The sequence below is a fragment of the Octopus bimaculoides genome, chromosome 3 (assembly GCF_046866305.1).
Source record: "Octopus bimaculoides isolate indiv1 chromosome 3, ASM4686630v1, whole genome shotgun sequence".
NCBI classification, from domain to species: Eukaryota; Metazoa; Mollusca; class Cephalopoda; order Octopoda; family Octopodidae; genus Octopus; species Octopus bimaculoides.
The window spans coordinates 5,430,907-5,568,813 of NC_142930.1; the positions used below are offsets into that span (position 1 = coordinate 5,430,907).

Consider the following 137,907-nt stretch of genomic DNA (forward strand, 5'->3'; position numbering starts at 1 on the left):
TTTGCAAAAGAGGAATTCTGCTAAAGGCACTCCAAGGACCAGATGCAAATGAACTGGAAAAGCAGTTACATATTGGTCAATAAATTGAAATATTTTGGATGAGTTCCCAAGTGAGAATGAAATGGGTTTAGATCAAATCTTAGGAAAGGAGATGCCATTCACAGTTTACTTTATTTTTCCTAACTAACCTTCATTATCATCGTTTAACGTCCGCTTTCTATGCTGGCATGGGTTGGACGGTTTGACTGAGGACTGGCAAGCCAGGCTCCAATCTGATTTGGCAGAGTTTCTACAGCTGGATGCCCTTCCTAATGCCAACCACTCCGAGAGTGTAGTGAGTGCTTTTATGTGCCACCGGCATGAGGACCAGTCAAACGGTTCTGGCAACAACCACGCTTGAATGTTGTTTTTCACATGCTGCTAAAGTAACGCTGCCAACGATCATGCTCAAATGGTACTTTTCATGTGCCACCTGCACAGGAGCCAATCCGTAGCCCTGGCAACGATCACACTTGGATGTGCTTTTATCGTTCCACTGGCATGAGTGCCAATCAGGCGGTACTGTTGGAAGAAAGTATTTTGTTGAAGCAAATTCATAACTGGAAACCCTTCCCCAAATGATCACTGAACCATAATATATTTTGTTTATACCTTATTCTGACTATAGTAAGAATTGAACCCATGACCATATCGATAACAAGTCAGTATCTTAACCTCCAACCTTGTTTGCTTCTCTACAAATACAAAGAATAACACTAATTAAAAGCTAGTTATTGCCAATTCCACAATAAAAGACCCAACATTAAACAAAGAAATAATGAGTGATTTTTTTTTTTTATATTTTGTTATAAAATAAAAATAATTCATTAAAATTCCATATGTAATTAACAGTTTAATTAGCAGTTGTTACGTTGTTTTCGGTTGTTGTATCTGGAAATTGCAAAGTAGACAAGCAACAGCCCACATTTGTGAGACCGTTTCTTTGATATTCGATGGAACACAGAGAAAAAGTTGATTTTCAAGGATTTTTCTCATGACATTTTTGATGGGTGACCAGAAGACTGTCATATCTTCTGTTGTTTCTGATGTTTCCCACAGTTTATAATCGGAATGGTACACTTTGATTCCACGCTCGGAACACAGTTTATTTATCTTAAAATCACTGTCCACAACTATAGAGTCACCTTTTTCACAGAGATCTAAAACTCCAGATTTCATTGTTAAATCTTGGTCAGACAGACAATGAGACATGAGAGGAGATACAAATATCACGGTACCATTTGGGACGATGGCTATGAGACCTTTGTGAGTATAAGTTGATTTATATTCTTTATATGACAGACTTTTCAAAACATGGGACGCAGATGTTTCTGATCTTAATTCCACACATTCAAGACAAACTCGAGTGTCACTCAGTTTGGAATCATTCAGGCTGATCGGCAACAGACTTTCTCTCACTTCTTCTTTCGAGGGCCAAACTGTCATTACGCCAAGGAAAAAGAACAAAATATCTGCCCAGGTAATAATTATATCCCAAACAGTATCAACCGGCACCAGAAATCTTGCTGCTAAATCCATCACAGACAGTCCTCGATATATATACATTTGATACAAAACTAATTGGTCAATCAGTTGAAGCCCCTTCTCACAGCCAACCGGCTGCAACCCCTCAGTAGTTCTACTACTCACACGAATCTTGGACCGCATAATTGAAGCATGTTCCCACTCTTCAAGAGTATGAAAGAATTTGGTTAAAATTCCATAAGAATCAAAGCCAGTGTAATGTTCAACTAAAGCATCATCGGCACTGTACCGTTCTAAAGAAAATCGAAAACTGTCAATTTTTGCTTGATCAAGTTGTCTCCTTAAATCCTGAATTATCGTACCAGCATCGTCTATTCCACTTGGAAGGCTATAATTGTGCATCATATCAATGACCGGTACCTCTGTATGTTCAAAGTTACAATTATTATTTGTCTCCATTTGACATTCCTCTGTTCCAGAGGATCTTCTACCCCAGTTGTTCCAGCTAAATAATGTTGGATAAGCATTATCATAAAGCCGCAAAGAATGACCAGGTTGTCCATAAAGCTTGTTCCTTCTGGTTCTTGGTTTGTAATCTTCGTTGTTGAAATGTTCGCTACACACAAGAGTATCTTTTGTAATTCTGAAAAAAAATAAAAATAAATGTATTGCAAAATGATAAAAAGAAACCTTTTTGAGTGTTACCCATCACATAACAGTAATCTTTGGAAGTATATTTTTACTACCAAGAGTAATATCAGGAAATATGGCCAACATACAAGAATTATAATTTCACTTGTATCAAATTTCTACACACTTATATAAGATGACTGTAAAGGTGTGTGGCTTTGTTGTTAGGATATTTGACTCATGAGCAAAAGCTCGTAAGTTCAATTACTGGTGGCACACTGTGACCTTGTGCAAGACACTTTATTTCACATTGCTCCAGTTTACTCAGCAATATGATAGACAAAGCAATTAAGCATCTGAAGACAGGTTGGTGAGAAATTACTGTGGTGATGCTTCAAATATCTGATGGAGTAGAATACAACCTAATCACACTCATACTTAATCAGTTTGTACAAGAAGTCATACTCAATGACTGGTGCAGCAACAGCATTATAGTCAACTGCTACAAAGACAAAAAGGGGGCTGGTGTTTGGAATATAAATAAACAAGAAATTCTGATGAAAAGTCAAGAGGCATATATCATAGAACCAGGGGCAATTTCAGGTGGGTTGATATCAAAGGGGTTATGCAAAACATTAATTATGTATCAGGTGCAAAAAAGCTAGTTTTAAAATCTTTAAATGAGATTTAAATAGTAATTATACTGTACTGGAAAGTTTATTTGCCAATGCAAGGTGGCCGTCCTACGTAGAACTATGTTACTACCTTTTAACCCCAGGAAGACATCTTTTCCAATTCTCAGAAAAAGCCATAGACACAGGACCTTCCTCCAAACAGAACTTAAATGTATACATATATGTATTTCTTTATTGCCCACAGGGAGCTAAACATAGAGAGGACAAACAAGGACAAAGGGATTAAGTCGATTACATTGACCCAGTGTGTAACTGGTACTTATTTAATCGACCCCGAAAGGATGAAAGGCAAAGTCGAATTCGAACTCATAACGTAACGGCAGACGAAATACCGCTAAGCATTTCGCCCGGCGAGCTAACGTTTCTGCCAGCTCGCCGCCTTATGTATACATATATATGTGTGTGTGTGTGTGGTATGAAAGATTGATGTATGCAAGGCAGAAGGTGAAATATACAAATGTAGACTAATAAAGACCTGAGAACTTTTCCCCGCGAGACAACATCCAAGACACGGGGAATAATAGGTGTATGTAGCACACACGATCGATCTGCGCCGACATCGAAAAATCTATAACTGATTCAGAAAGTACACAGCTACTTTTCTGACCAAGTAATCGATTATATCCCTACATTATATACTGTGTAATATAGGGAATATGACAGACATGTCTTCCTGGTGTTCTAAGTGAAGTGACAGAAGTAGTTTTAAGGTGGGATCGAAACCCTGTGCAACAAAATTCTGCTTCTCTGTACTCAGTTTACATGAAGTCAACTTGAAATCAGAAACTAATAAAAAGAAGGGAGTCGCAGAAAAGGCAAGAATAAGTAAATATTCGGAGTTAGGACATGAGATTAACACTAAACAATATTGTATTTCAACATAAAACGGGTTTTTTTCCTTTAACGTAATGTGTAATAATAATAATAATAATAATATGATGATGATGATGATGATGATTTTTTGGCACAAGGCCTGCAATTTCACTGGAGGGTCCAAGTTGATTGCATCGAACCCAGTACTCAACTGGTCCTTACTTTATCGACCCCAAAAGGATGAAAAGCAAAGTTGATCTCTGAACGTAAAGAGCCGGAAGAAGTGCAACTAAGCACTTTATCCGATGTGCCAACGATTGTCCAGCCTTGATAATAATTTTCTACAACAATAAGGAGTAGTAACATTACACATTCGATTCGAGATCTATAAAGCTAATCAAAACTAAATAATTTTAATTAATCCAGTCACTAATTAATAATACTGAATCGTAAAGTATATTTCTTTGTAAAAAAAATCTAATTTGAAAGTTTTGTTTATATATAATAAGGGGTGGGGTATCTGGATCTTTCAAATAATTAACTTACTTGAATTTTTTGCGGTGGATTTGACAAAGCCAAACTTTCCGAAGATTTTCTCCACATCGAGCACCAGAAGTAATTATCTTGTCTTCTTTTGGAAAAGTGTGGAAATGCAAATTGGGATTTTTCTTTGAAGAATTCTTACACAGTGGTACACAACAGAAAGCATTCTGTCCTTTTTGCTTTGAGATGAACAACTGTAGTAGTTTCGTTTTATTTTCATCCGATGATGGCTTAATTGTGGTCACGGCCACAGCAGCAACTGGAGGAGTCTCTGAGCTGATCGAACTCTTGCCACTCGATAAGGACATCGATGATGTTGATGTGGTTGTTGTTGTTATACAAGTCGAAGTCGTCGTCATTCCAGATGTTTGATCTTCAGCCATTTAGTATCGATCCGGATCTAATCAATCCAACACTTTAATCAACCTTGATGATGGTTGTTGTTGTTGTTGTTGCATCAAACTTTTTGTCGCTTATTTTCGACCTCCTTCATTTTGTGGTTGGCTTTATGCATTTTTAAAGCATTTGTTGTATATTTAGAAAGGAACTATACAATTGTTCATCATCATCACCATAAAACCTGATATTTATATATAAACTCTAATCTTGGCTTAATTGTGTTAAAGTTTTGTTTTGATTACCACTGAAAGCGTGGAACAGAGAATTAGTGACATCACTTCCGGTTCGGTTTCGTACTCGGAAACAAAATAAAGTACTTCCGGAATAAAAAGGCACCTCGTATATATGTACATAGAGTGCGTATATATCTATCTAGTCTAGCCATTTCTCTATCTCTCTATTCTATCTGTCTATGGTCTTTTACTGGCTTCAGCCTTTAGAGTGCGACCGTACTGGGGCATCGATTTGAAGGGTTTAGTCAAACGAACCGACACCAGTACTTAAAAATAAATACAAGTAATTATTTTATCGGTGTATTTTGCCGAACCGCTAGTTAACGGTTGTCAAGCGGTGGTAGGGGACAAACAGAGACACAAAGACACTGACACATACATACATTACGTATATATATATATATATATATATATATATATATATATATATATATATATATATATAGATAGATAGAGAGAGAGAGAGAGAGAGAGAGATACATGTGTGCGTGTATGTGTGTATGATGGGATTCGTTCAGGTTCTGTCTACCAAATCCACTCACAAGGGTTTGGTCGGCCTGGTGCTATAATAGAAGACACTTGCTCAAGGTGCCGTGCAGTGACACTGAACCCGAAGCCAAGTTTTTCCCACACATCCATGTTTGCACCTATCATTACATATTATGAATGTGTGTGTGAATATAGCAGGAAACCAGGAAAGATTGGAAGGTGAAAGTTCATAGTGGCTCGGCGTAGACAGGTATACTCCGTGATGAAGAGGTAGGTCTAAATTGGTTTAACCTAGACCAGGTTAACCTAGTGATCCATGGGATCACTAGAGAAAAACTCAAAAGTGAAGGATAGGGAAAGTGCAGATACTTTACAGCTGTTTCTGGGAAAGTTGCAAATTAGAGGCAGATCTGTGCATTTTTCCTATAGCACAGAATGTGATCTGTAACCCATCCCATCATCAGAAGAAAAGGGCGAGTTGGGAACCAATGATTACAGTTGTGAATACACTGGAGATAACAATAATAATACAATAATAAAAAGAATTAAATAAATAATGTAAATTGATGCACACACACACTCAGTTCTGTTAGTGTTCTCCTCTGAAAAAGTTTGAAGTAACTTGAAACCTTCTCAGCATTACCATGGATTATTGTGAAGGTGAAGCACTGAGTCTGACAGATCCCTTCTGGAGCATCTTTAGATATTTCGATGAAACAAAACGCCAGCAGCAATAGCTTCCATGTCAGTGACCCCTGCTCCTCTGAACATGTCAAATGTCACAGGTATTCAGTGTTTTGTCTCATTCAGCTACAGATGCAGTAAATCTCAAATCCACCTGAGTATCAAGGATGTATGACAGATTGAAAGAGTCACAAGCACCGACATCCTAAGACATTATTAACCTCTAACCCAAAGGTCAAAGAGTAAGCTATGTTTGCATCTTACCATCATCTTTGGACAATCCTACTGGATCTAGAATTGAGAAGGTTTTTACTCGGATTAGGATTAGATGATAATAAAGGAGTGGAAATTGGACCAGTGAGTGTGTTATATTAAGGCACTATGACTCTCCCCAGACACAATAACAATGCAAGTTTGCTCTAAATGTAGATTTTCATCCACTTCCTAGATAGGACTGGTTCTTGTTACAAACGAGAGAATACCACAACCAGCACCACCACCAAGAAGAGTAAACATAAGCGGAAAAAAGGACGCAATGGAGAGAAAGAGAGAGAGAGAGAGAGAGGATTGTTTTACGTAGACCAAAACCAGGAATCGTTTGGTCAATGGAATCTGGACAAAAGATTCCAAAGCGAGCCTAACATTGACCTAAACTTTCAAGTTTCACATAAATAAAATCCTGAAAACTTTGCGGAGATGACGAGAATCTAAACGAGGAACTGGAGTGTAATCTAACGACAAATAATTACAAATAATGAAGAAAAAAAAAAGATACTGGAGCTCAATTACATCAATTTTTTTTATTGTTTAAGCTTTGGTAATCTAAAAAGGAAGGTGAGTTTGAAAGCAAGACCAGAAATTAGTGCTCCACACCAGTGGGGGAAGGACCATCACAGAGGAGAAGAATTTGGTGAATAAATCCACTTTAGTTTCATGTTGTAATGAGGAATGGTTCACATTTGGAACCATTAAGACCCTATGACTAAATACTTTATTTATCAACTTTGTACTAGGAACCTATATAAGATGGGGTCACAAACATCATCAAGGTACTTACCATTTAAATCCACATCAGACCTCAGTTTAGCAGTAGTATTGATTCTCTGTGGAAAGAGTGCAATACCAAAGGAGCCACTCTGCTGAACGCCTGATGAAGAACACACTGGTCACCAACGTGTGTCCAAACAGACTGAGACGTGTGTGTGTGTCCGTGTCCTGACTGAGCTATTTCAAGTGCCTTATGCCGTGAGTGTCCTGGAGTGTCTTGGTGGTTCTCATCCAGGGTCCATCTGATCCTCGAGGGTCCATAGATTTTTTTTTTTTGTTGTTAATATTTATCTGCAATAAACTGCTTATACTTCCTCAATACACCAAATATCTTAATTTTCTTTTTTCATGCAATTCCTAATAATATTTAATTCTAAAAAATAATAGGATTTTTAAAACAGCAAATGATTCTGAGAGTCCACTTTGGGTTAAAAAGTGGATGAGAACCACTGGAATATCTTGACAAGTTCTAGGAGAGGAGATACCATTTTTACTCATGGGGTGGTTCTTTTTGATTTTAGTTAACCTCTCTCCAAAACTGTAATGTTTCATGTCACTTATGAAAACTACAACCATTTTTTGTTTCAAGAGAAAGACTTCAGGACGAATTGGAGTGAATTTCTGCCACCCAAATAGGTATGGAATTTTTATTAATAATCAAACCATTTCTTCAGTGTTGGTCTACAAAGTGTGAGGAGACGACATCATTCATCTTTTTCGGCTTAGCCTCTTTATCTTTATCATGATTGTATAAGTGAATGAAGTCGGAAAAACTTCCGCCCCCCCCCCCCCCACACACACACATTTTCTCCCAAATTGTTTATTTTATTTTTTTTTTTTTTTGCCAGAAATCCCCGTTTTCGGATACGGAAGTTCCGGAAAATTGCCAAAAATCGGCATTGTGAAATTTTTCACCCCCTTCCGCCCCCAACTTCTTCAATTTTGACTTTTTTTCCCCAACACTAACCCTAAAACCCTAACCCCCTAACCCTAACCCTAAAACCCAAACCGTAACTACAGAAATGTTTTGAAATTTTTGTCCGAATCATAATGTCCGTATTTTTCCGCATATTTATAAAAAAAAAAATTCTGAAAAAAAAATTTTACAAAAATTTTTGGAAATTTTTTTCAGAATCATAATCTCCGTATTTTTCTGCATATTTTGAAAAAAAAAATTCTGAAAAAAGTGAAAAAATGGGGGTGAGGTGTGGGTGGTAATTTAAAAATGCCGATTTTTGCCAATTTTTTTGCAGATTCGTATTCCCCGTAGCCGAAAAGGGGGGCGGGGGTTGTGTCAAATTTTTTTAAAAGGTGGTTTGGGGGACGGGCGGAAGTCTTGCTATGAAGTCGTGTATCAATATCGAAGGATGGCCTTAATTTCTCGAAAAATAATTGATGTTCGTAATTAGCTTGAAACGGTGCGTGAGTAGAATCTAAAAAAAAATATGCTCTGGTGTTTCAAACCCAAACAACCCCACCGCACACTTTTTTAGAGTGTAGATGTCTCTTTTCTTTAATTATTTACTCCTTTCTTTTTCATCATTTTTTTCTTTCTCTCTTTTCATTTTCTCGCATACTTCGTCATAATAAATTCTCTTCGTTTCTCCGCTCTTAATTACTCTCGTGCGCACTGACTGGGAACTCTCCTGTGTTAGAGGAAGACAACTATAAACACTCCCAACACGTGGTAATTAGTTTCTAAAGTGATTAGTTTCTCTTTCCTTAATTTAATTCTTTAAACCCCCAATGACATCTTCGACATTTCTGTAACCGAATCTATCACCAACTATAACCATTGTGCCTCTTATACTCCACCATCCTTTAAACAGGTTCCCGTCTTCAAGACAAACATGCCGGTCCTCTTAGGTGTCAAAGATGTTGCTATACCAAAGACAGTTGTGACATCTTCTTTCATCAATAAAATCGGTGGATACCCTGTGAGTACTAGAACGATTTTTTGGGTATAAATTCTTATCGTATTTCGTGATGAAAGTCTTGTCCAACGGATAAATGGTTCCTAAAATAGAATTTTTGTTTATGTTCTTCAGCTCATAATGTATTAGTTCCAATAGTCGAAAACATTTCGCAGACGAAATGTGAAACTCCAAAACAGCTGAATAACGTTGTTGACAATTTGGAATGACACATCAAACCTTCCAAGAATTTATAAATAGGAAGTACTCTTTTAGAAATTATTATTTTGATGAGATTCTGTATAATATAAACATGTGTGGCAATAAGTCTCAATAATTTAAAGGAACTTAGTAGAAACATTCTAAATTCTAGCAGCAGTTATTTTTGTTTTTCTATCTATATTGAAGGATATTGATATGTTATAAAATTCATTATAAAATTATAGGAGGCTAATGCAGTTTCGCATCTCTCCTTGAAAAATGCATTTTTTTTATTTTTAATATTTTGAAGGAGAGATGTGAAATTGCATTAACCGTAATTATAGATGTAGCACAGAGACGTGGTGTTTATTTTATCGTAAAAACAGCGACACTCGATAGGTTTTGAGGAAAATCTACCGGCGGACTTTCGTAATAGCGGTCACGAATTACATAGAATTTCTTTTTTCTTTTCTTTTCTTTTCTTCTGTCACATTCTGAAACACCATTAAAATTTTAAAAATTAAAAAAAAAAAACAATTTTAAACACTTCTTTTTCAAATTTCTTATCCCCCACCCATACAAAACAAAAACGACATGCATTTAAGCTGCTCACAAAATTATTCTAAAATATATTGTAAAAACGTTTATGAATTTGCTTTGCAAGATTCCGCAACAGGCGAAAGTCTTTCCAAGATTCCTGAAGTGAAACCTTGTGTTGGAATAGATATTCTCATATTTCGGGACGGTCATTTTTTTTCTTCTTTACCAAATAAACACACGCACTATATATATATATATATATATATATATATATATATATATATATATATATATTCGTTGTTCATTCGTTTATTATTGTTCTTATTTTATCTTACGTCGCTTGTCTGGAAATCTTTCGTCACACATCTGTGACCTCTTCAGCGACTCTTCCATCCACATGTTTGTTCCTGTTCTGTTTAGTCCATTCTGAAAAGAGTTGCTGAAGAGTCCACAGGTACGAGACGAAAGATTTCCATACGATGGACATAAGATAAAATAAGAACAATAATAAGCGAGTAAAGAACGAATATATAGGTGTGTGCGTTTATTTGACAAGGAAAAATAAATGAGCATCACGAAATATAACAATATCTGTTTCAACACACGATTCCACAACAAGAATCTTGCAAAACAAATTCATAAACTCATAAATAAACATTTGACGCACTAATAACTGAATTGTTTAGAGAAATTAAAATTCCAGCAGCCCACCAGGCTAGAAGAGGTTTACCCTCCCCCAACTGTTTTACTAATTTTCCATTAACTGTGAATATCGCACAAAAGACTTGAACCCCAACATTTTACTTTGCATCTGCCTGGCACATTGCTTGCATTCATTCAACAACTCTCAGATTTTAGTGTTGCAAATGTGGGCTTCTTTCTGAGATGTGCAACCACATTTTATAGAGCAGGAATGGAGTCATTAAATGGACGCAGTATATTACTGGTATTTGTAGTTTATCAGAGGTCAGCAATATCGATTCAGGCAACAGATGAATAGAAATATAATTAGACATTTGGTCTAGTACCGTGCCAGTATCCCACTCTCTAGTCTTGTAAACATTGCTGTAAGTTTTTAGTTTCTGTGTGCCAGTGGAACGTTAAAAGCACATCCGAATGTGGAGTTTAACTGGCCCACTTATGAGTACCCTTCGTTCGTTGGACAATGAACTTGCGAAGACCTATTGAGGCAAGTGAAAACGAATCAAAATCACCAACGTGGCCGATCACAGTACCGCCTGATTGGTATTCGTGCCAGTGGAACGTTAAAAGCACATCTGTGTGTGATCGTTGCCAGGGTCACAGATTGGCTCCTGTGCCGGTGGCACGTGAAAAGCACCATTCAAGTGTGATTGTTGTCAGAGTCAGCCTACCGGCACCCGTACTGTTGGCACATGAAAAGCAACATTCAAGCGTGGTCATTGCCAGTACCACCGGACTGGCTCCCATGCAGGTAGCACGTAAAAAATATCTTTTGAGCATGGTCGTTGCCAGAACTTCCTGACTGGCCCTCATGCTGGTGTCACATAAAAGCACCCACTGCACACTCGGAGTGGTTGTGAGAAAATAAGTAAAGTTATATGAATGCTGTTATATTAATAGACTATGAACACTAAGGCATGGCTGTATGGTGAGAGGCTTGCTTCTCCACCACATGGTTCTGGGTTCAGTTCCCCTCTGGATACCTTGGGCAAGTGTTTCCTACTATAACCTTGAGCTGAACAAAACCTTGGGAGTGGATTTGGTAGATGGAGTGGTTGGCGTTAGGAGGGGCATCCAGCTGTAGAAACCTTGCCAGATCAGATTGAGCCTGGTGCAGCCACTGGCTCACCAGTCCTTAGCCAAACCGTCCAACCCATGCTAGCACGGAAAGCAGATGTTAAACAACGATGGTGATAATCTCCATTTACATAAAATAACTGGTTTCAAGATCCCAGACGGATTCTATGTAACTGGTCTTCTTTTACTTGTTTTGGTCATGTGGCTTTGGCTGTGCTGGAGCTCCACCTTGAAGAATTTTAGTCAAACAAATTAACCCCACAGTTCTATATTTAAGAGATGAGGAATTATGTACATTTGATGGATATTTGTTCTCATATAGTGTAGTGGTTAAGAGTGTGGGCTACTAACCCCCAAGATTTCGAGTTCAATTCCAGGCAGTGACCTGAATAATGATAATAACATCGAAAAATACCTTAAGAAGGAGAACCCAGGTTTGAAATTTCCCCCAAGACACCTGATGAAGGCTGGAGGGTATATCAGCCAAAATGTTGTGTTAACAAACAAGATGAGGGCAAATATCCATCAAATGTAAATTACAAGAGCAGTTTTTGTTTTAAGCACATTTCCTGCATAATATTAATACTACTAATGATAACACTGACATCAATTTCTTACTTTTGTCTCTAGGATCAGTTTACAGAGCCTCTTGCAATACCAAAATGTTGTCAGTGTCAGCAGTTGATGTGTCAGATTGTCCAGTTATATTGTCCCCTCATGCAGTCATCTTATCACCGAACTTTACATCTATTCTCCTGCATCAACACAAGTTGTTGGGGTAAGAGCGAATGGTAAGTCACTGAAATTCTACTTTTTTTTGGTTCTTTTACTCATTTGAAGACCATCTACTCCTCCTCCTCATCATCATTTAACGTCCACTTTTTCATGTTTGCATGGGTCAGCCAGATTTTTTATGGCCAGACACATATTCTTGCCGTTGCCAACCTTCGCCTGTTTCCAAGCAAGACAATACTTTCCCATGGTCGATGCCAGTGCCACCTGACTGGCTCCCATGCCAGTGACACATAAAAAGCACCATTTGAGCATGGTCGATGCCAGTGTGCCCCCTGACGGGTTCCCATGCTGGTGGCACATAAAAAGCACCCACTATGCATCCAGCTGTAGAAACACTGCCAGATCAGATTGGGGCCTAGTGCAGCCTCCTGGTTTGCCAGTCCTCAGTCAAACCGTCCAACCCATGCCAGCATGGAAAGTGGACGTTAAATGATGATGATGATGGTGGTAGGTCTGGATAGGTTTTATTGTGAGAAAATAAGTAAAGTTATATGAATGCTGTTATATTAATAGACTATGAACACTAAGGCATGGCTGTATGGTGAGAGGCTTGCTTCTCCACCACATGGTTCTGGGTTCAGTTCCCCTCTGGATACCTTGGGCAAGTGTTTCCTACTATAACCTTGAGCTGAACAAAACCTTGGGAGTGGATTTGGTAGATGGTGGTTGGCGTTAGGAAGGGCATCCAGCTGTAGAAACTCTGCCAGATCAGATTGGAGCCTGGTGCAGCCTCCTGGTGCAGCCTCCTGGCTTGCCAGTCCTCAGTCAAACCATCCAACCCATGCCAGCATGGGAAAGTGAATGTTAAACAATGATGATGATGATGATTTAGTTATTCCTGTAATCTCTTGGGAGAGACATTAGCATCACAATTTTCATCACCCAAGCCTTGAAATCAATTAATGAAGTTCTCTAATTACAAGTTATTGAGGGTTTTTTTTTAAATTTTTTAGCTGGAAAATTTTCCGTGAACAGAATTCGGAAGCAACTACTGCTACTGCTACTAATGCCTTCAACAACAATTCAGAAACTGAAAAAAAGAGTAAACTCGTTGATTGCTGGGGTTGTGACGATAACACTTGGGACGATGACATAGAGATTGATGAATGGTGTGAGCAGTCGAGCAACGGTTTAGCTGAAAGTGATATCAGCAATATGATGGATAACAAATGTAAACTTGGTGAACAGGATACAGAGACTGGAAACACAGCGTGTAAGGAAATGAGCAAGTAAGTGAATATTTAATTAACGAATTAATTACCACATGTCCCACTGGTGATTCATTATAAACTTTGCTCAACTGCCAAATGCACCACCAAATGGTACATTTTCATACTTTGAGAATATAGTTTATTCTATGGTTTCAAATATATTTAAATAACATGAATGCTAAATATTGAAATTTAATTATGAAATATTGTAAAAATGCCAAAAAATTATATTTCCTTGTAATTAACCCTTTTGTTACCAACCCACCTGAAACCGCCTCTGGATCTGTAATACAAATGTCTTGTTTTCATAAGTTTTGAATTAAAATCTTCCACCAAACCTTAGTCACAATTTATGTTCCTAACACTAGCTTAATGATAACTAAGTTATTTCACTAAATTCTTTGTTATATTTAAAATTAATTGAAAGAAATATGGTAACGAAAGGGTTAAACAGTATGCAGCGTGATCAAAATTATGTGGTGTCACTGATAAGTCCTAGTAACAGGAGGTGGTAGTTAACGTGTTTAAACTACTTTTATACACATCGTGCTTGAGAAGGAAGAGCCATCAAGCCAAGTAAAATCGTAGTCATAGCAGATGGCACCTGTGCCAGTGGCACATAAAAGCACCCATTACACTCACAGTGTAGTTGGCTTTGTAGTACAAATGTCTTGTTTTCATAAGTTCTGAATTAAAATCTTCCACCAAACCTTAGTCACAATTTATGTTCAGCCGTAGAGAACCATGCCAATCAGACTGGAGTCTGGTGCAACCTTTCAGCTTACCATCCAACCCACACCAGCATGGTCAACAGATGTTGAATGATGATGATGATCTTTGAGTTTAGATTTGTTTTTCTTGAGGGACAGATTTGATATCATTTCCAGTTCTTAAAGCACAGAGCTGGCAGAAGCATTAGCACACCGGGCGAAATGCTTATAATCTGAGTTCCTATCGCCCTCGTCTCCTATCTAAGGGCAATGGTTTATTTCTCATCCACTTTTGGTCTCGGAACTCAAGATAAGCACTCTGCCCAATGAACAACCCTTACACTTTCTGAAATTATTTATTTCACATGTTTTATTGATAAAGCAGGACTTTAATCCAGCTAATATATTAATTTCAAATTTTAGCACAAGGCCAGCAATTTCGAGGAGAGGCTTTGCCAATTACATCGACACCCCCACCACCACCCACTGCTCAACTGGTTCTTATTTTATCAACTCCAAAAGGATGAAAAGCAAATTCAACATTGGAGGAATTTGAGCTCAGAACGTAAAGATGGACGAAATGTTGCTAAGCCATCATGCTAGCGATTCTGCTAGCTTTGCTGCCTTCGATCCAGATAATATATTATAATGTAACAACATCAATAATAATATAATAAACTATAGATTAGTAGCCTTCAAAGACCAAATCTTCCCCTTCAGTGTCTCAAAATTGTCTTAATGGAAATAGATGTTATTGTAGTTATCTCCCTTGCTTACTGTTTTAAAAGTTTTTCTCTCTCCCACCCACAGAGGGAACTGTTTAATTAATTAATTAATTGCTTGGTTAAATTTAATGGATCAAAGGTTTTCAAGTCCTTCCATTATATATCTATATATATATATATATATATATACACACACACACACACAGACATATATATGCGTACCTTTCCTTCATTGGACAATAAACTCTGCTGGCGAAGACCTGTTGAGGCAAGTGAAATCGAAATCAAACCAAATTCGATGACTGGCACCCGTGCCAGTGGAGCACTAACAGCACCATCTGAGCGTGATCATTGCCAGAGCAGCTGTCTGGCTTCCGTAACAGTGGCACGTAAATAGCACCATTTGAGCATGATCGTTGTCAATGCCACTGGACTGGCTCCTGTGCAGGTGACACATAAAAAACACCATTTGAGTGTGGCCGTTGCCAGTACTGCCTGACTGGCCCTTGTGCCAGTGGCACATAAAAGCACCCACTACAATCTCGGAGTGGTTGGCGTTAGATCCAGCTGTAGAAATTCTGCCAAATCAGATTGGAGCCTGGCGTAGTCATCTGGTTTGCCAGTCCTCAGTCAAATCGTCCAACCCATGCTAGCATGGAAAGCGGACGTTAAACGATGATGATGATATATATAAAACACTTTCTCACTTTCTTGTAGTCTAGTTAGTGGTGAGTGGCATGGCTGAAGTGTCAAGCAAGCTCTATGGAGGCTGAGTTCTTTCTTTTCCTCAGCAATATTTGAACAGATTTGTATTATTGATGGACGGCTTCTCTTCTCATGGCAGATCAAGAAATTCTGTTTTATCGTACATTGGTATATGGAAGGAAGTAATTATTGATCTTTATCTTCGTTAATATACTTTCGACTGCTGGCAGGATCATTAGCACGCCAGTCAAAATGCCTAGTGGTACTTCATCCGTCTTTACATTCTGAGTTCAAACTCCACCAAAGTCAACTTTACTTTCCATCCTTTCAGGGCCAATGAAATAAGTACCAGCTGTGCACTGGGGTCGATATAATTCCACTTACCCACTTACTGAAATTGTGCCAAAATTGAAACCAATATATCTCAGACTTCTTTTAATTTCCATTATCAAGGAATGGTGCCAGTTCTTCTATGAGCGAGATAATAATGTTTGAATTGATTTTAATAGAATTATTACAGTAAGTCACAGAAGTGGTTGACCTTCCTAATGCCAACCACTTTACAGTGTGTACTGGATGCTCTTTACAGGACACTGTTGCCTGTGCTTTGTATGTGCCACCAGTACCTTTATTTCCTGTAAAGTTTATTTTTCTTTTGTCTCAACACAAAGTTCGAGATGCCACTACGATAGATTGCTTAATAAAGAGAATGAATGGGAGAAAGAGAGTCTGCCGTATGTCGACCCAACAGAGGGACCAGCTATCCGAGTTGACAGTACCAGGGTAGATAAAGCAATTAAGAGTATGAAGACAGGGAAAGCCCCCGGCCCATCAGGAATCACTGCAGAGATGCTCAAAACATCTGGCAGTGTCGGCTATAGCCTAGTCACCCGTATTACGAACCAGGTGATACACGAAGGAGTCATACCCAATGACTGGTGTAGCAGCACCATGGTCAACTGCTACAAAGGTAAAGGTGACGCTTTAGATACAAATAATTACAGAGGTATCAAGCTTTTAGATCAGGTAATGAAAGTCACGGAGAGGGTCATAGCCCAACTAATTAGGGAGCGAGTCAGTTTAGATGAGATGCAGTTTGGGTTCGTGCCTGGGAAAAGCACCACTGATGCTATATTTCTGGTAAGGCAGCTTCAGGAGAAATACCTAGCCAAGGATAAACCTCTGTACCTGGCTTTCGTTGATATGGAGAAAGCCTTTGACAGGGTCCCCCGATCTCTCATCTGGTGGTCATTGAGGAAACTAGGGATAGAAGAATGGTTAGTGAGAGCTGTGCGAGCCATGTACAGAGACGCTGTCAGTAAGGTGAGGGTTGGCAATGAGTACAGTGAAGAATTCCGGGTGGAGGTAGGGGTCCACCAAGGTTCAGTTCTCAGCCCCCCTCCTATGTATCATAGTCCTCCAGGCAATAACACAGGAATTCAAGACAGGATGCCCCTGGGAGCTCCTCTATGCTGATGACCTTGCTCTAATTGCTGAGTCACTATCAGAACTAGAGAAGTTTCAGGGGTGAAAGCAAGGACTAGAATCGAAGGGCCTTAGAGTCAACCTAGCTAAAACCAAAGTCCTAATAAGTAGGAAGGCAGACAAAACACAAACCCCTTCGGGTAGATGGCCCTGCTCGATCTGTAGAAAAGGAGTGGGTAGTAACTCTATAAGATGCACCCAGTGCAAGCTATGGACACATAAGAGGTGCAGCAATATCAAAGGAAGGTTAACTAGGAAGTTAGTTTTTCTATGTAGCAGATGTTCAGGAGCTATAAACACTGTGAATGTGCAGAAAACAACCTCTGCCACATTCCAGGGAGAAAAACTAGAAGTGGTTGATAGCTTCCGCTATCTTGGTGACCAAATTAGCAGTGGGGGTGGGTGTGCTGAAAGCATAGCTGCTAGAATTAGAATAGCCTGGGCAAAGTTCAGAGAGCTCTTACCTCTGCTGGCGACAAAGGGCCTCTCTCTCAGAGTAAAAGGCAGATTGTATGACGCATGTGTACGAACAGCCATGCTTCATGGCAGTGAAACATGGGCCATGACTGCTGAGGACATGCGTAGGCTCGCAAGGAATGAAGCCAGTATGCTCCGATGGATGTGTAATGTCAGTGTGTATACTAGACAGAGTATCAGTACCTTGAGAGAAAAGTTGAACTTACGAAGCATCAGTTGTGGTGTGCAAGAGAGACGATTGCGCTGGTATGGTCACGTAGCGAGAATAGATGAGGATAGCTGCGTGAAAAAGTGCCACACCTTAGCAGTTGAGGGAACCTGCGGAAGAGGTAGGCCCAGGAAGACCTACGATGAGGTGGTGAGGCACGACCTTTGAACATTGGGCCTCACCGAGGCGATGACTTCTGACCGAGACCTTTGGAAATATGCTGTACGTGAGAAGACCCGGCAAGCCAAGTGAGACCTAAATCTATGGCCTCAGCCAGTCCACTTATGTGTACCTTCCTTCATTGGACACCAAACTCCACTTGGGAAGACCTGTTGAGGCAAGTGAAATCGAAATCAAGTTAAGTTGGACACTAAACTCCACTTGCGAAGGCCTGTTGAGGCAAGTGAAATCGAAATCGAGTTAGTGCTCCTGGATTGGCTCATGTACGGGTGACACATGAAATGCACCATTTTGGGCGTGGCCGTTGCCAGTGCCGCCTGGCTGGCCTTCGTGGGATTTTCGATCGAGATCGATGCCAGTGCCCCTGGACTGGCTCTTGTGCGGGGCCGTCATAATATTTTCGAGCGAGACCGTTGCCAGTGCCCCTGGACTGGCTCTTGTGCGGGTGACACATGAAATTTTTCAAGCGAGATCGTTGCCAGTGCCCTAAACTGGCTCTTGTGCAGTGCCGTCGTAGGATTTTCAAGCGAGATCATTGCCACTACACTTGGACTGGCTCTTGTGCAGGTGACACATGAGGTTTTTCGAGCGAAATCGTTGCCAGTACCCCTGAACTGGCTCTTGTGCGGGGCCGTTGTAGGATTTTCGAGCGAGATCGTTGCCGGTGCACCTGGACTGGCTCATGTGCAGGCGACACATGAAATCTTTCGAGCGAGATCGTTGCCAGTGCCCCTGAACTGGCTCATGTGCGGGCGACACATGAAGTCTTTTGAGCGAGATCGTTGCCAGTGCCCCTGAACTGGCTCTTGTGCGGGGCCGTCGAAGGACTTTCAAACAAGATCGTTGCCAGTGCCCTTGGGCTGGCTCATGTGTGCGGGCGACACATGAAATTTTTCGAGCGAGATAGTTGCCAGTGCCCCTGAACTGGCTCTTGTGCGGGGCCGTCGTAGGATTTTCGAGTGAGATCGTTGCCGGTGCCCCTGGACTGGCTCATGTGCAGGCGACACATGAAATCTTTCGAGCGAGATCGTTGCCAGTACCCTTGAACTGGCTCTTGTGCGGGGCCGTTGTAGGATTTTCTAGCGAGATCGTTGCCGGTGCTCCTGGACTGGCTCATGTGCGGGCGACACATGAAATTTTTCGAGCGAGATCGTTGCCAGTGCCCCTGGACTGGCTCACGTGCGGGCGACACATGAAATCTTTCGAGCGAGATCGTTGCCAGTGCCCCTGAACTGGCTCTTGTGCGGGGCCGTCGTAGGATTTTCGAGCGAGATCGTTGCCAGTGCCCCTGGACTGGCTCATGTGCGGGCGACACATGAAATTTTTCGAGCGAGGTCGTTGCCAGTGCTCCTGAACTGGCTCTTGTGCGGGGCCGTCGTAGGATTTTCGAGCGAGATCGTTGCTAGTGCCCTTAGGCTGGCTCATGTGTGGGCGACACATGAAATCTTTCGAGCGAGATCGTTGCCAGTGCCCCTGAACTGGCTCTTGTGCGGGGCCTTCGTAGGATTTTCAAGCGAGATCGTTGCCAGTGCCCCTGGACTGGCTCTTGTGTGGGTGACACATGAAATGCACCATTTTGAGCGTGACCATTGCCAGTGCCGCCTGGCTGGCCTTCGTGGGATTTTCGAGCGAGATCGTTGCCAGTGCCCCTGGACTGGCTCTTGTGCGGGTGGCACATGAAATGCTCCATTTTGAGCGTGGCCGCTGCCAGTGCCGCCTGACTGGCCTTCGTGCGGGTGATACGTAAAAGCACCCACTACACTCTCTGAGTGGTTGGCGTTAGGAAGGGCATCCAGCTGTAGAAACTCTGCCAAATCAGATTGGGGCCTGGTGTAGCCATCTGGTTTCATCAGTCCTCAGTCAAATCGTCCAACCCATGCTAGCATGGAAAGCGGACGTTAAACGATGATGATGATGATTCAGCTGTAGCTAAGTTGTCTTCCTTAAACACTAGGTGTGACTTTTTGTTCTTACAAGATTTGATAAAATAAGAACCAAATAAAAATTAAAACCCAACATGGCTGTAATCCAGTGACTTGAAATATTCAGCCATACCTGACGTGGTTAAATCAAGCCAAGAAAGACTTGGTCTTTGAAAACACGAAACTCTTTATTCTCATATGATTTCATTAGCTTTAATATCAATTAAAAAAAAAATTATAAATCTTGATTGTCATCATCATTTAATGTCCACTTTACATGCTGGCATGGGTTGGACAGTTTGACAGAAGCTGGCAAGGCCCAAGAGCAGCACCAGATTCCATTGTCGATTTTGGAATGGTTTCTACACCTGCATGCCTTTCCTAATGCCCACCACTTTAGAGAGTATACTTCTTTGTACATGGTACTGACATGTGAAAAAAAAAAAAAATTGTATTTTTTTTTTGTTTTTGTTACAGAAAAATATTTTTCTTAGTTGATAAAATAAATTTCTCCCTAAGATCATATTATTTATATATATATATGTATTTTTTTTCTTTTTTTAATAAAGATGCTTTCCACAAACGACCTCAACTTCCCACCAAAACCATCAACTAAACTACAAAGATGAACCGTGCCTCAAGCCTTATTATTTAAATGTATACGAAGAATCGGAAGAAAGCAGTCACTCTGAGCACATCCAACAGCTTCTAGAAAACTATAAAGGAAGAGAGGGAAAAGCTTATGAGGAAATGATCAGTGCTGCTCAGTGAGTTGATAACACCTAACGTTTCTGCGTTTGTTTTTGTATTATCGTTTAACGTCCATTTTCCATGCTGGCATGGGTTGGGCGGTTTGACTCAGGTCTGGAGAACCAGCGGCTGCACCAGGCTCCAATCGGATCTGGCAATGTTTCTACAGCTGGATCCCCTTCCTAACACCAACGACTCCGAGAGTGTAGTGGGTGCTTTTTACATGCCACTGGCACAGGAGCCAGCCAGTCGGGCCTGGCATCGATCACGTTCAGACAGTGCTTTTACGCGCCACCAGCAGAGGGGCCAGTCAGTGGGTACTGGCATCAGCCACCTTAGGATGGTGCTTTTTTACATGCCACCAGAATGGGAGCCAGTCAAGTAGCAATGGCCATAGTTACGATATTGGTTTTACTTAACTCAACAGGTCTTCTCAAGCATATTGTATCGCCCGATGCATCAGGGGTATTCTTAACAGGGCCGGACATGCGTGGCTGCAATCTCACATTAGTTGCCGGGTTTTATCTATAGATATATATAATTTTACTCAAGCTGAAAAAAGACTTCAAAAACTTACTCAGTTTCATGTAACTGCTCAGACTTGAGTTCTGAATACTCACAACGGTTAGAGGAAATTCTGAGTAATCATGTTTGAAGTTTCTTCAGCTTCAACAGAAATACCATATTTTAGTCTATCTTTGGAATTTGAGAACTATTCTCTCCCCCAGATTTTGCAACTGTGTGATCACGTGTGTCTGTCTGTCTGTGTGCATACACACATAATTTCATCTATCAGCTTAACAAAGCAGTAATTTAAGTCTTTCTTTCCACAGAGGAGGGAAAACTTCCGCTGGGTGTACAGAAACCTATGAAAAGACTAATGTGCAACATGGAGATAAATCTGTGTACAAATTTTATAAAACTTTATCAAAATGGCCAGAACAGTGTGTAAGGTAAACCTATTTCTTAATTGCATCATATGACATAATAGTTTTATACTGTGTGTGTGTGTATATAGCAGTTTAAGTATGTATTCCATCTTTCATTATGTTGAACAGGTATGAGCTGGGTGGGAAACCAGTCACATTAACAAAGAATGCTCCTGATCCAGGCTGCTGTAGTTATTGTGGAGCAGACCGACAGTTTGAATTCCAGTTAATGCCAGCTCTCGTCAAAGACCTCAATTTTCTTGGTAGCAATGGTAAGTTAGAGTTGCCCATAATCTTAAAACCTGGCATTACTTAGTTACTTGTTTCACCATGGACCATAGAATTCAATGCATTTCGTACATTTCAGATTGTGCTGTAGAGTTTGGAACCATTATTTGCTACAGTTGTTCACTGAGTTGTTGGGATGACCAGAAGGACAAATGGAGAGAAGAAGAATGTTTTGTACAAGATGAACAATCTATGTAACACAAAAAAATACTATAAAGTTTTGAATGGTACAACAATGGGCTATATATACCTGTCGTAATTTATTCATCCATAGGCTGGTAATATTTTGGAATAAAATTCCTTCAGATATTCTTAGATAGAGCCACTGCTTGGAAAACGGATTATAGCAGCAACTCCATCTAAGAATATCTGAAGAAGGAATTTTATTCTGAAATATTTTCATACTATGGATAACTAAATTACAACAGGTATATAGTCCATTTTTTGTATTATAGTGCACTGTTGTATCATTCAAAGCTTTTTATTCTTTACAAACAATATACAATGCTTCAAGCGAACTACAACACTCTCCTACAAAAAATACTTTACAAATTTTTCTTAAATATAAATTATGTGTCAAAGCCAAACTGCATTGAGTGCAGCACTGGCCTGAAGATTAAAATTATTCTAGGAAACTGTCGTCGTTTTAAACACTTCTTTCAGATTTATCAGCAGCATAAATACTTTTCAGTTTTATACATGGGTCCTGTCCATTTCTACCAACTCCCTTTAACGAAGCTGGGGAAGGTTTAAGGAAGAGGTATTTACATGAATTGCATATAAAAAGTGGGAGGGAACAAAGCTATAGGAGGAACCTGTGACAGGATTTGGAGTTCCTGTAGAAACTAACATTAGATCATAAAAAGAAATTACAAGATGTTCATTATTTGAAGTATTTATAAAAGAGGCATATCTTGTGTTACATTATTAATCAAATGTAAATAAATTAAATAATGCTTCACAGTTTACAAGATTTTTTTTTTGTTTTTTTTTTTCAAATGCTTGTGTGTATATCCATACACACATCCTGGCACTTTCCAGATGGGCAATACCAAATTTTTGCAGTCAAAACCATTAAATAACCCAAGTTAAAAATTTAGCTGAGAAACTAGGGTTTTTTTATCCAGGTCCAATTTTTCCCCTTTACATTGTCAGTGCAATGACCTTCTTTCACTGTTGTTTAAGGAGTTGTTTCTTACTCTTACGTATATTTTTATTGTATTTGTTGCACTTGCTCTATCTTATATCTTCTCACTTCCATGAGCTTTTTACACTAACCACATACAAATATATTTCTCTATGTTCAGGTTGTATTTCTTCAAAAATCTAATTCCCCCCTTTATGCTAGCCTCCTCCTTCTCTCAAACCAACCCCCCACCATCTTTAATACCTTCTTGTTTTCACACCACACTTCTGTCCCTGTCCTAAGACTGGGTTTTGTTCTGTTTGGAGACCCTGGAAAATGATAAACATTTTCCAGCACCAAAATCATAACTGAATTTTTTTTTTAAATGATGAAATAGGCAAACCCATGCCTGTTTTTTGTCTTGTTAACCATCATGCATGTCCTTCAACATAACTTATGTGTGTATATATATAATTACACACACACACACACATTAAAATAAATCAGTAATAATTAAAATATAGAAAAATTTGGGAAGTTAGCAGATACCAAAAAAGTATGTTTTAAAGGAAGAAATTTGCTTCCAATTCACTTTTGTTGGAATTTGTGTAGAGCCATCCATTTTCTCTTGTAGTAAGGAGATTCTTTTATATACAAATTACAATTAACACTGGGAAATTAACAAAGCACAACCAATCCATTAGTAAGCTAAAGGCCAAACAGGCAACACCTCAAGCAAGTTATTGCAAGTGATGATTATTAAAATACTAAAATAATTTTTTTTTTTTTTTTTCTTTGGACCCCGAAAACATAAATACATCATTCTTGATAGAACGAAATATTTAAGAATAGATTCTACAGGAAATCAAGGCTGTCAATATGAAGGAATTCTTTTTTTCTTTCTTTTTTTATAACTGAAAAAGAAACAAAAAGGCTGAACTTTTTTTTTTTTTTTTTTAACTTCCTTCAAAAGTTTTTCTTCACTTTTTATTCCCTAAATCCACCGAGATGACAGTTGAGACAGCAAATTCTTTCTTATTTTATTTTATTTTGGTCATCAATATCAGATGAAATCCATCTTAGAAAATGGGAGATGGGACATTTACAAATGGCTTCCACTAATGTAATGTACCATTTTTTTTTATTTGTTTTGGTTTTTTTTTAATATATATTTAGAAAGGCTGATAGGTTTGTGTTTGTGTACCCCACCTTTTTAGCTAAAACAAAGCTTTTTATTGAAGTCCAAGGCATCCAATGTAGCCAGTAATTAAACACGATGATCACCAATACATTTGTCTTTTTTTGGTTTTAAGTTTCATGGTTAGTCACAGCCAGCTGGTTCTGGTAATCAGTTGCCAAGTTTGGAATTAAAAAAAAAAAAAATAAACAACAAAATTGTTCAATGAAAAAATGCTATCAGCTCAAACAAAACCAAAAGCTTTTGTTTTAATGGCCAATAACACTTTGCTGCGAAGAATGGCTTTCGTAGAATACAATGGGATGTAAAGCCGTGAAATACAGGTGTTGGCTGTAGGTAAATGGTCATCATCTGCTGGTCGGATAGTAATACTGGGCATTGGTTGGAAACCTTCTTCACTTGCTGGCAAAGCTGGGCTTGAGGTCCAAAAATACACCTGAAGACAAGATTTCACAAGAATATCCTCTTTTAGTCAGGTCAAAAATAAAATTTACAACTACAAAAAGACCAAAACAAAGCTTCATACATCTGAATCTTTCAACCGCCAGACAACACTATTGAGAAGCAATGACCCTCTTCAATAAAGGTTTTGCAGGAGCCAAGAACTCTACGAGTAAAGCTCATGGAACAAAACTGGTCCAGTGGTTAAGATTTTGGCAACGGGGTTTCATTTGGTGAAGCAATTTTGTATATCAGACAACAAACTAAGAATTTCTGTAATTTAAGGTTTTTGAAAACAAAGTGAAACATGAAATTTAATCTAACAACAGAACGGTTTTGTTCATTTATCTCTGCTGGCATGGCTTGGACAAGTATTTAAGGCAATATTTCTACAGCCAAATGCTCTTGCACTCTTGCCAAGCCTTTTTTGTTTTACAAGAAAAAGAATTTTCAACAAGCTGTTGTCTCTGCAAATGTATTGATAAACTATTATTATGAATAATAGTTATTTCCTGTCATCCATTCAAATGAAAACTAAACTCTAAAATATAACTAAAACAATATTTTGACCAACAAAACCAGTTGTAAAGTCTTGGCCCTTTTAATACCAAACCATTCTTGGTTCTATGATACAAATTTCTTGTTTTAAAATGGTCTAAATAAAAATCTTCCATCAAAATTTCATGTTAATTTACATTCCAAACAAGCTTAATGAGAAAGTTATTTTAACTAAATTCTTCAAGGTTTTAAAAATTGAAACAAAGAGCATTTCAAAATAAATAAATATCTCTCTTTTACTTGTTTCAGTCATTTGACTGTGGCCATGCTGGAGCACCGCATTCAGTCGAGCAAATCGACCCCAGGACTTATTCTTTGGATGCCTAGTACTTATACTATCGGTCTCTTTTGCCGAACCGCTAAGTTACGGGGACGTAAACACACCAGCATCGGTTGTCAAGCGATGTTGGGGGGGACAAACATAGACACATACATATATACGACAGGCTTCTTTCAGTTTCCGTCTACCAAATCTACTCACAAGGCTTTGATCGGCCCGGGGCTATAGTAGAAGACACTTGCCCAAGGTGTCATGCAGTCGGAATGAACCCGGAACAATATGGTTGGTAAGCAAGCCACTTACCACACAGCCACTCCTGCACCTATATGGTAACAAAAGTGTTTAAAATGTCCCGAGAGGAAATTGATAAAATTGCAAAATGACAAAAAAACCCTTCTAACTAAATCAAGTTTTTCAGCCAATAAAACAACAGAAATCCTGAAAATAGAAACGTGTTTTGTCTGGAAATTGCTAGGATGAGAAATATGACTTACTAAATCTTGTCTCTCATGGTTATTCATTTTTTCAACAACAGACCAAAACCATCGTTTAAAACGTTGCACTTTTTCACTACTTTCACCTGTGTAGAAAAATAAAGACAGGAAACAAGTGAGAAAATACTTAACAGGTTATCATAAAACAAAAAAGACATTTACAAACGCTAAGATATGCGGTTATGGTAATGAAAGGATGAAGACAATCTTTGGAAAAGTTCTTATGAAAGTCCCCTACCATCACAATCATCATGAACTGTTATCAAAAGTGTCTAAATATCAACTTAAATCCTGTAACTATTTCACTAACAACATGTTCCCCCATCAGGTAAACTTATTTTCCACTGTACAATGTTCACAGACTATTTTTCTCCCTCCATCTCTTCATTCTCTAACATTTGTACTGAATCTAAATATTTTCCTCCAATGAAGGGATTCTAATGAGAATCAGAATATTCCTAATTATAAAATAATGATAAACTTGATATTTAAATTTTAATAACTTTATCGGAGTAAATGCGCTAAGCAGTGTTTACATATTATTACAACTTAGGTGAGTTGAAATATGTTTGTCACATTTTCCAACTGCTAAAGGAAAAATTCTGCAGAAATTTTCATCAGATTCCCGAGAGAGGGTGACACTGAAACAGATGTTTCCACACCTTTTTACCTTAAGAGAGAATTTTTTTCTCCACGGTAACTGCAGTGTATTTGCCTTTAGCAGTTGAAATATGTGACAAACATATTTTAACTAACCTAAATTGTGATTTAATAACTTTATTTTCAAACTTATTCAAATTTTAAAATTATGTGAAATTTCAATTTACTGCTTTAGGTAAAAGATTGATTCTGTTAAATCACTAGGGTAGCGTGTGTGAATATATCAAATATTTCTTTTAAATCAGTACGTTCCTACTATATTACTTCATTCCAAACATCACCTTACTTTATGAAAGGATGATCAATATACAAAATAATCCTTTCTACAATACTTAACCACAAACATTTTTTCCATTGCCAATTAAATTACACATCATTACAAATGGCACAAGATGTTTATTCATACTGGTCAGTCATTCCCTACACTACCCAGATATTGTACATCTATCTTCAATGTAGTGATGGAGGCAATGTGACCAATGTGAGTATCACATAACTGGCATCCGTGCCGGTGGCATGTAAGAGCACCCATTACACTCTTGGAGTGGTTGGCATTAGGAAGGCCATCCAGCTGTAGAAACCATGCCAAAGCAGACTGGAGTCAGGTGCAGCCTCTCAGCTTACCAGCTCTAGTCAAACCGCCCAACCATGGACAACAGACGTTAAATGATGACGTCGAATAAAACAAAAAGGTTTCACTTGCAAGTGACTTAACATTGTACTAAAAGAGAGACTTCCCCCACCAATAAAATACATCTAAAGAGGTGTCTTTGGTATGGAATCATGGAAAACATTGGTTCCCGGTTTATTTAAACATGACTCATGAACTCAAGGCTAATAGACCAATAAAGACTGGCAAAAATGGTAAGAGGAAAAGGAAATATTTGAAGGAAGTAAACTTTACCACTTTCATCATTAAAGGAGGTGTAGCTAATCAGGGTTTGTACATTGATATCTCCTACTCCATTTAATAACAACCTGAAGTCTTCAGCAGTTAAGCCATCCAATGAGTTGGCAGGAATTACATCAAATACACCCAATTTTAAATGCTACAAAGAAAAAAAAAAAAAAAAAAGATTTCAATTTTCATTTATAATTACACATGGAATTATATTCCATAACAATAATAAAATTATTCAAATAAGCCAAGATTTATTCCAGCTTAAAGCTCAGACTCTCGCATCATCTTCAATAATTTGGATTAATTAATGAATGTATCTTTGTTAAACTTTGTTTTATTTCAGTTCTATCTTCATTGATCAGATGACCATTTCTTATATTGAATGAACCAAAGTATTTGACAATTATTGGTAACTTTTGACACATTTTTATAAAACAATGCAATTTTAATTTGTCTTTCTTCTTAAATGAGACGCATGTTAATCCACATTGTTTATTCGTTAAAAACTGATAAAGTATGGCCATACTTTGATGACTTCAAGCAATTACAATTATTCTTAAAACAACCCCCAGGAAATGTTTAGTTGTGAATGCCTTAAATATTTGATCATTGAGGCTTAAAATATCTTAAAAGAATGTTTTACTTAATAGTGACTGGCTCCCGTGCCGGTGGCACATAAAAAGCACCATTCAAGTGTAGTTGATGCCAGTGTCGCCTGACTGGCCCTCATGCCAGTGGCACGTAAAAGCACCCACTACACTCTTGGAGTAGTTGGCGTTAGGAAGGGCATCCAGCTGTAGAAACTTTGCCAGGTCAGATTGGAGCCTGGTGCAGCCTTCTGGCTTGCCAGTCCTCAGTCAAACCGTCCAACCCATGCCAGCATGGAAAGTGGATGTTAATCAACGACGATGATGTTTAACCCTTTAGTATTCAACTCCAGCCATATCCAGCCCAAATATTCCACCTGTTTTATATTCAAACTGAGCAGATCAGGACTCTCAGACCTACTTTACAACATCATTCTAAAAATAAATAATTACATCATCATCATCATCGTTTAACGTCCGCTTTCCATGCTAGCATGGGTTGGACAATTTGACTGAGGACTGGTGAAACCAGTTGGCTACACCAGGCACCAATCTGATCTGGCAGAGTTTCTACAGCTGGATGCCCTTCCTAATGCCAACCACTCCGTGAGTGTAGTGGGTGCTTTTGCATGCCACCGGCATGAGGTCCATCCTGGCGGTACTGGCAACGGCCATGCTCAAATGGTGTATTTTATGTGCCACCCGCACAGGAGCCTAAAAGAAATAATTACATTGTTGAAATCTCAAAGCTAGAAGGTACCGTATGATTAATTCCAAAACAATGTGAATAAATAAGCATTACATTTGGCGGAGAAATCTGAATGCCAAACAGTTAAATGAAATACCTTTAATGCTTTCTCAGCAACTTTAACCATACGATATTCAGCATATCTTCTAACATAATCATGAACATTCTGAGCGTTGACTTCTATATCAGCACCTCCAGCAACCAACTCAACAGTTTCACCACCCTGCAAAAAAAAAAAAAAAAAAAAAGCAAAAGTGTCATAAAAAAAAAGAAGAAATTAACTCAAACTTCAACAACAAATAAACAAATAATGCTTTCAAATTTTGACACAAGGCTGGCAATTTCAGGGAGGGGGAGTAAGTCGATTACATCAGTGATTCCCAAAGTGGGCAGTACTGCCCACCCCACTGGGAAGGGGGAGGGAGTGGAAAGATCCAGGGGAGTGTTGAAGAAAAATGGGGTGATAATGGGGAGATCAAAGCAGGGCAATGTATGTAAAAAAAATAAAATAAAATAAATAAATAAAAAATAAAGGGTTAATCAGGTTAAGTTTTATTTTTGAAATACTGTTTTGAATTTGCTGCAGAAAATGGTCTGAGATGGTGAGTTGGGCAGGGGGGACTAGGAATGCAGCCTTAGACTGGTACTTATTTTATCAAACCCCCCCACCACCACCAAAGAGGATGAAAGGTAAAGTTGACCTTGGTGAAAATTGAACTCAGAACATGAAGATAGACAAAATACGGCTCAGCATGGTTACAATTCTACCCAGTCACCATCTTCACAAATAAATAAATAAATAAATAAATATTGCAATGACAAAAATAAAAACTGGGGATTTTACCTCTTCTGCACAGAGTTCCATACAAAAATTCATATCAAGTGCAGCAAAGAGGAGCGATGCATCTTTAGTCTCAGAATCAACAACTAACTGACGTAAACTTTCATACATAACAGGATCGAAGAATGCTAGGTCGTGCCAACCTATTTTTCTTCCTAGAATGTATTTGATTACATGACGATTGAGAAAGAGTGGACACATTTCATTTTGCAACAAACATAAACCAATAACTCTGAAAAGATAAAAAAAAAAAGAAAAAAAAACATATATATAATAGAACAATGTCAATGAAAAGAGGACAGGAAATAACAGGTGTTGGCAAAGGAATTTTAATGACAGGTGAACAAAAAAGAATATCTAAAAATGACATACCTGCCAACATTTCTGAACGCATTTAGCCTTTCGGCAGAATTTTTTCCAGGATGAGGGGAATAAAATCCTCTTTTGCCTGGTTGCCAAAATAAAGGAGCGTTATCTTCTAAGTCATCTTCATCATCAACTTCATTACGACTACGTTCGGAATTGGTACATTTTTTACTTTTATCAGCGGTCAGATTGAAAATATCTAAATCTAATAAGTTTTCTGGATTCATGTCTCTGCTGAAGAAACAAAACACAAGAAATATTTTAGTGAAGACAAACAAAACATTTCAAGAAAATAATAGATGCTTATTTTAAGGTTTTCAGCTCAACAACATCAGCAAAATATAAACATCTTTATGGATGATGATGATGGACAAGTAAAACGCATGAAACCTTTTAAAATTAGTTTTTGGATTTTAAATAATCAATATCTAAGAGCACCGTCCCAGCGTGATCATTGCCAGAGCAGCTGTCTGGCTTCCATGCCAGTGGCACATAAATAGCACCATTTGAGTGTGATCGTTACCAGCGTCGCCTTACTGGCACTTGTGCCGGTGGCGCATGAAAAGACATTCAAGCGAGGTCGTTGCCAGTGCCGCTGGACTGGCTCCTGTGCAGGTGGTACGTAAAATACACCATTTTGCGTGTGGCCGTTGCCAGTACCATGTGACTGACCCTCGTGCCGGTGGCATGTAAAAGCACCCACTACACTCTCGGAGTGGTTGGCGTTAAGAAGGGCATCCAGTTGTAGATACTCTGCCAGGTCAGACTGGAGCCTGGTGTAGCCATCTGGTTCGCCAGTCCTCAGTCAAATCGTCCAACCCATGCTAGCATGGAAAGCGGACGATGATGATGATGAATATAAAGTCATTCACAGAAAGATTTTAAAACTTTTTTTTAAATAATTCTCATTTCAAAATATGTGATGGTGCATGGAAAAGCCAGTCAGATCATCATCATCATCATCATCGTTTAACGTCCACTTTCCATGCTAGCATGGGTTGGACGATTTGACTGAGGACTGGTGAAACCAGATGGCTACACCAAGCTCCAATCTGATTTGGCAGAGTTTCTACAGCTGGATGCCCTTCCTAACGCCAACCACTCAGAGAGTGTAGTGGGTGCTTTTACGTGTCACCCGCACAAAAACGGCCACGCTCGAAATGGTGTCTTTTATGTGCCACCCGCACAAGAGCCAGTCTAGGGGAACTGGCAACGATCTCACTCGAAAACCCTGATGTTGCTAAATAAACAACTGAGAAAAACAGTCAACACATCAAGTTTCATTTTTAAATATAAATATGTATTTCTATTAAAAAACAATGTGGGGACCTATTCTCTCACTAATTTGACCCCATTTTTTTCATTTGTAAAGAAATGAAACTTATTATTTCTCCCTATTACAGTAACTGTGAAGCAAATCCATGCATTATCACAATTCTGGTCAAAAGGACAGTCATACGTAATTCTCGATGAGTGCATCAAGTTGCAAATTAGTGCCACATACAAACAGAGCCTGTAAAAGGCCAATTGCAGAATTAACCAATGTTTTTAAGTAGCTGACACAATTGAGTTGATGATCCCTGTTGGGTATGGCACAGGGAATGGGAAATTATTCCAGTGTACCATGCTGGCATGAGTTGGACGGTTTGACTGAGGACTGGCGAGCCAGGGGGCTGCACCAGGCTCCAATCTGATCTGGCAAGGTTTCTACAGCTGGATGCCCTTCCTAATGCCAACCACTCCAAAAGCATAGTGGGTACTTTTTACGTGCCACCGGCATGGGAACCAGTCAAGCAGCACTGGCAATGACCACACTCGAATGGTGCTTTTTACGTGCCACTGGCACAGTAGCCAGAATGGTGTTTTTTGACATGCCACCGGCATGGGAGCACTGGCAATGACCACACTTGAATGGTGCTTTTTCCATGCCCCCAGCACGGGTGCCAGTCAGGCAGTACTGGCATTGGCCACGACAATGATGTCACCTGACTCAACAGGTCTTCTCAAGCACACCATGTTGCCCAATGATTGAAGGGTACTCTTAAATAGGCCAGTTATGCGACACTGTTATAGGCCACAACTACGGTCTTACTTGGCTTGCCAAAGGAAAACTATTGACTCAAATCCTTTTTTTTTTTTTAGTTGAAACTGAAATAAAGAAGACAAAAAGTAATACTGAGAAAGAGGGACTAGATGAGATTTTTACTTTTATACAGAACTTACTTGCTGTGTGAAAGAATAATTTCCATTGCTTCATCAACACGCTGTCTTAGAGATTCTTCAGAGGCTAACAGAAGGAGGAGCTGCGCTGGTGACAGTTCCAATAACATTCCTGTTATTTTTGCTGCCATTGACTGTAAAAAAAAATAAAAAAATAAAAAAATAGAAAAACCATCTGAGGAGTTCAAAACATTGGATTTGAGACAAAATCTTCAAGTAGTACATTATTTTAAAGGACAAAGAAATTGGTCTAAAAGGATGCCAATGCCAAAAGAGATTAAGCAAACAAATTCTCCAAAATTTAAACTTTTAAAATATATTTTAGTTTCAAACATTTTGCAATGTGTCAGGAAAGTTTTGTGGCCCTGAATATTCCAGAGGGCCACCAAAAGTCTGATTTTACTTCAGTTCTATTAATCCATTTAGAAATCAGGTTGAAGTAAAAAAAGTTGTTCAGGTTTTGTCTCCATCAACAATACACAGTAGTAGTAGTAATAGTATTGCTATCTCAACTCTAGAATTGCTACTATAACAGTGAGAGGATACCCTAAGGGTATTTCCTCCTCTCAACCTAGATTAACTACTTACCATTTAGATTATATTGAAGCTTAAAAATTTTGTGGATCCGAGTGCATATTTTTGAATCTGGAGATATGCTGTGATTGAGAGGACTCAGCAAGTAAAGCGAGATCACAGCTATAGCCTATAACAGTGTCACATAACCAGCCCATTTAACAAGTACCTTTGAATCATTGGACGACAAGCCATGCTTGAGGAGACCTATTGAGTCAAGTAAATCAAAATAGAAATAGTTGTGGCTGATGCCAGTGCGACCTGACTGGCTCTCATGCTGGTGGCACGCAATAAGCACCATTCATGCGTGGTTCGTTGCCAGTGTCACCTCACTAGCTCCCTGCACCAGTGGAACGTAAAAAGCACCATCCAAACATGGCCATTGCCAGTACCGCCTGACTGGACTTCGTGCCGGTGGCACATAAAAGCACCCACTACACTCTCAGAGTGGTTGGCGTTAGGAAGGGCATCCAGCTGTAGAAACTCTGCCAGATCAGATTGGGGCCTGGTGCAGTTTCCTGGCCTGCCAGTCCTCAGTCAAACCGTCCAACCCATGCAAGCATGGAAAGCAGACGTTAAACGATGATGATGATTATAGGATAGACTTGAGACACCAGATCTGGCTGGTTTGAACATAAAACAAGGAGAATATTTGAGCTGGATATGGATATGAGCCATTTAAATGCTAAAGGGTTAACAGCCTACAATTAAGCTTTTATTTCATTAAATTCTATTAAGATTTTGAAAGAAAGAAACAAAAATTTTGTTTTTCCTTACTGGTTGTAAGTCTCTAACTTTTGGATAGAGTCTTTCTCCTAGCTGGCGCCGGTAGTTGGAGGAACTATCATTCTCAGAAGACTGCTGTTCATTATTATTGTTACTGTTACTGCCGCCGCCACCACCGCCACCGCCACTGCTGCTGCTTCCACCACCACCACTACCACCACCACCACCACCACTACCTCCACCTCCAGCTGTACTGCCACCAGCTCCACCTCCTGTTACCGCTCCTCCTGCTCCTCCAGCAGCAGCTGCTGCAGCACTACTGCTTCCACTGCCGCCGCTGCCACCACCACCACCACCACCACTGCCACCTCCTCCACCACCACCACCACCACCAGCCCCAACGGCTGCACTATCAGAAGGCATATAGAAAGGTGGAGCATCATAAGAAAGTGTCCGCCTGGCTTCTCGACTGCGTCTTTGAAGAGCTGACCTCATCCGTTCCCGTTCTCTCTCTCTGGACCGAAGTCTTTGAATCAAATCTGGAAAAGAAACAATGTTTGGTCCATTTTCAGTAAACTAATAACAATTAAAATACATAACAATTGCACTGGATTATTATATGTGGCAATTTTTTAATGATGGGGAGACAAAAAATTAATGGTAAATAGTAAATATGACACAAGAGGGAATAATGTACTTACTATACTGCAAGCTTTTACTTCCACCAACTAAAACACCTTCAAGCGATGGTAATTTTTCAGATGTTAATACAGCCTAAGAAAGAGAAAATAACTAAAATATAACTAATATACACACATACATCATTTCATATACGTGATTACAAAAGAGCCATAAATAGTTTCATGCTTTTAGGATACATTAAATTGGCAGATTTATATGACAGGCAATGTATCTCCATGCAGTCTTTCAGTCTCAGTTCTTGCATTGGATCTATTTAAGAACCAGGAAGCTGGACTACGAGTAAACATGAGAAAAGCAAGAAGGAAAAACACAAAGAAGGATAATGCAAAATGTGGAACTGTAAACTCTGTGTGTGTGTGTGTGTGTGTGTGTGTGCATGCGCGCTGATATTTCCAAGTAAAAAGAAACAATTTATGATGTTTACAAAAATTTATGTAATGGTCAATGCAGCACTGTGTGTGTGTGTGTGTGTGTGTGTGTTCTGAAAGAATCTGAGAAGGCCATGATTACAGCAACTTTTTCCAGATTGTTCCAATAATAAATAAAGAAAAAGTACAAATTAGGAGCTGAATGTTAAAAGTCTTGCATTTTCAATGAAAAGGTTAATTAGAAAAACTGCTTACATTTGCCATAGCTGTGTAAAAACTTCTAGCAACTCCACTTCCTTCTCCAGGCTCATCTTTGAAGGTCACTTTCACTTTGTGGACAGCAAGCGGTGGCCCAGAGGCATTGGTTCTTCGATTGAATTGGGTATTTAATTGTTTAAATGTCTGAGTAATTAAAGAGGTGCGATCACGTTCAACCTGCAATTGAAAAATCAATCAATCATTAGAAACCAAAAAAAAAAAAAATTACATATGATGAAGAAAGGAAGGGTCTATAAGAGTTGCGTGAGAGCTGCTATGCTGTATGGGAGTGAGACATGGTGATTGAAGGAGGGAGAGAGAGAGAGAGAGAGATATATATATAGAGAGAGAGCAATTGTGAGGAGGACAGAGAGAGAAATGTGTGGGGTGAAGCTGTTTGATAAGAGGAGGACTGAGGATTTTATGGGGATGCTGGGGTTAGAGGAATTGGTGGAATGGCTGGCAAGGTTAAATGGAGTATGGTGGTATGGGCATGTGTTGAGGAGTGATGAGGAGCATGTTTTGAGAAGGATGCTTGTGCTTGAGGTAAATGGACAGTGAAAGCGAGGTAGACTGAGGAACATGTGGAGGAGAAGATTGGGAAGGTTGGCTTAAGAAGGGAGGACGCCTAAATGGTCGCAAGATGGTATGAGGGCAGTTGCTATGGCATTGAGGTAGATCTGGATTCAAAATGATGGATGATGACATATATTTAATCAGTTATATGTTTTTTATTAATATTTAGTAGAATCAACAAAGTGACCCAAGGGCTCTGAGCTTCATGCATTAGCACTTTTGACTACTAACACATGAAATTCTTGGCCCTTGAGTCACTATTGCTTTTACCACACACACACACACACACACACACACACACACACAAACAAACACATATATGCATGCACACACTAATTTTGAGTTCTGTCTTTCCTGTTAACATTACCAAATGTATTTAATCAGGTACAAATAATAAAATTCTAATAAACTTCATTAACAAAGGAACATTTGGGGTTGATTTAAATAATTAACAATTCAGAGTAATTAAAACGTGATTTTACCTCTAATGATAAGTCTCTCTGTTGTGAATTTCTGATTTTCTCCATTTCTCTTCTGAACCGGCTTTCTTTAACAGGAAAGCCCCCCAATTCATGTATCACAGATCCAGGTTCCGCACCAACATCATCACAAAATACTCTACCAAATAGGTCCAAGCATAATCGCCATCTCCCTAACAAGATGTCATGTGATACTTGTTGACCAATGGCATTCTGTGGTCTTAAAAAGAGACAAAATATAGGAAAATTAATTTCACTGCACATTTCCAGCTGTAAAAACTAACTAAAAAAAAGAAATAAAAAATCTTAAAGCAAGAATCACACACACACACACACACACACACACACACAAACACACACAGGTCAGTCTCACAGCAGCTTAGCAGATATCTTCTAGCAGAAATTAAAATTGACCAAAGACCGAATGGAAATTCAACAGATAGAACCATCTGATGGATTGGATCAGTTCTTAGATTTAGGTTTAATCTTTTAATCATCTACCAGCAATGGAATCAGTTTTCCAATCTGCAGAAAAGCCAGAAGTTATGGTTTCTTTCACACATCTCTTGACTAATCTCTCAGGCTTCATCTTCCCATTAAGCTATTAAATATTAAACTAACATCAAACTCATTATTTTTGCTTCCATTCTCACTTTATAGTTTATATATATATATATATATATATATATATATATATATATATATCATCATTATCATTTAATGTCCATTGTCCATACTGGCAAACTGGAAGGCTGCACCAGACTCCAGTTTGGTTTGGCATGGTTTCTACGACTGGATGCCTTTCCTAACGCCAACCACTCCAAGAGTGCAATGGGTGCTTTTACATGTCACCAACCACAATTGCAATTTTGCTTGACTTGATGGGTTTTCTTCTCAAGCACAACATAATGCCAAAGGCCTCAGTCATTGCCTCTGTGAATGGAAGGAATTGAACCCATGATCTAGTGACAGTGAATGCAATACCACACCTATATATATATATATATATATGTATATATAATTCATTTTAAATACAGTGTACATTCAATACACATCAGAGATGCCTATAATAGGACATCTGACCCGTCAGATGTCCTATTATAGGCATTTTGAATGAATAATATATAGTCTGTTGACTAATTTTTATTATTATTATTATTTCTCAAGAAAACATCCTGTACTTCGTTTTTACATAGATTAGCGCTAACATAAGTATATTAATATATAACAGGGTAATGGTATTTCATTTATCATGTTTATGTTCTTCGCTTCAAATCAGTATGTTATTTAGCTTAATATTTTTTATAATCTTAAACAAAACACATGTGTATGTATATGTGTATGTATGCATACGTGTGTTTGTGGGGGTGGACGTGTGTGTATGTGTGTATATATGTGTGTGTATATCATCATCATCATCATCATCGTTTAACGTCCGCTTAAACGATGATGATATATATGTGTATGTAGATGTGTGTGTATGTATGTGTGTGCGAGTATGTGCATGTTTGCATATATACAGGTATGTTTGTATAGGTATGCGTGTGTGTGTGCATATGCATATGTGAAGGTTTTTGTGTGTGTGTGTATGTATACATAGGTATATATATATATATATATGTATGTGTGTGTACATGTACGTGCACGCACGTGTTTGTACACATGTATATATGCGCACGCACACACATATGCAAACCTTCACTAGACTACGATGTTTCATTCACTTTCAATTTTATTCACCTTTTCGCTACATATAAATATGTCATTAGGTTCCCTCATATGATGTACTACCTTAGTTCCCTCCCTTCCTCCCCCTTTTCTGACTCAGCAATTAGCTCTCTCTAATTTAACAGAACCACAACATATTTATCTCCCCATATTTAAATAACTCTCTGAGTTTAACCTTTAGCATCACGTCAAAAACACCCTCCCTTTATATCTCTATGTAAACTAGCGTTCTTACTCCTAAAACCCATGGAATAATATCGTTGACCCCTTTATATCTCCATGTAAACAAACCTTCTAATGGTCACTGACCATGTAACATCTCTGCTCGTAAGTTACCCCATCATTCCGTTTTTGTCTTGCTATTACATGTTTTATTATGAACTCCCTGAAGAGAAATAAATGAGGAACCCCAACAGCTCTTTCTTCTTTGTGAAAGAACTCATTTATTTCGAAACGTGTAGGAATTAAAGGAACTTTTATTGACATGCGTTTTGCTCCATTTATTATTATCCATATACACACACATATATATAATGTCAGATTAGTAGACTGAGAGTGTGGTTGAGCTAGAAAACAATTAGAAAGGAGAATATTGATTGAATTAAAGTGCTTAAGTTGAGTGTTAATTAAACAACAATGATAATTTGAAGATCTACTTACCTACATACTCCTCCGCCAGCTGATGGGGCTTGGGAAGTTTCAATTACTACAGTATTTGACACGTTTTCATTGGCACCAACTAAATCTACTTGGGCATCAGATGTTCCTGGTACAATTTCTAGCATATTACTGCAGAGAAAAAAACAATTTATATTGATACACACACATTTGTGTTTAAAGAGCCACGCAAGAGTCTAAGCATAAAACACAGAGCATGGATTAGAAATGGATTTGGTGAACAGAAATTTAAAGAAGCCTGTTGCGTGGGTATGTATGTATGTATGTATGTATGTATGTAATTAAGAGTAAATTTTGACCGCTCAACTACTTTGTAGCAAAGAAATAACGGGTATGAAGCTGAAAGTGCATCCTGGATACTAGAGATGCAAACTTTTTATCAATGGTTCATAGATGTCCTCTTTCTCTTGTATTCTTTAGACCACACTGGTGCCCAGAGGGCAGCTGATTTCCACAGCAGAATTATCTTTTCCTAGTGGTCCCACACAACAATATCTGGCCAGTTGTGTTTTAACTTAGTGGCTGTTCTAATTTATAAGTTCCACCAACTTTCTTTTGACCCATAGGTCTCAATATAGACAACTTCATTTGTAGGTGCTTTCAGACCACGCGTGTGTTTGTGTGTTTGTATGTTAGTGTCACTTTGTTTTGACAGCACATAGTTGTTGTAAATAACTATCATTCATTTCTAATATGTGTAAAAAGGTCTAGCCTTACATTGCTTGCAAACGGGTCAGGGTTTGTGACAGGAAAGGTATCCAGCCATAGAAAATCTACCTCGATAAACTCTGCCTGACCCATGCAAGCACGAAAAAGTGGATGTTAAAAGGATGATGATATATATTAGCTACACACCCAGCCATGTATCTCCTCTCAGACAATACACTCATTCCTGTCTCTCTATCACACTTTAGCCCCTCATAAAACCACCTCCCTCTCTATTACAACCTAACTCAATCCAGTTACTTGGTAACCTGACTCATGCTGGTACCACATAAAAAGCACCCAGCATATAATCTGTAAAGTGGTTGATGTTAGGAAGAGCATCTGGCCAGAGAAACCCAAAGGCTGTGGTAGAAGATACTTGCTCAAGGTGCCATGCAAGCAAGCTTCTTGCCACACAACCTGTTCCTGTATATTTTACTATTTAATATCCATTTCGCAATATTTGGATGAAATGGGAAATTGAACATTTGCATATTGTACGAGTAATTATGCCCATTGACAGAAACTACTAAATTGTTTGACCCTATGTCAGCCAGGCAGACGAGGTTAGACAGATTTAAAACCTCTTTCAGATACATAAATGCAATAACTGTAATAAAATGTGAAATCAAGAAAATCAATATATTTCATCACATGACCAACCAGACTATCAGATGTTGTTACACATCGCTCATCACAATGCACTTTGTATTGTTTTAGCTTTCAGATGGAACAATGTGAAATGAAGTGATTTGCTCGAGAACACAACACAACACACATCACAAGGTCTGGGAATTGAACTCATGATCTAGCAATCATGAATGAGACGGCCTAACCCCAAGGCCATGTACCTTCACAATATATTTCATATCAAGTTCACAATTGAATATTTTAATTTGTTTGATTATTTTTACTGAAACGAATCAACAATTTTAAATAAATTTGAAATGAATTGAAGAAAGAAAGGTGTCCTAACCTGTCAGCAATAGCAACTGATGAATCAGAAGGGGTTGTCACAGAAAGCCCTGGTCTCGGTTGTTGGGTGGAAACATCAGAAACTGGAGCTAGGGCATTAACGGCCGAAGAAGTAGGATTATTTTGGTTGACAGGAGTCGATGTAGAAACAGCCAAAGGAGAGGTACTTCCAGGTTGAAGAGTTGTGGTTTGTGGTGCTGCAGCTAGGGCAGTTACCATTTCATTAGAATTAGAGTCTGACGGCATCACCACTATAGCACGGTTGTTGTTACTGCTATTGTTATTAGCAACACTGCTACTGACGGCAAAGACGGGTCCTGTCGACATAACAGTGGGGGCGTTGCAGCTGCTCTGGGCAGAGCTGGCATGTACTATCACGCTGGCTTGTTGTGTAGATAGAGAAACAGAGCTGGGAGGCTGCTGCTGCTGAGGAGGTGGCGGCGGCGGGGGCGGGGGTGGCAGTTGCACAGCAGCCTGAGATGAAGACACACATAACGAAGTGGCACTGTTAGCCAGAGACTGGAGCAGAGTGTGTTGAGAATGAGAATCTATTTCTGATGTCTCCATAGCTGTAGGTCCAGGAGCAGTCATCAATGTGGCAGCAGCTCTAGTGCTAGAAACAACAGTCGTTTCTAGCCCAGAAGATGGTGTTGAAGTACTTAAAGTGGATGATATTGTAGAGAAAGTAGCAGTTGTGACAGGTGGATTTGATGTGGCCCCTGTTTGAGCTGTTGGTTTTACAATGACGCTGGTACTTACTATTTCCTGCCTATCAGATGTCGATGTTGAAGCTTCCACAGTAGATGAAGCTGTGTTCTGTGTATCTTGTAAACGTAGGGACAATGACAGGTGAACAGGCATTTTTTTTTCAAAAGAATTGGTCGATATACTCCCTGAGACGTTGGCACTGTAACTAGCAGGCGTTCCACCACTGACATCTGCACTCGACTCACTCGCGTCTGTTGGGTGGATGGCTTGGCGGGCAATTCCAAATAAATCTTCTCGTCGTGAATTGGGTTGAAGCAAATGTGGAAGATCAGCAAGTGGGAGAGCTTCAATGAGAGGAATACTAAACGGATCGGGTGGTGGACATCCGAGGAAAATGGTGGAATCGGAACGTTGAAAGAATGGATGTTTTCGTCCCGTACGTCCACCAGCATCACTGTCACCATCAACACTTTCAGCATCTAAGGCCACACTACTCATCGGATCATCGTCATGTTCCTCGTTGTCGTTTAGGTCATGGTCTTGCCAAGAATGAACGGAGATTCCATCTCTCAGCACTTCAGTATCGGTATCCGTCCCACTTCGGAGGAAGTAAATCAAAGCATCAAAGACATAAGCTACGTGTCTCAGGGCAGAAATATCAATAATTGGTAGGCTGTCCGAATGTTCATCATTGTGAGCCCTCATTAGAGATAATGCATAGTTGAGAAAATCCCGGCGTGCGGAATTACCATCAGATGCAGCTGAAAAATTCATTGAAAAAAATGTAAATTTATAAATTGTGAAATTTTATAATGGACTCATTTCAAAAGAAAGAACGGAAAAGTATCAACCCTTTGCCTTTTTAGTGTATTACAGGTGATGCACTGGACATTTTTCTGGTGTCCATGCATGAGACATATTTTAATGACCAGAGTAACTTGGGAATAAAAGCACTACAGAACATATGAAACAAAGGCTAACTGGGAGTCTGAAAACCATCATGGACATTTAGGACACATTTCTGAAAACGCTTTGGACAAGCAAAGGTTTCTTTGTTTTTGGTTTTTTTTAAGTAAAATATATTTTTGCATCAATACATTTAAATCAAAAGTGGGTTCATTTCCTTCCCGTTATGTTAAATAAACCATTTTTATGATGCTGGTGCAAACAATTGATTTAGGAAAAATGACACATGAAATGAAATATTTCTAATTTAAACCTTGTCAAAGATGTGGGAGCACATAGATGTACCATAGTGATACAAATAAATATACAAACTTATACTAAACAGGTGATTGGTCAATCATCTCTATGGTAAGCAAGAGAACCATCTTACCAGGAAACCATATCTTTTTTTTTTTTTTTTTCCATCAGTGAAATGAAAGAAGTGTATGATTTTTATGCATTTATTTGATTACATTTTCTTTCAATCTTTCTTTTGATCATAAAGCCCTTAACATTCATATATAGTTGCTATTTCAATATAACTGGGTGTTATCGGTACAATATGATCAGGAATCTAGGCTATGTTAAACGTTGCATTACATTAAATGAAAATATCAACTTTACTGAAGGAGGAGGGACAGGGAGGACTTTCCTAAGAAAGCAAAAATGTTAATTATGCTGTCTTATTAAAGAGAAGCAAACTACAACAGTTTATATTTTTTTTCACTGATAAATTTATCGAAATAGTGATGTCCTACACACTTTATAAGCTAAAGACTTTGTATTTTCCCAACAATTAACAATTTTTTTCCATATGACTATTTGCTGAAAATACAGAGAGATGGCAATTTTGAGAAGGACTGAAAGAGCAAGGGTGAGAGAAATGTGTGGGATGAAGCTGTTTGATGAGAGGACTGTTGACTTGATGAGGATGCTGGGGTTGGAGGAATCGGTGGAATGGTTGGCAAGGGCGAATGGAATGTGGTAGTATGGGCATGTGTTGAGGAGGGATGAGGAGCTTGTTCTGAGGAGGGTGCTTGAGTTGGAGGCAAATGAACCGAGAAAGCGAGGTAGACTGAGGAAAACGTGAAGGAGACAGGTGGAGGAGGAAATTGAGAGGGTTGGCTTGAGGAGGGAGGACGCCCAAAACAGGGAGAGATGGTGTGAGGGCAATTGCTATGGCATTGAGGTAGATCTGGTCACCCAGGTTAATGGGGACACAACCCAGATTTAAAACACTGCCGGACCAATTGACCGACAGTGGATATGAAATTTCGAGACAGTTATTTTACCAACTTTACAGGAATTGGATCAATAAACAGAATGCTATACCTAATGTTCCAAAACGTGTTCTTCGTCGGTTATCCAAAACTTGGGAAACTCTCTGCTCTTCTCGATTAGATCTCTCGCGCAAGTTTCGGACATAATTTGAATGTAGTGGGTGACTTGGACTAGCAGGGTCTGTACTGTTGCTAAGAGCAGAACCAAACCGAAGCTGGGCTTCTGTAGAATCCATAACTGTAATCAGCCAATCCCATGTTGGTTTCAGATGACGATTTAAATAATTCTAACAAAAATATAAAACAATTATTCACATTTACTAAATGAAAGTAATTCTGTAAAGACATTAGAACAGTGAAAATTAGTTTTGATATTTCAAATTGATGAAATTAAGAAACTGCTATAAAATAGAACTGGAAAGGAATAAACTAAAAAAATATTTTTAAAACTCAAATTGAAATTCAATCTTCAATCAAAATTAAAACTAAAATATCTTTTAAAATTTAATTTTCAAATCTTCCCAAATAACTTCAAACTCTGTTTGTTCAGACATGTTTGCCGCATCAGCTTAATGAAGTTAATTAGTTTGCTAAATCAATTCCAATTCTTGATTAATCTCATTAGAATAGAAGTATTATTAGAAAAGACATCAAACTTATAAAATCACTCTGAAATCTTTTGTTATGATGGAAACGAAAAAGTTGATTAAAAGCTGGCAAATGCTAAGCGAAAAATGTTGAAAGAAAGAAATGAAGGTTAACTACCTGTTGTTCAAGAGCATCTTGCTCAGTGATTTCCAATATTCTTCGGAGATTCGGAGCCAAAGTGTGGTAGTCTTGCAACATAGCCATCAAATCAGCAATCTGACGTACTACAATGCCAAATGCTCGTGCCAGCTGACTTGCTGTTGTAGCCATGGTAACAACACTTTCTTGACTGGCACTGGTGCTTGTCGTAACAGTGGAAGTACGGCGGAATGTAGATGGGTCGATGTATATCAACCCACTACCACCTGCATTAAGTAAAGTTCCTAAGAAACATCAAGATCAGAGAAACAGGACAATTAAATTGCTTTTTAGACATCTCTGTGCCACAACGTGATTCCCTCACAAGTGTAAACTTGCTTATAAAACTGTCATGAATTCCCATTTCCAAAAAATGGCCAACATTTTCACACAACTAATGTGCTAACGTTTCTAAGATATATATACATATATACATATATATATATATATGTATATATATGGCCTCCTTTGGTCAAAACCATGGAGTTACACCTAGAAAGTTCCCCTCCAAGGCACAAGTCCAGGAAAGGTTGTTTGTGGGAGACCAACTGTCACCTATGCATACCAGCCTTCCCACCATTCCACACAACCAATGTTGTCCAAGGGAAAAGCAAAGGTTGATACAGCTTGGCACCAGTGACATCGTAACTCCTTGCTACAACTGACTAAGCTGTAGTAATGTGAAATAAAGTGTCTTGCTCAAGAAAACAACATACAGCCCGGGTCGGGAATCAAACTCACAACCTCATGATTAAAAGCCCAACACTAACCACTAAACTATGCACCTTTTGAAACACACACACACACACACATATATATATATATTACATACACACATACATATACACGGTGTCCCAAAAGTCACTGATGGGTTTCAATTTCTAATAACTTCCTTAACTCGACAGATAAATGCATGAAACTTTGATACAATACAAAGGAGTTAATAGAAATCAATGTGCACAAGTCAAAATTTTGCAATGCCACTACATCACATGTGAAAAATGACATCGCTTAAATGGCAGCCATTTGACGTAACCCCTCTCTTTCAGGTATCCCCACAAGAAAAAATCTGCGCTAGTCAAGTCCGAGGAAAGTGAAAGCCAGTTGACACTGCCGTAGCGGGAGATGATTCTCTAACATATAATTTAAGTTTTAATGAAGAAATCATATTGCTAAAATATTAGTCTATTTTATTTATCTCACTGCAAAAGTATCCACTCATATTGTAGACAGCACACTATGTCTTGAATAAAGATTTTTGATAAAAGCCAAACTCCACAAGTTGGAGCTTATAATGGTCACTTTACCTCAATATCATTTTGTATGTATAATTACCATTTTTAGTCAAGATTAGAAACATTTCTAGTCATCTGCATTGTTTTATATAATGTCAACATTTTTATTGTAGAGATGAAAAGATAACAGGAAAATTATTATTATGTTGGCTTATTAAAACATATCTCGTTAATCACTTCATGCCTAGAGTCAGTATTTTGTGCTGACGTACAAGGTAACACAGCTATACATTGTAATGGAAGACACTGACCCCCTGTGGCTACGGCAACATATTAAAGGATTAAAACAGTGAAATCCAACAGTTTTTACAGTGACTCAAGAAAATATTGTGGAGAAGTTTAATAAAATGAAAATTAAGTTAGCTTTCACTCTATACCTGTTGTGGATGTATTGCCAGTACTTGTTTGAGTTCGGTTAGCTGGAGGTTCTCGTTGACGAATGGCCCATTGCATGGTTTGAGGGGCTTGTAAAGTCCTTTGCCCATGGGAACCAGCATTGCTACGACGTTCTAATTGTTCATCAGGATAAGGTAACTCATCAGCATCTGGCTCTTCACTTTCAGCAGCTTCACTTTCATCATCATCATCATCTTGGGTAGATGATTCACCTGAATCCTCAGAAAAATAAGCCAAACTTCCAAGACCTGAAACACAAATAAAAAAAAGCACATTACTAATTGATTGACGATTTTTGTATTTTCATTTAATCAACCACTTACATTATTGGGCATTTCAAAAAAAAAAAAAAAACAAAAAGGAGAGGGGAGGAGTTTATAACCTTTAATATGAAGTTTTGTGATGAAAATATAAACCAAGTCCTTTGCATTTAATTGCATTCATAACAAATTAACAGAAAATGTAAGGAAGCAGTAAAGACAGAGCAACAACAGCAGCAGTAATACTGTAATGCAAGAAAGAAATCCTCATTGTTTAACATCTGCTTTCCATGCTGGCATGGGTTGGACTGTTTGACCAGGGCTGGCAAGGAGAGGAGCTGCACCAGGCTCCATTATCTGTTTTGGAATGCTTTCTACAGCTGGATCATCATCATTGTTTAACATCCGTTTTCCATGCTGGCATGAATTGAACAGTTTGACTGAGGACTGGAGGCTGTACCAGGCTCCAATCTGATTTGGCATGGTTTCTACAGTTGGATGCCCTTCCTAATGCCAACCACTCAGAGTGTAGTGGGTGCTTTTATGTGCCACCAGCATCAGCCACGCTAGAATGATGTTTTTTACATGCCAGTCAGGCAGCAGTGGTATTGGCTAATGGTGCTTTCTATGTGTCACCGGTACAAGCGCCAGTCATGTGGCACTGGTTTCAGCCACACTCGTGTGGCAGTGGCATCAACCATGCCCTTCTTAATGCCAACCACTTTTCAAAGTGCAGTGAGTGCTTTTTACATGGCACCAGCACCAGTGCTTTTTGGGTGTTGGGGGATGAAATGTGGATAAAAATTGTCAGGGGATGAGGATGAAATGTGAGAAATATCAGATGAAGAGTCTCACCTGCATCAGATCCAGCAGTGGCTACAGTCACAGCACTACGTTGGATACTTGTGTTGTCTTGATTGCTGTGACTGCTCTCACTATCACTTTCAGATTCAGCCAGAAGGTCTAAATCCATATCACTTTCACCACCAGCTGTCAAAGAAAATAAGAACTTTAATAAGTACAGTGAAGTAAACATTAATTTCAGGTGAGTTTTAGTCTTACATACACAGTTCAATGTTAGTTCTCTAGACATTAATATTTGAAAGTGGTTTTCTTTTTTTATTCTGCAGGTAACAAAAGAACACTGCAAAAGCTGTAAGACATGACAATGGGAACTACAAAGCCATGGCCAACAAGAAGGGACACATCAGTGGTTCAGACTTTGAACAGGGCCTTAGGCTAAATTCAGATGGTTATGTGAAGCTGCTGCAGACTGGCTGGAGAGGGTTGCTGCTGAAAGGCAATATGTGTGGCAGCAGGATCTGGTTCCTTGCCATTCTTCTGGAAAGAGTCAGAAGTGGTTGTCGGAAAATTTCTATGACTTTACCTGCCCCAATTTCTGGCCCCTTAATCCTATCGATTGTAATCCCATGGATTAATATATGTAGGGCGTGGTTGAGTGGCCAAGATCAAGGGGGAAGTCAAAGATGTTCCCAGAAACACGAGGAATACATTCACTGGGTTTTGGAACTATTTTGAGAAGCTAAGGGTGGCTCTTTTGAGTAAACCATCTCCCAGCCATAATTTAGTTGATATTTCTTGATTTTTCTTTAAAAATTTTTCTTTTTGGAGAGGATATCCTGCTTTCTTTTCATTTTATGTAAATTGTCAAATTTAATCCAAACACCCAGTATATTACATAGAGAGAGAGAGAGAGAGAGAGAGAAAGAGAGAGAGAAAGAGAGAGAGAAAGAGAGAGGAAGTATGAAGAGGAAATAATCCGTACCTTCATCTGGTTCCTGCTGTGGTTGTTCTTGGTCCGAGTGATCAGATTGGTGCTCCTCTTCTCGCTCAGAATGTCGATCCGACTGATCTTCATCACCTACTAAGCCTTCAACTACTTCAACCTGCAATGAAGAAACATTTTAAACAAACTTCAATTCTGTGTGTGCGAGAGAGACTAAAAGGTAATTAATAAATAAATAATTATGTATGTTTATGAAGATTTCTTTTCTGTCATTTGGAAAAAATAGATATTTAGAATCGTAAACCTGAAGAAGTTGGATGAATTAATTCATTTTGTTCATTTGAGCAAATAGCATGTTTTAATGTAATAAATAAAAAAAAACTATTTATTTGACATAAATATCTGGTAAATTAGCTGAGTAGCATGGATGAAAACAATGTTATGTCCATTTGGTAAGGGCTACCTCATGTTATTTAATCTGGTTTTAAAAACTGGTTCCCTTTCACTAATTACTTGACCTGGAGCATGTTCACACATCAGGAATATTGCAGAGAAAAGTAGATTTAAACAATTCTCTCCGTCAGGAAACTTCCATAGTCTATACCCCAGTTATCTCAGGGTCAGTGCACAAAACATTTTAATTGGTTTAAGAAATTAGGACATAATTCAGATCCTTCGACCAGAGCCTTACTCTTCTTCAACGCAGCAGCTGCAGGATAGAAGTGGCCCCATGGTAGGCTACCTTCACCAGAGGCTTGACATCACATTGGCAGATGCAGAAGGGCTAGCACACAGGACTGCCAGTGATTGGAGACACTAGTGGTCCTGGTTAGCTCTAAGTACGATGGCACCCGTGTATCTGCTAACATGGGATGACCTCAGCCCCATCGAGCAAGAAACATAATTCAGGCTTAAGGTCTTAAAAATAAGGAGGGAAAATGCATTTTGAAAAATAAGGGTCGTGTCTTTACCTCTTCTACATCTCCTGATATCATTTCATCCTCATCTCGTTCTCTAGCTCTTTCTCCTTGTTCCATAGGCTGCGGGGAACCACTACGAGGGATGTATGCCATAGGTTGAGAGTCATGATCAGCAGATGAAGGCCTTGGTGGTAATGGGTCCACACTGAAGATTTCCTCACTTCCCTACAAAAGAAACATGGAATAGAGAGGGTGAAGAGTCAAAGATATATAAAATCAAATGTCTTGAAAAACTATACATTGCTCCTTCTACAAATTCCCATCTAATTAACAACTGATTTTAATCAGAGCTTTTTCCTTGATGAATAAACTCACCAACCTTACTTCTGTATTTTACACTTGGTTTCCATTGGCTCAACTTCCAATTATTTTTAGGTGTTGTTTCAGAGATTTCATTGAACAAGGTGTGATGATAAATACAAACCAAATTCTAAAGCATTGTAATGCCTCAACTGATTTGCCTATTATTAACATGGTGAGCTTATAAGGACATGAAGAGTGTTGAGAATAATTAAATTGATATTTCATCATTTAACGTCCATTTTCCATGCTGGCATGGGTTGGATGGTTTGACAGGAGCTGACAAGGCCGGAGGGCTGCACCAGGCTTCAGCGGGTTCCAGTCATTTGTTTTGGTATGGTTTCTATAGTTGATACCCTCCCTACACTTTATAGAGTGTGCTGGGTGCTTTACAAATAAAATTTTTATATATATATATATATATATATATATATAAACTGTATTTACCCTCCATATTAGAAAAAAATACAGCAAATATTGTTTGTTATATTAGAACACTAATAGGTTGAATGTACCCTTGTTTAAACACTGATTTAATAATAAAAAAAAAGTGATAGAAATTGAATTATAAAGTGTGAGTGAATGACAGAGGAAATAGAAATATTATGAAAACAAATACACACCTGTATTGCTTCAATGCTAGCACTTAGCTGATTAAAGGGAGCTGTTGGGCGAGCCACACCCATACGGACAGGTGCAATCAATGAGTTAGCTATCTCACATAGTTCTTCAATGGCAATTGTAATAAGAGCTTGAAATGCACGTTTACATTTGTAAATTGCTTGACAAGGGATGGTACCAGTGCTATAGCAACAGAAAATACAAACAATAGCATTAAACATTATTTACATTTGACGGATATTTGTCCCCATCTTGTTTGTTGTTAACAACGTTTCGGCTGATATACCCTCCTGCCTTCATCAGGTGTCTTGGGGAAATTTCGAACCTGGGTTCTCATTCCTATGCCTACGGGCTACTAACCCCAAGATTTTGAGTTCGATTCCAGGCAGTGACCTGAATAATAATAATAATAACATTGAAAAATACCTTAGGTATGAAAACCCAGGTTCGAAATTTCCCCAAGACACCTGATGAAGGCTGGAGAGTATATCAGTCGAAACATGTTAACAACAAACAAGATAAGGGCAAATATCTGTCAAATGTAAATAATGTACATAATTCCTCGTCTCTTAAATATAAAACTGTAATAACATTAAAATACAAATAACATTAAAATCAAACAATGTACAACAGACATTTCTTGTAAATGAAGGCACACAGCGAAGAAAGGAAGTCCTACCCCAACACGATTTTATTAACAAAATTTTTATAAAGGAACAAAAGAACCTATCAAGTTAATTCACTGAGTTTATATCCATTTTTCCATGCTAGTATGGGTTAGATGAATATATTATTGAGGCACAGATTTACATCCAGATGCCTTTCCTGTCACTAACCCTTATCTGTTTTTTACATAAGGGATATCTTATTCCACACGTCTTTGAAGGCCCCAAGTCAATGGATTTCTTGACGAAGGAAATGGCTACAACATCACTGTGTGGAGCCCAATGATTTTCAGAGAAATGTAAAGCACAAATGTAAAAAAAATATATATATATACACAGGATAGGCTTCCACACAGTTTCCAACAACTAAATCTACTAATAAGGCTCTTTGGCCAGCCAAAAATAAAGTTAAAGATAATTGCCCCGAGGTGTTACACAGTGGGACTGAAGTTAAGGTTGTGAACTACTAACCACATGATTGAGAGTTCAAACTTTACTAACCAATGTGTTGGCCTCCTGAAGCAATCAGAATTATGTACATTGTGCCAACATCCTTTCTTTCTCAAACACAAATATATCATCATCATTTAACATCCGTCTTCCATGCTGGCATGGGTTGGACGGTTTGACTGGGGTCTGGGAAGCCAGGAGGCTGCACCAGGCTCCAATCTGGTCTGGCAATGTTTCTACAGCTGGATGCCCTTCCTAACGCCAACCACTCTGAGAGTGTAGTGGGTGCTTTTTTACATGCCACTGGCATAGGGGCTAGAGGGGGCTGACATCAACCACGATCAGATGGTGCTTTTTACTTGCCACCGGCATGGAAGCCAGCCAGTCAATGACATATAAATTCAAAAACATATATAAAAAAAAAAACCATGTTACCTTCTTCTTTTCCCAGATAATGGCACCATTTCAACATTCAAAACTACAAAGATGCGAGCCACTGATCGCAGAAATCGTCTTGCAACAAGTTTAGCCTCAGTTTTTCTACCTTCAACATTATTGTTCTGAATTTCTCGGATCAATGTTGTCAATAACGTGTCCAGCATCTGTACAAGAGAAGATTATCTTAATCTAGGTCTTTTTTAAGGAAACAATCATCAATATTGGCTACACATTTTGGCACAAGGCCAGCAATTTGGAGTGAGGGGGAAAGTTAACTACATCAGCCCCAGTGCTCAATTGGGATTTATTTTATTGGCCCTCGAATGTATGAAAGGCAAAGTTAACCTTGGTAACATTTGATCTCAGAATGTAATGAGCTGGACAAAATGCCAGTAAGCATTTTACCCAGCATATTACTGATTGTACCAGTTCACCGCCTTACGGGCAGAACATATCAAAGTTTGAAATGATACATTTCTAAATCTCTCAGAGAGACTTAAGCAGTGGTGATGCGATAAAGTAGTTGTATGCTATCAACTTAATGTGACAGCCCCAAGAAGGGAATTATACTACTGCTATTTAGCCCTAGGAAGCAGGACCGCTTCCTGTCGGCCTTGACACATTTCCTGTGTCCTTATGTTTACGAGGGGGAGACAAGCACCCCCACCCAGCCAAGCCTCTCTGAGAGATTTAGAAATGTATCATTTCTAATTTTTGTAATCAGTGAATGTGTTTCACTAGAATTATTATATGTTTACAAGAGCTTGACAGGCATCTTCTGCCACCAAGTCAGGCTGATGATGAGCAAAAACTCAAACATGTCCCTGGATGCAGGCTTGGCTGGGTGGGGGTACTTGTCTCCCCGTCGTAAACATAAGGACACAGGAAATGTGTCATGGCCGACAGGAAGCGGTGCAGCTTCCTAGGGCTAAATAGCAGTAATACTAAAGTTTGTTAAAGTATTAATTAAACATCATTATCATAGCAGAATAATAATATTTATGAAAGAAACATTAATCAGTAATATTGAAATATGAATACAACAGTAAAACTTAATCCTATCTTAGACTAGTCGGGTGTTCAGGTAACCCAACCCTTTTTTTTCTTTTTTAATTTCAGTACAGGAATTTCAAGATTACTGTCAGGAGTTGTTGAGTTTTCAACACTCTTCTAGTCACACTGCTGGCTTTTCACCATTCTCCTGGCCAGTCAGTGCAATATTTCTGGCAGAAACATTAGCACGCTAGGCAAAATGCTTAGCGATATTTCATTTGTCTTTACGTTCTGGGGTTCAAATCCAACCGAAGTTGACTTTGCCTTACAGGGTCGATAAATTAAGTACCAGCTGCATACTGGCATCGATCTAATCAACTGGCCCCATCCTGCAAAAAATTTCGGGCCTTGTGCCAAGAGTAGAAAAGAATATTTCCTTTATGTAACCCTTTAGCATTTAAACTGGCCATATCCAACTGAAATATTCTGTTTTATGTTTAAACCAGCCAGATCTGACCTCTTACACCTACCCTACAATGTCATTGTAAAAGTAAACAATCACATCATAGAAATCTCAAAGCTACAACATAATTCGTGATTAGCTCAAAATAATGTGAATAAATAAGCATTACATTTGACAGAATAATTTGAATGCTAAAGGATTAAAACTGTGATATTGATTGTTCTTTTTTTTGGGGGGGGGGGGTCAAGATGAGGGGCAGAGGAAACGAAAACAACAACCTGGAAAATCTTGACAGGTAAAAATAGAAATTTAAATATTGGTTTAATTAAATTTTCATTATTATCCTTTTTTTTTTCTTTTTTTAACTGGGGTTTGCTTTGTGAGCTGCTCTACAAAAAGAAAATGTTTACTTACATCAACACCTGTGCATTTGAGTAATAAACAGTGTGTGAATTTATCAAGTCTAGCAGTTCCTCCTTGACTCTCTAAATACACCTGTTCTTCATACAGGATATCGGGGCTGCAAAGAATACACGTGACATTGAAGTGAAAAACGAAATTGTTAAGACAAACAATATTTGTATGATTCCCTATTAATATTTTATATTTTCTAAAAACAATGCAGACACAGAAACATAGAATAATTTAACAGTATTCGTTGTGTCATTTACACATTCTAAGGACAATTCCGCCTTTTGTTTACCTCAAAACTTATACTACAATTGATTCAGTTGGCTGCATTTCATGTCTACAAATTTGTGACCAGTGCCAATGTGAAAAGAAAAAAACCTATGTCAGAAAACAATGTTAAAAGTTGCTCTATAGAGCAGTTTTAAGATAAATATAAATTCTTAAGTCGCAATGTGTGTGTGTGTGTGTGACAATATAATCCTCAATTTTGTTTTTCTCATTTAGCTTAACTCTTTTGTTACTAACCCACCTAAAACTGCCCCTGGATACAAACTTCCTAAATTGATCTAAATTAGAACCTACCATCAAAATTTCATGCTTTTTATTTTTTATTTTGTTTTAGATACTAGTTTAATAACGAAAAGGTTATTTTACTAAATTCTTCATTATTTTCAAAATTAACTGATCAAAGATGGCACATTTCAACAGAATTATGGTAACAAAATGGTTAAACAAACACAAATTCCACTTTCTATAGAGAAGATAATAAAGAGGAATTATTTGAATTTAGAAATCTTTTACATTTTTTTGATGATTGTTTTGACAAATCCAAATAGTTCTAACGAACAGAAAATATAGGTTCATAGTTTTAAGGGTTACGGACGAGCAAGATGAGATGGTGTCAACTTACTGGATGCAGGACACAAGTGTATTTATTACAAGAAATTTATTACTTGGCTGCAGCAGTGACAAACATTTCATTAATCTGGAGTACAGAGTTCAAATCTCTGAGATGGTTTCTAGCAGACCTTAGATATATTACAAGAATAACAAGACATTATTTGGTGCTTCTTTGACCCCGCAAGCATTTGGATGAGACCATTCTGCTTTAGGCTTTCTGATGTCAGTTGATGAAGGAATAAATAAAAATCAGAGAATCAAAAGCCTTACTTTTCACAGCAGACATCATTTGTATCTTAAAACTAATCTACTTCCAAAATAATTGATAGTGACTGAAGCAGTGTTAATATGAAAAGGTAATCTTAATCTCCAACTTTATGTGGTGGCTGGATTAGAACACAGATTACTGCATTATTTACCATGTTAGAATCTCTCATAAGGACTCATGGGGTATAAAAGCACTCAAAATTATATCATTAACAGACAAGAGAATCATCAGCTACAATTGCTGAAACAGCCAGAGCACATGATTTCACCCTGCTATGGGTTCATCAGTAACAGACATCCAGCAGTGTGAATACAGCCGAATCTCTTTTCAACGATGTACAGAATCTCGGAATCTATTCAGGTACTGGGGTCGCAAGTAGCCAAAATCTACTTCCAGTTATTATAGTAAAATAAAATATAAAAAACAAAAAAAGAGATAGGGATATAGGTGATAACTAATTACCTGGATAAGTGTTCCTTTCTACCACAGAGCAGCATGGCTTTTACAGCAGTCCAATTTTCAAGAATTTTTTCCAAAGCTTGTCTACTGAAGCGTGGTGGCTCTAAATCATGTTCTGGCATTTCAATATCAGCTACATCATTCACATTATTGAAAGAAAAATACAAATAAGTTCAAATAACGACAACAAGAAAGAAGCCAAAAAAAAAAAATCCAGACAATGCAAAGTCAGAAAAGATACTAACCAATCTCAGAAACGGGGTTTTTTCTAGGACCTCCCATTCTAGCTCTTGGGGGTCGGCAAGATCGCTGTTCAATCAGTTGGCGTCCAACTGTTTGGACAAGAAACAACAGAATGTTCTCTCCTCTACAAATAAAGAGTTACATTAACTTAAAGTCCAGCAGCACAACTCCAAAAATAAAGAATTTAACAAGAATAAAGAAATATTCTATAAGTTAAATACTTGCTCAAAATCAAAATTATGTAACATAATTATTGAAAATTTAATAAAATTCAAGAAACTGAAGTGTATTTACCTGCTGTTTGGTAGAGTTACTAATTCAGTTTCTGATAGAAGTCGATTTAACAATTCAAGCCGTGCAGTTGGGTTGCCAGCAATCAAAGCTTTACATTTACATTTTTCCCAACAATCACAGTATGCAGTTGGCGAAGTTCGCTTCAGTCTTAAATATAAAAATCATGGCAGTGCTTAAAGATCAAAATTATAATAGAAAAAGGTGGAAAAAAATTATTGATTATACAATCTACACAAGGTTATTCTGGCATAAGCAAATCTGATAATCAAAGCTAAATTCTTTAATTAAAAGATCAGATTTCACAACTTAAATTAAGAGCAGAGTCTGTCAGCCTCTCACAAAACAAACTGAAGATGCTTGATGACCGAGCCACATTAGATGATGCACTAGAAATGTATCCGTAGAAAACTCATTATTATTTATTGAAGTGATTCAAGTTATTTTTTGTGCTGATCTCAGAGCTTAAGTTAATTTTTATCTTATGTATGAACAATAACAGTATATCCAGGGTGTCCACAAAGTCTGGGTACACGGGGATTAACACATACTTTAAGAAATTATTATTTCTTATATTTAATTGTTTATGTTACGATTTTATTTACTCCGTGTACCCAGACTTTGTGGACACCCTGTATGTTAGAGGTTGAGAAAACCTAAGAATGATTTTTTTCAGTGAAGTAAATTGAAGAAATATTTCTTTGTTTTGTTATTTTATATATATAATGTTGATATTTATAAGATCTGTAAATTTCATTTATTATAAACAATAAATTTAGCATTAGGGTCTGTGGGTGTTGTAATTTGAACTAGATGTATGTTTGGCTATTCAGAATAAATAACTTTCTATTGGTGTGTCTTACTATCTTTTATCCTGTTGCAGTCATTAGACTACGGCCACGCTTGGGCACCACCTTGAAGAATCTTTTAGTCAAATGAATCGATTCCAGTACTTATTTTTTAAGCCTGTTACTTATTCTATCAGTCACTTTTGTCAAACTGCTAAGTTATAGTGACATGAACACAACAACACTGGTTGTCAAGCAGGGGTAGGGGACAAAGACACAAAAACACACAAAGGCTTCTTTCACCTTCACCTACCAAATCCATTCAGAAGGATTTGGTCGACCAAAATCTATAGAAGACTATCAAAGAAAAAATTTGATCTTAATTGGTATATACAGGATGGCCCAAAAGTAGGTTTACAGTTATTCAACTATCTCTTTTGCATTCATATATTAACAGCTTAGATCTTAATTACAAAAATATATGAAACCATTACACTATGCTAATTTAGTTAATTGTAAGATAGAAATTTTAATGTAATGGAATGCTTTAAAAGAAATTTAAAGTGCCTACGTGATAACTGTAAAACTACTTTTGGGCCACCCTGTACTGTTATTTTGACTATATAGACAAGTATTTAATAATATAGGGTATTAATTATAATAGGTGGCTGGAGGTGTAAGAGAGGAGGGTAGTAAGAACTAAGGGAGAATACTAAAGTCCAATTCTTTTGTTCAGGTTTTACAGAAGAAGGAACAGGAAACTTTTCTGTTTTGCATTTTTGCCATCAACATCATCATTGTCATTTAATGTCCGCTTTTTATGCTGGCATGGGTTGGACAGTTTGACTGAGAGCTGGTGAACCAGATGGATACACGAGGCTCCAATCTGATCTGGCAAAATTTCTACAGCTGGATGCTGTTCCTAATGCCAACCACTCCAAGAGTGTTGTGGGTGCTTTTTTATGTGCCACCGGCACGAGGGGCAGTCAGGCGGTACTGGCATTGACCAAGCTTGAATGGTGTTTTTTACATGCCACCGGCACAGGAGCCAGTCAGCCAGCACCGACCATGCTTGAATGGTGCTTTTTACATGCCACTAGCATGGGTGTCAATCAGGTGGTACTGTCATTGGCCACATGCAGTTATATAAAAGCCTAAAGGAATCAAATGATCCAAAACTGTAGTCTTTGGTGACATGATAATGCAATTAAAAAAATTAAAAAAAAAAAAAAAAAAAAAGCACAATTTTCAAACAGTATTTCGGCAGAAAATGAATGGTACACCATTTCACTTACTTGCAATCGTGTCCTTTGTGACATACACGAGCACACTCAGTGCAACAACATAGGGAGCCAACGAGACCACAAGTTCGACATTCAAATATATCCTGAAAACATTTGGAAGAGATATTGTAGTCACAACATGATTATTAAGGGTCAAAAGGAAATGGGAGGAAAACAATCTTAGAAACTGTCCAGAATTTTTATCAATAATGAGAATTTGGGGGATTACTGAAGTAAAACTGTAAACACCTAACATCTAGCCCCTTTCACACATTCAGCAAACCCACTTACTGCTTTCACCTTTCTCATCTCCCCCCATCACACAAAATACTTGCCATTGACCATTCCCCCTCCTCCTGTTTGTCATTCATGGCATCACCTACACCCTTACTCCTCTGTTGGTCTCTTCACCCAATCCTCTGTTCCCACCCACCTCGCATTCATCCTCTTGTACATTGAGAGTAAACCCTGAGATGATCTCTTCCCCACCATATTTTCTCCAGCTGGGGTAGCCAGATATCTCTTCAGTGGCTGAAGGGAGTCGATGGTGGAAAAAGTTTGGCAAACTGTGGACTAAAGTATGAATTAAATGCGAGTAGGACAACAAATGGAAGCCACATCAAACTGCACGAAACTGTATGTAAACTTTATTAGTTGGTCAGTTATTCAACATGGATATGAAATGTCTAGTGTCGGATGCTACGCCAATAAATAGTTTTGAAATCCCACCATGACTTTACAGAGATACTGTATTATATAAAAGTGGCAGGAGGGTCGATTACCATGACTACTGAAGCTGGGATCCCATCCAAAAGTAAATTTATGTAAATTTTGTTAAAAAGAAAATATGTAAATTACATTATAAAATATGTAAAGTTATTACATAACCCCTGGCTCAATGAAACAGACCCAGAAATGTTGTAATAGAAATAAAAGAATGATTTAAATAGTTACTTGATTAATATGTTCTGCACCGGTCCATGTGAAACTACATGTGTCATTACAACATAACACATGGAGAGGAGAATTGTCTAGGCTTGATCCAGTAGGATATAACATTGTCATAAGCACATTTTTGTCAACTTCTTTGTCTTTCAAGGCCACTTTTTTAGCGATATCCATAAGTAAAAGAGCAGCAGAATAGGCCCGACCACATACAGCTTGCATAAATGGTGTACAGCCTTCAGCATTTCTAAAAGAGAAGCAAAAATATTGGATATGAAGATTACGTATGTTTAAAACAAAACAAAAAGATTATTTAAATAAGTAAATTTGGAAACAGTTTGTACTGGAAGAAGATCTTATTGAAGGGAAACCCATCAGCAACAAAACCAGCAAAAAAATGCCCTCAGTGATTGTGAGGAAGCCTAGCGAGAGAATGGCAACTATGGAAGGTTGTCAAAGAGAAAGCAGAAGAAAAAAGGATCAATTCAATTAGAACCAAGAGAGAAATCAGTCACTGAGTTTAGCCTCATGCATAATAATAATAATAATAATAATAATAATGTGAATAGAGACAAAGACATTGGAAAATTGCTCAGTTATTAAATATTGGTTGCTGTGGAGGTTTTATTCTTTTATTTGTTTCAGTCATTTGACTGTGGCCATGCTGGAGCACCACCTTTAGTCAAACAAATCGACCCCAGGACTTATTCCTTGTAAGCCTAGTACTTATTCCATCAGTGTCTTTTTTGCTGAACCGCTAAGTTACCGGGACGTAAACACACCAACATCAGCTGTCAAGCTATGGTAGGGTGGGAGACAAACACAGATACACACATACATACGATGGGCTTCTTTCAGTTTCCATTTACCAACTCTATTCACATGGCTTTAGTTGGCCTGAGGCTATAGCAGAAAACACTAGCCCAAGGTGCCACACAGTGGGACTGCACCCGAAACCATGTGGTTGGTATGCAAGCTATTTACCACACAGCCAATATATAAGCTTTTTGTTGAGTTAATGAAGTCAAGAAGGTCCCAACCTTAATGATATAACAGTGGAATTATCAAATATTCATCATCATTTAAAGTCTGTTTTCCATGCTGGTATGGGTTGGACGGCTTGACAGGTGCTGGCAAGACCTTGGGCTGCACCAGGTTCCATTGTTTTGCCATGGTTTCTACAGTTGGAGACCCTTCCTAACTTCAACCACTTTACAGAGTACTGGGGTGCTATTTACATAGCACCAGTGCTTTTTATGCATTAGATGGAATGTGGGTGGAGGGAAAAGGTTGACAGAGCAGAGCCCCTCGTGGGCAAACATTACCAAGTACCACAGCTAGCATAAATATTTCACTATACTAGACCTGCATATCCATTCAATGTTTTAAAAAATCCTTTAGATCTTTATAATTATTATTAGGAATTGTATTTTTAAAAATTGCTAAAATATTTTGTGCATTGTAGAAGTATAAGCTATTTTTTTGCTCACAACCTTTAACAAAATCTTATAGGGACCCACCCCACCCCCATTGAGAATCACTTGAGAACAGTTTATGAAGACAAACTGCAGAGAGATGCCATTTACTACTATTAATTTCCATCTTCTAATGACTGTGTCTGTGTGTATGCACCTACACACACACATTGAATGCTTAATAAGGTGCAGAGCACCAATAGAAAAAGAGAGACTTACTTGGCAGAGAGAAGCTCCAACAGATGAGGTTGTAAAGCAGGGCTTTCGCACAGAAGCTTCAGGATTTGAAGTGCATTATATTTTCTATCTTTTTCTTCTAATTTAACAGGAGGCATTGATATTGTGCTATGTTCTTGAACATTGCCAATAGCAGTAGAAAAGCCACTTGATGATTGTCGAGATAAACTTGAACGTTCATTATCTGCAGAAATATTAACAACAACATTAAATCTTCAAATAAAGCACAACAAATTCAAATTTTTATCTACGACTGTTTTGTTATATTTCTAACTAAAATACACTTCCATGTCTTTCAATTAAATTATTAATTTAATGACAAAACTCCTTTCTACTATAGGCACAAGGACTGAAATTTTGGGGTAAGGGGAATGTGTCGACTACATCGGCTCCAGTGCACAACTGGTACTTATTTCATTGACCCCCAAAAGGATGAAAGGCAAATTAAGACCTCAGTAGAGTTTGAACTCAGAGCGTAAAGAGGGACGAAATGCATCTAAGCATTTTGACCGGCATGCAAACAGTTCTGCCAGCTTGCTGGTCTGTCCTTGTTTGTCCCCTCTATGTTTAGCCCCTTGTGGGCAATAAAAAAAATAAGAAAATCTTTAATTTTCTGTTCCTTGTTTTCTCTTACAGAAAATCATTATAATCAGATGTTGTTCAGATGCTAAAACCCATCCCAAAACATCAAACATAACGTTATGCTTCATCACTTTCCTTTTTATCTGCAGCATTTGAAAATTATTTAAATTCAGACTAACTAAATCTGAAGCTCATATAAGTTTACATTATTTTAAAAAAATAAAAAAATAAAAACCCAGTTAGCCCAAAGCTGTAATGGATATTACTGTTACAAAAACTAAAGAACTTTTAAAATATTGTTGATTAATATATCTACTGTAAAATTTTAAAATGTCGATAATAATAATAGTTTAACTATTAACAAAAAAAAGATACTATACCAGCTACAAGTTCGATCAGATTTAATTTTTCTAAAAGATACAACTAAAAACCCTGATTGTTAACCTTTAAAAACAAAATGTTTGTGAAATTCCATGGAATTTTAGATTGGTAGTTAACTCCAGATTTACAGCATTAAAAGGATGGAGATAACAATGAAACATCTGGAGTAAATTTGAACAGAAAATACACCAGTTGGTGGTATAATACCTTCACCCTCTCAGCCATTTAGCCTCTAATTTAATTGATTTTAATGGATTATTGTTTCCATCAATAGATCTACTGACTATCATATGCTAAGTGAGATAAAGCATCATCATTTAACATCTGCTTTCCATGCTGGTATGGGTTGGATGGGATGACAACAGCTGGAAAGCTAGAGAGTTGCATCAGGCTTCAATTGTGTTTTGACACGGCTTCTACAGCTGGATGCCCTTCCTAATGCCAACCACTTTGCAGAGTGTACAGAGTGCAATTTTTATGAGGAACTAACAGGTGCTTTTTACTGCAAACTGGTCAGAGCCTAGAAAGGATTGTCTTAACATCTTACCTGCTCTGAGAGCATCAAATCCTGGTGGATCTGTCGGCCAGCTTAGTGTAGGAATTGCAATAGAATCCGATTCCCGTACATCAAGACCACTAACAGCACGAGCAGTTGTTGATGCTCTTCTCATCATCTCCCGGAGACTGACACTTTAAAATAGATGAAAAAAATTTTAATTAGACAACTCACCAGAGAATATGTTTTTAAATATTAAAAACTAAAACAACAAATTGTTTAAAGTATTGCCTTCCAATTGATAAACATTGAGAATCCTACTAATTCCAAACTGTACAGAAGAGACCAATCTAAATTTAGTCTAATATCAACACTTTGAAACTGTTTCTGCCAAAATTTCTTTCTTCACTTGTTACTTGTGATGGCGCATAGGAAATCCTGGAACAATCCTAAAATCTAATCAGTTCATGCCAGTCAAGAGGCCAAACATCCCTGAAAGTTTCATCCGAATCCCTCCAGTAGTTCTTGAGATATCTCGTCCACGGACAAACACGATTGAAAACAATACCCTCACCTTCGCTAAGGCGGAGGTAATAATAACAATAATAATAATAATAATGGTTGTAAATTTGGGCAAAAGGCCAGTAATTTCGGGGGGGGGGGGTAACTTGATTACAACAACTCCAGTAATCAACTGGTACTTATTTTATAAGACTCCAAAGGATGAAAAGTAAAGTCAAACCAAGGCAGAATTTGACCCCAGAATGTAAAGATGGACGAAATGCCGCTAAACATTTTGCCCAGCACACTAACAATTCTGCCAGCTCCCCCACTTTAATAATAATAATAATAATAATGGTTTTAAATTTTGGCAAAAGACTAATAATTTGTGGGGAGGTAAGACAATTACATTGACCCCAGTGTTTGAACTCAGAATGTAATGGCAGACAAAATGCTGCTAAGCATTTTGTTTGGCATTCTAATGGTTTTGCCAAGCAACATCAGCCACATCTGTTCACCAAGGAAAGAATTGACACCAAAAAGAAGAAAGAGATAATTTGCATTCCTTACGTACCCACGATTTGTAGAGTCTGTCCCCCGAGCCTGAATAGAAGCCAGCGTCTCAACTGCGCTACTGACAGCATTGAACGTATCCAAACATGGGTTGTAATTTCCCGTGCTTGAAGACTCTGCAATGGAAACAAAACAGCACCATTTTAGACATCAGATTTAAAACAATGTTAACAGGTGGACATTACATTTATAACAAATCATTTCATTAAGCATGGATATAACAACATCAACATTTAACATCTGTTTTCTATGCTGGCATGGGTTGGATGGTTTGACAAGAGCCTTTCCTAATGCCAACCACTTTTATAATAATACCATATGTTGGTGTCCAGTTAGACCAGCACCTTAAATGAAGCTTTTTCTCTCTAGTAAGGGGCTTGTGGGTTTCATTTCTCTTATTTATCTAGACCACCGGTTCCCAACCTTTTCACAGCAGTTCCCAATCCTTTTATTTAAATGAGTTTTCCCCACAGACCCTTTTTAATATGCTTATCCTTACATATATCAAAACCAAAATCAAATGGAAATTGTAGTTGTGATCCTCGTGCCAGTGGCACATAAAAAGTGCCATCCAAACATGACCAATGCCAGTGCTGCCTTGACTGGCTTCCGTGCCAGTGGCACGTAAAAAGCACCAACCAATCATGGTCGTTGCCAGCCCCCTCTGGCCTGTGCCGGTGGCACGTAAAAGGCACCCATTGCATTAGCGGTTGGCGTTAGAAAGGGTATCCAGCTGTGGAAACACTGCCAAATTAGACTGGAGCCTGGTACAGTTTCCTGGCTTCCCAGACCCCAGTCGAACTGTCCAACCAATGCCAGCATGGAAAATGGACGTTAAATGATGATGATGATGATATAAATATGAAATTTTGCATTTAGTTCACAGATCCCAGCACTACCTTTGTAGACCACCAGGAATCCACGGATCCCCAGGTTGGGAACCACTGATCTAGACTAATTTCTGAGATTTTGAATTCAAGAGTCCCACAGGAGATTTAATTTATAAAAAAAAATTTGAGCAAGAATTCCCAATATATAGGTTGTTTAATTCTTAATTTCTTGCTCTGCCAAAATCAAAGAAGATTACCTGATTCACAGTCTTTATTTGACGATGGGACACAAACTGCAACACAAGTATGGAGGATGTTGCGGCTACCATCACATCTTTCTGTCAACACTTCTTGAACTGTTCTTTGACTCTGCTGACTACCACATGAAGTGGAAGCTAAAAAGAAGCAAAATAGAAAAGCACCATCAATAGTTAAGCAATGAAATTTCTTTTAATAAAGAAAACATTCTTCATATCATTGTCATTCTAATATGTTTTTCCATTATTTGCATGGATCAGACAAGGAGAATACCAATTGTCTCCCCATGCCTATTTCTATCCATCAATTTACATACAAGTCCTTGTGCACAAGCACACCACACACACACACTGGGCTTCTTCCACTCTATCTACCAATCTCACCCCTCACAGCTACAGTAGAGGGCACAAGCTGACAGGGTATGGTTGTAGTAACGAAGATTCCAAAACCATACCAGAAAATTGTCCTGATGCTTTTGTCAGCAGATGGAATCAGAGTTATTTACTTTTGGGGTCAGGCTCACAAGTAAATATTGTGAAACATTAATTTGGTACATTTTTTTTTTTATTTGCACACTCTCACAAACCTACCCAGCCTATCATCCTCGATTCTCTGTCCCTATTCTTTGTCCATTTTCTTGTATGTCAAGGCTATGCCCTGACACCACATCTCCACCATTCTATTTCCCTTTCCCCTACAGCAACAGTTGTTCCTGTCCCTCTATCTTACTTCACCCTCTCCACATCTGCCACAAAGCTATCTCTCTCAATAGTACCCCAAGCACACTTAGCTGAGGGGTCTCATCTTTCAAGTTACTTGGCAATCCTACTTTTGCCAATCCATGAAAACACAAACCCAGTACAGTTTATTGTATTGGCGTGGTATTCGGAAAGGAATCTTATCGTTTTGAACTGTTTTTTTCTACTGGTTATTTTTAACAAAATCACAATTTCTCCCAAATATTTCTTCTCTTGGAATGTAATCTTCCAAAGAATTTACACATAATAAAAAAAAGGAAAATGGTCAGGTTTTTTTTAAATACTCCAGAAAAATTAATTACTCAAGAAGAGAGGTTTTATATTTGTTCAGACTGTAACTTACCATTATGTTCTGGCTCCATAGAACTCATAATAGTTCTAACCTTCTCCAAATCACATCGAAGAATATGGGGAATTAGCATTTGATGCTACAAGAGAATATTTAAGAAAAACTGTAACAATATATCAATATATACAAGAATTTAACATTATCTTCAATCATATATTTTTGTTATACATCTTATTGCACAAACGTTCATCATTTAACATCTGCTTTCCATGCTGGCATGGGTTGGATGGTTTGACTGGGGACTGGAGAACCAAATGGTTGCACCAGGCTCCAATCTGATCTGGCAGAGTTTCTACAGCTGGAAACCTTTCCTAACGCCAACCACTCAGAGAGTGTAGGGGGTGCTTTTATGTGCCACCGGCACGAGGGCCAGTCAGGCGATACTGGCAACGGCCATGCTCAAATAGTGTTTTTACGTGTCACCAGCACAGGAGCCAGTCCAACGGCACTGGCAATGCCCTCACTCGAATGTTGTTTCTTATTTTCACAAATAATCTAAACCTCTTCCAAAAACAATGGACCATCTTCATAAATGATCCCAAGTAGTATAATATATATATATATATATATATATATATAGTGTGTGTATAGAATATGAAGGGTTTAGTTCACTGGTAATCTAAATGGATACACTAAGTAAGTGCTATAACTGGTCATCCGTTAGGTCCCAAGTTCACAGCTGAGGCTGGAACTAGGGATCCAGATTAAGCTTCTGCGTGAGACAAGCCAACACCAGTTGTCAAATGGTGGTGGTAGACAGACAAATACACACACACACACACAATGGGCTTCTTTCAGTTTCCATCTACCATCTCCACTCACAAGGCTTTGCTCGGCCTGAGGCTACAGTAGAGAACACTTGGCCAAGGTGCCATGCAGTGGGACTGAACTCAGAACTATATGGTTGAGAAGCAATCTTCTTAACACACAACCTTATATACATGTCTATTTAATGACTAAAAATATAGATATAAAATACATAATATACAAGTAGTATAAAAATGGGCAGGAAAGATTTTGGCATAGACACTCTTGTGCCACCTGTTTGGTATTTCTAATTCAACACTGTCTTATGTCACATCAAGCGTTCTAATCCTTTTATTGTTGTCTCTCTTTCTCAGTGTGTGTGTGTGCACGCGTGTCTTCTTCCTGTGCCAAAACAGGTCAAATGTCCAATCAGCCATGCCAAATTGTCAGCTTCCATACATCAGCACCCAATCATCTCATTCCAGCATAAAATATATTAAAAAATGCATAATACATATATTAAAAAAAAAGAACATCCAATAAGTAGAATTAAAAATGTGTGGTGTTACCTCTACAGCTAAGACAATAATCACAGCTTTGTTCTTCATATTACTGGCTACATTGGAAAGACACTGGGCTCGAACACTGAGGCAACGCACAGGTGGGAGGTCAAGCCACAATGGATCACGTATGCCATCAGTGCAATCTTTGGCCAGAGGATAAATAGCTCCACAACCATCACGTAACAAAACTGGAGATTCCTATGAAACAGAAAAACATGTAAAAAATACTGTAAAACAAAAGGTAAGTTCCATATTGAAAGAAAAATCTGTTACCTGTAGAGAAGGAATATTGACTTACAAGTCGAAGAATAGAGTTGCATATAGGACACAAGACTACCGTTTTCTCACCTTAATAATGTGATGTTGAAATCTATTGTTCTCTTATCGTAAATGAGAATGTCTTAATAATATGTTTTATAGACTAGATATATGTGTCCCTGAATCAAAATACTTTAATCCTTTGGTTACCATATTTCTATTGAGATGCTTTGTTTCATCATCATTGTTTAACGTCCACTTCCCATGCTAGCATGGGTTGGACGATTTGACTGAGGACTGGTGAAACCAGATGCTACACCAGGCTCCAATCTGATTTGGCAGAGTTTCTACAGCTGGATGCCCTTCCCAATGCCAACCACTCCAAGAGTGTAGTGGGTGCTTTTACGGGCCATCGGCACGAGGGCCAGTCACACGGTACTGGCAACATGCCACCTGCACAGGAGCCAGTCCAGCGGCACTGGCAACGATCTCGCTCGAATGACTTTACACGTGCCACCGGCACTAATTTTAAATATAACATAGAATTTAGTAAAATATCTTAGTTATCATTAAGCTAGTGTTAGGAACATAAATTGTACATTATTTTTACATTGCACAGATAGGTGTCTTCATCCTGTTTGTTGTTACCACAACGTTTCGGCTGATTTACTCTCCAGCCTTCATCAGGTGTCCTGGTGGAATTTTGAACCAAGTTCTGGCTTCTCATTCCTAAGGTATTTTTGATATTATTATTATTATTATTTATTGAAGGCACTGCCTGGAATTGAACTTGGAATCAAAAACCTTAGGAATGAGAATCCAGGGTTGGGTTCAAAATTCCACCAGGATACCTGATGAAGTTTGGAGAGTAAATCAGCCGAAACATTGTGGTAACAACAAACAAGATGAGGACACATATCCATCCAATGTAACTAATGTACAGAATTCTTCATCTCTAAAATATAGAACAGAATATAAATTGTGACTAAAGTTTGGTGGAAGATTTTAATTCAAAATCTATGAAAACAAGACATTTGTACTACAGAGCCAGAGGTGGTTTCAGCCAGGTTGGTATTGAAAGACTGGAAAATCCTAACATATCCAATGAGACATTTTTTCGTTAACTGAGAAAGAAATGATATGCCTGTAGATTAAACTCTGTTTCGATCGAAGATGTGGAGAAGTAATATTGTTGTAGTGACACAAGAACACACAGCAAAGAATAGGATTTTCACAGCATGAAGAACTGAACATGATGTTTGATAAGAGAAACAGACTGAGTCAACAGTGCCAGTGATTGATCAGAAGTTCACCACTTTAACTCACTCAAATTCAGACTGTATCTAGAAACAATCCAATCAACACCAGTAAAGACAAGTCTTTTGTCTCTATTGAGTCTTTTAGTTTATTTAGTGTCAGAGATCTCAATATGACCGCTGGGCACCAGTTCTCAATTTATTCTTTCACATTTCTTCAGAATTGTTAAATTTCTAGACTTGGTGTCTCTCTTTTTAGTTTTAAATGAAATTTTATTTAGGGAAACAAGATTTCATTTCCTTGACGTAAACTTATGATTGCATATCACAATCCCTGTTGTCTTCTCTGAACATGAAAGTTATGTTCCTCTTCCCCAAAATCAGTAATCCCTTAAAACATTGACATTGTTTATATATTTACCTCACCACTGTTATGCAGAGTAATTGGTCGGTCGAAATTGCCAAGGAAAGACTGGGTGTCGGTTGGAAAAGGGCTGTTTTGTTCTACTTTACCAGAACTAAGATTGTAAACCATATAACTGAGACGGGCTCCACATCGAGCAATCACATGAATGCCTGAAAATAGAAATAAACATCATAAGCAATTGGCTGTCGAACGACCTTATGTGGTAAATGATAAAAATAAAGACGACCAAATGGCTGTTAATCACTGAAGCTCTGATCACAAGATATCTTGTAATAACTAAAATTATCACTGACGATGAGATAATTTATACCAGTAAAAAAAAAAAGAAAAGAATTAAAACACAATCCAGAGACATCTTGTGGTTATATCCTTCCTTATACAATGTATTTAGATGCTGACTTTTTTTTTTTTTTTTAGTTTTACAGAAATATATATATAAATAAATATAAATAAATGGCAGGCTTCTTTCAGTTTCCGTTTACCAAATCCACTTAGAAGGCTTCGGTTGGCACAAGGTATCACACAGTGGAACCAAACCTGGAACCGTAAGGTTGGGAAGCAAATTTCTTATTACACAGCCATTGCCTGTGCTTATGTGTAGTAAAATAGTTGGAAAGAAAAAATAAGAGAAAACTTGAAACTTGTACCTTCACAATCCACAGCAACAGCTAAAATCTGTCCATTTTCAACAATGGTCACTTTCTTAGGAATCTTCTGAAAGCAGTCTGGTATCCGAGGAGCACTTGATCCTCTGAGTACCTATGAGAATAAGAATGCAATCATTTGTTTTTAAGAGAGAGAGAGAGAAGGCTGTTCAGGAAAAAACTGAAAAATAACAGATACGACTTGCATAATTGATCTCATTAAGTAAATTTCACTAAAATGAGAAATATCAATTTGATAAACAATCACTGTAGAAATGTATAAAATAATTTCTATCATTTAATTTCTTTAACAATAAAAGATATTCCAGACAGAAAAACTGCAAATGTACAAACCAGGAGTAAGTCCTCTTGATAATCTTAAATACTCTACTTACAAACAGTTTAGGTTTTACAAGTATTTTAGTTTCTTAATTTCATAATCGTGACACTCCGTCAGTTACGGCGAGGGTTCCAGTTGATCTGATCAACAGAACAACCTGCTCAGGAAATTAACATGCAAGTGGCTGAGTACTCCACAGACACATGTATCCTTAACGTAGTTCTTGGGGGAGATTCAGCATGACACAGAGTGTGACAAGGCTGGCCCCTTTGAAATACAGGTACAACAGAAACAGGAAGAAAGAAAGAGAGAAAGTTGTGGTGAAAGAGTACAGCAGGGTTCACCACCACCCCACCCCCTGCTAGAGCCTCATGCAGCTTTGGACGTTTTCACTCGAACACTCACAACGTCCAGTCTGGGAATTGAAACCACGATCCTACAACCATGAGTTCGCTACCCTAACCACTGGGCCATTGTGCCTCCAATTTCATAACTCAGTTTGGTTACCAGAATAACAATTTTAAATAAATAATTCATTCTTTAAAAGTGTTTATCTTACAAGACGAAAACATTAAGTTTTTAAATTTAATATCTTTAAACTAAAATTATGACAAAAAAATAAAACCATGCAAAGAAAAATGGAATAGAAACAGCAAAAGCATAACAAAATATCCAAGGGGGAACGAGTGCAAGAAAACAATATTGTTTCTTCTAATGTGATATAATTTGGTTAGTTGCATGCATTATATTAACATAAAAAAAACTGTAAATTTGAAAATCCCCCCCTTCACATATACACGTTTTGTTTCCTTTATACACGTTCTTCTATATAATATTTACTTACTAACAATAAGGCGGTGAGCTGGCAGGATCGTTTAGCCAGCCAAATGCTTAGTGGTATTTCAGTCATCTTTACATTCTGAGATCAAACGCTGCTGAGGTCGACTTTGCCCTTCATCTTTTTGAAGCGAGGCCGATGCCAGTACTGCCTGACTGGCTCCCATGCCAGTGGCACGTAAAACAAACCATTTAAACGTGGTCAATGCCAGTGCTACCTGACTGGCTCCCATGCCAGTGGCATGAAAAAGGCACCCACTATACTATCAAAGTGGTTAGCATTAGGAAGGGCATCCAGCTGTAGAAACTCCGCCAGATCAGACTGGAGCCTGGTGCGAACTCCTGGCTTGCCAGTCCTCAGTCAAACCGTCCAACCCATGCCAGCATGGAGAGCAGATGTTAAACGATGATGAAAATAGGTACCAGTGGGACACTGGGGTAAAATGTAATTGACTTACCCTCCCTCCCCATAAAATTCTTGGCCGCGTGCCAAAATTTGAAACCAAATATTTACTAACAACTTCTTAAAAATTTTCAAAACTTTTAGTTAGTTATGGTGTGTAATAAATTAGTCACTAAAATCATCAGAGCTTCCACCTGGAAAGTAAAAATTTAAAAAAGAAAAAAAAAATTTTAGGCCTCACCAAATACTTTTCATGATTTAGTATGAACGTATTCTTCTGGTAATCTAGTCTACATATGTAAATATTCAAGAACTGGTCATCTGTTTATACTGGCTGAATTTCATACTGCCTTTGCTAAGTCATCTAGTCAGATATGATATTAACAGTGCCAATTCTAAAAAATTGTTATGCCTATAATTGTTCCAAGTTGTGTATCCGATAAACACCTGACGAATGTCGAGTATGTCATTTGTTTGAGATGATAAATTACTGAAATACATGCAGAGACACCCACCCTGCCTCAGAAAGCAGATATAAGAGATATCTGATGATGATGATGATGATCTGAATAGAGAACAGATATGACAAAACGATCCACAAAACTAACAATAGCAAGCTCTGAGAATTTTGAATTAAATGCAAGACTAAAATCAAGCGGAAAATTGCAAACCTATTTTAGATATATTAAACACACACACACACACACACACACACACAGAGTTTAATTTTGGAAATGTGTTTTTAAATAGTTGTAATTAGCATTGTCAACTATTTCGGCATAAACCCAAAAACATTATTTCAAATTCCAAGCAGAAGATTAACAAAATTATTTGAAATAACTAAGCTTAGATTTGAAACCCCTACCCCCACTTTTTTTGGCTTGTTTGTTTCCAAAGACATCAAAAGTTATTTACTAATCAACATTAATATTTGTAACTAATAGAAAAGTGAGCAGGGAGTGAAAGGGATTGAAAAAGTGAGGCAAATATAGGTTAGGTTTTGTTATTTCACTCTATCAAGCCAGTCAAATCCAACTAAAATCTCCAACCAATGTGGAATGTAGTGATCCAATCAAGGATTATTTTGTCCTACCTGCAATTCATCTTTTCGCAACAGCCGACAATCTTGCAGCACAGCTGAAGGATCTTCTTTGGACGCTGATCCCATCTGATCAGTTTCTTTGGGCTGGAATTTTATAGCAGCATAGGCACCATCAACCTAAAGGGGGGAAAAAAAAAAAATGGAGAAGCTATCAACACTAAGACTTTCCATAAACTGACTGAACAGACACTGCCTTCCATGTTTTTACTTGGAGTAAAAAAAGAAAGGAGGGAAAAATGTTTTTATTGAAGCTGAGGGAATTTAAATGAGAAGACACTGAGAAATCCTTCAAAGAAACAAAACTACCCCACAGACTCAACTAGGAAAAGAGAACACTGGAAAAATATCAGACATACTATATATATATACTGTTTGTATTAGTCAGTATAATGTCTTCATCTTTCATTGAAGCTTTCACTATATTTTGGCTGTTGTATGCTCCGGCTTTCTTCAGGTGTTATGTTGAACTCGGTTGCTGTATCGGAGTTTCAATCGACCGAGTTCAACACTGAAGACGAGGATACCACACTGACTAATATAAACAGTACACATAAGAGAAATTCCTAGTCTCAGAAATATAGAATTATATCAGACATACTGTTTAAAGAAGCAAAACAACAGAATCCCTGAAACAACCAATGACACATTTTTCTTCAGATCTACGACAAAAACAACTGAAACAAGGTTAAAACCTCTTAGAATTCAATTTTAAATAACTATGCGAAAAGGAAAATATTATATTAATGTCTTATTTAATTCTAACTAAACGGCAAAACATAAATAACTAAAATAAAATAATACATATTAGACAAAAGTAAACTGGTTAGAAGGGAGTCTGAAGTTTAAACTGATGACATAGAAATGTATCTTTTAGAAAGTTCCTTCGAATAATCTAAAACTGTTCTGCAAGAATCCGAAACAAATTCCAATGCCACTATTCCTAATACAATAATAAAGGTATATGTTTTAAGATTACTATTAAAGAACCTGCCTAGTGGCACGATAACATATGCCCAGTCTATGCTGTAAAGTGGTTGAAGGACATAAAAGAAAAAACATGCCAAAAAAATTTTTAAATATGCCATAGACCATAACAGAACTTGGTGCTTTGTCTTACTGTGTGTTTAAGGTGACAAGGGACTGCAACAAGTGGTGAAGTGCTGTGTGCTAATGTAAACTCCATCCAACCCATGCCAGCATGGATAAACAGATATAAAACAATGATGGTACAATATAGTGTCTATTTTTACAAGATTGATGCACAAACTAAGCGCTTTTGTGAATTTTCTATCAAATTGTTTAAAGCAGCTCCTACAACTAAGCCACAATGAATGTCACTGAAACTTAGACGCACTTTTCATGATACAAGGCAGGAAAAAATACAAAAGCTGAGGACGGAAAGCAAACCAGGCCAAACATTATGTATTTATAAAGCAAGCATTTGTACAATATTGACAAGAATATTTCATACTAAATATATTTGGCTTTATATATATATATATATATATATATATATATAAAATAAAAACAATATTAAACATTATACATAAAAGAAAATATAATACTAACATTAAACATTATAAGCACTATTTCAAGATGATTTTCACTTTCAAAATAACTCATTTTGAGCCATAAAAGCATTGTAACCTGACTATTATAATTTCTAATTCAAGAACAGATATACGAGTTTAGTCACTGTAATATTAAGTTAGTGATTTCAATGCGTGGCATCATTTAATACTAAACATCTTAGCTATTCAGTATACATATATAACAATCAAACAATAAAAAGACATGATGATGATGATAACTGGGGCTGTGGTATTGGCAAGTTTATAATTAAAGATAATCTGATATGTCAGTTAATCTCCATCTGCTGAATTATCTTGTTGAGGGAACACTTCACGGTTGTAACCGACACTATGGAAACTCCAGCTCTACCACAGCATATGTTTGTCTGAAACTCTAAAAACTACCAAAATAACTTTAAAGTTTGATGGGAATGGTGGGGAATAAACTTTAATTAGGTATTGCATGGATTTACATGAATTTATATGTACAAACAAATGTGTATTATGAAATAGTTCCTCTAGCCATTTGAAATGATCACAACCTTGAATAAAGAGTTATGTAACAAACATTTTTTTAAAAGTCTAATTGCTATTACACACTATGATAGATGCACCAATCAATATTGCTGAATCTCTTTAGAATTAAAGGTTTGTATGGGATGTCCTGTGGATTTAACCTCTACAAATTCTCTCGCTTGACATTCTGTTAGCCAGGTTTTTCACATGAAATGTTGACTGAGGTATTTGTCTGCATCTCTAATCCCTACTTTCTAGCACTAATCTGAACTTGTCTGCTTTTTATGTTATCCTCACACAATATTTCTATTTTAAATGCACTAAGAGTAATTAATCAAATCAAGATACTCCCCCTAATTAATTATAATAACATCTGCTGTGAGCAAGCCCTGTAATCTAAGAAGAGATTCCATCCTGTTCAGGTCTTATCCCAGTTCTCTATGAGTTTTCTTTTTTCTTTTTTTCCCCTAAAGCTATGTTAATGTACTTTGGACACAAATGATCTGTCAGTTTGTGTCTAATCAAATGCTGAGCCTTAGATGAATTCTGATGCAGCAGGAATGCTATCCATGATATCCTGCCTGTGACCACCCGCTTCGTTTTCAAGGGGTGAAAGACTGCATTATAGCAAATGTCTTTTTTTTTTTTTTTGGAAAGAGAGCACTGTGATATTTGAGGGTATTCAGCAGCTATTTCAGTGACTAATTGATTGGCTTTCAAATCATCAGGAACACACTTCCAATACCTAAATTTGAAATTTCCATTTCTCTGCACACTGAATTCACTAATTTGAGAGTTGTGTAAATCTGAAAAAGTAGCTCTTTAACACATTGACTGCCAACTACGAGTTATCCCGTAGTTGGCAATCTATACAATTTTGCCAGCTACGAGCATACTCGTAGAGGTCTATTTTATTGTAATGCACTTAAAATGAACTGGCGCCTGGAACTAACATTGTGAGTGTGTTGTGGAAACACTAAAGACATCCTTTATTTGCCCAATGATATGAGTTAACTCATATCATGGCACCTGCCAAGAAATATATTTGGTAAAACATCTATATCTATATCTATATATATCTATATATCTATATATCTATATATCTATATATATATATATATCAGGTATAAGCATTAGATGTCGACGCAGTTGGTGCAGGAGAACTGTGTTGTCTCTTACGACCTCGAGCAACTAATTGTTCATCTTCATCAGTAGAACTGGCATCACTGGTATTTGCTACATAATTTTTATCCAAAGCATCAGAGTATTCACTCTCTGACTCGAAGATATCATCTTCCAATAGTTCATTTTCCGTGAGTTCATAAACAAAACATTATACAATGAAGAGACATAGTCAAATAATGAATAACATACCCTCAAAGCCTTCATAGCAAACCAATCTGAGTATTTTGCATTACAATGAGGTAACTTGTATCACGTCATTGTAGTGTAATTACATGTATTATGTACCTATATACCACCACACAAAATATTTCAGCTTTCTGATTTGAGAAAATTAATAAAAACCCTTTTGGCAAATAGAAGCAGATCATATCGATATCCTGTGGCAGGCAACGTGTTAAAAATATTCCAGACGTCTAGTAATTAGTCAAATAACAACCATAATACTTCCCCCCCCCTCAATATTTTTTAACATTACCATTTTACAGCTGTGTTTTACCAAAGAATTCAACCATTTGCCTCATGAAACCCAGAGACATTTAAACATACATTTGTACTACAAACTAGATTCTGAGCAGAATTAGAGAGAGAGTCTGTTGCTCAGTTTTATTTAGATACCTGTGATAATATGACTGACAAAAATTATGCAAGGAATGAAATGGTCAATGTAAAATCCATAATTGAGAAAAACTGAAAACTCTAAACAAAAGTAACCAAAGACTTACAAACAGAAAAATATAATTATTTACTATTATTAATGCCTAGGTTAGAATAATGTTGGTAGGTTTCTTTCAAAATTTTGCCAGAGTTCTTCAAGTGGCTGCTACCAACATGATTTTACAACCCTGCGCCAAGAATTCCTGTCTCCCATTAATTTTGGTAGGTTTTCAGTTTCATGTGGTGTCTCTGACTATAACATGAATATAGTCGAGTTGCTTCCTTCCTCCATCTGGGTGTGGAGGTCTCCAAAATATAACACTTAATATGGCTGGTTGTTCAGCATAACAGCAGTGACCAGCAAAGCCTACTACCCTACATTGAGCAGAATATCTAAACAATCACTTACAAAGGGTTGACGGTTCAAATTACAGGAATATTATGCAAAAACGAAATAGCCAATAGCATTATCAATGCAACCAAGAATAAATCTAACCCATCTAATAACCCTCAGAATATTTTAACCAGAAAGACAAGATTACATACAAAAATGTTATTAAAATAGAATTTAAATGTAATTTAAGTGGAAAAATAAAATTAGTATTGATTATTCGTGTAACTAAAACTCTTAAAAACTTTGACCATAATTAGAAATTAAGCAAAAGAATTGAAATATTTGACTCACTTTGAGCACTTTTCCGATAGGAACTGTTTTAATATCTTCAACAAATATTACAGTCTTCAAAGGCCAGTTTTCTTCATCTTTTTTCTCCATCTCCTTGAGTGGTGTAGGAGTTTTCTTACGCTCTGTAGTTTGATTAGTTAAATATTATTAGAATAATGATGGAATATTCTCTTCCTTTCTAAGAAGGAAAACAACTTTATAAAAATAAATTTAAATCAACTGAAAATGAGAGAGAAATTAAAGAATGAAAATGCGCAAACTTGTTACTTACTGAGAGATACTGGACTAACAATGGATGTTCCACTGTGATCACTACATGTAGATGAAGCTGGTGATGGAGGGGGAGGCATATCTGGTTTACAGTCAGAGCTTTTGTTTTCGACTTTTGTCTCCACCTTCACATCACTAACTGACACCCGGATTATCTTGAAACGACAGGTATCATTCAACGACCATGCTGATTCCATCAGCTGACCAACTTTTGGAACACCATCAACAGTGGTAAATCCCAATGCCCCTGAGTGATACATAGGACTGCTACGCAAACAAACCTGAAATAGAAATTTTTCATTTTAATTACAGGTAAATTTGAAAATTAATTTAAAATTTTAAGAGTAATTTAAAACACACAAATTCTAATTAGAAAATGACTATTTGTAAATCTCACAACGAGAGATATTCAGTAACAGTACTTTGGAGTCAAGATTATTTGCCAACATAACATGGCAGTCCTGATTTAGGACGAATGTTGCTGTAATTTAGCCCCAGGAGATATTGTCTCCAGCTGGCTATACGACACGATCTGTGTCATCATCATCATCGTTTAACGTCCGCTTTCCATGCTAGCATGGGTTGGACGATTTGACTGAGGACTGGTGAAACCGGATGGCAACACCAGGCTCCAATCTGATTTGGCAGAATTTCTACAGCTGGATGCCCTTCCTAACGCCAACCACTGAGAGTGTAGACCACTCAGAGAGTGTCCTTGTTCGAAAATATAAGTACACAGATCATGTCGTATAGCCAGCTGGAGACGATGTCTCCTGGGGCTAAATTACAGCAACATTCATCCTAAACCCCGACTGCCGTGTTATGTTGGCAAATAATCTTTACCACACAAATTTTATTTTGAAATTCACGTTCAATAATTTAATAAGAAAGTGTATATTTTAGACATAAGTAGTCTGCAAAGATATATCAAGAAATATGTCTGACAAGTCTCGTTAGCCAGACAAGCTAATTATATCTCTCAAAAAATGCATGAGTGGTTAAGAAGCTTGCTTCACATACAAGTGGCTTTAGGTTCAGTTCCACTGCTCAGTACTTTGACAGGTGGTTACAGGACTCATGATAAGATTGTGGTTTCAATTCCTGGGCCAGGCTATGCATTGTGTTCTTGAGCAAGACACTTCATTTCACATCACTCCATTCCACTCAGCTGGTAATCACAATCAATAAGTAATCCTGTGATGGACCAGCATTTGGTCCCGGGAGGAAGATACATGCACCGAGAAACCAAGAAACTGGCCCTGTGCTCCTTACAAAGTAATGAGGATTAATGAGAAATAGAAATGAAAGTTGAAGGCTAAATTAATTTAAGAAATGAGGCCTTTTCATATTTATCTTTAAAACTCTCTAGATTATTATATTCCCTTAAAATATTTTATTTGTATTCAATAAGAATATGGTAATATGGTAAAGAACTCAAAAACTAGAGGAATATTGACTTTAGACATTAATTAATTTGACAGAACCAGTAGCACCATCAGACAAAATGCTTCATGATTGATATTCTTTACAATCTGAATTCAAATCCAGTTGAAATCAAAACTTTGTCTTTCCTATTTCCACAACTGATAAAGCACCAGTTAAGTTCTGAGGCAAAATAATTAAAACTGTACCCCACCCCTCCACCAAATTTGAGATTGCCAAAGTTAGAAATCATTAATTTAGCATCTAAAAAAGAAAATACTGAAATAAATTCTTTACAAGGAATGTAAAATAAAAATGGTTTAGAAAATTCAGAAATTTATGTGATTATAATGGAATTACCAAAACATTGGAAAGAAGCAGCAATACACAAATGAAACTCACCAAAGACCCAGCTACAACTTCATTGTTAACGCTGCTGTCTTTATTTTTTTTCTTTTTTGATTTGTTCTTCTCAAGCAATTTCTTCCTTTGACCAAATGGCATGACACCCCTGTTCAAGAAATGAATGAGCATAATTCCTAAAACATTCTGACTGGAAAATGGGACAAAACTAATTTTGAATGACAAGAGTTGTTGAAATTCCATTTCAAATAACTGGGAATCATATCTGGCAAAATATCATCATGATCATCTTTTAACTATGCTGGCATGGGTTGGACAGTCCGACAAACGCTGGCAAGCCGGAAGGCCGCACCAGGCCCACATGGTCTCTAAGATTGGATGCCCTTCCTAACGCCAATGACCTTACAGAGTGTACTAGGTGTTTTTCATGTGGCACCAGCACAAGTGGGGTTATCAAGTAGCTTATATTTCTTCAATTATGATGTAACGAGCTGGGTATCCATATAAAGAATGACTGGTCATATGGAATATCTCCAATGTGGTGTGAAAATCAGCCAAGCTACTTGTGGTGCTCTGCATCAGCAATAAATTAATATTAAGTACAAGGTCAGTTTTAAGGCCCTAGAGACCCAACACAACAGGAACAATAAAATCAGGTCGTACAATTTAAACATTCAATACAAGCAGAAAAATCAATCACTTACCACCAATATAATGCACCACTTTCTAATCGAGCACATGTGTAGAGAGAACAAGTATGCAGGGAAACTATTTTGTCTGTCTGAAATTCAGGGAATGTCTGAGCTGGATGTTCTAGTTTGGCAGCAACAATGTTAAGGCTGTCATCAACCCATGTAGCCACTTTACCAGACTCCAAGAATACTGAAGCTCTCACTGAACACGCTGAAAGACCAACTATTTTTTCACCTGTTAGTCCTAAAGCAGCAGCTTTTGGATGATGATTTGAAGTGTTCTGAAAGCAAACATGAAAAACGAGCATTATTAATACAGAGGCAGAAAATAGAAATTGTCACATTCACACAATTCATCGTTATCATCATCATCATCGTTTAACATCTGTTTTCCATGCTGGCATGGGTTGGACGGTTTGACTGAGGTCTGGAGAGCCAGCGGCTGCACCAGGCTCCAATCTGATCTGGCAAGGCTTCTACAGCTGGATGCCCTTCCTAATGCCAACCACTCCGAGAGTGTAGTGGGTGCTCTTTACATGCCACCAGCATGAGGGCCAGTCAGGCAGTACTGGCATCGATCACGTTCGGATAGTGCTTTTTATGTGCCACCAGCATGGGAGCCAGTCGGGGGGGTACTGGCATCAGTCACATTTAGATGATTATTTAACATCCATTTTCCATACTGGAATGGGTTGGATGGTTTGACCAGAGCTGAACCAGGTTCCAGTCTGATTCAGCCTGGTTCCTATAGCTAAATGCCCTTCCTAATGCCAACCACTTTACAGACTGTACTGAGTACTTTTTACATGGTTCCGGCACAAGCGTTTTTTACATGGCTCAGCACAGGTGCTTTTTAAGTGATGCCAACTTCTTTATTTCTTTAAAAGTTAATTACAAACTATTCAACAGTTCTCAGTGGTTTAAGATTTCAAGTAAAGAAACTGTATTTTTTTAATTCTAAATTATATTTACACAGATTTTAATGTAAATAAAAGCCTCGCTGAAATATCTTTAAACTTCACATTCAAAATTTTCTTTTTACCCTAAATTATTCAACTATAAAAACAACATGTTTATTACAAAGAATTTAGCACCACTGACTACAAATAGTTGAACTCTGATAACAACAACAACCTCAACAACAGTGATGGTACAGAATAATAAACAACTCACCTCTGAACTACGGTAAGGCTCTGGATCTGACCATTTCCAACCATAGAGGCAACCATTTGTGCTTACAGCTACAAGTTCAGAATGCATTGCAGCTATGTGAGAAAATTTGGGGAAACTACCATCCTGAAAAATAGATAAAATACAAATTATTAAAAAAGTATTCATTAAATCACTTATTACAAAACATGACAAAAGGGTTTCTACTGTGAACATAGTGATATTAGATGACAGAGCTGAGAGAGAGATTTGTTAACTGGAAGTCGGTGTTGGACTAAAAAAGAAAAACAGAAAACAGTGAATCAGATTCAACACAAAGAAAAACAAATGATGCTATTAGATTTGATTTGTTAACTCAGAAAACTGCTCATTTTGCATGTTTTTCCATGCTTGCAAGAGTTAGACAAATGTTACTGAGGCTCTTCCTGTCATTAAACCTTATCTATTTTCCAAGTAAGGATATCTTATTCCATGTAGCTTCAAAGGTGCAAAGTTAATAAATGATTTGGTTGGCAGATGAACTAACAATAACAGCAACACTGCCCATGCATTGAAACTTTGTGCAGAAGCAAACAAGACATTAACACACAAACACAGGCGTATATACACATATGATGGACTTCATTCAGTTTCTGACCACTAAAGTTATCCAAAAGGGTTTGGTCAGCCCAGGGCTATACCAGAAGACACTTGTCCAACAGAAAAGAACTACTTAACAACCAAACAGCTAAGCCTTCACTTAGAAATAAATACATATGATAGCAGTAGTGGTGGTAGTAGTTATAGAAAAAGTGATTAAGGGTAGAATATTTTATCTCCAGGTGATAATAAGATGGTTAACCTCCGCCACTCACCACTCCAAATTTTAAAAGTGGAATGAAAGAATGAAATAAAATACAGAAAGTGGCAGTGATTAAGAAAATTTTCTTAGATTTAACAAATCAATAAATAATGTAAAATATATCAAAGGAAAACAGAAATTTTGAATTTGTCACTTGTAGATGATATAAGATTAGGAAATAAATTCTTCACCTTCTCAGTCCAAAATTGCAAATCTTCTCCAAAAATTAAAGGACTTGGAGGAGGACTAGTAACAGCTTTTTTGTTTTCACCAATGACGGAGTCATTTTTACTATCAAGAGCTTTCATGCTTTCTTCTCGTAAAGAGCTCTCCATCAGTCGCCGTCGATCTCTAATACGAAATATGGACTCCCGATCTCGATCTCTATCAATATCACGTTCCCTTTCACCAGCTGCAAAGAAAACAACAATGCAATATTTAATAACAAAATGAATAAAGAAAGGAAAAAAATATATTGTCTTATTCAGACTATTTTTGATAAATCAGATTTACTGGGAACACATACAAAATATAATTAACAAGCAAATATTAAAAATACTAAAAGTAAGTATTTAATACATTACATAAAGTTACATAAAATTTCTAAAAATCTTTAAATTACATAGAGCTGATCTTTTTTTTTTTTATAAATAGTCTGTAGTTTGTTTTCTAGAACAACTTAATTTCTGTTTAATGTTTTATCTTATGGAATAAAAGATGAATTATATACTGTAAGTTATTAAATAACTGTTTAAAATGCCCCAAATTATGAAAGTTTAAGATTAGGACCTCAATTTTGCTCAGGAAGAATATTTGCTGTATTTCTGTTTTATATCCAAGTTTGTTTAAAGGAAAATAATATTAAGATAAAAATGTAAACTTTTAAGTGCAAATATAAAATAGTCTAATATTTTGAAAGAAGTGGATTAGGGCTTTAGTTTTTATATAATAAATTTATTATGTCTAATAAATATGTTGACAACTGTGATTAAAAACTTTAACTGGCCAGGATTAACAGAGTTATTGAATAGAAAAAGACTCCTTTAAAAAAATAAAGAAGCCAAAAGAAGAATACAAGGAAGGTATTCTTTAGAAATATTAATTCTGCAGAAAGCTGTCAATAGTTTCTTAAGATTTGAGAAACTAAGGAAAAAGTGCAAACCAAACTCACCAAGCCTGGATCGAGCACCTGACCCTCTGCTGCGCAAGGATGAGTAGCCAAACATGTCTTCATTGAACATGACATCAGCATCAATGACCACGCTTGGATGATCTGCACCTGCGTCTAGTAGTGAGATCAGATCATCTGAAACAGATGAACGCACTTGGAAGCAGACAAATGGAAATTTAATAATATTTAGAAATAGGGAGAAAAAAAAAATTAAATTGGACAAACACACATGCACACTCACATGTATACACACACATACACATATGCAACTGCACACACACACATACACACTCAAGCATATCCACAAAGCAACATAGGATGAAGGTCAACATTATGTATAAGTACTGAGATTTAAAGTGTTTATACATAATATTGAATTAGTGTTAAAGTTTTAATTCTTTGAAATATATTCAGAAGAAACTATTTAATTCTTGAGATTTGTAACTTTACACAGGTGGAAACAGGTATTTTGCAATACAAGATTAGGTGGATTTTTTTGTTGCAGAAAATAAAGTAATTTTTGGTGTTTTTCATTCAAGATGAAATTTAGGCTACATTAATCATTGACGTTGAAGAGTTTATCAAATAAAGGACAAATTATCAAAAATTTTAGATTTAAAAGTTGTCAATTTTATAGGGTTTATTTTAAATTTGTAATGACAAGTTTATAAGACTTAAATAGAAGTTTTAGTATTGCAAATAAATAATTTTGAATTTTGGATTAAAGGAATAATAATTACACGAATATCTGATTTATATTTTAGTACTGCAAATTACCATGTCAAAAGTTTCCATTTCAAAGACACTAAGGAATTTTGGTGAAAATTAGAGTGGGATTATTTTAGAGACTACAATGGCAATTTTCTCAAAGATTGGTAATAATATAGGGATATTTACAAAATTAGTCTCTCCCCTTTTTATTGAGATCACTTAAAACCAAAATTATCAATATATTTCAGGATATTTAGTATAATGAATTTGTACAATTGATTAAATTTTGTAAATATTCGTTGTAAATGATGCTGAAATTTAAACTATGATAATCTACAATAAAATTACTATCCTTGTCACAACATTCATGTGTTCAAGGGTTTCGCTATGAACAACCTCAACAATAGATTAAGTTAAAGGCACAATCAGAATCATTAACATAATTTATAAATCGAAATACAAAACAAAAAAGAAAAGAAACAAAAAAAAAAACATGTAATTTCAACAGGTCAGGTGAGTGGAAGTGAGTTTTATGAAGACATGGTCAAGAATTACAGAGAATAGCATAAGTTAGAGACAAAATCACAGAAAATACAAAGTTTAAACACTTTCAAAAAACATTTCTCAATCACAACAAAAAAAAAAAAAATCTTCAAAATATACAAATATATACACGTGTGTTTGTGTATAAATATACACATTTCTGGTTTTAGAATATGCACTCTTTCACCTTACAAGCAATAAGAGTCAATAATTACAAAGGTTGGTGGTATAAAGAATATCTAGAAAGAAATCATTCCCTCAAGAAAACCAGTCAGCAGGTGTTTGGCTAGTAGAAAAGTGATGACAACTTAGCCAACCACACATCATCATCATCTCTCTCACTCTTCTGCTATTCCTCATCTTCCATCATCATTGATAAATCTTCCACCTCTAATTCACCATTCATTGCACCCTACCTATCCAATCTTTACAGTTGTCACCTACTCTTCCCCACTCAACACTTGCTCATTGCTCATTATATTCACCCCTCACTCATTCCCATCTCTCTCCCCTACACTTGCAACCTCCACCCACCCACACTCCCAGTTCTCCTGTCCCCACACACTCTTACACACCTCATGCTTTGAGAGTCTACCCAGACACCTCATCATCACTATTTTTCTCTTCCCCACCCCAATCCACCATCTCTTCCAAAACTGCACAAGTGCTGGTGCCACAATAAAAGCACCCAGTACACTCTGTAAAGTGATTGGCATTAGGAAAAGCATCCAGCCATAGAAATCATACCACAGCAGGTATTACAGTACAAAAGTCCTTCAACTTGCTGGATCCTGTCAAAACATTCAACCTATGCAAACATAGAAAACAAAGACGGACATCAAATGATGGCAACAATGGTGATAATGGCGGGGTGTGTATGTGTGTGCACACACATGCCCGCAAGTGTGAGTGATCATCACTTAACCTCAGTTTTCCATGCTGGCATGGGTGGAACAATTTGACAAGAGCCAACAAGTCAGGAGACACAGAAAGCTCTTCTGTCTGCTTTTGCATGATTTCTACACCTGGACGCCCTTCCGAATGACAAATATTTTACAGAGGGTACAGGATGCTTTTTTTTTGCATAGAACTAACACTAATGAGGTCACCAACTAACGTACATGACAAGACGCTTCCCAGATGACAGTGACAGTGAATGTAGTATTGAGGGAGGTGGCATTATGCCAGGTGATGCAAGATGATTATTTACATTATTTACATTTGATGGATATTTGTCCTCATCTTGTTTGTTGTTAACACAACGTTTCGGTTGATATACCCTCCAGTCTTCATCAGGTGTCTTGGGGAAATTTCGAACCTGTGTTCTCATTCCTAAGGTATTTTTCGATTATTATTATTCAGGTCACTACCTAGAATTGAACTCGGAATCTTGGGGTTAGTAGCCCATGCTTTTAACCACTATGCCATATGCCCGTGGTATAGTGGTTAAGAGCGTGGGCTACTAACCCCAAGATTCCGAGTTTGGTTCTAGGCAGTGACCTGAATAATAATAATAATCAAAATAACATCAAAAAATACCTTAGGAATGGGAACCCAGGTTTGAAATTTTCCCCAAGACACCTGATGAAGGCTGGAGGGTATATCAGCTGAAATGTTGTGTTAACAACAAACAAGATGAGGATAAATATCCGTCAAATGTAAATAATTCCTCATCTCACAAATATAGAACTGTAAGATGATTATTGTTTTAACATCCACTTTTATATGCTGACATGGGTCGGAGGAAATTCAGTGAGGTAGATTTTTCTATGGCCAGACGTCCTTCTTGTCACATCTTTCCAATGAAGGTAATATTTCCCCCACCCATGACGGGACAGGTTTTCACAGAAGGTTAGAAACAAACTACACCACTTGCATGACAGCAATATCCATTAAGAACTATTGCACAATGTCAAGAAAAAGAGACCACACACACACAAAGTTCTTCAGTTTCTCTTTACCAAATCTACTCACAAAGCTTGGGGTGGGGGGCATGCACTGACTCAAGGTGCTGCAGGGTGGAATTAAACCCAAAACTAAGTGATTGGGATAAGTATACATAGTCAAAGAATGCATTTATATATGTGTGCAGATATGTACAATGCTTATGCAGATGTGTGCACTCACAAGCATACACGTACTTACACATAAACCCAAGCACACAAACATATACACCCATTCATATAAGTACATATATTTTCACATCAGTTGCCACCATTGGATATTGACCAAACATAACTTCCATCAACCCTATCAGGCCTACTATTTACTTCAAGTATGCCAGTTATTGATGTCTACTCAAATTATTGATTTATATATTTGACAGAAATGAAGATTATCTGGCATAGATAGACATATATAAAAGAATCTTTTTTATATATATATATATATATATGTGTGTTTTTATATCATTAATAAATTCGTAGAACTCATCAATAATATATTCAGGAAATCAATATTTATTTAATACTTTGAAAGATATACATCCAACATAACATGGTAACATAATAAATTTAAAAGTTTAAAACAAATATACGGAATATAAATATGAATACATATAAAAATCTAAAAATAGATATATATATGTTTAAATATATATGCGTATAAAAATTTATGTATAAATAAGCATGAATATTATAAATTCTAAAATATAAAATATAAAGAAACCTAAAGTTTAAAGAATAAAATATCTTACGATCGTTTCACGGATACTACTACAGTCTGTACAATCGTAAGATATTTTATTCTTTAAACTTTAGGTTTCTTTATATTTTATATTTTAGAATTTATAATATTCATGCTTATTTATACATAAATTTTTATACGCATATATATTTAAACATATATATATCTATTTTTAGATTTTTATATGTATTCATATTTATATTCCATATATTTATGTTTTAAACTTTTAAATTTATTATGTTACCATGTTATGTTGGATGTATATCTTTCAAAATATTAAATAAATATTGATTTCCTGAATATATTATTGATGAGTTCTACGAATTTATTAATGATATAAAAACACATATATACACATTTATTTGCTCAAGATAATTGAGCACTCAACATAAGTTCAGTTATATATTCTTCCAGAATATTACTTATAAAAGTTATATATATATATATATATATATATATATATATATATATATATATATATATACACACACACACACACACAAACACACACACACACACACACACACACACACACACACACACACACATTAAGTGAAAATTTGCTACAGGGCTAGTTGACAGCAGGTGAGATCAGAGGAAGAGCTCCCATCAAATGAGTCTTTTGGCCCATTGGTTTCCGACACTCAAAGGGAGCCTGGCCCACAAAAATAGTGACTCCTAGGTGTCCTCCTGCTGTTATTTAAATTCCACCTTTAGTAGGGGTTGAACTCAATCCTTGGGTGTATGTACTGCTCAGCGACACAGAGCACTGCTTGAACTTGCACACTTTCAAACTTGGTATCTTTCCTCCCATGTTTAGTGGCTTGCTGTATTCCTTTTCAGTTCCAGACATGCATGCATATATATAGCTATAGTGTTTGATACAGACAGACTCCTATACACCATATACAATGGACTTCCTGGACTACCACACAGTATCATTCAATTAAATTCCTCTCTCAAGGTCCTAGTTGACCAAAGGCTGTAGAATATGCTGTTTGAACTCTCATGCACAGAGATTAAATCTAAATTGTAGTTGCAAATGGAATTTCTTAACCACATAGTGACATATACCCATGTATGTATATAAACATACACACAAACACACAGAGGTTGGCATACATATATGTATAGTTACAAATCTAAACTTAATTTTTCTGCAGTGCTCTTCTCAATAATGCAGAGTATTGAGTCTAATTGCAACACCATCATCGTTTAAACGTCTGTTTTCCATGCTGGTATGGGTTGGACAGTTTGACTGAGGACTTGAGAGCCAGCAGCTGCATCAGGCTCCAATATGATATGGCAGTGTTTCTACAGCTGGATACCCTTCCTAACGCCAATCACTCCAAGAGTCTAGTGGGTGCTTTTTATGTGCCACCAGCACAGGAGCCAGTTAGGAGGTACTGGTATCAGCCACGTTCAGACAGTGCTTTTCCCATGCCACCGGCACGGGGAAACAGTCAGGGGGCACTGGCATTGATCGTGTTTGGATAGTGCTTTTTACATGCCACCGATATGGGAGCCAGTCAGGGGGCACTGGCGTCAGCCACATTCAGATGGTGCTTTTTATGTGCCACCAGCATGGGAACCAGTCAGGGGGCACTGGCATTTCAATATTCATCAACAAATAAAATATAAATGAATACTAAAGGATGATAAAGACAATCCATTTATAGACAAACTGATTTACCATTAATGCAAAGACATGGGTTCAAACACTCAATCCCAACATGAATAATCTTAAATACCAATTTCCTTCAACTGACTTAGTTCCAAGTTATACTTGATAATGGAATTGGTCTATGAAGTGAAGTTAGGCTCAAGAAATGATTCCAGATTCTTTACCATTGACCATTTCTTAATCCAGGCTCACTCTAAGCAATATTAGTTGAACTGGTCGCCTCACCTTGGATTGTTGCTTTCACCGTTTCGGCTGTGTACTCTGCAGTCTTCTTCAGGTGTCTTGTGATTCACCTTAGTGACACCACTCCAAATAGTACAGAATATCAAATTTTTCATCTCAGAAATACAGAATTGTATGCTTCTAAGCAACCCTAATTACATTTTATATCTTCCTTAGGAAGTTCTGACTCAAAAGTTGACATCCAACTCGTACAACTGAGAAATTTTGTTGCTGATATACTCCAATAACATGTTACATACATTAAAATCACAATAATAATAACAATCCTTTCTACTTGAAGCACATGGCCTCAAATTTGGGGGAAGGGACTAAGTCGATTACATTGACCCCAATGTGTAACTGGTACTTATTTATACACCCTGAAAGGATGAAAGGCAAATTCGACCTCGGCGGAATTTGAACTCAGAATATAAAGATGGGTGAAATACTGTGAAGCATTTCAGCCAGCATGCTAATGATTCTGGCGCCTTAATCACAATAATAATAATAATAATACCCTTTCACCACATCTCAATACAATAATGTAGTTTTGTTGTTATAGGTAATAACGAGTATGGCATAAATTACTATTTGTCTATGCAGTTATGCTATATCGTGGCACTCCATCGGTTACAACGACGCGGTTTCCAGTTGATCCGATCAACAGAACAGCCTGCTTATGAAATTAACATGCAAGTGGCTGAGCACTCCACAGACATATGTACCCTTAACGTAGTTCTCGGGGAGATTCTGCGTGACAAGGCTGGCCCTTTGAAATACAGGTATAACAGAAACAGGAAGAAAGAGTGAGAGAAAGTTGTGGTGGAAGAATACAGCAGGTGAAAGAGTACAGCAGGTAATATTTATTTGTAATAACAATGATTACAAATAAAAGCATTAACACCTTTTTAAGTGGTATATTGAATTTCACTTGAGGACAGGGGTTGATTTCTCTAACAGAGATTGACAAAAAGATCAAATTCTAGGAGAGTAGAGCACAGCAGTGAGTCATCTCATTGTTTTTATTATTCCTTGATATAGCTTCAATATATAAATGAATAATGAAAAACAATCTGATATCTTCAGACTAAGCATATTACCATGGGCATATGGCATAGTGGTTAAGAGTGCAGGCTACTAACCCCAGGATTCCGAGTTCGATTCCAGGCAGTGACCTGAATAATAATAATATCAAAAAATACCTTAGGAATGAGAACCCAGGTTTGAAATTTCCCCAAGACACCTAATGAAGGCTGGAGGGTATATCAGCCGAAACGTGTTAACAACAAACAAGATGAGGACAAATATCCATCAAATGTAAATAATGAACATAATTCCTCATCTCTTAAATATAGAACTGAAGTATATAACCAATTTGTTATCTCTAACCTCTGATATTAATATTCATCATCATTTAACGTCCGTTTTCCATGCTGGCATGGGTTGGACGGTTTGACCGAGGTCTGGAGAGCCAGCGGCTGCACCAGGCTCTAATCTGATTTGGCAAGGTTTCTACAGATGGATGCCCTTCCTAACGCCAACCACTCCGAGAGTGTAGAGAGTGCTTATGTGCCACCGTTGAAAGTAAATAGAGTTTAATATCACAAGAGAATGTTGAAAACTATTCAATATTGTTCTATGCACATGTTAAAAATTCTGACACAATGACCAAGTTTGACACAAGACACCTGCAGAAGACTGTAGCATACAACAGCAGAATCATAGTGAGAGCAACAATCAAGATGGGAAAAACCAGTCGGACTAATATAAAGTGTATATAGTATTAGATATTGTTCTTGAATGTCTACTTCAGGAACATATCTTCATATCACAATTTAAATATTATTAGACTTTCAGTCATCTTGCTATAACAGAACAAAAACAAACAAAAAAACAAAATACACACACACACACACGAAGGTTAAGATGCCTGAGGTTAAGTTGATAGTGTCTGCAGTTGAAACTTTACTACTTCAAGCACTGTAATGGTGCCTTGGAGTAAAGATGGCAAACACCTTTCAACTCATCCTCCTTCACAACATAAATGGTTGATAACAAAAACAATACATTCAATAAATGTAACAATTTGCAAAAGTCCAAATTTGTGAAAATTCTACCAATTTATGTTAAGAAAAAAACTGCATGTAAAACACTTGAAAATTATTACTTAAAAAATAATAACATTAACGAGAGGCTGTACATTTACCTGGCATGTAAGAATCCTGACTATCTTCTTCATTCTCTTCTCCCTCGTCATCTCGGCTTAACAAATTATTCACAGCTAGATTAACATCCAAATTCTGTTCATTCAATAGAGAAATAAAATGTGCCTAAGATGAATTATTTCATTTATAACTGAGGGGATATCTACACTCATGAATTGACAAATACAACAATCCACCCTATTATATTAGTTTAATTAGTTCTTATCAGGATTTTATGTAATAACTTGGGAGGGAGAGGGTGTCTGTGTCTTTTCTAATTGAAATGAGTCAAGAAACAGGATTCTGCAGATTTACAAGTGCTACAGACTGAAGCTAGATGGAACTTTATGTATCATTTTAAAATTCTTCAGATAATTGAATGATGTTGAAATTTTGAATTCATTATAGAATTTAATAAACATTTATTAATATATATTATTGTTGTAGTGATATTAAATTCTTAAGTACAATCATTAAATTATAATAAAAAAAAACTTGAATCATTTAAAAAAAAAAACCAACTTGAATCATTTTTTAAAAAAACTATCCTTTGTGGAGAAAGTAACCAAAAGAAGCTACAAGAAACAATTTGGTAATCAAGAATCACAAATTTAAAAGAAATTTTAAATCAAAATTCTACTAATTTCTTAAGGAGCTAAAATTCTTCAATGATTTAACTTGTGCATATGTGCAATGAGATGATACATCATCATGCAGGAGTAAAGAGATAAAAAATAGTTGCTTCCCAACCACATGGTTCCGGGTTCAGTCCCACTGCGTGGCACATTGGGCAGGTCTCTTTTGCTATAGCCTCGGACTGACCAAAGCCTTGTGAGTCAATTTCGTAGACAGAAACTGAAAGAAGCCTGTTGTGTGTGTGTGTGTGTGTGTGTCCCACTACTGCTTGACAACTGGTGTTGGTGTGTTTACATCCCCTGTAACGCATAAAAAGCTCTCCAACTGGCCACTTCCTGTCAAACCGTCCAACTTATGCCAGCATGGTAAACATACTTTAAATGATGATGAAACTGCCAGTATTATTCCACCTCTTCTTTTCTTAAACACACTCTTCATTTAAAGATTAAGTGACATTTAGGCAAATGGAGAAGAAAAGTAGGCCAATACTTACGGTTCTCTGTAGTTCACGAATTATCAGGTTGCGTGATTTTCCTTGCAATACAACTTGACACTGCAGAGAAATGGAGAACAAGGTTTAGACAAACTTTTCAATTCTAGGGGAAGTTTGCTTCTAGGATTGTAGTTGATGAAAAGGAAAATACATTTAGAAAGATGGCTAAAACTTTAATTTATAAAAGAAACATATTTATAGATTTTGTAATTACATAAAGTGATTGCCAGTATAATTATTTCTGATGAATTCTCAAAAATAAATTGGTTCCAAGAGACCAAAAAAAAAAAAAAAACCAATTGAAAGTGTTAATTCTATTATGGAAACCACACCAAAACAGACCTGCCCTAGTATTGGCATCATGTAAAAAGTACCCAGCCCACTCTGTTAAGTGAGTGGCGTTAGGAAGGGCATCTAACCATAAAAATCATGCCAAAACGAACAGTGAAGCTTGGTGCAGTGTTCTATCTTGCCAGCTCCTGTCAAACCATCCAACCCATACCAGCATGGAAAACCAGCGTTAAGTGATGATAATGCTGATGTTAGCATCATCTATCTGAATTTTAAAATATGGCAATATTTACACTCAATATTTTGAGCCGATATCCAAAACACTGCTCCTGCTGGTAACAAATAGTTCCCCATGTAGAGGTACAGCCATGTTGTGTGGTAATAAGTTTGCTTCCTAGCCACATGGTTCCAGGTTCAGCCCCACTGCGTGGGACCTTGGACAAGTGCCTTCTTTTATAGCTTCAGGTTGACCAAAGCCTCGTGAGTGGATTTGATAGACATAAAAAGTTGCCAGCTGAATATAGACATGCATGCACGGGGTGTGTGTGTGTGCGCGTGCGTACATGCGTGCAGGAGTGTATAGACATTGAAGTCTCCTTGTCTTAACATTGCACAATAGTTGTAAAGGAGTGTCACTGTTATACAAGCAGTGTCATTTGTTTTTAATATTTCGCAAAATCATGTCTGGCCATGGGGAAATATTACCTTACTTAGAAACAGGTGAGGGTTGGTGACAGGAAAGGTGTCCAACCACAGAAAATGTGCCTCAGTAAACATTGTCCGACGCGTGCAAGCATGGAAGAGTGGACATTAAAACAATGACGATGATGGTAGAGATGCATAAGAAATATCAAAACCCACAGGAAGGACTAGAGAATTCTTACCTGATTTATGAGTTCTTCAGGAACAACAGAAGCTGGTACTAAGGGTCGAGCTCCAACAATAACCCCTGAACGTCGACCTCTGTTCACAACTGCTCTGGCCATTCTGTTATAACCCTGTTGGTTATTATTACTACGGGAGGCAGAATTTGAGGAGCCAGAGCCCCATCGCCTACAATTCACAACAATAAACAAATATTACATGAAAAAACAATAAATAAAATATCAATTTTGATGCTCTTAAAATCAAAATACAATCAGGCTCTGTGTATTTGTGTTTAATTATTTGAAACCCTATGCGTCGTGACATCCAAATAGCTCATTAGCTATGTAGGTCACCATCAATTAAGCTATGTAGGTCACCATCAATTAAGCTTGATCTTATATCCATACATATGCACAGACCTGGTCAAGGTTTATTAAAGAGAAAATAATTAGGAATTAGCGAAACAAAACCTTTAAATACCAAACCCCATAAGTTGGTCCTTGGTCTTATAGTTTTAACCCTTTACTTACCATATTTCTGTTAAAATCCACAAACTTTATTTTAATAAATTTCAAAGAAAATGAAAAACTTAGTAAAATAACTTTCCCGTTATTAAGCTGGTGTTTGGAATATAAAATTTACATTAAATTTTGATGAACAGTTTTAAATGAGATCACTTTAAAACCAAGTTTGTATCACAGAATCAAAGCACATTGGGTAGATTGGAACCAAAAGGGTTTTAAGGTGATCTAAATCAAAACTTCCTTTTAAAATTTTGTGCTAACTTATGTTTCAAGCATCAGCTTCCTAAGGACACAGTTATTTTACTACATTCTTCATTATTTTTTTTTATCTCTTTAGCATTAAGATTTCTTTGCCAATATTAATGCTTACTTATTCACATTCTTTTGTATTATTCATGCATTATCTTGTAGCTTCGAGCTTTTGAAATGTGATTGCTTATTTTTAGAATGACATTGTAAGGTAAGTGTGAGAGGCTTGATCTGGCCAGTCTGAACATAAAACAGAATATTTAGGCCAGATTTGATCAGTTTAAATGCTAACGGGTTAACGCTATTAACAGAAAAACAATGAATTTCAACAAATATTTTAATTAAAAAATCAACTAAATACACAAATAATTGTAGATGCCCTTTAAGGAGTCAAGTAACAGTTGTTAATGAAATATCAGATATAATAAACTTAATTACCCAGATGGCTGTGGCGCTGAAGATCCAAAAGCATCAGATACCAACACAAGAGGGCTCTCAACCACAAACGTATTGCTCCTTGCTGCTGTGCGTTCTGTCTTTTCACTTTTGTCAGGTTTCCTTTAAAAGAAAGGTTTTTTTTTTTTAATTATGGAAAAGCAAAGAAAACATTTTAAAATGAACAACTTTCCATAACCACAAATAACTTTACAATTTGAAATTACCATTTAGTAATCAATTTTATAAAACCCTACCATATATACTTGGCTTTAAAGCATCTGTTGAGTACAAAATTTATGCTTTTTTTTCCTAAATATGTTGCTCTTTAAAGATCATTTTAGCCTAATTATGTATATACATGCACCAAGGCCCTACTTAGGTTTACTGTAATGTGATAACTTGTTGGAATTTAAAGTGATAGTATGTTGTCAACTTAATGTGACAGTCCCATGAAAGGGAAGAATGCTACTGTTATTTAGCCCTAGGAAACACCGTTTCCTGTTGGACCTGACACATTTTCTGTGTCCTTATGTTTTCACAGAAAATGTGTCAGGTCCAACAGGAAACGGTGTTTCCTAGGGCTAAATAACAGTAGCATTCTTCCCTTTTTATGATACTGTCACATTAAGTTGACAACATACCATCACTTTACTGTGCTGCTACTGCATAAATCTCTGAGAGATTTAGAAATATATTAGTTCTACTGTTGGATTTTAACGACACGTTACTAATGAGTTCTGAGTTCTTAATTATCAGATTTCTTTCTTGATGTTTATACATCAACTCTTTCTGTGTGTGTATTCACATGTATATATGTGAGCATACATATACATACATGTGTATATTCACATGTATATATGTGAGCATACATATACATACATGTGTATATTCACATGTATATATGTGAGCATACATATACATACATATGTATATATTTTTATATATGACGTTGACCACTAACGTGGACATTTAATGTGCTAGAAATAGATCACATCTTGTGTCTAAACTTTGTATGGGGTTCTGATGATTATGGTTCCATTACAAATCAGGCTGATGAGAAATAGACAGTCGGTAAGATTGTTAAAATTCGAAACCGGTCCCTGTTTAATAATGTCCCTTTTCGGTTTTTTTTAAATGTCTTGCCCGCTTACGTTTTGGTATCACGCTATATTTCATGTTGAGAACAATTTAGATCTTTTTAGACACAAGATGCGATCTATTTCTAGCACATTAAATGTCCACGTTAGTGGTCAACGTCATATATAAAAATGTACTTTAATCCCCTGAGATTGCAGATACTGTTTCTGAATCTCTTTGATTCTTTAAATGGGCTAGCTTCCTGGTAATTAATCGATATTAATCAATATATGATTTTTTGCCATTTTTTTAATAATACATGTGTATATAGATAGGGATAGGGAGGACTATTACCCAGTGGTTTATGAAATAAAAGGTTAGAAAATTATTAACATGCTCTCTTTTTTTTTTTTTTGACTGTTAAATTCAAACAGCTGGACACCATTCTAAATAACAGAAACAACGTAGCAGGAGTGGAGGGTTATTATTTTGAAATACTTACGTTTTATTATCATTCTTATTTAAATCCAATCTCTCATTAAGAACATTGAAATGTACTCGGCAAACTCGACTGTCCTGTGGAAGTATATCACACAACAAATATTAATGTCAGTTTTATCACAATGGAAACAACAGAACATTTCAATATGAATAATGAATCAGCAATCTTTGTTTTATGGAATTAAAAGAATTTAATTTTGTCCGAAACACATTTCGAAAAGTTTAGACAAGAGACAAATGTAAGAGCCTGCTCAGCCAAAAAAGTCTACGTTTCTAAGGATTACACTTAATTTGATAGTCTTTGGTTTCTGTAGCGTTTGAAACTAGGTACCAGATCTTGAGACATTTTCAACTGCAACAGATTGGTGCTAAGAGTTAGGCAAAGATTCAACTCGCAAACTTTTTCTTTTAATAGAGTTGGTCAGAAATATAAGTCTGCTATAAGTATTATTGCTGCATAAGTAAAACCATTACAGTAAAAATGTTATATATAAAGGTATATAGATTAGAAAATGACTATTTTTAAATCTCACAACGAGAGATATTCAGCAACAGTACTTTGGAGTAAAGATTGTTTGCCAACATAACATGGCAGTCCTGGTTTAGGACGAATGTTGCTGTAATTTAGATTCCCTTGTTCAAAAATATAAGGACACAGATCATGTTGTATAGCCAGCTGGAGATGATGTCTCCTGGGGCTAAATTACAGCAACATTCGTCCTAAACCAAGACTGCCATGTTATGTTGGCAAATAATCTTTACTCCAGGTATATAGATGTTATATAAATATACAAGATTACAGTTTGTTATATATAAAGGTATACAGATGTTATATATGCCACAAGTGTACAAACAGGAGTGTATATTAGTGTTGCCACTTACTTCCAGTAAAAGAGCTACATAATTGGGTCCCAAAACACACTGTGTTATAACTAAGTTTCGTAGAGATGACAGAGCAGGAGGACTTGTGAAGCCATATCGACTAATCTTTTCAGCAACTTCTTTTAATCTGGAATAAAAAAAATTTAATTTAATAAACATTGAAGATGAGTCAATTTTAGAATTAAAAACAAATTTGGTATATGGATTAAGTTTGGTATACTAATTATGAAAACGAAATTCATTTTCCTATAAATCCATAATTAAAAAGTTATTAGCCTTTAAAATTTGCAAAATTTGGGTATTTTAGCCAATCAAAAGCAAGTATTTTAGACATCACCATGGCAAAGAAGTGTGTTTCTATAATAACCAAAGCAAAGAAGCACCACGTGTTCCATTGCCGATTGTGAAGAACTCTGTTTCCATAGTAACCAAAGATGCTGCACATGCACACAAGGAGTGTAACCACCACTTGTTCAATAATTGTCTGCTTTCATAAGAGATGCAACTCACACTCAACAAATTGAAAGTACCTGGGCATGGCTGACTCTCATCTTTGTGAATTTATGTGGAGAAGGAGATACGAGAAAGAGAATTTATTTTATAAAATCCTAGAGTGTATTTGCAAACTTTCATTCTTGAATTTTTTTTAACTAATAAAATGTCTGTTTTAAACAATGTTGGCTTATTTGTAGATTTTAATTATTTAATTTGCTCATAAATGTTTTAATATTAACTTTGCTCATGTTATATTTTAATGTATTGACTTATTTCTAGCAACTCCTGTTGGTTTGTTTGTTCACAGCTTTTAAATATTTAATTTGCTCGTGTGGCTAGTTTAATGTTTTGACATGCTGATGCCCTCCACCCTCGCCCAGATGATGGAAGAGGCAGCGAACGAGTTTTCTGATTGGCTGAAAATTATCAAAATTATCAAACTTTGAACACCTGTAACATTTTTTGCAAAATTTTTATGGAATAAATGAATAACAAATTCGGATTCAGCATTAAAAATTACATCTATATGATACATTAAAAAAATTTCTTAAAGATAATCGTAAACAGTGACGAAAACCACAAAGATTCCAAAATTTGCTTCCCAACCACATGGCTCCAGGTTCACTCCTATTGCATGGCATCTCGGGCAAGTGTCTTCTACTACAGCCTTGGGCCAACCAAAGCCTTGGGAAAAGAAGCCTGTCATGTGTGTATGGAGGGGGTTCCTACCACCACTTGATAACTGGTGTTGGTATGTGTATGTCCTTCTAACTGAACAGTTCAGCAAGAGACAAGCAGAATAAGTATCAGGCTCAGAAAAAAATACTGGGGTTGATTAATTCGACTAAAGATCTTCAAGGTGATGCCCCAGCATGGCCACAGGCTAATGACTGAAACCAGTAAAAGCTAATTATTGCTATAGGTTTCTTCCAATTCATCATCTGTCGTAATTGATTTTTTACATATTAGCCATTTACTTCCTGTGAGCTTCTTTAAAGCAATGTTGAATCATACTCCTGATATGTCATTGGGAAGTACGTTCAAATGGGATAGGCTGGCCTCTTGGCAATATTTATCCTACTTCTACTGAGAACATATAATCAACCATGCTTTCTATACTAGACTCAAGTTTCATAAACTACAAAATATGAACGTCCACACTGCCACACTTGAAACGTACCTGTTAGAACTCTTTATCTCGATTTGAATGTCCGTGATGATCTTTAGAAATGGCCAACCTTATTTCTGCAAATGTGCTCAGCACTGACGCTGATCGTAGTTTAATAAATAAGCATAGGCGCGACGTAAATGCAGTAAAAATAGTGGTAGTCAGTGAAGCCCCATAGTGGCCCTTCTGAAATTGAGCCTCCTTACAATACTTCCTGGGAGTTCATGGTATGAAATTCATTGACATTGCTCCAGTTTGGGCACCAATGCCATGTAATTAGTTTAAAATGCAGTAAAAATAGGGGGGGGTCAGTGGGGCCCCAATTAGGCAGCCCTTAAAGAAATAGACCCTCCTCCATTTAGAACATTGCCTGGGATTAGGGGAGTTGTTGGTTTGAGTTTCATTGTCAACGAACATAAAAACATAAAGAACAGAGAAACATTAAATTTATAATAGGCTGACATTTTGAGTCCCCCCCCCCTTCAATTACTCAACTGTTTTTTGGTGTTTTCTCGTGATTTTAACTTTAATTTTTGTTTAGTCACACTTTCATAACTAAAATGAGGCTTGATCAGTTTGCTCTGATTATCCTAAGGAGTCACGCAAACGGTCGGTGGTACGTAAAAGCACTCACTACACTCTCAGACTGGTTGGTGTTAGGAAGGGCATCCAGCCGTAGAAAACCAAGACTGGAGTCTGGTGCAGCCTTCCAGCGTGCCAGCCCAGTCAAACCGTCCAAACCCATGGATAACGGACACTAAATGATGATGATGTCTTCAATCTAAATTACTATGATTGAAAGGTTTCTCTGCTCTGAGCTTTCATGGTTCAACTGATTCTGTATTTTTAGAGCAAGAGTAATAATTAGCTTTGTGAAGGATAAGTGGTTAGGATATCTGGCTCAAGACTGAAGGGGTCAATACTCAGTGAAACATTGTGTCCTTGAGCAAGACACTTTATTTCATGTTGCTCCAGTCTACTCAGCTAGCAAAAATGAGTTCTACCTGTACAGTCATCCCTCGCCATATTGCGGTTCACCTGTCACACTCAGTACATAACGGGGCTCCGAAAGGGGTCTCAGGAAGTAGCGTCCCTGCCTGCCTGAGCTAGTTTTCCACCACATTTCTTAAAAATCATGGTAGAGGCCTTGGTCTCAGGACCATTCATATCTAGAAACTGAGGTTGGGGTTAAGCAAGAGCATGCTCCCCGTAGAAAATCCAGCTCCAAAAAAGCCTCATGATAGCAAAGGAGAATGGGCACCAGCCACCCTAAAGGTTGGGGTGGGCTGCACCAGCCTACCTCGGTTGCTATGGCATTGAGGTAGATCCAGCCACCCCCGTTAACGGGGACAAAACCCAGATTTAAAGCATTGGATGATGAATATATGTAAATTTATATCACAGGTTTCTGTGGCCGATAGGTATTTATATTTTTTTACATTTTAATTATTTCCATGGGAGGTTTTGGAATGTAACACCTGCAATAGTCAAGGGATTACTGTACTACAAAGGGGCAACCTTGTCCCATTCTAAGTCATTCTGAATCCCTCTGAAAACTGTTAAGGGTACACGTGTCTGTGGAGTGTTCAACCACTTACACAATTATTTCACGAGCAAGCTGTTCCACTGATCAGATCAACTGGAACACTCACAGTCATAAGCAGCAGAGTTCCAGTGATCGTGATAAAGGCTAAAACTATTTAAAGAAGAAACCAGAAAATATCGGTAGTTATAATGTCACAAGATCACAAACAAAATACTTAATGACAGTTGCAACCAAACTGTGAAGTGTGTCGATATTCTACTAATAGCACCAACATTATCTAAAGAACACATCACCATTACACAACCGTTTAGCATTCATGTTACTTTATCAAATGTAATGCTTAATCATTCAGTGTTTGGAATTAACCCATTCATGCCAATCATCCATTTAAACTGACAATTTATAATTAATATAATTAATTATAATTAATACAGATTGGAGCCTGGTGTAGCCATCTGGTTCACCAGTCCTCAGTTAAATCGTCCAACCCATGCTAGCATGGAAAGCGGACGTTAAACGATGATGATGATACAAATTCTGATTTGTGTATGATCTGTATCAAAGAATGAAACATGTTCTTAATGCGTATGCAGTCTGTTTGAACAAATGCTTGATCCATAACTTGTAACAACCACAGTTGTGTAACATGTCAAGCACAAGCTGGATGCGCAATTTCATTCACTAGAAAAATTTCAGCATGAATGGGTTAATCATACATTATCTCGTAACTTTGAGATGCCAATGATGTGATTGTATATTTTTAGAATGACATTGTAGGGTAGCTGTGAGAGGCCAGATCTGGCTAGAATATTTTGGCCGGATGTTGCTGGTTTAAATGCTAAAGGAAGGACTCTAAGGTAGAGATACAGCCAATTCAGTTTCCTTGAAGATATTACTGGTATTTATTTTACAAATTCTGAGAGAATGAGAAGTTGTAACCATCTTGGAAGAATTATCAAACTTAATCTCTATAATACTAAATTCTCTAGTGCCAACCATGTGACCTGCTTGTTGACTACAAAAAGTAATTATTTCTTCCATAGCAACAAAATATAAGATTATTATTATCATTATTCAGGTCACTGCCTGGAATCAAACTCGGAATCTTGGGGTTAGTAGCCTGTGCTCTTACGTCATATGCCCGTATTCTTTGAAAGACAGAAGTGGTATAACATTTAAGATTTTCCTTAAAACTACAGATTATATAAAAGAGTATGAAGTGGATCCAAACAGGAATTAAAACCTAGTTCTGCAAGAAATAACTGCTCTGTCACTTATTTAGCTCCTACAATAATTAACAACTTTACTGATTTTTTAGTTGATCACAGATTTTCATTTGATTTAATTATCCAAATTGTTAATAATAAATTCCCTGATGCAGTACCAGGTAATGGTTCCCATGGCTTCTGATCTTAAGTGATTGGAAGTGTTATCATGTACGTTGTTTTGTCTTGATATAAAAGATGGGCTGCAGCAAATATTCTGCTCAATACCACAGATTTGCTTGTCAGTTACTTGACCCTAACCAGTTGCACATTTTCCTTAGTGGCTCGTGATATGTGTATCTCTGATCATGAGCAGAAGTAGTGGGGGAGCATCATAGCCATGTGTTGAGAGGAATTCTTTGGGGTTTGAATAATTCAGCTTTGGAAACGCATTTCATTCAACATCCTTAAACAACCCTTATTCAAGGACCTTTTGAGTGGGATAAGCTACTTGACCTGAAGAAAATTCTAACTGGCCCCAACTGCAAGGTGATGCACTGTTCATTTTGATATGAGATCACTATGTCACGCACATATGGTTGTGATGCATGTGCCTGGTGTACTCTTATCAGACAGGTAGTCATGATGGGTATACTGGGCTTTGTATATTTGTACCCCAGTGTCACTTTGATGGCATGTACTGCTCTCTCATCCAATAATAATGGTTTCAAATTCTGGCACAAAGCCAGCAATTTCTGGAAACAAGATAAGTTGATTATATTGACCCCGGTGCTGACCTGGTACTTATTTTATCAATTCCAAGAAGATGAAATTTGAAGTCGACCTCAGCAGTATTTGAATTCTGCTAGCTCACCACTTTGCCAATAATAATAATAATAATAATAAGAGCACAAACATCTGCCAAGGCAACACCAACATCCTCCCAACAATTAACCAGAGATGATTTTTTAAATGAGAATATCTGAAATAAACTCAACTGCTCTCACGGGAATACTAAAAAAGAACCCAACCGCTCTCAAAAATGAAGTAAAAGAAACGGAAAATAATCCAGAATCCTTTTCCAGTACCTGATCGATCCCAATAGTAGTCATGGAATGTGAAGGTGGGTGTACGGGCCGTGTTTGTAATGCTGTGTGCCATCTGCAGTGGGAACGGGGACAGTTTTCTCTATGAAGGCCTTTTTTAGTCTATCCACTGATATCGTGCCTTTACGACCATTAAGGTCTATAGCGAAAAATTTATCTGTGTGTGAAAGAAAACGGAAAGGACCTGCATACAGTGCTGTTAACAGGGGTTTAACAACATCGTTGCACACAAAATCAGGAGTCCAAGAGATAAAGCTTCTTTCAAGGCAAAGCTAGAAATGCAATTGTCAAGTAGATAAGAGGTTTTAAACAGGAGTGATATATTCAAAATTGATAAAACTAAACTTTGTTGAGGATGAATCAAATTTATTATTGTTATTGAATATGTTAGTGTTATTTAATTTCTGAACAGTTTTGTTGGCGTTTGTTTATGTTGTTTGATTTCTTTATCCATCAGTTTCTACTAAGATAGAGACGCGAGTAAAATTAATAATAGAGAAAAGAAAAGAAAACTTTAGTAACAGCAACGCCATCACAACTCGTGGAAACCAGTTTCCGCCTACCAAATCCACTCACAAGGCTTTGGTTAGCCTGAAGCTATAGTAGAAGACACCTGCCCAAAGTGCCATGCAGTAGGACTGAACCTGAAACCATGTGGTTGGGAAGCAAGCTTCTTACTATCTATAAACATTTATGTAAAATTAAAATACAAGTATACAACACTCCTAAAAGAGATTTCTAAAGAAATTAATGATGCAACAAGCTTGGCAAGAAAGATTAATCTTCAAAGATCTTGGGAAAATTTCAGATCTACTAAACTACAAAAACTAGAATTACATGCATTGTGCATCTCTAAGATGTTTCGGTCATTAGATTGTGGCCATGCTGGGGCACATACTTGAAGACTCTTTAGTTGAATGTATCAACCCCAGTACTTTTTTTTTTTAAGACTGGCTCATTGTATCAGTCTCTTTTGCTGAACTGCTAGTTTAGGGAGATGTAAACACCAGTTGTCAAATGGTGGTGGCAGAGACAAACACACACACATGACAGGCTTCTTTCAGTTTCTATCTACCAAATCCACTCACAAGGCTTTGGTCAGCTTGAGGTTATAGCAGAAGACACCTGTCCAAGATGCCACACAGGGGGACAGAACCTGGAACCACATGGTTGGGAAACAAACGTAAAGATTGACAAAATGCTGCTAAGTACTTTACCTGGTATTTTGTAGTTGCCCTGTGGCAAATCACAAAATATAAATTATTTTTCAACTATTGTACTCATGCTGTCAAAACGAGAGTATTTTCGAAGAAATAAGTCGAAACTGGTATTCAATTATTACATTCATATTAACATAAATTGCATGTATTTAGTACAGACTTTTTACAACAATGATGACAATGACATCAAAAATTGCCATGTTAGATTAAAGTTCATTAATTAAAAGTATATTTTGTCAATTAACCAATACTGCATGTACTCCAAACACATAAATAGAATACATTATGATATGCCCTATATATAAAGCTGTTATGGTGAAACACATACACATTATACAAATTTTATTCAATATATGTTCACTACATATATTTTCTATGGTTAACATGAGTCTCCATGTAAAATATATTACAATTTTCATATACAATATACATATTTCCAATACACATAATAATACATTTCAAACATTGCAGTGTGTACATACACACTCACACTGCATATTACACAGTACTGAACATAATTTAGACATTCCTTCACTGAATGCATTTTTAAAGGGGAGAGGGCATAATTGGAATGATATATCATCTGTAGTGTTTACTAAATATAATTTGCAGCTATTACAAAGTCTTTTGTTTTGGCTTTTTCAAGTAGACTGTTTCCCCATCAGATTTTCTAAACCATCACTTGTTTCTACATTATTACCTCCGCCTTAGCAAAGGCAGAGGTATTGATTTCAGTTGTGTTTGTTTGTTTGTCTGTGGACAAGATATCTCAAGAACCACTGGCTGGATTCGGACGAAACTTTCAGGGATGTTTGGCCTCGTGACTGGCATGAACTGATTAGATTTTGGGATCAATCCAGTACCCAACAAGGACTCTGGATTATTTTTCCTGTTTTTTTTTTTTACTTAATTTTTGAGAGCGGTCTGATTCTTTGAGAGCAGTCAAGTTTATTTCAGATTTTCTCATTTTAAAAATCATCTCTTGCTAATTGTTGAGAGGACATTGGTGTTACCTTGATGGAGGTTTGCGCTCTCCGAGTGCTCTTGTTCCACATTATTCTACATTATTCTCCTCATACACAGAAAGTTTATTGCAGAAGGTAAAGACAATAAACGGATGTTATACATTTTTTGTCTCTAAAAGTAACTGAACTCACTGCCCTCTTTGTTAGTCCTACCACTGAACTACATGATTAAAAAAGTAGGTAAACAATAAGTGTAATAATTTAGTAGGGCAGCAAAGAAATTCTATATATGCATACAAACTTCAGAGAAGATTCTGTGCCAAGCTATGAAGAACGAGAAAGAAAAAACTTCACCAGTAAGAGTTAACTTTTGACAAGGTCATAAATTCAAATCTCAAACCATAAGTTATTTTGAGATAACACTTTCAAACAGATTTTATGCTGCTAGATTCCAATCCATTTCTGTCCATGAAAGTCTAACATATATTATTCTAACGCAATAAATGCTAAATATTACTCATAAGGTTTTCTAATTACTGTTGTGGTACATGTACCACAACAGTAATTGGCAGAGGCACAAGAAACTATTGCTTCAAATATTTCAGTATTATCACAAACAATGATTGGATCTGATTATCAAATAAATAAAATTATACAAATAAAGAATTAGGAGGATTAAAAGTAAATTCTAAGAAGATTTGTAAGAATATCTTAACAAAAGTAACCAAACTTTCATGGCACTAAACTCAGATTCTTCTGAGAAGACATTTCCTGATGTTGCTGATAATGCACAAGTAGAGATAGTGTTACACATTTAATTAATCATATAAATTAAAATAATGTTATTCTCCAATAAAATGGCCAGCTGTTACAAAGGTAAGAGCAATATGCTAATTACAGGAAGTAGTTATGTTACACTTAATGTTCATCACTCGTGCAATAAAATGCACGCTTAAAATATCACTGCGTCTAACATTCAGAGTGAATAAATAAATATTCTATAGACATGTGGCAAGAAGCTTGCTTTCCAGACACATGGTTCTAGGTCCAGTTCCACTGTGTAACACCTTGGGCAAGAGTCTTCTACTATAACCTCAGGTTAGTGGATTTGGTAGATGAAAACTGAAAGAAGCCCATCATACATATGTATGTATATGACTGGCACTTGTGCCAGTGGAGCGCTAACAGCACCGTCCGAGCATGATCATTGCCAGAGCAGCTGTCTGGCTTCAGTGCCAGTGGTACGTAAATAGCACCATTTGAGCGTGATCGTTACCAGCGTCGCCTTACTGACACTTGTGCCGGTGGCACATAAAAGCAGCCACTACACACTCAGAGTGGTTGGCGTTAAGAAGGGCATCCAACTGTAGAAACTCTGCCAAATCAGATTGGAGCCTGGTGCAGCCATCTGGTTCACCAGTCCTCAGTCAAATCATCCAACCCATGCTAGCATGGAAAGCGGACGTTAAACGATGATGATATATATATTGTGTGTGTCTGTTTGTCCCACCACCACTTGAGAACCCATGTTGGAGTGTTTCCATACCAATAACTTAGTGGTTCAACAAAAGATGACAGAATAAGTATCTGGCTTAAAAACAAAAAAAAAGTACTGACGTTGATTCGTTCAACTAAAATTCTTTCAAGCATGGCTGTAGACTAATGACTGAAACGAGTAAAAACTACACATTGTTATTATCAATCATCCTGTCATAAGACATAGCAGTGAATGATGAAATCAGTAGAGCATCAAAGCAAAAGATAATAGATTTGGTTAGGTCATAATTACATTCCTAGTTTTATCCTGCCCAATTACCCTTTCTTCATCCTTCCAACACCAACAGAATATGTACTGAATTGAAAGAACTGGGGCTGATCAACTAAAATTAACGAAAGAATATTATTTTGGGTGAGGTAGCTGCAGGAGAAATACTAATTGAGAAATAGAGTTTAGATTGTATTGGATTTGTAGAATAGGAAATGAAAGTTTGAAATGGCTTTACACATCTGTTGTAAGAATAAATAAGGGTAGAAATAATTAGGAGTTATTTTCAGGTAAGTGTTCTCATTCCGTTTTTATTCCTAGGAGTCTAGATAAAAAGCTCAAGTAACTTTTAAGCCACAATTATAACTTAAAGAGGTTGCAATTAATATAGCCTAAAAGACAGGAAGGATATGCATTAAGAAACACATGCATCTTTGAAATGGTTGCTCTAAAACAGGGGTCGCCAAGAAATTACAGGAGGTCGAATGGGGAGGTTTGGCATGCGAAAGACCAGCTCACCAAGATGAACTGCTTGAAATACTTAGCGCCATGCTCATCCCTCACATTGATGTTGTCAATTTCAATAAAAGCTATTCCAGCAATATGATATGTTTTTCACATTTTCTAACCATGAAAACCATTTCATAAAAATTCAAAGTTTAATACTGTAGACTCATACACGTAGTTTCAAACGTAAAAAGTGTGTCATCTTCAATAGAATTTCTTAATTTGTTGTACATGTATATTTTAGCTAACGTTATAATTGCCAACATCAGTACCCGGTATGCATTTAAGATGAGGTATGGTAGGGTATTAAGATACTTTAAATGAGGAGGGTGGTCGATGCAGAAGAAGTGGCTAAAGGAGTTCGATGGTCGAAAAAGTTTGGTGACCCCCTGCTCTAAAACAAATCATCAAAGTAATTAAAATATTGGTTTCAAATTTTGACACAAGGCCAGCAATTGTGAAGGAGGGAGCAAGTCAATTACTTTAACCCCTATGCTCAACTGGTCCTCATTTTAACAACCTGAAAGGCTGAAAGGGAAAGACAGCCCTGGGAGAATTTGAACTCAAATGTAGATAGGTGGAATGCCTCAAAGCATTTTGTCTGGCATGCTAACGATTCTGCCAGCACAAATCATCAAAATAATTACAGTAATAAAAATTTGTTGTATGCAATAGAAACAGTATTAAATTAAAATAACTATCTATTTGTAATGTAAACACATTGCAAAAGGCAAATTAACTGCAACAGTCATCTGGAGAATGTGATGCATTTAAATGCACAATATATCATCATCATTCCATGCCGGTGGCACGTAAAAAGCACCATCCGATCATCATCGATGCCAGCTCCTCTGGCCCATGCCGGTGGCACGTAAAAAGCACCATCCGATCATCATCGATGCCAGCTCCTCTGGCCCATGCCAGTGGCACGTAAAAAGTACCCACTACACTCTAGGAGTGGTTGGCATTAGGAAGGGCATCCAGCTGTAGAAACTCTGCCAGATCAGATTGGGGCCTGGAGCAGCCTCCTGGCTTCCCAGACCCCAGTCGAACAGTCCAACCCATGGCAGCATGGAAAATGGACGTTAAACGATGATGATGATGATTTAACGTCTGTCTTCCACACTGGCATAGACCGGACAGTTTGTTAGGAGCTAGCAAGCCAGAGGATTCCACCAAGCACCAACACACACACACACACACACACACACACACACACACACACACAGTAATCCCTCAACTATCGTGGGTGTTACATTCCAAAAACCTCCCACAGAAATAATTAAAATATAAAAAATATAAATGCCTATTGGTTGCAGAAATCTGCGATATACTGAGGATTCCACAATATAAATTTATATATATTAGCCAGAAGAATCCATAATGTACTGGGTGTGCAATAGGTGAACCGCGATATGGTGAGAGGTTACTGTATATATGAGGCAGGCAAAAACCATTTGTTAGCAGTGACTGTTGAGAATGATGCTAAATGCATTTCTACTTCACAGAAGCAAAAACCTGTAAAATCACAAAAATTGTTTCCCAGTGTCACATTTGGTGACATTTTGGAATAAATAGTAACAACAGTTCATTGCTGGTCTTCATCAAAATGCAACAAACTGCTGTCAACAACTTTGCTTATTGATCTTCTAAACAATAATAAAAATACTTGGTAACATCCTTACTCTTTCTCTCTCGTCATTGTTATTTAAACCCCTAAGTTATTGCCTTGTGATTGAATGACAATGGATCCAAGAGAAAATGAGCATCTAGAACAGAGGTTCTCAACATGTGCAGGTCAGCCCCCAAGGGAACCATGTCAAAGGGGACATTAAGCTTTAGGTAACATAACATACTAAATTTTACTTAGAGTAGTAATTATATACTAGCTTAAAAGCTGCCCCACCAGCGCCACCACAACTGTCATACACACACCATTCAAACTTCTGACACCACCACTATCAATACCTTTGACTTCGCCACCACCACCTCCGCCTCTATCACAACTACAGCTCATACTATTACTATCACAACCGTCAATCTACTACCACCCTCACTGTCTCTATGCCTATTTTTTTCTTTTCTTTTATTCTTTTACTTGTTTCAGTCATTTGACTGCAGCCATGCTGGAGCACTGCCTTTCGTCAAACAAATCAACCCCAGGACGTATTCTTTGTAAGCCTAGCACTTATTCTATCAGTTTCTTTTGCCGAACTGCTAAATTTCAGGGATGTAAACACAACAACATTGGTTGTCAAGCAATGGCGGGGGGGGGGGGGGGGACAAACACAGAAACAAATACACACACACTCACAACGGGCTTCTTTCAATTTCTATCTACTAAATCCACTCACAAGGCTTTGGTCAGCCCAAGGCTATAGTAGAAGACACTTGCCCATGGTGCCACGCGGTGGGACTGAACCTGGAACCATGTGGTTGGGAAGCAAGTTTTGTTATTTCTTTACTGCCCACAAGGGGCTAAACATAGAGGGGACAAACAAGGACAGACAAAGGGATTAAGTCGATTACATCGACCCCAGTGCGTAACTGGTACCTAATTTATCGACCCCGAAAGGATGACAGGCAAAGTCTACCTCGGCAGAATTTGAACTCAGAACGTAAAGACAGACGAAATACCGCTAAGCGTTTCGCCCGGCCTGCTAACGTTTCCGCCAGCTCGCCGCCTTTCCACCATCCCCTGCCGGAGCCTCGTGGAGCTTTAGGTGTTTTCGCTCAATAAACACTCACAACGCCCGGTCTGGGAATCAAAACCGCGATCCTATGACCGCGAGTCCGCTGCCCTAACCACTGGGCCATTGCGCCTCCACTTACCATATAGCTTCATAGTTTCTTACCACATAGCTTCATCTGCGCCTCTATACAATTAAAAACAAATTATAGCATGGATGAATTTACTTTTGACATCACAAAACTCTAAAAATGAGTAAATTTTCCTAAATTTCAAAGCAGAATTACAAAATCCCAATAAAGCCAAGAGTATTTTCATATTTTACAATACAATCTACATACATTTCAATAGTTTCTCTCAAACACCAAATTTAAAAGACTGCATTTATTATTTCAATTTCTATTTAAAAGTTAAATTTACAACCTCATAAATTTAATGTGGAATTATTTGTATAGACGATGCAGGAATGGTCGTCTGGTCAAGAAACTGGTTCCAGGTTCACTTGGGTCAGTATCTTCTACTCTAGTTCTGAGCTGACCAAAACCTTGTGACTGATGGAAACTGAAAAAATCCCGTTTCAAATGCTATATATGTGTGTGTGTGTGTGTGTGCGTGTGCATGATCATATGATCGATGTGCACACACACACACACACACACACATTAGAAAATGGAGGCTGCAACAACCAAAGCCTCCACCACAGATCTCCTGTGAACTTCGCAACGGACATTTCCATGCGACAATCAGCCTCATTAGTCATAAAAGGCATAAACACGGACAGAGGGGAAATGGTCAAGAAAAAAAACAAATAAATTATTAGACACAATTAAACGCTGATGCTGTTTATATTTATATATATATATATATATATATATATATATATATATATATATAATGTGATCACATGATTGACCAGAAAATCAAATGTTATACATCATTGGTCACAATGCACTTTGCATTATTTTAGCTTTCGAATGATGCCACCCTGCTGGCTGAGTGAGCTGGCCAACATTGCCCCAGATTGGAATGCTATACAATCCCAGGGTTAGTCATTGACAGCTGAATGGAATGGAGCAATGTGAAATGAAGTGTCTTGTTCAAGAACATAATGTGCAACCCAGTCTGGGAATCAAACCCACGATTAAGGATTGAGTGCAACACCCAAACCACTTGGCTACATGTTTTCATTGTGTGTGTGTGATCATCATACAAAAAGTATTGTTTCCAAACAGGTCTGACCATGGGGAAATAGTACTCTGCCTGGAAACAGCTGAGGGTTAGCAGCAGGAAGGGCATGAAACCATAAAAAAATCTGTCTCAACAAATTCCATCTGACCCAGACACACGAAAATGTCAATGTTATAACAACAATAATTAATTTCGGTAACTTATAAACTTACTAAAAATAATATTCAAAGCAGTTTATATGATTGCAAATATAATTTTGAAGTGTTCATGGAGTTATAATGAGGGTCTGATCAAAAACTTTGTAATAAAAATTTTTTTTAAACAAAAGAGAAAATTTTTCAAATATGAAGAAAGTGGAAGAATACAAAAAGTAAACATCTTCCATCTTCATCAAATATATGACAGGCTTCTTTCAGTTTCCGTCTACCAAATCCACTCAAGGCTTTGGTCGGCCCAAGGCTATAAAAGACACTTACCTGAAGTGCCACGCAGTAGAACTGAACCTGGAACCATGTGATTGGGAAGCAAGCTTCTTACCACACAGCCACTTCTGCACCTATGGTCATCTTATTTTTTGCTTCAGTGTTTAGGCTGTGGCCATGCTGGGGCACCATCATGAATTTTTAGTAGAACGAATCAACCCCACTATTTTTTTAAAGTGTGGTACTTATTCTATTGGTCTCTTTTGCTAAACTGCTAAGTTACAGGGATGTAAATACACTAACACCAACTGTCAAGTGGTGGTGGTGGTGAGGGACAAATTAAAGACACATACATGATGGGCTTCTTTCAGTTTCCATCTACCAAATACACTCACAAGATTTGGTCAGCCTGAGGCTATAGAAGACACTTGCCCCAAGGTGTCACGCAGTGGAACTGAACCTGGAGTTATGTGGTTGCAAAGCAAACTTCTTACCACACAAACACATCTGCGACACCTGTGTAGTTAAAAAGTTTATTTGTAACCAAATGGTCGTAGGTTTGATCCCACCGTGCAGGATGATGGACAAGCATCCTTTACAATGTTGTGTGATTGAAATGTGGTAAATGGAAACTGTGTAGAAGCCTGTTATAAGTGTATCAGTGAAAGTTATACACACCTTTGAGAAACGAGATAAATTGGTGTATTTACTCCTTCAAATGGCACAGATACTCAACATTAGAAATTTAGCAAACCAGTAACACATTGGGGGGAAACTACAACAATGCTACTGTTATAGGCGTACGAGTGGCTGTGTGGTGAGTAGCTTGCTTACCAACCACATGGTTCCGGGTTCAGTCCCATTGCGTGGTACCTTGGGCAAATGTCTTCTACTATAGCCTTGGGCCAACCAATCCCTTGTGAGTGGATTTGGTAGACGGAAACTGAAAGAAGCCCGTCGTATATATCTGTGTGTGTGTGTGTGTGTGTGTGTATATATATATATATATATATATATATATATACATATATGCGTGAGTATGTGTACATATGCTTGTGCGTCTGTGTTTGTCCCCCCAACAGCGCTTGACAACGGATGCTGATGTGTTTATGTCCTCGTAACTTAGCGGTTCGGCAAAAGAGACTGATAGAATAAGTACTAGGCTTCCAATGAATAAGTCCTGGGGTCGATTTGCTCGACTAAAAGCTGTGCACCAGCATGGCCACAGTCAAATGACTGTAACAAGTAAAAGAGTGTAGGCATGGCTGTGTGGAAAGATGCTTGCTTCCCAACCACATGGTTCTGGGTTCAGTCCCACTTCGTGACACTTCAGGCAGTAGATTTGGTAGATGCAAGTGAAAGAGGCCCATCAGTGGTTCCCAAAGTGGGCAGTACTGCCCCCTTGGGGGGTGAGGGAAAGGTCGGGGGAGGGGGCGTTGAAGAAAAGTGGGATGATAATAGGGTGTCCAAAATGAGGTGATAGATGTAAAAAAAAAAAAAAAAAGATATTAAGTTAATTAGGTTTAAGATTTCTGAAATACAGTTGTTTTGAATTTGCTGCAGAAAGTGGTCTATATTTGTGGTGGGGAGGGGGAGGGGACGTTAGGAATGCTGCCTGGGTGCCAAGGAGGCAGCAGCCTGAAAAACTTTGGGAACTGCTATATATATGTGTGTGTGTTTCTCCCCCACCACCACTTGACAATCAGTGGTGAAACTTAGCGGTTCGACAAAAAGAAACTAACCGGATCTGGAACAAGAGACCCCCCCCCCTCACTTGGAAAATAGATATGGATTAACAGCAGGACTAAAACAATGCTTCAATACCATATTCGTCTAACCCACGCTAGCACTGAAAAATAGACATAAAAACTGAACAAAATTGTGTCCATTTGACAGACATTCACCCTGCACTTCTATAGTTCCTCTCTAATTAACTCTGGGTGAGTTCTGATGAAACAATACATGACCACTTTATTATATTTCAGACAATTTCTCTGTACTCTGCTTTCCAAGTAGGTGTGGTTTGTAGGAAATTTGCTTATCTCTAGCAGAACACACTCCCACGTGTAAGCCCTACTCTTTTAAAAGCTAGTGACCACCAATTCAACCATTGTGTCTCTAATTACAAAATATAAAGTTCAAAATCAAAAGTTAAGACTAAATCCTCACCCTCTAAAAAGAGACATAAAAATATTTACAAATTTACCGTCATTGTTTCTAGAGTATGTTTTGTTTTAATATTAGAAATTATTCACGAGGTTGTTAAATGATTACATAACATGTTGGTTGATCTGAAAATCACAGCAGAAAAAAATTAGGCGCACATTGTTTCTAAAGAAAAGAAAAAATAAGAGGGAGTAAAAAAAGACCCTAAAAATATGAACCTTCAAGAATCTTGGCATAAAAGTGAATCATGCTTTAAGAATTTACTGATACACCTTCACAGCTGTTTGAGAAACTCGCGAATCGAAACAAATCACCAATGAGTCCATGTAACAAATAATAGGCAATGTCCTAAATCAATAAACCGTAAATATAGCCAGTTTTTAAACGATCTTTTGAGTCTACAATTCAATTTTATTCTTTGCTGAATGAATACAAGAGAGACGAACGGAGACAACAACACACAGACGTCCTTTTAATTGAAGAAGTGAGCAAGTACTTCAATTCTATGAACATTATTTGGTCTTTTAATCAAACCCTCGAGGAAACTAGACCCGTATAAATACATGTGGATGGGTGGGTGCGACAGAGGGAGCAGAGGGAGGTAGTCAAGATGGATTAATTTGATCTCGATACAATTTACGGTTTTAAACGGAAAACGAAAATTGCAGGTGCTAAGTGAATTTTGTCGTAAAACATTTTTAAGGTAGTCATTCGGTGATAGTATTTTTTTTTTTTCAAACAATTTCTTTTATGAATCACCGGGTTTTTTGACATCGATAGAAATACGAATCGCGGGTAGCTTTTTTTTGTTTTATTTTGTCGAAAGCATGAAAGACGTTGACGAAATGTGTGATATACAGTTGAGGATCGAAAACGGATCGCCGAGTCCGCCTCTCCATGAAATTCTCGGCTTTTCAACATTCAATCTATAAAGGTTATATCAGCCATTAACCTACTCGAGCAAAAAAAGTATTTAAAAAAAAACGGTTAGTCAGTTAGATAGACATTTATAACGGATTTTTTTTCAGCATTTATTTATTTATTTTACGAATTCCTAATTAAATTTTATCAGTCCATTCCGCTTATACCGGTGCATCATATATATATATATATATATATATATATATATATGGCAAGCAATCTACTAGAAATCTCGTAATATGTCCGTGACTTTACATTTATAAATACAGCAGCTAGAATAGAGGAGGCTGCCAACCCGCATGTGCTTTGCTTGTCGACTCCTCCATAAAACTACATTTTCGGCTCGACCATTATTATTATTATTATTAACTGGACGATCGCTGTTAATTAGAAACCAATTTATAAAGGCGGCATTAGGTTAAATTAAAAATCTATTATAATCAACGACTGTAAATAGCAAGGTTTCATACAGCTCAAGACGAATTCAAATTTAAGAAAGAATAATTTCTTGTATATCTCCCCCCCCCCCATTGGAGGGAGGGAGAGGAAATAGTCGCCTTAGAGGAAGAACAATTCATTAAAATGAACAGCGATTAAAGATTAAAGATTAATAATAGATTCGATTGAGTGAACATTTCCTCGAATAATGAAATGTATTAGGAATACGTTGAATGATAAATGAGAATAATGGAAAAAAGAGAAAAGAAAATCGAAGTGTGGCAAATGAGTAATTAAGACTAAAAGATATAGTGGCAATGAAGGTTAATAAGTCAGTAATTATGGTACTGGAATAAAGAGGCCATATTCTTCGATTTTAAATAAGACCGATTCCGCTATATATACAGATTAACACGTCTGGTCACAATGACCTTTGTCTTGGCATTAAGCAATATTTAGTCGACCTGATAGCTTCACTATTATTAATGGACAAAAAGAAAATTAACAAGCTATCCACATTGAATGTAGAGTAGAAAACGATTGAAGCAATACACTCGGTCGTGTGTGTATACGTGTATTATATATTATATACTATATATAAAAATCAGTAAAACAAAGGAAGTCGTGACTAGTGTATATTATTATTGTTGTTGTTGTTAAGGATTTCTGCAGTAAGAAACCCAACAATGTGGATAAAAAGTAATTATTTCAACAAGGACAGCTTTTATGTAAAACCAAGGAGTCATGTACAGACATTAAAGTGTTGTAAGATTGTGTAGAACTAAGCATTTTAACAAGTTTATGTGTGTATATATACTTTAAAAAACACACCCGAAAAAAAAAAATGGCAGGTTTAAAATACTTTGTTTCTTTCTAAAAAAGTTTTTTCTATTTTTAATTCAACTTTGATAAAGTAAAAAGCAGAAAATGATGAGGAAAAGCTTCGTAGTTGTACAGGCACAACATGCTGTATATAGCTCCAATAATATATATAAAATATACACTTTCCTTTGACTGATACATTCAAAGGGGATGTGTATTTTTTTTTCTTCAGGGCCTCAAATTAAATAGAAACCAGGCGTTGATAAAACATTCCAAGCCAACAGGATGAAGCCATATAGACTAACAAAGATATTTCAAAGGTGAATATATAACAAATTTCCTGGAAACTAAATTTCTTCAGCCAAAATAGAAATACTCCAATTGTAAGGCTGCATGTACCTAATGTTAATAGAAGCTTTCTCTGGTTTGGATAAACTTTAATTAAAGAATAAAATACCATTGAAATTAACAGAATATTAATATTCACGTGAATTAAAGCAACTAATTACAAACGGTCATAATTATTTGAATGAGACACTAAAACATTAGGATTTTTAAAAAATGGTAAAATGTCGACAATTTCTCACCAACGTGCCCCCTGCACACCTCCACAGATATCAAGTGATAATTAGGGGGAAATAGATAAAAATTAGTTGAGCTCATTAGTGTAGCTGAAGCAACAAGAAACGTTTTAATTTAAATATGTTTAAATACATGAAAATGGGATTTCATGTTGAATATCTTTACCCTATTACAATTATATAGAACCACAATCTAACAGAGTGATTGTCCAGTTTAGTAAATGTTCCTTAAAATAACATCTTTTAGAGGAAGGGTTATGTATGAAGAGACATTGGTTTATATAAATCCACCAGGGCGTCACATATTCTAACAAGTTTATGTTGAAGCCTGATTATAGTTTCGCTAATTAACGTGTTGAGCTTAGCTGGAATGCTTCATGTCATACATTGAAACTAAATTATGATAGAGAAAGATATGACATGGACAGATTTTGTTTTAAATAATGGGGATTCTCTTTATCTAAACCCGAGACCAAGACACCATAACACGTTCATATTATGAGAAAGAAGTCATCTAGGTTTAGATTTGTTCCAAGGTGTGGTTACTTTTGAAACGATGAATATTCTTCATCTCAAGTTAATACAGCGTGATTATTATAAAAGAAAATGTGGAGTCTCTATTGCATACATGAACATGTGTAGTCTTTAGTTGTAATCTAATAATATTCAAATACATCCATATATATATATATATATATATATGACCGTTTTAAACAAATATAGGAATAAATTTTAACAATACAATTATATTTAAGTGTTTGATGTTACATTGAAAGATATAACTGAAATCATCAGCATGCACACACACACATATATATATATATATATATATATATATATATAGATGCATGTATATGAATGGATACATGAACCTACACACACGCCATATATATGTATATACACAGACATACATACACATAGAGCCATATATATATATATATATATATATATATATATATATATATGGCTCTAACACGTATGGTTTACTTTAGTTGTTTTATTGTTTTACCTGTCATTGAGTTGATCATCTGTTCCTGGTAATGGATGGACGACAAAATGAAGTGAAGTCATGATTCAAAATGAAAAAAATATATATATAGAAAAAAAAAGTCACATAAACTTGTTAGAAATGTGAAAATATCCCAAAATCTTCAGCGACTTTGAACTAACATAACAATATGTCAGGCGCCATAGTTGAGGTTGACATGGCACTTTAGACAGCTCCGAGCTGATTGGATTTAAGGATGATATGGAGACCAATCAGATTCCCTGATACAAAACGTTACTTACTCCGTCGGTCAACTTCACAAAACAAACACAGTTATGTCTGGCTGAGAAGGGATAAGCAGGGAAAATCAGGCCACTTAAAAGACAAAAAATCCTTTTAAATTGGGATTAAAATGGTCCCATTTTGAAAATACTTTAAATTGCATAATGTGTCATCCTAGTTTGGTTCTTTCTAAGTGATGTAAACATTTGTAAAATCTAAAAAGACATGTTGTGGAAGCTTAATTCATAGAATGTTAAAAAGACATTTAAACAAACAAAGTTTTGTCGAAAAATATTTTCACATTTTTAACACTCTTCTTCAAATGTATTAATACCACTGTGGTATTGGATTTTGTTAGAATATTGAGTTATTTACCGTTTTATTTTCATTTAGAAATATCTCATTACGAAGTCATTTCGTAATCATTAATTGTTATGAAATCTTTAATTCAATGACGGCATCAAAGAATAGATTAGGATTTTTTAAAATTAAATCCGGAGTAACTGCATCACTAAGGAGATATTTAATCCAGTGTACAGAGGTTGTAACAATGACAAAATATTGTCATTGTTATTTGTTGGTTAATATACAACCTATTTTCAATGACTATGTAGCAGGACTACTTGAGAGAGTTCCGCTACAACTTTCTATTCCTAACCTGTCACACCATTTGTGGATTTTCTTTTAACAGTTGACTTTCACTTCGTCTATATACTACGGCCATCAAGGATGACTCCTGTATATATCCTCTAGCATTGTCGGACACACCCCTAAATTAAAACAGTCGAAACCTGTAAGTCTCCTCTATTGGGGCTGATCCATCATTACACAACATCTTAGATCTAATTTATACAAGTGTCCCTAGCATTCAGAGTAAATTTTTCTGCAAGCACTACAAACCCCAATTCTCAAGTTTTGCGGCATTATTTACATTTCTGCTTTTGATCGTTATAATTCTGTGAATACAAAATGTAAGTTTGTATTAGAAAAATGAAAATTCACTTTCTAATAATTATTTTTTGAAAGTAATCCGTTTGAAAATATTGCTCTATTAGTGTCTTGTAATGAAAAGTGAGATTAACCAAAAGAAATAATTCGTTGATGACCTGCCGCTTCTGGGTCAATATATATATATATATATATATATATATTAAATCATGAAAAAGGACGAGCCTCCCTATCGAATAAATCGCTGTTGTGTTGCTACTAACCAAAATTCGCAGTTTTATCGTCACACCATCATTGTGTGGTCTCCAATGGTTCTGTTTAGCTATATAACAGATGTGGTTAAATAGACACAACAGGGGAGTACAGCTCATAAATTTGATTGATTTTTTAAATTCAACTTCTCTGGGTATTCATTTTAATAGGGTGATTGGTTTGTCCTAAATCCACTACAAAACACTCCTCTACTTAGCCGTTTGATCTGCAATAAATAACTGCCAAATCTCCCATATATCATCTTAATAGTGTAGGGTAAGTAGATAACGAAGTCCTTGATAGTATCGTATGCCTTAAATGTAGATAATAAATTTGAACTAACTTTCTGAAAGATGCGCTCAATCAAAATTGATTTTGAACTATAAAGTAACGGGCACTGGATCCATTAGATTATAAGAAACTTAGGAATGTATTTTGTCAGTGAGTTCTGAGGAATTGCAATGACTTAAAGATTCCTGTGTCAACCTTTCTGCTGAAGTAGGTTGTTGTCAAAGCTGTTCAAGTTGTCCTCCTTGTTGATGAGTTTGATTTCTTTTACGTTCTTAGAATGACTCAAACTTCTTGAATAAAATATTTTTATCATCTATCTCCACTGACTATAGCAGCGGTTCCCAACATGTGGTCCGCATAGGTAGTACTGGAGGTCCGTGAACTAAATTCAAAATTTTATACACAGACATGCAGGAAGTAAATAGACACCTTTGATTTTCAAAATTTTTTTATCTAATACCTAAAGTGAACAATTGAAATGTAATCGATAGGTAGGACTACATACTTTAGTATTTAGTTGACATTCCCTTTGCAGTGTTTAATTCAGAAACTCTTTTTGGCATTGAACTGATGAGCTTTGTGATTGTCTCTTATGGAATTTTTGCCCACTTTTCATGCAACAATCAAAACAATTCATCTTTAAATTTAGGTTTCTGTCGAGTTTTTCGTATAGCTCTATCTAGTATGCTCCAAAGATTTTCAATTGGGTTCATGTCAGGAGATTGGCTCGGCCAAGGAAGCTTTTTGATCCCATTTTCAGTCAGCCATTATTGATTCCTTTTCGCTGTGTGGCATGGAGCCCCATCTTAAAAACTCATTTTTCATTATGTTATCGTGTGAATACATCGGAAGTAGTCCTTGCTTAAGTATTTTAATGTATTTTTCAGAGTTTATGGTTCCAACACATTCGATCAGCTCAGAACGACCATTGCTAGTGACAGCTCCCCATACCATTACAGAGATACCGCCATGTTTCACAGTTGGTTGGAGTCATTTCAGATCAAATTCTTAATTGGGAAGCCTCTAGATCCAAACATGTCCACTGTCTGAAAATAATGCAAATCTGGATTCATCTGAGAAAATCACTCTATCCCAAAATGAACTGGATTTTTCTGACATCTCCTTAGCCCATTTCTTTCTTTTCATGATATTAATTGGTTGAAGGAGAGGTTTTCTTCTAGCTGCTCACCCATAATACCCAAGCTTACGCAGATATGTAACACTCGTTCTTGGACTAACTTCTAGCTGTTTCGCAATGTCAGAAGCCTTCAAACGGGGTTCATTTTCCACAATTCTCTTCAAACAGTGAAGCTTCCTTTCCAAGGACCCAGGGCGGCTGGGACGAGAATCTGTTGATTCTTTTCCTTAGCTTTTGAATTGCACTATAATTCTATTAACAGTAGCAAGAAGAATTTGAAGATTTTTGGCAATTTTTCGCTGGCTAAGACCAGCCTCAGATTGACCAACAATATGACCTCTTTGAAAATCTGACAGTTCTGCTGAACTTTTTGCGCGTGGCATGGTTACACTTCGCAAATGTTTAATATAATGGCGCCTGGAATGAAAAAGAATAATTACATTGTAAATTCTACACTGCTGAAAACATATTAAGATGCTTAGATCAGAAATTTTGAAAATTAAAGGTGTCTATCTACTTCCTGCATGTTTATGTATATATATATATATATATATATATATATATATATATATTTCTTTATTGCCCACAGGAGGCTAAACGTAGAGGAGACAAACAAAGGGATTAAATCTATTACATCAACCCTAGTGCGTAACTGGTACTTATTTATTGACTCTGAAAGGATGAAAAGTAAAGTTGACCTTTGTGGAATTTGAACTCAGAACAAAATATTGTTAAGCATTTTGCCCGGTGTGCTAATGAAGGATAAGCATATTAAAAGGGTCCTTGATAGTGAAAAGGTTGGGAATCACTAGACTATAGAACTATCCCACTTCTCAAAATAAAATTTGTTTTTGTAAACATTTTGGTTTTCATCTCTGCTTTGGTTCCTTACAACTAGTAACCCTCTACAAAGCACAGGTGAGTCCCTCACCCACATTTGGGATGGCGCTGCTGCTGCTATGTACATGGTCATCTTAGACTGCCATTCAAAGAAAAGCCATTTGAATGATTGGTATAAAGTTGTTCATCAGCAGTGACATGTCTCCTCTCTCTTCTCAGAGTTTGCTGGGTTTCCACTGCCCCAACTCATACACTCCTCTTACACTTGTGTCTCCTTCTCTCATCACCTATATTGTGTCTATGTCTTCAGACCAGCACTAACTTATTCATCCAGTCCCCTCTCACTGCACAACTACTCCAGAATTGCCTTCTTTCCATGTTTTTTCTACAAACATTCAAGAGGATTTCAATAGTCTAAGAAGGTTGGTGAAGATCATGAGAAAAACGCCTTCCTCCACACAAATCCATTACAAAAATAAATGCCATGGGTAGTTGGAAGCAAAATCTCAGGCCCTTAGTATTGAATAAGATGCAGATTTTCCTCTGTCTCTTCTTACTGGTTGCCAACAGATGGAGCATGTTAGAAAGGAAGAAAATTATTCAATGTGACAGCAAATTAAAACAGGAAAATATTAAGTTGTTTAATTAAGTTTTGTTTGTTTTTTGTGTTAATATGAAATCATATGAAGATGGTAAGCTGGAAAATCCCAAGCATCCCAGAGAGAATGCTTAGTGGCACCTCACACATCTTTACATTCTGAGTTCAAATTTGGCTCAGATCAACTTTGCTTTTCATTCATTCTTGGTCAATAAACTAAGTACCAGTTACATACTGGGGTTGATTTAATCAACTAGCCCCCTCCCCCAAACTTGCTAGCCTTATGCCAAAATGTGAAACCAATATTAGATCATACAGTTCTATATTTAAGAGATGAGGAATTATGCTAGCATGGAAAGCGGACGTTAAACGATTTATACTACGTTTGACGGATATTTGTCCTCATCTTGTCTGATGAAAGCTGGGGGGTATATCAGCCGAAACGTGTTAACAACAAAGATGACAAATATCTGTCAAAGCTAAATAATGTACAATATTAGATCATATTGCACTAATATTAAATCACTTCACATAACAGGGGAAGATGAAAAAATGCATGGCCTAATGGTGAGGTTGTTGCACTCATGACCACATATCATAGGTCCACTTCTTGGATTAGGCAATATGTTGTGTTCTTGAGCAAAGTATTTCATTTCACAAGATATCTGTTTCTGTCTCGCTATAATCTTTCATCATCTGACACAAGATCACCTCCTCCTTTTTTGATCTTGCAAGGTACTTGGTGACCCTGTCAGTGCAGGTGCCACTTCAAGAGCATCCAATTCACACTATAAAATGGTTGGCATTTGGAAGGGCATCTAGCTGTAAAAACCTTGCCAAAACTGACCTCACCTATGCTTGTGCCATGTAAAAAGCATTAAGTTCATTCTGCTGAGTGGTTGGTGTTAGGAAGGGCATCCAGCTGTAAAGATCCTGCCAAAACAGTCACAAAAGTCTGGTGCAGGCCGGCTCCTGTCCAACCAACATGAAAGGTGGACGTTAAACAATGACAACGACTGCTTCAGCTCACTCAGCTGTTAATGAGTAACCCTGCAACAGACTGATATTTTGTTCAAGGGAAATGTTATCCCTTATATGCCATGGAAACCAGTATCCAGTCCTAAGTCCAAGGTTTCAAGATAGTAGTGTCCAGGGCTCTTACTTTTTTTGTAATTAGGGTAGAAATAAAATAGTAGGGTATTAGACTATTAAACCAAACATGATGAGTTCAGCTCTGGGTCTTTGAGTAAGGTTTCCAAGATTGGTGGTAGAGAGGAGAGGATGTTAGCCTCAGGCAAGAGACCTGGATCAGTTACTTGTAACAGAGCAGACTATGCTGAAGGCACCCAAGGTCCCTTCCCCACAATTAGCTTACTTGTAGCTGTGCTGCTGCTCTGGCAAAAAGAACAAGGCCTACAAAACTTGGAATATTCCAGCCACTCCGCAAAACTGGATGGTATTCACCCAGTAACACCACTATACATTGTGCCTTTGACCCTTAAGCTTTTTCATCTCCCAAACTGCAGCCAGTTTTTCTGGTCCTTTACCAAAAGGATCTCCTTCAAATTCACAGAGTCTTCTTCTAAACAAAGATAGTTCTGCAAGTTTTGACCCCAAAGAGAAAGCTCCCACCTTTACTACCTGCTTTGCATCCAACTCTACATCCTTGGCCAATCCCCTCCAAATCAACCCCTAACCACCTCACTTCACATAAACACACACTAAGCAGAGAAACAACCTGGCTGCTTCAACCCAGTCAGATTACTAGTTCTGACAATGTCCCTTTCCTTACACTCAAATATTGCACCCCAAAGCCTGCCCCTACACTCACCAAATTCTTCCATCTCTTACTCTCCACAAGGACATGTCATGATCTTTGGAAATATACTACAATTATTTTCATTCCAACCAAAAAACAACCCCTCTGACCCAGCCAACTATAATTTTACTCTAATTTTTACCTCAATACAGCTAACAAAATGGAGACAGCCATTGACTATGATGTTCTCCAACACCTTGAATTTCTTTCTCCCCACAATGACTACCAGTATGGCTCCTGTGTCACTCTCCAGTGGGCCCTCACTTTAGAGGAAGTTCAGGAAAAGCAATATCATTGCCCAAGACTTCCAGAGTTTAGCATGCAAATTTCCTATAAAAACTTCTCAGCTCCATGCTCATCTCTTTCCTGGGTAGGTAACTTCATTAGATCACATCATTGCAGCATGTGTTGACAGAGCACTTTCTTCCCTACCCTGAATTAACTCTGGTGTTCTCCAGGTTTCAGTTTGGTCCCCATCTCCCTTCATTCTGTACAACAAGAACCCACTTGTTGCCACATCTACTAACATTCACACATGGAGATGACGTGACTTTTCTTTTCCCCAACCAGGCACCATCTACACGAAAACCAGGCACCACACATCAAACCTGCATTGATTCCATAAGCGGAGACCTTAAGAGCATTCTTTAATGGGGGTCAGGGCTTGCTTCTTTTGACAGGACTCCACCCCCCAAGCACAGCCCATATTAAGAAAATACCACTGCACTTCACAAAGCATGAGCAGCACTCATGGTTGTTCCGAATACTTGGGCCCAACTAATCACCAAGCATCTCTCCTGGAGAAAATACATCTTTAACATAGCTTGGATCATATTATCCCAGACTGGCCTTTCTCTTCAGGACCTGAAAATATTTCAGCCCCAAGTTTCTGACACTCAACAAGGCTCAAGTGAAACCCACAATGAAGCATTACTCCCACGAAGTGGGATGATGCTTCTGCTACACACACACACTAGTGGGTCACATCACCAACTGATACAATCCTTTGTTATTTCCTTTATGACATTTTTCGTCACCTCATCTTAAGTGACCAAACTGCCCTACTTCCATAAGTTACATTCACTTTGAAAGAGTGGAACAGTTTTATGTCACTGTCATCCTCCATATCTTTACTTGTGTTGTTCTCTCTCTCTTAGACACAACATCCGATTCCTCATATGCACAGTTTATCTCTCATTTCACTTGTATGGCATTGGACACAAATGCATGAATAATTTCAAATTTTGGCACAAGGCCAGCAATTTCAAGGAAAAGGCTAAGTTGATTACATCGACCCCAGTATTCAACTGGTACTTGTTTTATCAACTCCAAAATGATGAAAGGCAAAGATGACCTCGGCAGAATTTGAACTCAGAACGTAAAATGGATGAACTGCCACTGAGCATTTCACCTCATTACTATCCAGTATATATCCTTTCAGGATCCATTAAAATAATAGTGGAGCACTGGCATTGATGTAATCAACTTACTCCATCCAAACTTGCTGGCTTTGAGCCAAAATTACTTTCCAGCAGAAAGGCAGTGAGCCGGCAGAAACGGTAGCACGCCAGGCAAAATACTTGGCGGTATTTTGTCCAGCTTTACGTTCTGAGTCCAAATTCCGCCAAGGTCGACTTCGCCTTTCATCCTTTCAAGATCGATAAATTAAGTACCAGTTGCATACTAGGGGCAATCTTAATCAAGTGGTCCCCTTTCCAAAAATTTCGGGCCTTGTGCCTAGAGTAGAAAAGACTATTACTATCCAGTAGAGCATGCTCACTTTCTGCTTTTCTCATCTTTGCAAATTCTCTGTATTAATGGTTCTTATCTCACTACTCGGCAACCCCACACTTTGCAATGAAGACTCATGCAGTTGCTCTCTCAACAATCTCGATACCATGTTTACTCTGACTACTACTTATTCCTTTATTGTACATTGAAGATCACCATTTCCCTGACTGCAGCAGGGTTTTGTCTTCTCCCTTACTTCATAAATACTCTAACCATTGCTATGCTTACTTTGAGGTCTCTCCATTCTAGATTTTGCATCCATATCAGGAATGCCTTTAAATTTTCTGAAATTCATTTATGAGAGCTAGGTCATTAGTATTCAGGAACAGCCAGTCTTAAATTCTTCTACTAAAGCTTAGAGGATTATAACAAACAGAAGAGGGCTGAAGACCAAACCTTGATTGATACCTATCTCTGTTAAATTTATTGCAGAATTCACTGACTCTCACTTTGCTGACAGCACCTCTGTACGTAGTCTGCACAGCTCTCTTCACATCAGTACAAAGTCCATTTGTCTCCTCTTAGCTTCCTCACTGACCGCCAGATCACTGAACATCAAACTCTATCAAAAGCCATCTCTAAGCCAACAAGTGCCAATTATAACCGACACTTAACTTCTGCAGTTGTCTCACTATCATCATTAGTATCTCTTCCAAGCACAAAGCATCTCATCCAGGTCAACTCTCTTCTTCATCAACTGAGCCATAGCGCTTTCTTCAACTTTCAGAACCTGGTCAGCCATCCGGTTTTGGTTGGTTGTGTAATTCTGAGTTAAGAGACTTTATTCAAAAATATTTAGCAGTCAGTTAAATTGTATCAATTTACCAGCTTCTACCCTCAGATGTTACACAGGGTACCCTTACATTTTAATGTGAAGTCTTAGCTATAAAAAAAATAACAAAAAATATTGCAATAAATATTGTGTCCAACTGACACCAGCATGGAAAAATGGACATTAAATGACAGTGATGATTGCTTTAAAAGTGTTAAATTTTGCAATTGAGATGAAATAAATGTTTTATTTTATAATGAAATGGGATTACAAATGAAAAGTTCAAAGTTGTTCATAACAAAATAGATTCCTTTGGGTTATTTCGATGTTTTGATTTCTGCCTATTTTTCCTTTCAATAAATCGTTTTAATTCTTTATTTTCCTCAAGGTTGCATTTTTGGAGTAGTTCTGCATTCGAACAAGCTGACACTGGACACCTAGAAGCAAAACAAAGAACACATGAAATATATCTAACTAATTAATGTATTCATTCACAGAACACAAAATTTTGGATAAACAGAAAGAATTCTTTAATATATTCTAGAATTGTATGGAGGACCAAACAGCACACATTCTATGGACTATGGCCACAGCTTTGCTAATTCTATGGTTGACATCAGCCACAATATCTCTTGAGAAGGATGCTGAGAATGTGTTGGTAAGACCACATAACCAATGAAGACACTCTAAAAGAGAGTTAATGAAAGACAGCTTAGCAAAATCATCACAGAATGAAGATTAAAACTAGCAGGTCAAATACTCCGGCTACTAGAACAATGCTGTTTTGAAACAGCTTTCAAATAGACCCTACCAGCGGAAGACCAAAAACTAGATAATGTAGAACATTTTTAACTGACATTAGAAAGGCCAATATCACATGACCAGATGCAGAGAAAACTGCAGCCCATAGAAACCTGAGGTGTTGACTTGCTGTCCAAAGGGCTCAAGATTACAAAAGGAACTGAACTGAATATATTCTAGACTTCATTGTGGTAAGAAGCTTGCTTTCCAATCACATGATTCTGGGTTCAGTCCTGCTGAACAAAGCTTTACGAGTGGACATGGTATTTGGAAACTGAAAAAAGCCTGTTGTATGTATCTTTCTGTCTGTCCTCCTTCACTGCTTGACAACTGGTGTTGGTGTGTTTACATCCCCGTAACTTAGTGGTTTGACAAAAGAATCCAATAGAATAAGTACCAGGTTTAAAAAAAAAAAAGAAAAAAGGAAAATAAAAAGGACTGGGATCGATTCTGTTGGCTAAAAATTCAAGGTGGTGCCCCAGAATGGCAGTAGTCTAATAACTGGAACAAGTAAAATATTAAAGTATAATAAAGTTCTATATTTAAGAGATGAGGAATTATGTACATTATTTACATTTGAAGGATATTTGCCCTCATCTGATATACTCTCCAGCCTTCATCAAGTGTCTTGGGGAAATTTCGAACCTGTGTTCTCATTCTTAAGGTATTTTTTTGATGTTATTATCATTATTATTATTCAGGTCACTACCTGGAATTGAACTCGGAATCTTGGGGTTAGTAGCCTGCGCTCTTAACCACTATGCCATATGCACACGGGCATATGGCGTAATGACCTGAATAATAATAATAAGAAGAAGAATACTAACATCGAAAAAATACCTTAGGAATGAGATCCCAAGTTTGAAATTTCCTCAAGACACCTGATGAAGGCTGGAGGGTATATCAGCCGAAACGTTGTGTTAATAGCAAACAAGATGTGGACAAATATCCGTCAAATGTAAATAATGTATAAAAGTATGAACCCGATGGGTCTTCAAACTGAAGACTTTATTAAATTTTTTAGAGCAAAGAGTTTTATAATCAGATGTTGCTCTTATTCCTAATGCTAATAATTCAACTGTGTGTGATTATGCTTCTTAACTAAAATAAATAGAATACTGTATGTCAACTAACTTAGTCATCGTCATCATTTAACGTCCATTGTCCATGCTGGCATGGGTTGGACAGTTTGACCAGGGGTGGCATGCTGGAAGGCTGCACCGGACTCGTCTGATTTGGCATGGTTTTCTATGGCTAGATGCCTTTCCTAACACCAATCACTCCGAGAGTGTAATGGGTGCTTTTACGTGCCACTAGAAAGGGTGCCATTTACGTGACACTGGTATCCGCCATGACTGTGATTTTGATTGGTTTGATGAGTCTTCTCAAGCATGACATAATGCCAAAGATTTTGGTCATTGCCTCTGTGAGGCCCAACACTCAAAACAAGCTCATCGACTTTGCTTCTGTGAGGCCCAATGCCTGAAAGGTACTTACGTGCCACAGGCATGGGTGCCAGTTATGTGAAACCAGCATCAGGCACAACTACAATTTCACTTGGCTTCATGGGTCTTCTCAAGCACAGGATATCACCAAAGGTCTTGGTCACTAGTCATTGCCTCTGTGAGGCCCAAAGTTCACCACCTCATCCCATGTCTTCCTGGGTCTACCTCTACTACAGGTTCCCTCCACAGTTAGAGTTCAATTGTCCTCATCCATACGCATCACATGACTATACCAGCACAGTTGTCTTTCTTGCACACCACATCTGATGCCTCTAATTTTTCTCTCAAGATGCTTACACTCTGTTGTATATGCACACTGACACTGCACATCCAGCGAAGCATACTGGCTTCATTTCTTTCAAGCCTACGTATGTCCTTGGCTGTCACAGCCCATGTTTCACTGCCATGCAGCATAGCTGATCACACACAGGCTTCATACAATCTGCCTTTCACTCTGAGAGAGGCCCTTTGTTGCCAGCAGAGGTGGGAGCTCTCTCAGCTTTGCCCAGCCTAATCTTATTCTCACAGCTGTGCTCTCAGAGCATTCACCTCTGCTACTAACTTGATCACCCTCATGGCAGTGAAAACCGGGCTTTGACTACAGAGGACTTGTGAAAGCTTGAAAGAAAATGATGGGCAATATCAGTGTGTACGAACAACAAAAAGTAAATGATTTAAGAGGAAAACTGAGCATAAGAGGCATCAGGTGTTGTGTGCAAGAGAGAAGACTGCGTATGGATGAGAACTGCATAAAGTGCTGAGCTCTAATTGTTGAGGAAACCTGTGGAAGGGGTAGAACCAGGGAGATGTGGGACAAAGTGATGAGAAAGGATTTTCGGGCACTGGGCCTCACCGAGGAAATGACAAGAGGCCGGGTGTTGTGGTGATTTCCTGTACTTCAGGAGATGTGATAGGCTATGAAAAATAGCTGGCATCCATATATACAGGCTTGTCCTTTACAGGTGCCAGTGGCATGTAAAATGCACTTGTGCTGGTGACATATAAACTATACACAGTACAGTCTGTAAAGTGGTTGGCATTGGGAAGGACATCCAGCCGTTGAAACCCTGACACAACAGACAACTGAAGTCTGGACAGCTCCCCTGCTAGACAATTTCATGTCAAACCATCCAACCAATGCCAGCATGGTAAACAGATGTTAAATGATGATGATGGCGATGATGATGATGATGATGATGATGATGATGAAATCAATACAGAGTGTAGCATTAGGAACAAGAAGAACATCTAACTATAAAACTACTCTAAAAAATTGAATAAATTCTTCAGTTTGAAGACGCAACAGGCTCACAGTTTCATCTTTTACTTGATCCAGTTAATTAGACTGTGGTGACCATTATGGGACACGGCCTGGAGTTTTTTAGTTGAAGGAATTGACTCAGTACTTTTTCTTTCCTTTTTTTTAAAAACCTGGTACTTATTCTGTCAGACTCTTTTGTCAAAGTTACAGGGATGTAAACACACCAACACCAGTTGTCAAACAGTGGAGGATAGAAAGACGCACACACAAGAGGATATGTTATTGAACTAACAACTCAAAGCTTTGCTGTTCAGATCCAATGCAATCATTTTAGAAATATTTGGACAGCTAGAAACTGGAAATAAGTATCAGATGATCAGGGCAGATTTTGGTGCCATACAAAAAGCACCCAATCCACTCTGTGAAGTAGTTGGCATCAGGAAATGCATCCAGCTGAAAAAAACCATGCCAGAACAGACAACTTGGGCCTGGCACAGTCCTCTGGCTTTCCAGCTCCTGTCAAACCATCCAACCCATGCCAACATGGAAGATAGATGTTAAATGATGATGATGAAATTTGTCTTTAATCCTATTAACACATGAGACTAGAAAATTAGCCATGGCAATCTCTCAGTAGATCAGGAGACATTTATATCAGACGATTAATGGAAGTGGTAGATATTAGCTAAGAATGGCTGAGTGGTGAAGTGATTGGAATACAGATTCATAAATGGTGAGTTCAAGCATGCTGCAAATACTCCTGCAAGACCTTAACTTATTGAGTGATGACTTTTAAGTACCCCCAGCTCTTCTGAGTCAAGACAGGCCATTCATAAAACATAAATTATACAAGAGTTGAGTTTCAAAATATTCTAGAACAAACCTGTACAAATTCTGCCAGCATGGACATAGAATTCTTTTATTTGTGTCAGTCATTTGACTGCAGCCATGCTGGGGCACTGCCTTGTAGTCGAACAAATTGATCCCCAGGGCTTATTCTTTGTAAGCCTAGTACTTATTCTATTGGACTCTTTTGCTGAGCCGCTATTGTGGATGTTAACACAAGTCGTATATCATAAATAAAGTGATTGAGTGATAAACTAGGCAATGTACCTTCCATTTGGCCGTGTCTGAAGATAATGTTCAATTCCTTTCCGGTCGTAACTGTGGCCACAGACAGTATTGCGGACAGGGTCTACCATTTCTTTTCCTGTTATTACACATCGAGTATTTTGTTCTTGCTGAGTTATTGCTATTTCCTCATCCATATTTTCCGATGATTGAGCACTGAGTTTCTCTGAAGAAGTAAAATAGAGATGTCCATAAAAGTAATGCAATTAAAAAAAAAAATCATCAATATTTGAGAAATTATTTTTCTTTGTTCAAAATAAATAAATACATACATATATATATATATATATATATATATATACTTGCAAAAGGATGCGTGCGTTTGATGATATAATAATACAAAGAATATATATGCATGTATACACACATATAAGTACATACTTACATCTACATGTGTATATAGATGCATATCAGGGTACAGGATGTTAGAAAAATGAACTACAGACAACGGAACAAACACATAGGAGAACAGATAGCCACTTGGAATTAATCCTTCGTCAATATATATATATATATATATATATATATATATATATATATATATATAGACTAGCCTGATAGACTCGGCTATGTCAAGATGGACTTATGTATTCTTCCTCACATTTGGATTTTTATGTATTCTCTCTCCCACTTGGATTTGAAATGTTGCCACATTTATAATATGTCTTTTCTACAGTAATTTTCTGCATTTTCGTGCATCTGAAGATTGCTCTTCATATTGCATTTAAGGTAATGCTCGCATTACTTAAATAAATTGAAGTAGCATGAAACGTGCGTACTGCAATCACCTTTGAAATCCGTGTTGCTTATTTTTTGATATATATATATATATACATACAATTAAAAGGGTAAAGGTTTATCAATTTATTAATAAATTAACAATTAATAATTTTTACCAAGCCCCTCAGTATGTAAACACACACATATATATATATAATAGTAAAACAACAATACAGCAATATTTACTGCAAATAGCAGTCGATAATATACAACGCTATAGTAAAGCTTCACTGTGCATCTACTGGTAAAGGTGTTTGCAGGCGGCGAGCATGAAAAATTTCATCTTACCTGTAGGAAGAACATTAGATAAATGCACAACCCAGATGTGGATAATCTAGGACCTAGGTTTTGAAATTTCTAAAATACGTTTGTTAACGTAAATTTGATTATTTATCATCAGCGAGATTTACCAGACAAAATTTTGAATGTTTTGAGTGTCAGTATACTCGCCTGAACGCCTATTTATACTTTAACCTCATGGTGCTTTGTTTTACTGGATAGCAATACTTTTGTATTACACTATATGTGTATATATATATATATATATATATATATATATATATATATATACTTTTAAAAAATATACCAATTCTTATATAAATGAGTGTTTGACACTCGAAACTTCAACACAGGAAGAAACGAACAAATTTTACACACTTCAGAAGGATTAACGTGACAAGGACAGTATATACTATTATTTTTAATTTTTAGTATTCTTAATTTTTAATATTTCTAATATTTTAATATTATATAGGTATATAAAGGGTTCTTAATGCATCTCTGAAGAACGGAATTACTAATAATAAGATGATCTTTAGATCACTTTGTGACTGTAGTAATATCCGCAAAACAATCGTAAGATATTTTATTCTTTAAACTTTACCAGATATTTCAGACTCAATGTGTAGATCAACAATCCACTCCTATACCTGCATTGTGCTATAAATATATTATCCATACAAAGGTAGATTAGATTGTCAAAAACATAAGTCCTTTAATATTTTAATAAACAAAGAAACTCTTGGTTTCTATCATTAGACACATGAAATGACCCAGGCATTAAATGTATACAAAATACCAATAATTGGTTTCTGCTATTATTCACATAATATAATATGATAGATAAATAGGTAGATGGATGGATGGAATGTGTGTGTGTGTGTAAAACATAAATAATACACAATCCTCCGGGACAACACCTTTTCCATTTTGTCTGCTGGTGTCATAAGAAATGTCATTTAGTGGCTTTATCAAAGAGTCTAATGGCATCTACTTAATTGCGCATAAAAAACTATATCATAATCTTAAAAAGGTTTTAAATATACACACACACACACACATATATATATATATATATATATATATAAACTAGCTTAAAAGCTGCCCTATCGGGTGACTTTTACGCTAGTATATAGCTTTTAAGCAACTGACCCCAAATGGAAAGATCTTCAAACAAATCTCTGACTTTACATTTGACGTATATTTGTCCTCATCTTGTTTGTTGTTAACACAACATTTCAGTTGATATACCCTCCAGCCTTCATCAGGTGTCTTGGGGAAATTTCAAACCTGGGTTCTCATTCCTAAGGTATTTTTCAATATTATTATTATTATTCAGGTCACTGCCTGGAATCAAACTCGGAATCTTGGGGTTAGTAGCCTGTACTCTTAACCACGATGCCATATGCCTGTGGGCATAGTGGTTAAGATCGCTGGGTACTAACCCCAAGATTCCAAGTTGGTACTGGTTCCACATAAAAAGCACTAGTGATGGTACATGTAAAAATCACTGGAGATGGTACCATGTAAAAATCACTGGAGATGGTACCATGTAAAAATCACTGGAGATGGTACCATGTAAAAATCACTGGAGATGGTACATGTAAAAATCACCCAGTACACTCTGTATTGTGGTTGGTGGTAGGAAGAGCATCCAGCTGCAGAAACCATGAACAGACAATGGAGCCTGGTGTGGGCCCTGACCATACCAGCTTCCGTTAAACTGTCCCATCCATAACAGCATGGAAAACAGATGTTAAATGATGATGATAGTTAACACTGGAATTTGGTTTTAGTGAAGCAATTGAGGTTGGAACTAGTCTGGTGTTTATTCAGTTAGAGAGAGTTGGAAGTTTTAGGATATTATATTAGCATTACGTTACTGGTAATGTCTGGGTATTTGCAGTTAATCAGTTTGAGTTTTAAAGAGAATTTTATCCAAAAATTGTACTACTTTCGTATCTACATGGTTTTTTTTTGCTCTTGTTTTCAATTTTAGCATTACTGCATAGTAATCATCAAGTGTGAAGTAGGTGCATACAGATTGATAAGATGCAGAAAGTAACGTTTTAGATGGCCTGTAATTTATTTCAGATTGTGGTAGAAAAGTTGTCTTGGTACTGCTCTTATTTCATCCATGTATACCACATGTACCTACATGTGCTTATAAAGTTTTTTTTCTTCTTTCCATAATTTTTATTGGATGAAACTAATGCTTCTTCTGATTACCCTGACATTTTAGAACAAATTCTAAAGTTCATCGAGGCTGATCTCAAAACACTGAGCCTTACAAAGGGAGATGACAAAGGACTGAGATATGTGGTGCCCACCACAACAGAATTGATATCCTAAAACTAAAGTGCCATGTAAAACACACTGGCACTGGTACCACATAAAAAGCAGCCAGTGCACTCTGTAATGTGGTTGGTGTTAGGAAGGGCATCCTGCTGTAGAAACCAAGCCAAAACAGACAGTGGAACCTGGTGTAGACCCTGGCCTTGCATGTACCTGTCAGTATTATCTGAATGCGATTGATGCGAGGCCCGCCTGACTGGCTCCAGTGCAGTGGCATGTAAAAAGCACCCACTACACTCTCAGAGTGGTTGGCATTAGGAAGGGCATCCAGCTGTAGAAGCATTGCCAGATCAGATTGGAGCCTGATGCAGCTGCTGGCTCTTCAGACCTCAGTCAAACCGTCCAACCCATGCCAGCATGGAAAATGGACCTTAAACAATGATGATGATGATGCTGATGATGATATATTTGACAGAGCAATCTGAATGCTGATGGGGTTAAATATTTCACAAATAATGTAAACACATTAAACTTGTACTTACTTTCTTCCTGTTGGTAAAGTTCAGAAAGTTTCACATATTTTTCATGTTTAGTGATATCATCTTCGGAGTTTTTAGTTTGCAATTTCTCTAAATTTTCTTTTAAACACGACAAATAATCAATATCTTCGTCATTTTCTGTTGTATTTCCCTAATAAAAATTTTAATGAGAAAATTAAAACTGAATTAATTCATTGAATATCTCATTACTCCAGTTTTCTAATTGTTGAGATCAGGCTTCCTCTTTCTCTTCTACTGCTCCACTCCTCAGAACCTCTTCACCATACATTGATCTTCATCTAAACCAGTAATTCTCAACCAGGGGTCATATGACCCCTGGGGTCCCATATGAGATTTAGTTGTGGGTGTGTCGTAAGATGCCTGCTTCCCAACCACATGGTTCCAGGTTCAGTTCCACTGCATGACACCTTGGGAAAGTGTCTTGGCCGACCAAAGCCTTACGAGTAGATTTGGTAGACGGAAACTGAAAGAAGCCCATCGTATATATGTATATATATATATATTATCTTTTACTTGTTTCAATCACTAAGGCTGTGGCCATGCTGGGGTACCAGGGTCAAACGCGGGTGTGTGTGTGTGAGGGCGATCCCTGCCTCAAGAAAAGAAGTGTGCCCTTCTAAATAATGTTATTACACTCTTTTCTCCTGGAATTGTTTTTCCTTCTGACCTTGTGCCCTTCCTTCAAAAAATTCCTGGGACTGTAGCCTGGGCACTACCTTGAAGAATTTTTGGTCAAATGAATCAACCCCAGTACTTATGCTTTGTTGAGCCTGGTACTTATTTCATCAGTCTCTTTCGCTGAACTGCTTGGTTATGAGGATGATACACACCAACAATGGTTATCAAGCCGTGATGGGAGACAAACACATGTAAACACACACACACACACACACACACGTGAAGGTCTTCTTTCAGTTTCTGTCTACCAAATCCACTCCAAAGGATTTGGTTGGCCCAAGGTTATACTAGACGACAATTGCCCAGAACCATGTAATTAGGAAGCAAGCTTGTGCCTCTCAAACTTGCCTTAGTCTGTGAAAAGTAAAGCAGAAGTATAAACCCCCACATCACTGATTTTCTGTAGGAGCAGCACCAACCAGTAACAATCTGATACAAGAGAAATATCCTCTTATAGAAAATGCTTGGTTGATGCAAATATCTATAACAGAAACTCCAGGTGTCACATCAAAATGACAGAAAATCAATCAGGAACAAGGAAACACCAGCAGCAGATTAAAACTCTCAACCCATGAACCAAGAAAACAATATCTCTGAGAAGCAGTAAAATCTTATCTCTTTCTAGCTCAAAAGTGAAATCAAATGAAAAGTTTATTCAGCAATAGTACTTTGTAGTAAAAATTGTTTGCCAACACAGCATGGCAAACAATCTTTACTTCAAAGTACTGTTGATGAATATCTCATGTTGTGAGATTCAAAAATAGTAATTTTCTAATTAAAAGTTTATCTTCAACACAATATGAATATTTGGAGAATAAATCAACACTAGAATCTACAAAACCAAACTGTACTTTATAATAGAGAAAAACAGTGAAATTTACCACTTCCTTGACATTTTTAATAGCAGTTTGATAATGTTTCAACTCTCGTTCCATTTCAATATATTTGTGCATTATCTTTTTCATTTCATCAATTTCTTTAGTGTTATTAGCTGAAAATAAAAATGAAATTAAATCAGAAAAATACCACAAGATTGAGTTAACAGTAAAAGAGATTTAACTTCATTTAGGGTTGGGAGAAAAGAGGGTATTGGTAATTGGAGGCGTACCTCGTAATTGGGTAGTGTAAGTTACAGTTGATCATTATCATCATTGTTTAACGTCCACTTTCCATGCTAGCATGGGTTGGACGGTTTGACTGAGGACTGGCAAGCCAGGAGTTCGCACCAGGCTCCAGTCTGATCTGGCAAGGTTTCTACAGCTGGATGCTCTTCCTCATGCCAACCACTCAGAGAGTGTAGTGGGTGCATTTTATGTGCCACCGGCATGGGGACCAGATAGGCAGCATTGACATCGTCCATGCTATAACGATGCTTTTTACATGCCGCTGGCATCGAGCATGCTCGAATGTTGCTTTTTACGTGCCACTGGCACAGGAGCCAGTCTGGAGGCACTGGCATTGACCACGCTCGAATGGTGCGTTTTATATGCCACCAGCACAGGCATTGGCCACAACTATGATTTCACTTGACTCAATAGGTCTTGACTAATTAAAATCATTGCTGGTTGGTAATTAGATTGGGAATGTATGAAGAAGAAAAGGGTTCTGGAATTACCCTTTTTAGAAGCAACAGAACTGGGCAAGTATGTGTTGAGACACAAAGTGGGGAGTAACGGAAAGAGGTAGGGGCAATATAAGTTTCCAGCATGAGATGGTTAAAATATGTGCACCTGTATTCATAGAGGTATGGCCACATGGTTAAGAAGAAAGATTATGAAACGACACAAATGGAAAATGGTCCCCGGTGCAAATCTCCAAAAATAACCAATACAAAATAAACAGCTAAATACATTTAAAAATGACTTCTTTAATTTAACCCTTTAGCATTTAAACCTGCCCAAATATTTTACATGGTCTATGTTTAAACTAGCCATATCTGGCCTCTCACACCTATCCTACAATACCGTTCTTAAAAATAATAATCTTATTGTTGAAATCTCAAGGCTATGAAATAATGAAGAATTCATTTAAAACAGTGTGAATAAATAAGCATTACGTTTGACAGAGTAAGCTGAATGTTTAAGGGTTAAAGGAATTTTATTTAGAAATAGAAAAAAAAAAAAAAGATTTCCCAGACAAACTACACATGCTATTAGAAACAATAAAATCTTCCAAAGATCTCTTACAAATGCAAAAGAAAAGAAAGACCGCAACACATTCGGTGCTGAACCTTTCAGGAAGATATCAAATGCAAGAAGAATGGTTGGGTAGGAGCAAGAAGAATTATAGCAGAAATGGCATGGAACCATGTAGAAAGAAACAAAAAAAATCACAGAACAGAGAGAGCCTATATTTAACCAGGAATCCAAGCATGCCATCATATAAACACACACACACACACAAATACAAGGCATGCATACATACACACACACGCGCGTACAGGGTTTGTTATTAAGAAACTGGTTTCCCAAACACATGATTTCAAGTTCAATCCCACGGTGGAGAACCTTGGGTAAGTAAATTCTATTATAGTCTTGGACCAACGAAAGCCTGATCTGTGAATATCATCATCATCGGTAGATGGAAATTGAAAGAAGCTTGCTATACGTATCATCATCATCATTATTCAACATAGATTTTGCTAAGCTTGCATGGGTCAGACAGGATTTGTTGAGGGGTTTTGTGTGTGTGTGTGTGTGTGTGTATGTGTGTATGTGTGCACTCTTATCTTGATAACAAGATGACAGTAAGCAAGCATCACTATTATACAAGTAAAATATGCCCTGCCATGGGGAAATATTACCATGCCTGGATGGGCATCCAGCTGTAGAAAATCTGACACAATGAACTCCACCTGATCTATGCAAGCATGAGAGTTTGGATGTTAAAAGAATGATGATGATGATATATATAAGTATGTATATGCTTATGATTGTCCAAATTCAATGACCACTTCATTTACAGATCCTTTGAAAAGAGTATTTCTGAAAGAACAGTAACAATGGAGGGAACAGCCCTGCCAGGGACCAGATAATCCTGCTGCATGCAAATAACTCTACAATGCCTCTTGAATACTGAATTCTTTAAACATTTACTCAATATGTGTTGTTTACCTGTATTTTGGTATAAATAAAAAAAATTGAAATTAAAAAATAGTTTTACATCTTTATATTGCTCCATTGAACGGGTTGAATGGTAGCAGAGAAGTTTGATTGATGGCTTGTTCAGCTATATCATCATCAGCATTTAATGATCGTTGTCCCTGCTGGCATGGATTGGACGGTTTGACCAGGGCTGGCAAACTGAAATGCTGCACCAGACTCCAGTCTGATTTGGTATGGTTTCTATGCCCTTCCTAATTCCAACCACTTCAAGACTGTAATGGGTGCTTTTACATGCCACCGGCAAGGGTGCCATTTGTGTGATACCAGTATCTGCCATGATTATGATTTTACTTAGTTTGATGGGTTTTCTTCTCAAGTACAACATAATGCCAAAGATCTCGGTCATTGCCTCCATGAGGCCCAACACTTGAAAGGAGCTTTTCACGTGCCACTGGTATCAGCCACTTTGCCACCGTGAGGCCCAATGCTCAAAAGGTGGATTTTATGTGCCACCAGCACAGGTGCCAGTTACATGATACCAGCATCAGCCATGACTACGATTTCACTTGACTTGATGGGTCTTCTCAAGCACAGCATACTGTGAGGCCAAAAGTTTGAAGATCATGCTTCACCACCTCATCCCATGTCTTCCTGGGTCTATCTCTACCACAGGTTCCCTCCAGTTATGCATCACATAACCATACCAGCACAGTCATCGCTCTTGCACACCACATCTGATGCCTCTTATTCCCCACTTTTCTCTCAAGAAGCTTACACTCTGTCGTACATGCACACTGACATTGCACATCTAGCAAAGCATACTGGCTTCATTTCTTTCAAGCCTACGCATCCTCAGCTGTCATAGCCCATGTTTCATTGCCATGCAGCATAGCTGTTCACATGCAGGCATCATACAATCTGCCTTTCACTCTGAGAGAGAGGCTCTTTGTTTCAAGCAGAGGTAGGAGCTCTCTGAACATTGCCCAGCCTAATCTTATTCTCTCAGAGCATTCACCTCTACTACTAATTCAGTCACCTAGATAACAGA

At 37.3% G+C, this 137,907-nt stretch overlaps 4 protein-coding genes across 19 annotated transcripts in view; 1 reads left to right on the top strand and 3 right to left on the bottom strand.

Annotated features, from left to right (window-relative positions):
* Positions 1 to 872: 872 nt before the first annotated feature.
* Positions 873 to 4,909, bottom strand: LOC106867189 (uncharacterized). Its single transcript, XM_014911988.3, has 2 exons — positions 4,209 to 4,909; positions 873 to 2,167 (listed from the first exon to the last, which is right to left on the bottom strand). The coding sequence occupies exons 1-2, from the start codon at positions 4,586 to 4,588 to the stop codon at positions 907 to 909; spliced, it is 1,641 nt and encodes a 546-aa protein (XP_014767474.2). The 5' UTR covers positions 4,589 to 4,909; the 3' UTR covers positions 873 to 906.
* A 3,436-nt stretch (positions 4,910 to 8,345) lies between these two features.
* On the top strand, positions 8,346 to 24,290 carry LOC106867191 (uS5 assembly chaperone PDCD2L). 5 transcript variants are annotated; one of them, XM_014911989.3, is made up of 8 exons: positions 8,346 to 8,475; positions 8,887 to 8,994; positions 12,121 to 12,281; positions 13,239 to 13,514; positions 20,478 to 20,675; positions 21,492 to 21,611; positions 21,717 to 21,859; positions 21,955 to 24,290. In XM_014911989.3, the coding sequence occupies exons 2-8, from the start codon at positions 8,908 to 8,910 to the stop codon at positions 22,071 to 22,073; spliced, it is 1,104 nt and encodes a 367-aa protein (XP_014767475.1). In that variant the 5' UTR covers positions 8,346 to 8,475; positions 8,887 to 8,907; the 3' UTR covers positions 22,074 to 24,290. The 5 variants fall into 5 exon arrangements, with proteins under 5 accessions (XP_014767475.1, XP_089204636.1, XP_014767476.1 ...); XM_014911990.3 differs by lacking the exon at positions 8,346 to 8,475 and adding an exon at positions 8,505 to 8,744; XM_089348510.1 differs by lacking the exon at positions 8,887 to 8,994.
* Positions 24,033 to 115,951, bottom strand: LOC106867186 (E3 ubiquitin-protein ligase UBR5). 10 transcript variants are annotated; one of them, XM_089348493.1, is made up of 50 exons: positions 115,756 to 115,951; positions 95,543 to 95,669; positions 94,662 to 94,735; positions 93,083 to 93,202; positions 91,889 to 92,057; positions 90,714 to 90,773; positions 89,587 to 89,680; positions 81,536 to 81,670; positions 80,556 to 80,776; positions 79,527 to 79,649; positions 78,366 to 78,634; positions 77,701 to 77,809; positions 75,878 to 76,157; positions 75,607 to 75,728; positions 70,987 to 71,112; positions 68,317 to 68,428; positions 67,664 to 67,818; positions 65,735 to 65,926; positions 64,413 to 64,497; positions 63,311 to 63,448; positions 62,225 to 62,339; positions 61,201 to 61,343; positions 59,673 to 59,874; positions 57,988 to 58,225; positions 57,046 to 57,137; positions 54,966 to 55,112; positions 54,674 to 54,795; positions 54,432 to 54,561; positions 52,805 to 52,910; positions 50,932 to 51,098; positions 49,384 to 49,564; positions 48,452 to 48,625; positions 47,520 to 47,640; positions 46,589 to 46,723; positions 45,455 to 45,721; positions 43,762 to 44,009; positions 43,049 to 43,283; positions 40,065 to 41,532; positions 38,366 to 38,494; positions 35,981 to 36,197; positions 34,920 to 35,099; positions 34,296 to 34,368; positions 33,646 to 34,133; positions 32,299 to 32,429; positions 30,082 to 30,309; positions 29,713 to 29,941; positions 28,966 to 29,091; positions 27,537 to 27,681; positions 25,973 to 26,058; positions 24,033 to 24,635 (listed from the first exon to the last, which is right to left on the bottom strand). In XM_089348493.1, the coding sequence occupies exons 1-50, from the start codon at positions 115,815 to 115,817 to the stop codon at positions 24,423 to 24,425; spliced, it is 9,309 nt and encodes a 3,102-aa protein (XP_089204619.1). In that variant the 5' UTR covers positions 115,818 to 115,951; the 3' UTR covers positions 24,033 to 24,422. The 10 variants fall into 10 exon arrangements, with proteins under 10 accessions (XP_089204619.1, XP_089204617.1, XP_089204618.1 ...); XM_089348491.1 differs by having other exon boundaries at positions 43,762 to 44,027; XM_089348492.1 differs by having other exon boundaries at positions 81,536 to 81,688.
* An 8,741-nt stretch (positions 115,952 to 124,692) lies between these two features.
* The window catches only part of LOC106867196 (E3 SUMO-protein ligase NSE2), a 33,060-nt gene continuing 19,845 nt past the window's right edge, over positions 124,693 to 137,907 (bottom strand). For all 3 annotated transcript variants that reach the window (XM_052966666.2, XM_014912002.3, XM_014912003.3), the window contains exons 3-6: positions 134,637 to 134,746; positions 133,060 to 133,207; positions 129,146 to 129,329; positions 124,693 to 124,902 (exon numbers count right to left, since the gene is read on the bottom strand). In XM_052966666.2, coding sequence (XP_052822626.2) covers positions 124,758 to 124,902; positions 129,146 to 129,329; positions 133,060 to 133,207; positions 134,637 to 134,746 — 587 coding nt within the window. In that variant the 3' untranslated portion in view covers positions 124,693 to 124,757. The remainder of the gene's footprint in view (positions 124,903 to 129,145; positions 129,330 to 133,059; positions 133,208 to 134,636; positions 134,747 to 137,907) is intronic.

Bases quoted from the DNA above. Each gene is read 5' to 3' on its own strand.
- LOC106867189 (XM_014911988.3), bottom strand. From the start codon at position 4,588: ATGGCTGAAGATCAAACATCTGGAATGACGACGACTTCGACTTGTATA. The intron at 2,168-4,208 runs GTAAGTTAATTA...ATTTTTTTTCAG, and splicing joins ATCCACCGCAAAAAATTCAA to AATTACAAAAGATACTCTTG.
- LOC106867191 (XM_014911989.3), top strand. From the start codon at position 8,908: ATGCCGGTCCTCTTAGGTGTCAAAGATGTTGCTATACCAAAGACAGTT. The intron at 12,282-13,238 runs GTAAGTCACTGA...TAAATTTTTTAG, and splicing joins TGTTGGGGTAAGAGCGAATG to CTGGAAAATTTTCCGTGAAC. The intron at 20,676-21,491 runs GTGAGTTGATAA...TTCTTTCCACAG, and splicing joins GAAATGATCAGTGCTGCTCA to AGGAGGGAAAACTTCCGCTG.
- LOC106867186 (XM_089348490.1), bottom strand. From the start codon at position 115,817: ATGACTTCACTTCATTTTGTCGTCCATCCATTACCAGGAACAGATGAT. The intron at 34,369-34,919 runs GTAAGCAGTTTT...TCTCTTTCTTAG, and splicing joins TTTACACAGCTATGGCAAAT to GCTGTATTAACATCTGAAAA. The intron at 29,092-29,712 runs GTAAAATCCCCA...TTTTTTTTGCAG, and splicing joins TGGAACTCTGTGCAGAAGAG to GGTGGTGAAACTGTTGAGTT.